General features: G+C 38.1%; 7 protein-coding genes and 1 pseudogene across 12 annotated transcripts; 4 read left to right on the top strand and 4 right to left on the bottom strand.

Moving 5' to 3' along the window:
- The first annotated feature begins 5,369 nt into the window (after nt 1–5,369).
- LOC122657533 (chromatin modification-related protein MEAF6) lies at nt 5,370–18,846 on the top strand. 4 transcript variants are annotated; one of them, XR_006332322.1, is made up of 8 exons: nt 5,370–5,519; nt 5,645–5,739; nt 6,524–6,624; nt 12,639–12,708; nt 17,645–17,699; nt 17,750–17,794; nt 18,196–18,256; nt 18,533–18,612. XR_006332322.1 is itself a non-coding variant. In XM_043852266.1 (7 exons), exons 1-7 carry the CDS (start codon nt 5,507–5,509, stop codon nt 18,639–18,641), a joined length of 507 nt encoding a protein of 168 aa, XP_043708201.1. In that variant the 5' UTR covers nt 5,370–5,506; the 3' UTR covers nt 18,642–18,846. The 4 variants fall into 4 exon arrangements, 3 of the variants coding, with proteins under 3 accessions (XP_043708201.1, XP_043708210.1, XP_043708220.1); XM_043852266.1 differs by lacking the exon at nt 17,750–17,794 and having other exon boundaries at nt 17,645–17,672; nt 18,166–18,256; nt 18,533–18,846; XM_043852275.1 differs by lacking the exon at nt 17,750–17,794 and having other exon boundaries at nt 17,645–17,672; nt 18,533–18,827.
- A 5,464-nt stretch (nt 18,847–24,310) lies between these two features.
- On the bottom strand, nt 24,311–35,965 carry LOC122659279 (inositol phosphorylceramide glucuronosyltransferase 1-like). 2 transcript variants are annotated; one of them, XM_043854411.1, is made up of 10 exons: nt 35,687–35,965; nt 35,362–35,482; nt 35,011–35,196; nt 29,487–29,647; nt 27,078–27,185; nt 26,676–26,813; nt 26,434–26,580; nt 25,762–26,047; nt 25,535–25,658; nt 24,311–24,528 (listed from the first exon to the last, which is right to left on the bottom strand). In XM_043854411.1, exons 1-10 carry the CDS (start codon nt 35,924–35,926, stop codon nt 24,390–24,392), a joined length of 1,650 nt encoding a protein of 549 aa, XP_043710346.1. In that variant the 5' UTR covers nt 35,927–35,965; the 3' UTR covers nt 24,311–24,389. The 2 variants fall into 2 exon arrangements, with proteins under 2 accessions (XP_043710346.1, XP_043710350.1); XM_043854415.1 differs by having other exon boundaries at nt 35,362–35,461.
- Nucleotides 35,966–58,116: 22,151 nt separating this feature from the next.
- LOC122659296 (transcription factor MYB4-like) lies at nt 58,117–75,613 on the top strand. 2 transcript variants are annotated; one of them, XM_043854427.1, is made up of 5 exons: nt 58,117–58,126; nt 59,420–59,618; nt 59,765–59,894; nt 60,532–61,122; nt 75,603–75,613. In XM_043854427.1, exons 2-4 carry the CDS (start codon nt 59,486–59,488, stop codon nt 61,085–61,087), a joined length of 819 nt encoding a protein of 272 aa, XP_043710362.1. In that variant the 5' UTR covers nt 58,117–58,126; nt 59,420–59,485; the 3' UTR covers nt 61,088–61,122; nt 75,603–75,613. The 2 variants fall into 2 exon arrangements, with proteins under 2 accessions (XP_043710362.1, XP_043710367.1); XM_043854432.1 differs by lacking the exons at nt 58,117–58,126; nt 75,603–75,613 and adding an exon at nt 61,157–61,191 and having other exon boundaries at nt 59,392–59,618; nt 60,532–61,084.
- LOC122659290 (malate dehydrogenase, cytoplasmic) lies at nt 69,110–75,553 on the bottom strand. Its single transcript, XM_043854420.1, has 7 exons — nt 75,477–75,553; nt 73,231–73,389; nt 72,927–73,102; nt 72,442–72,719; nt 72,221–72,356; nt 71,896–72,007; nt 69,110–69,266 (listed from the first exon to the last, which is right to left on the bottom strand). Exons 1-7 carry the CDS (start codon nt 75,517–75,519, stop codon nt 69,172–69,174), a joined length of 999 nt encoding a protein of 332 aa, XP_043710355.1. The 5' UTR covers nt 75,520–75,553; the 3' UTR covers nt 69,110–69,171.
- On the top strand, nt 71,272–92,451 carry LOC122659314 (annotated as a pseudogene).
- Nucleotides 92,452–93,320: 869 nt separating this feature from the next.
- Nucleotides 93,321–94,063, bottom strand: LOC122659306. Its single transcript, XM_043854437.1, has 2 exons — nt 93,627–94,063; nt 93,321–93,566 (listed from the first exon to the last, which is right to left on the bottom strand). Exons 1-2 carry the CDS (start codon nt 93,991–93,993, stop codon nt 93,325–93,327), a joined length of 609 nt encoding a protein of 202 aa, XP_043710372.1. The 5' UTR covers nt 93,994–94,063; the 3' UTR covers nt 93,321–93,324.
- A 4,772-nt stretch (nt 94,064–98,835) lies between these two features.
- LOC122641411 (RING-box protein 1a-like) lies at nt 98,836–99,384 on the top strand. Its single transcript, XM_043834641.1, has one exon. The coding sequence runs from the start codon at nt 98,899–98,901 to the stop codon at nt 99,253–99,255; it is 357 nt and encodes a 118-aa protein (XP_043690576.1). The 5' UTR covers nt 98,836–98,898; the 3' UTR covers nt 99,256–99,384.
- A 2,955-nt stretch (nt 99,385–102,339) lies between these two features.
- On the bottom strand, nt 102,340–122,973 carry LOC122643743 (LRR receptor-like serine/threonine-protein kinase EFR). The gene is made up of 3 exons (XM_043837359.1): nt 121,283–122,973; nt 120,540–121,192; nt 102,340–102,757 (listed from the first exon to the last, which is right to left on the bottom strand). Exons 1-3 carry the CDS (start codon nt 122,971–122,973, stop codon nt 102,369–102,371), a joined length of 2,733 nt encoding a protein of 910 aa, XP_043693294.1. The 3' UTR covers nt 102,340–102,368.
- Nucleotides 122,974–132,324: the final 9,351 nt, after the last annotated feature.

Here is a 132,324-nt window from a genome sequence, read left to right as displayed (position 1 = left end):
CCACCATGGGGGTGTATGGTGGAAATTCTGTCCCCTTTTATGCCATCGCTTGCGCTCTCATCGGCTGACATGCGCAGAGTGGCCCCTGCATCCCACCTAAAAAACAGCGCCCCATATGTGTATTTCCCTTACTATCAAGTAGAGTAAAAAATAAACTGAAGAGGGTAATGAAGGTTGAGATAGAGACTCCAATCTCAAATTTGGCCCAACAAACTAAATAGTCCAAGCCCAAAAGCCCGTGGAAGACTGGAAGGATTGTGTACATCTCAAAGGTACCGAAGGAAGAGAAGAAAAGCGGTATACGATACCATCCCGAAGCACGGAAGTAGAGATAATCAGGACAACCCCCCAACTTTGGCTTTTATTCCGATTCAAATCGGTGCGTAATCCGTACGCAACTAAAAGTTGTGGGCAGGCAGGTAAAGCATCAGCTCAGCTAAAGCAATCAAGCCAAACAAAGATCATTTTCTAGTGTGGGGCGGTGGAACCACCTTTCTTTCGACTTCAATTTTGTCTTTTTTTTTATTATTGTGAAAGATGTAGGACTCCTTTTTCCATCCTTTGAGTTGAGGTTTGATAGGCATAGAAATTATATTATATAATTTATGAGTATTTATTTAATTCCAAACGGTCCCACTGACACCGACAAAATTCACAGTTTTACAAATGAAGGGTATAGATATATGTCCTAGCCAAATTACTTGAACTTTAAACGGTTCAGATTGACAATACAAGCGTTGTCCGTTCTCCGCGTCCCTTTTTAGGAAAACGCATATCCACCATGCTTTTCACCCTGTGCGTAATGAATGATAGGTTGTCTTTTTCCTCCTTCCTCTTGAACAAAGGTAAGAATGATAGTAAATAATGGGGATTTAGTTTCCAATTCCGATGCGTAGCGTATGCTAACAGCTCCCGTGTCTAACTCCCTTTTTCTCAAAAACAAAAAAAAAAAAGAAGAAGATATATCATTTCTATAAGACAGGACAAGAGTGGGATACACGGAAATACTAACCTATGTTAGGTAGCCTCCTGTAACGTTCTTTATCATTAAATAAAAGGGGAAAAAAAAAGGGTTGTCTGCAACTAAGGCACTAAACGGATCGGATTTGGCTTGGATAGTGCTATGTCCTCATCCGCATCCGATTAGTTATCGAACGGATTTGAATAGTATTAAATAGATACGGACACGGATATGGATCAGATATTTTATCCGTTTACATGTAAATATAGTTTTTCGGATAGCTATAGCCTATCCGTATCCGCATCTGTTTAGCTTTTGGACGGATTCGGATAGTGCTGAACGGATACGGAAATGGATTTTGGCTATTCATTTACACCCCTGTCTGCAACCTGCATCATCACATACAAGAAAGATAAAATGACCACTTCACCCCTTATGAAATGAAAAATCCCACTCTGATTGGATGCCCCTGCGATTGTCCTCATTGAGTCATTGGTCTTATGCTGATGCAAGGACCATTCATGTTACAGTTTGGTTCAACCTTGATCGAACCTTAACCTGAATCCAATTGTAGGTTCGGAGCCCGAAGTAATAACCACCAGTACATGTGGTGTATTAACAGAGTACTCGATCGAGAAGAAAGAACCCCAATAATGAGATCTCACTTACCAGCATATAGATGGATACCTCCCTCTTGCAATTGTAGGGTCCACCACCAAATATACAGGTCGTGAGTAAGTACTCCTAGTTAACGAAAATTAATTATAATTTAATATTTTAAGGCTGGAAGTCGTGTTGGATGGAATATCAATGCAATATTAGATTAGATGTCGTAGTCGATTTAGAAACGAGGGGTATAGTGTGTCATAGCATGGGATGCGAGAGCACTGTATACTTTGTACTATGCCATATAGTATGCATAAGGCTAGGAATATTACCCTGATGCTACAACCCTTACCAACAGGGGTAAAGGTGTTGGGTAATCATAGCTCCCTAATGTCTGAGGAGTTCTCTTCTGCCCAGGTTAAGATAGGCTATAGTTATCGGGGTCTACCAATGGGTGGTATGCGATGCCATGACCTGAGCAGACTCTTAGGGTAATGGTTGAGGACTCGATGCGATGAAGTGCTAAAGAAACCGTGAATGTTTCTTCAGTTGTTACCATAGCATAAGCTTAGGGACTTAGGCATTTGATGTTAGGCGGATTAAAAGTTTCAAGGGTTTTTGTCAAATGTCCCCCTAAAAATGCTCATTTGTCCAAATGCCCTTTTACAATTTTTTTAATTGCAAACTCCTCCCTACTTTCAAAATATTGTAGCACTTTGGTCTTTGCCGTTAATTTGGGATATTAGATGTTAGTTTTAAGGAATCTAAGGATCAAAACGCCCTCATCTTCCCCAAATCGATTAGGGTTGAAACTGAAATAATTTTCCCCAAATTGATTAGGGTTTGAACCCATCTGTAACTGCAAGAGATCAGAATTGGTTAGGGTTTGAACTCTTCTTGTTCATTTTGACACGCCATTAAATCTGTAAAGAGATCGATTGAGAATTGTCTGATTCCATTACAGAGGAATATGCAGTATATATAATACAGAGATGTAAAAGAGAAACAAGAAATACATGATCGCAAGACATGTTTGTCCTATGGCTGCCTCCTGCAAAATGCAGCAGCACCCGCTTCAATATCCATTTCATCTCCATCTGATCAACTAAAAAAGTCTTACCAATTTCAACAAACCAATTACCATGCAACCACTCAAAAAAATGGATATATAAAACCAGAGGAATGTGCACGCAGACATACATACATACATACATACATACATACATAATACTAACACACAATTAAAGTCATCATATCAAATGACGGTGCATCACAAATGCAGCAGCTCGTTCTATACAAAGACACACCAACAACAGCTCTGGAATTGACAAGAGATTCAAAGCGATTTTTCTTTTTTAAATGCCTGAACCAATTAATGAGGAGCACTAGGAAAGCTTAAATTTGAGACCTACTTGATGGTATCATGCCAGGAAGAAGGATCAGAAGACTGGAAATTGGTCCACTATCTATCACTAGTTAGACTTTTTGCTAAACAATTTAATTTTGGAGAGATCACAAACCAAAAGTCTGGCTACGCTTGGATTTGATTCCTCCTGCCTGCCACTTTCTTCGATTTAATTTTATCTCATTGGCCAGGCCTCTGACAGATCTATATAAATGGAGGAATCCAAGCTAGCTCAATATATGAACCCATCATCATCAGGCTCCTTCTTCCTTGGTCTCCCCTGTTCCGTTTCATCTCTGTCGTCTCTGATCAGTTGGCCAATGTAACCTGACCTGCTCCACAAGAAGCTGTAATGAAACCGTTACAGATGGATTCAAACCCTAACCAATTTGGGGAAGTTTTTGTCACTTTCAACCCTAATCGCATTGGGAGAACAGCAATGGGGAAGATTTTTTCACTTTCAAACCCTAACGAATTTTCAATTTGCAGAAGAAATTACGATTGGATTGATGGGTGATTATAGGGTTTCGATTTTAGGGTTCATCTTCCCCAAATGGTTTAGGGTTTGATTTTTAGTTTCAAACCCTAAACAATTTAAGGAAGATGAGGGCAATTTGGTCATTTTATTTTTTAATTTAGATGGGTTTTATTAGAGGGTCATTTTGGTCATTCTATTAGACTAGTCAAAAAAGTCAATCCGTTTGCACATAACGTTCAAGACTAACGGCAGGAACCAAATTGTTACAATATATTAAAAGCAGGGAGGAATCTATAATTATAAAAATTATAGGGGGGCATTTGGACAAATGGGCATTTTTAGAAGGCATTTGACAAAAATCTAAGTTTAAAATTGAATCTCATGCATTTAGGACCATTGTTTGTGACTGCTTGTGTGGTTTATCTTCATACATTGAGCTTAGTGAAGTTCATTCTCATGAAATTCCTTCTTTTAGATGATCTTGCAGGTGGATATGATGGTGTTGGGCAGGATTACTTCAAGGCTAGATTGATGGTGATTGTGAGCATTCTGGTTTGAAACCCGAAGGGTGTGACCCCTCTCACATGGGTGATTAAGATCCCTGAAAGACGGGGCTTGATGACAAGAACCTTTCTTTCGCTTCTTTTTGACGTTTTCTTTATATTCTTTTGATAGACGAAATCTATGGTAAATATTAGCAAAGGTTACATGTTGTCTTTGGATTGTTCATATGATATAACTAGAATGTAGGAAACAAGCTAAAAACAATGTAACTAAATTTTGTTTGTGTAAATATTAACTTTTAGCGTACTCTGATCCATGAGATATTTAGTTTTGCTAATTGATTATGCTTGAGAGTTGTATATACTACATCTGGATCCTAGATGTATATATCGGGTATCAACTATCGGATCCTCTTAGGGGTGGTTTTCGGGGTGTGACAATGTAGCCTGACAATGATCCCCCTCCCTAAATAATGAGAGGGAAAAGGTTCTCCAAACTACCAAAGAAGTACCCTATCATCTTTTCTTTTATGTCTCTCTCTTTTTAACACAAAATGACCTCAATTGCCCTTTTATATTTACAAATCCATTACATCGCACTTTATCGGTGTGCTCATCTATGTTGCTTGCTCTGATAACCCTCTCCAATATAGGAAATAAAAGTTGTTTGTCTTTTCGGGAATACATCCACACCAAAGCAATAAGATTGTTAAACCATGTGCAATTTTGGTGTCATGGCTAAGAGATATCTACACCCTTCATTTGCAAATTAACTTGAATCCGAATATCTAATTGATTAGCAGGTCTAGTTCTCTGTTCATAAAAGTTGGGTGCAACTTGCAACATGGCATATGGAGGGGTTGAAGGATTAAGGTTGTGTTTCGCATGCATTCTCATAATGGATCCAGAGTCTAGAATAAATTATGAAATTTGTTCTTTTCTAAATTTTTTGCATCAAAATAACTTGAGAAAGAAATTGTGTTAAGAATGTGAGAGCAAAATTTATTAAATGGCTGATCAAATATTTCCCATGTGGTATATAGGATGGGCTTAGATTTTGTGGACATGTATACAATTGGCTACAACCCTATAGTGTAGTACGACGCACCTCCACAGCTCAACATGTGACCGAGGTACTCTTTGGAGGACTCGGATGGATGCACGCCTCTATTGAGCTGGAAATCCTTCTCTACACTGATGCATGTGCATCCAGCTCAGTGATGCGCATCCATCCGAACCTTCGGAAGAGCACCTCAGCCACATGTCGAGCTGTGTGGGTACGCTGGACATCTTCCAGCGCACCCTGAGCTGCAGAGGAGCCGAATCCGTTTAAGTTTCGGAATAACGGTGATAACGGCACCAATACCGTTACCTAGATCCCATATTCACCGTTGGAGGTCTTTTACGGTGTGGGATTAGTTAAAAAGGCGGGAGTCGGGAGCCCTAGCGATTGGAATTGTCGAAACTTGAAAGAGGGAGACCAAATAAAGATTCAAATTCCATGGGGAGGGAACCATAGTTTTTAGTCTCAAGTTTCGAAATTTTGCGCGTAGATGGAATCAGATGGTAGCCGTTGAGAATTCCAATTCTGTTTGTTTACGTTCTATTTCCCAGGCCAGGAAGAAAATGGTTTTACTTCTCAATCGATTTTTAAATTTTTTTTTCTTATTTATTATATGTTGTTTCTTCAGGGCAACGAGCTTCGTCGAACCCTTCGGCCATGCTTGCATCTTTAATGAGCAAGAGAGAAAAGCTTCACCTAGAGCTTCGAAACATAGAAAAGCAGGTACTTTGCCTTCCTCCTTTCGTTTCTTTTCCCCTGAAGTGGATTATGTCACAATAGGTCAAAATTTGCTGAATAATTCAATTCAGACAAAAAAATTGGTGATCTATCTGTAAAACGAAATGAATTATACAGTTTCCGTTGTATTACTTTTCTCCCTTCTCTTCTTTTTTTTTTTAAGTTATGGGGATTGGTCCTTTGAGATTATTGAGTTTTCGAATGAGGTTTTGGCTGTTTGATGGAGATCCTTTGAACTTTAGAGAGGACAGGTTACTGTTAACTTGAATGATGCTCAATCCTCCGCGGTTTGGCTACTAGAGTAGTTTAATAATGTAGGTCTGTGTGAACTATATTTTCATCAAATTGAGTTTCGTACTTTGATCACTTCAGAATTTTTTTGGTGTTGCCCAATTTAGTTCTAAAAAAATAATAAGAGTGCCTACTGATTATGTGGGTGGATACAGTTATTAATTGCTTTTCTTCCTCACCCCCACCCCCCTCCCCCCAAAAAAAAAACAACAATAGTTTTTTTTTTTTTTTTTTTTGAAGCGGATGGTTTTTGATCATATAAAATGGAATTAACCAGAGCAACCACATTCTTCATTATTTTGGTATATTTCCTGTTCTGCATGACCATCCAACTGTCACATTCTGTGAATAGTTTGATATCAGTGTACTGGAGTTTAATCTTTAAGACCTTCCATAAATGATTAGCAGCATCCAGGAAATATTCATTATTTTATTTTTTTAATTGAATATGAAGCCATAACCTCTGGCGTCTTTCCAGGTCTATGAATTAGAGACAAGCTACTTACAAGATTCAAATCAGTGTGGGAATGTATTGAAAGGTTTCGAATGGTTCCTATCATCTTCCAAGAGCACAACCAAGTATGTGATTTGACCTTCCACAACGAGATTTTGTTTTTAAAGTGTGTGAGTGGTGGTTTACCTCCTCAAATACAGCCATTGTTCCTGTGTTGTCAATTTTCTGTTAAGTTTTGATCTAAACTCATCATATTTGGATGTAGAACCCACAGTAATAGCTTACTGTCAGAATATTTGAATGGTAATAGTATTTTCGACCACTTTTCTGACCCAAATTTGCAGCCATCTAAACTCTTTACTATTAAGGGATTCTCTGCGTAAGTTGGTTGGAATTTTGCAGTGGCTTCTGATTCATAATATTTATTTTTCACCTGTGCCTTCTGGTAATCTACTCAATCTGTTGGCGCTGAGACACAAGTCAGGAAAACTGTAGCCTGCAACATGTATCTCTATTCTTCATGGGAAGTACTTGATTGGTTACTTTCTTGTAAGATCTCTTCAGAGAATTTGAAGAAGCTGACAGAATTGTGAAGGAAAGCCGGCCTTCTGCACTTAGGGTGTCATGTTGTATGCTTGTATGGTACATAGGTAATAAGAACCATTACTCATCAATTCAAGATTTTGACTCAACTCAAAGGCACAAGAGTACTGGGTTCATGTATATGTTCCTATAACTTTAATAGAACAATGTACGAGGCATTTATGAAAAAACAATAATAATAAGAATCTTCATACATTTCAATTATGAAGTTATGGTTCATCTTTTCTTTTTCCCTTCTAATGATAAGTTTCAACAATTTCAATCTGCACAACTTTGCAATCCTAAAGTTCATCCCCAATACAAAGCTATTAAATTTATGATCCTTGCCCAGTATTTTAGTTACTGGTGTGATTCACCGCATCCCAACCTGAGCTGTTACTCTATTCTTAATGTGTGATTGGAACTTGAAGCATCTACAAGATGGATATGTTCAGTTGCTTCCTACTATCCTTTAGCCAAGAAAGGAAAGCATCTAAATGTTTAAAGGGGAAGTGATGACAAGGGTGAACTTCAAGAGTTCGAATTTGAAGCTGAAATGGTTGACGATGCATTCATGGATGACCATGGACACGTCCGAAGATGTTAAGGTTGAGCACGTGGATTTTATGATTCCCCCAAAGTACTTTCAAGAATGGACTCCTTGCCTATACGATTACGTTCGTATCTTTAAGGAACTGCCAGAATTTTGCTAGGGTTTAAAGTCGGATGTGCACCACGTGAAGATTATTCCCCAACTTATCAAAACTCGTGGACGAGTTTTTTTTTTAAGTGGGGGGGGGGATTGATGTAGATATGATCATTCGATTGGGCACTAAGGTGGTATCTGACCCATATAGGGTTTATTCAAACCCATATTGAGTACATTGAGAGTGAAGTTTATTTCCAGAATCGAGTGGGGGGCATGCCAATTGGATGAAATCAGATTAATTGATGACTACAACAATTTAACGTCCAGCTACAGAATCCAGTGGGGCCCGTGCCAGCTGGATTAGATCAGGTTAATTGAAGACTACAATGTATCGTCCAGCTATAGATTAGGCTTAGTGGTAGTATTGTTAGTTTATTTCCATTCCTACATTCCTAGTTCAAGTAGGAATACTTACTTTTTAGTTGTCTTTTATTTCAGCAACACTGTAATAGCTTAGTAGCACTCCCATTCATAGTAGGAGTATGTTTTAAGTTATTCTAGTTTGAGTAGGAGCTTATTTTCAGTCTATATAATCTATGTAAGGCTCAAAGCCATTAATACAATTGATTAATTGAAGTTCTGAGTTGCCTTTGGCTATACGAATCTGTGAGAGACAGAGTGGGTGGGATTCCCTAAACCTGAGATAGGTTTCTTCTTCTTCTTTCTCTGTTCTACAGCCAACTACCTGCTGTTTTGGGTTTCTGTTTGACATCAGTACTTATTGGGAAGATCTGGTACCTGATTTCAGCAAGGAACATTGTCCTTCAACTACCCAAACAATCCCCAATAACAAGTAATTAGTATTCTGAGTTTAATTTCAGTTTCTATTTCCATCGTATGCTCTGTTTTTAGTTCAATTTCAGCCACCATCTTGTGTCCCATAAATCTTCAACCTTAGGTCAATTTCAACTGAAACTTTAGGGCATTAAAGGCCACCCCCATACCTCCACTTGACCCTGGTTTGGTAGGGTTCAGGCTGTTGGTTTGTGAGTTACCTAAAGTTCTCTCTTTTCTCAGTCTTCTCTATCTCAGAATTTGGGTTTTTAAAATTACTTTTAATCCAGAGGGCTTTTATTTAAACTATTGAACTTGAGGTCTTCCGAATTGCAGACCAATCCATTGGGTGGATTGAATTTAATTTGAGTTTTACTGTTCCTAAGATCTCCGCTCGTGAGATTGTTGTTACCCAAATATCTCCCAAATTGCTCATTGGATCATTCCCATCTTTTGAAGGGTTCTTATCCTTCCTATTAACTATTATTTTGTAGAGTTTGGTGTTACTATGAGAGGTTTGAGAATTCGGTCAATTTTGGGGTTTGCTATCTAAGTGGGGTTTGTCTTGGGATCCTATCTGGGAGGCTTTTAGAGTTTTCCTACCTACCTACCCCCCCACTAGGAAGAGTTCTCTATCTGGGAGCATGACCCCTGTGCCAACACAAGGACCAATGGGAGTGTGCATGGAAGCATCAACAGGGGCAGGATTTCTGCCTTTCATGGGGGGTGGAGCAGTCATTTCGCCCCATCATGTGTCTGGGCGCAGGAGCTATACTCCTGGACAGAATCCTTTTTCCCATTTCTAAATTACTATTCATTACTTGAGTATTTTGTGGAACTAAAATTTGCGGAGCCCAATGGAGTCTCTAATCTATAATTTATTTGAGTTTCAAGTGTTCGCCTTTTTTGGTTTCTACAACATGTTCTGTATTTAGAGATGTTGACTGATTTTGTTTCTCAAGTACTCAATCAAGCTTCTGGGTCATGCTTACAACATGTAGTATTCAGTATTCTACATATGGATTTACAGACTGATTTAAAAAATTTATATAAAAGGAAAGGTGTGTTGTACAGCTTTTCTTGTTGGGGTGGAAGGACTTTCTTCTTCGCCTTCCTTTGGAGTGGAAACTAAATTAATGATGGAGACTGAAAACAAACTCTTGGAATTTTTAGTAGTCATTCGGACTGGTCTGTAGTTGGCCCAGTAGAAAATTGATCCTTTGATTTTCTCACCTCTCTTTGTAGCTTTCATAGGAGGGACATTAAGAGTAAGACTAAAAAAGGGTGTACCCAGTGCACAAGGCTCCTGCCACTGCGAGGTCTGGGGAGGGTCAGAATGTATGCAGCCTTACCCCTGTTTTCATAGAGAGGCTAGTTCCAGACTAGAACCCGTAACCACTTAGTCACAATGGAGCAACCTTTACCATTGCACCAAGGCCCACCGTCTAGGCTTTAATATGAGAAACTTATTCTATGTTCAAAGAAACAGAAACCTATGGAGTGAGTATAATTTTCTTTTTCTCGTCACTTTTAATGAAGTATGCAAATGTCAAATTATTCATGCAGAGTGAATCATGTATTTGTCGTCTATCCCTTGGATCAGTGTGCCCTTATGGTCTCTGGATGTTAGTTACATGAAGCATAAACTCAATGGAGAAAATAAGAAAAATTGATATAGGGGTAGAAATATATGTTTCGATGCAATCTGAACCCACCGCATTTCTACTGAATGAAACCTGAACTTGACGTGATCCCTGATTCAGCCTTACCAATATGAGCAGCTCACTCATCTGGGTTTCCCATGCTGTCTTTATCTGGAAGTAAAAGGAAAAATGTTGGTCCCTTGTCTTATTATGAACAGAATAAATTGGAGAACAATAACTCATGCCAACTTGAATAAAACCAACAAGCAATCCTAATAACATAAATTTGGGATTTTGTAGTCCAATTTCTTTGGATAATATTTGCTATGGACATTGGTCATGATACTTGTGAAAGCACTAGAACTTGATATCAGTACCTCGACATTAAGGAAGATCGAAGAGAAGAGAGAATGGAGAGAACTGCCCACGGTTTGAGAGAATAGCAGAATTCTCGAACCGTGGGTGGGGGGAGATACATATTAATGTGAGAAAAGAGAATTACAATAAAGGACAGGTCCACATGACTTAAGTGGACAGGTCCACATAACTTAAATGTCCTTTACACTGAAGGACAGAAAAATAAAGACATGGTTGTATATCTGGAAAATTGCATCTAGAAAGAAAGTATATGGACTGATTGGGTCTATTCCAGGTATCTTAAATCTGATTCCATTTGGACTGCCTCCTGTCCTAGTGATGCTTCTTGGGTTTGGAGGAAAATCCTTAAATATAGATATCTTGTTTGTGATGTCATTCGGTCAGGCATTGATGATTGTTGTGATACTTATCTTTGGCTAGACAATTGGCACCCTTTTGGAGTCCTGATTTCAAAATTTGGGGATCGTATAAGGTATGGTGTTGGTTCTAATCGGTTAGCAAAGGTTTCAACCATTATTCATGAGGGTTCTTGGAAAGCATAAAACTAGGTTTGTATGTTTGATCTGAAATTTTGACCATAGACAGTCCAATATGGAAAGAAAAAGTCCTCTAAAAAACACAGAGATCAACATACAAGAGATAGGGTTCTTCAAAAATCTCCCAAAAACTTAGGGTTTGGCAAGAACAAAGGAAATCTGATCTATCACACCAAAAGGATATGATCAGTCCGCCAAAAAAGTATTTACAATGATATTTTTGACTTACCAGAGGAGGAGAATAACTAGCATCATAAGGAAAAAAAAAACCCATAAATAGTCAAACCCTTATGCGTATGGAGAGGAACTTATTGTGCAAGGACCAAAACAGGCGCCTGGACGCCTAGGCGTCGCCTTGACAACTATGCAATTTGTTATTGAAGTTAGTAAGCTGGTAAAATATGGTGGGGCTTAAGCCTTCTTCATGTACACGGAAAAACTGAAGAGAGAGTGTGAGGGGAGAAAGAAGCAGGGAAATCATTGGATGGATAAGTTGAAGAGAAATGTGAAGACAGAAAGAAGAGCGGTAGTTGTTCAAGGAGAGCATGTTTGGTGTGGAATCCCTATTAAAGGATAGATTGGCTTGTTTTTGAATTTTCTAATATTTGGATCTAAAAAATGTCATTTTCCCCCCTCAAATTCAATTCCAATTTTCAGTTGGCGCACATCATATTTTTAGGAGAGACATTTTCCTCTATGTTTGGATATGAAAGTCTGAAAGTTTGAGCCCAATAACATATGCGAGTTTTTTCTTTTCCTTTTTTCCCCCCAATATGCCCGTCTAGCACCACTGGTAAGGACAGTGTCAAATTGTGGCCATCATACTAGTCAGGGCGTCTAGATGACCCAAGGCGACACCAACAAGGCACCTGGATGCCTAGGAGACACCTTGACTATTATGGGATCAAATCCTGCCTTCACCTTTTTATTAGGGGGTGGGGGAGGGGGCTCTATTAAAAAAAATCCATCTCAGGTTGGTAGGAGAGAAGTTGGCAGTTTTTGACAAAAAGAAAAATCCAATTCGGCGCCAGTGTTTTCTTAGAGATTTTCTCTTTTGATTGCATTTCAAACTTGAGTAGCATTTTACCACAATTAAACCTAGGAGATCTTAAATAAGCACTGGGGGGTACAGTTGGAAAATAAGGTTTGTTTCTAATGTCATAACCTTCCCCCCCCCCCCTAAAAATTTGGTCTCTCATTTAAAAAAAAAAAACCTTTGGGTTTTCTCAAATCAGAACTGGTAGTTTTTGAGGTTCAAGAAAACTAAAACCAGACGACTCAGTTTCTAGTCCTCAGCTGGTCAGACTGAACTGAAAATGTGTCCACTTCTAGCCGAACCAGTCTGGTTCTGTTTTAGGACTATGGCTAACATACTTTTACTTGACAATGGAGTTCTTTTTCCTTGAAATATGCTTTTTGGGATTCTCTTGATACTGGACTTCTCTAAGGTTGATGATTATATTGATTGTTGTGGGATATTGTTATAATTTGTATAAATTTTGTGAAATTGCATGCAGCCTGAAGCGGTCTAGGAAGTTCCAGCCTGAAGATAGGCTTTTCTCATTGTCTTCAGTTACCTCACCAGCAGTATGTATCCTGCATTTGACATATCTAGTTGCAATTGGACTTCTCATCTTTTTCCCACTCTTACTTCAGCTTTCTTGTAGGAGTTAATTTCGTTTCTGTATGATAAAATGGAATCTAAAGAATAGTAGCATAAAACTAGCTTAATGTCTCCTTGAATTTTTATGCCTTGCCTTATCTTAATGGCTTAATGACTCATTTGAACTTTCATGCTTTGCCTCATCTTATTGGCAAGCATGCTTAGTATAGAAATTGCGGAGTCTGAGGTCAGATTTTCATAGCTTTTGTTATTTATGGGGCCAGATAATGGAAAACTCTGTTAATGTACCCTTTAAGAAGCAAATTAGGTGAAGGGAACAGAATTCTGCTCGCTGATGATTTTCAGATTAGTGTTCATTGTTTCGGAGACAAGGAGAAGGCCCTCTCATCTAGACATAAGGCAGTAATAATTAACCTATTATAGGAGTCTGAAATGGTCCAAAACCAGAATAGAAGTACCAATGGTTAAAGATAAACAACAGTAAAATCAAGTGTTTAGGGAAGCATTCTTAATCACCCACAGAAAGCCAATGGTCTAGAGCAAGAGAAAGGGTAAATTTGCATTTGCATGAAATGATAAATAAGTAAGAGCTTAGAGCTTGGGAAAGTAAGTCACATTAAAGTTTTACCTCCCACCCCCAAAATGCCTTGCAGTACCTGAGAATTTTGGAGAGTAAAGTCATATTTGGTGAAAACAAAGCCTTCTTGTGTGGATTTAATATATGCCACGTTGCAGATCAGGTGCGTGGGCAGGTTGGACTCACATGTCAAATTTCATTCATAATAGAGTTGACCATGCAGTGAAATAGGGTCAATATCTTAAATATGCTGATACATTTTGAGGGGAGGGGGTGGGGTATATACTTCTTGGCTATGAAATTTGACGAGTGGCCAATTTAGACCATACCTATTTGTCCAATGGTTGGACTTTGTGCCGAAAAACAATAAATATTCACAATTAAGGAAAGTTTGAACATTTGGTGTGTGTCTCACATATTCCCCATGGAGTAACCATGCAAATCATCGTTAGCATGTTCCTCAAGGACCAAGGACTGGGCAGGTGGGGGTGGGGCAAGAGGAACCTCAAAGCTTTCTTACGTGAAAGCAGAGTAACTTCCAATGTGGGACTGCCAAAAGCCATTGAAGGAGATGCACAATGATGTAGTTCAAGAGAACAAGAAGGGCAGCAGCAAACCAGGCCATCAAAAACTGAACCAAGAATGGACTAATATGTGTAATTTTGAGAGTCCAATGGGTTGTATGGGCATGGGCTTTATATTCTTGGGTTTGTTTTTGTAATGGGCCAATTCTATAAGCCCAAATATTAGGGATTTAAGTCCTATGAGGGATTAAGTAGTTAGTTTCTATTTTTTGTTTCTTAGCCATCAAGAATATTAGTTTTCTATATTTTGCAGTTTCTATTTCCTTGTAAGCTTTATTTAGTTGCTGTTTTAATCTCTCCATTAGCCAAGGGAGAGTTTCTATTTTTGTACCAAAACAGTTAATAAATAAAGGTGGAGGCACTCTCTAACCTCTCATGATTTGACAGCTATTGAATGAGTGCTTTGTGCATGTGTGTGAGTGTGAGACACCCATGCTGTTGAAGACAGCAAGGCTTGGTGAGATTCCAAGGTGTAGATTGTTGAGGGGCCATCTCCTCATTGGTGGGGAGACAAACATATCCCTTTTTCCTTTCTTCTTACACAGGTAAGCTGATCTACTGTTTTTTTGGGTGAATAAAAATTTTATTACCAAAAGCCCCAAAGGGGGGGGGGTGGAGAATATACAGGAGGAAGAGAAAGAGACAATACATAGCATCTTACCCTAGTAAAAGGGTAGGAGGCTGAATCAAGGTCTCAGGTAAATCCCACGATACAACAATATGCTTGTTCCTTGGGGAATCTAAAACATTACAATGAGGTAACAAATGAACTTAGAGCTAACATCAAAATAGATGGCATTCCAAATCTTATCAAAGGAACGAGAGTTGGAGGTCCATCTTTGAAGATTTCGCTCATCCAGATATGAGAGACGGTGGCATTGAAAGCAAGTTTCCTTGTTGTATCGCATATAGAGTTCCTTGAGAAGGTCATATCAACCCAAAGCCATTCCCTAGAGAAGGGAAGGATTCTTCTAAGACGAGGCCAACAACTATCCAAGGCCCTTTTCCAAATGGTGGAGATGAAGGGGCAGGGAAAAATAGGTGGTCGATGTCCTCTAGGCCATTCCAGCAAAGGACACAAGAGGGAGACACATGCATCTGTCTATGGAGGAGGAAGGACTGAGTGGGAAGGCAATGAGAGAGGGCTCTCCAAATTGTGAAGCTATGACAGGGAATGTGGCCTTTAAACCAAACAATCTTGCACCAAGGAACAGGGAGGGGCTTAGACTCTGACAAAGTCCTAAGCAAAGAAGGAACTAAAGAGGCAATTGGGGGAATGGAGCCAGGTTACTGAGTCCGATGATGGGGAAGGCCAGCCAGAAGGGGGGGGGGGGGAAGAGTTGACCGTATGGCGGATAGGACTGGGGGGAAGGGTTGAAGGGTGGGGGGCAGGAACCATGGGGGAATTGGCAATGCCAGAGGAGTAGATGGCCCTGGTGCCCACTACTGAAAAGAGAACATCCATCGGATGCCAATTGTCAAGCCAGAGGGAAGTAGAGATCCCCATCCACAATTTTGGAGGTGATAGCCCCAAGAACAGTGATCAAGGGGAAAGGATCTTGCGCCAAACCTAGGAAGCATCATAGGATGGGGAGACTGACCAAAGAGAATCGTGCTTCAAGGGGCCTGAGTAGATCCACTTGACACAAATACTATCATGCTTGGTCACAGTTTTCCAAATTAGCTTGAGGATACCCGCTGAATTAGAATCTTTTATCCTTCTCAATCCTAGGCCTCCTTCATTCTTGGGAAGGCAAGTGGAAGCCCAACTAACAGAGATGGAGGAATCTGGAGGTTTCAGCTCCTTGCCAAAGAAAATTCACACATTAGAGATTCCAAGGCTTTCATAGTAGATTTAGGTAACCCAAAGACACCACAGTAGATATAGTAGGGTTGGGGAACTAATCTAATTAGCTTGCATAGGAGAGGTGTTAACCCTTCCAAAGTTGGAGTCCTTTGCGGATCAAGTCAAGCATAGGGGTGCAGTGATGGCCCGTCAATCTAGCAGGCATCAAGGGAGCCCCAAATATTTGACCGGGAGGCAGCCAAGAGAGAAACCTATCATCCCAAGGAGAGAAACTCTTGCTGATTCATAGGCCCCAGCAAGGAAAAGGTGGGATTTAAGGAGGTTGATGCAAAGTCCAGAAAGACTCTCAAAGTGGTACAAGGAGGACATGATGGAGGAAGGGTCGGGCTTAGAGAAAATCATGAGGTGCGAAGGCAAGGTGGGTAAGCTTTAGCGCATTTAGGGATAGGGGAGACGAGCATAGTTGTCAAGGCGACGCCTAGGCGTCCAGGCGCTTGGTGTCGCCTTGATTTTGGGCCCTCTCCAACGCTTTGGGTCACCTAGACGCCGTGACAACTATGGAGATGAGGAGCTGGTCGGTTTTGGATTGGATGCTATGGGAGAGGACCTCAGGGTCCAGGGAGAAGAGGGAGGGGGATAGAGGACCTCAGTAGCTGTTATTTACTATTAGTTTCCTTATGTCTAATCTCAGTTCTCACCTTGTTTCTACTGAACTACATTTGATTTTCCTGTTCTGTTGTTTGAAACACATACTTCCATTCCATTGACCTGCACATGGTGCTACATGGTTAGAAGACCTTAGTGGCTGTTTTCCAGCCACCGTTCCCAATCTAGTAACTTCTATTTCTCTGCTTTCTAATCTGGTTTTACTGGACTTCTTTTATGATTTCTGGAACTGTTATTGACTGAGACCAATAATCTCCGTTTATATGCTGTTTCCTGACTTTCTAATTCTGGTTTTAGGAACTTGTTAATTCTGTTACAGTCCCATAACTTCACATCTAACCGTCAGATTTTGATCAAATTGTGAGGATATGCTCTCCACCCAATTAGGTACATTCGACCAGAGGCATATCCTCATCAGACTGACCTGTTGTGAGCTAGAGAGATTCCCTTATTTTTGGTTTATTATCATGCCCTGCGATCCTGGTTACTTTGGTTTCCTGGTCATTAATGGTTTGTCGATTAGGAACCCATCTCATAACTTCATAAAGTTTAAACTTTTTAAGTACAAGAGATTCATTGATATAACTTTGTGATCTTCTTGTACCACTACTCTTTTAAACAACAGTCTAGTAAAACCTTTCAATTATTTTTGAGTATCTGAAATGTGAATGAAGGATTTAGTTACTGTTATTATGCCCTCTTTTTTCTTATTGTCTTTATCAAGAAAGAGGAATTTGTGTGGATTGATTTTCCGTCTTTGAACACAACTATGTGCTGGTCAGTAAAATTGGACTCCATCAGTAAATGCCTAATGTCTGCACAAGCACTTCGACATAGTTTTGTTGAAACTGTATTTGGCTGCTCAGATGGGATCCAACTAGCATGTTTTTGACACTCATGCTTCATGGTCTATGAGAATCTTACCTTTGTGGATCAAATTGCCAATTATTACCTGTCTACTCTTTTTAACTTCCGAAGACATCAAATTTGATCAGTGGTGCTGGAAGTTTCCTATTCTATGGTTGTACCTATACTTAAGAAAGTTATGTTCGACGAATTCTGGCACAATGTTACTAATGGGAGATTCAAATAAATGCTAACTCACATCTGGGAAAAATCCTGCAACCAATATTTCAGCAAAATGTGTCTCAAAAAAAAAAAGAAAAAAAGAGTAGAATAGTCATTTTGTGTTATTGATGTTGCATGTATATATTTCAAGAGTAATTGTGGTCCCTACCTAACACTATACTTTGGCCTATTTTCAGGCTGATGAACAATTAGTTGGAAGAGATGGTGAGTCCATGGCACACTCACATATACATACATATATATATATATATATATATATATATATATATATATATATATATATATGGATAGATAGATAGGCTGCACCAGTTCTGTGGGTAGCTCAGGTAGCCAAACCTTTGCTGAACAGGGTTTTATATTCCATGTGGCAGCTTAGTTGGCACTCAAATTTGAGTGCATGTTATCATGTTGTCAACAATCAACATCCCCTGCACCTGTGGCAAGTTTCACTCAATTCAGATTTTTAATGGCTTATATTGTAAGGATATAAATCTAATACATGGAAAGTGGTATGGCTGAGATGGGGTCTGAATATTTGTGTCTGGTCAATCTAGAGCATTCCTTGTACATCCATGTTCAGATTGGCCGTGTCATATCTCCACAAGATATAAATTGGGGTTATGCAGTCATGCTCGGTTACCTGGGCTACCCACAAAACATTTATGTGCATAAATATATACATTCTGGCTAAGAATAGGAATGTCTTTTCTTTCTTTTGTTTTGTTAGATGGAAGGTCAGATTTTGGTCCAAGACGGTCAAAGGGCGGAGGTACACCTGCAAATGGACAGTGAGTATATCATACCTCAACTAAGTATACAGTAGAAAAATTTAATGTCCAAGCCTTTCGAACAGTTTTGGTTCAATGGAAATAACAGAGAATTGCAGGCTAGTGAACCACTTTATCTTAGAACCTATATATATTGATGATTACACGAATTTACGGTTATCAGATCACATCCTAGAATATGAATGACTGTGCAGGCTTACATTCATATGTGGTATATGATGTATACATATGTTTGTAAATATAGTGTTCCATTCCTAATACCAATTCCTTTTCCAGGGGAAAACCAAAGAAGGGTAGAACAGCCCCAAGGGATGGAAAGAGATTCCGACCATCCAGTGAACATGATCTTGATGAGGAAGATGATCCTGATTTGAGCTTGATGTAACTACCTTCGTGGGGTGAGCTACTGAAAATTTCAACAAATTAGAGGTGGAATAGGATTTATTTGCTCTCTAACCCATTCCCAGCTAGAGAAGGTTCACGTGAAGGAAGTTCCTTTCTTATGTCTAGTGTAGAATTTATTTTTTCAAGACAGTAATCTTTCTATTTTAGCTAATTATTGATGGCTGAAGTGATGATTTTGTAAACATTTTGAGAATATGGAAGAAAATAGAAAAGTTTTTGTTTTGTAGTAGTTTCCAGATCAAAGTAGGTATCTAGATCAAAGATGGGGAAGGGTTTCCTTTAACACCTGTGTGCAGTTTTGGGCGTTGGAGGGGATTATTGAAATCCACTAGAGATAAGAAAATACTATTACGAAGAATCAATTTGGTTTTGGGAAAATTACACAACGACCCCCTAATGTTTGCCCTAAATACAATGTGACCCCTTGTGTTTCTAAAATATACACCCAACACCTTTAAGTGGACGGTGTTAAACATAAAAATTAAATGAAAATTTTGCCCTTCAATTAATATAACTCTATTCTAACCCTTATTAAAAGAACCCATTCGAATCCTCTTTATCATTGCCATATCTTTTTTTCCTGCGAGCTGCAATCGAACTTCTGAACCTGTTCTTGTCTCCGCAAGCATAGGACTTGCAACTCTTGCAACTCCACCACAGATATGCCCTTCTCCACATGCCATTTTCTCTCTCTTCTCTCCCTCATCTTAATTATCCCTCTCTTCTCAAACCCTAAGATCAATATACCAAATCAACTAGCATTTTAATAATGTTGAATCTCATATTTGAGCTTTAAAATATCATTTCGAACCCTAAAATCGCATTTGATTTACAAAAATTGCAGCTTCGAACCCTAAAAACTTGTACGGATTGAAAAAACTTATAGCTTCGAACCATAATACCTCATATTTGAACCCTAAATTCTAATTTGATTGAAAAAAATTACCTCCCTCGTCGTTGCAGGTGGTCAGTGATGGCATCAGCAGATCGCCACAACAAGAACCTTAAGCCCCTTCTTCATTATCTTGCGAATGGTTCGAGTAGTTGGGGATGGAGTTGAAGATAGCTTCAACAGATCGCCACAACAAGAACCATAAACCCCATCATCCTTATCCCACGAATGATTCAAGTAACAGGGGATGGAGTTTGAGATGACCTCAATAGATCGCCAGAACCCTAAACCCGCGAATAATTCGAGTAGCAGGGGAAGGGGGTGTGAAGTTCGGGTTTCCCTTTGGGCAAAATGGTAAGCTCACATCCCATTAAGGGTATATTTATCATTTAAGGCATCAATGGCCAACATATTAGCAACTAATGAGAATGCTTGACGTGAATGCTCTAACGGAGTGAGCTGAGTGTAACAAGTACCCTAAACTCAGGGGGTTAGAGTCTATATTTTAGAAACACAGGGGGTCGTACTATATTTAGGGAAAACCTCAGGGGGTAGCCATGTAATTTTTTCTTTGATTTTATGCCAGGAAGATCTACGACAAAAGCTATTTACCTAATTAAGAGACTTATGGAAAGATTTAAATATTGCAAGGAGGATCTCCATATGGTCTTTATTGACTTAGAAAAAACGTATGTCAGTCTCTAAAGAATTAATCTAGCAAGTACTAGAGAAGAGAAGTGTTTCAAGTAAATATGGTTTTTTTGGGATAAAATTTCAAGTAAATATGTTGGTATAATTAAAGATATGTTTGATGGTGTGGTGACAAGTGTAAGAATTGTGAGGTGCCAAGGTAATGAATTCTCAATTACAATCGGGTTACATCAAGGATCAGTTTTAAGTCCTTATTTGTTTGCGCTTGTTATGAATGATTTAACCAGAAACATTCAAGATGAGGTTCCTTGTTATATGCTTTTTGTTGATGATATTGTTTTGGTGGATGAGACAAAAATAGAGATTAATGCTAAGTTAAAGTCATGGAGATCAACCTTGGAAGCAAAAGATTTTAAGATAAGTAGAATGAAGACGAGTGTGTAACTTTGGTTACACTAGGACAGATAATGAGGCGGTGAAAATCATTGAGAGGAGATTCCGCAAAGTGATTATTTTAGGTATCCTGGCTCAATCATAAATAATAATGTTATATTGATGATGATGTTTCACAAAGAACTAAAATAAGATGGATGAACTGGAGAAGTGTGTCCAGAGTGTTGTGTGATCGACATATTCCTTTAAAACTTAAAGGAAAATTTTATAGGATAGTCATACAACCAATTATGATGTATGGTACCAAATATGGCGTAGTTAGGAAGGATCATATAGATAAAACTCAATGTAACAGAGATGAAGATGTTGAGATGGATGAGTGGCAAAACTAGAAATGATCATATCAACGCTAGATTGGAAGTAACTCTGATACATGATAAGCTACGAGGAAGTCATTTGAGATGGCATGACCCTGTTCAATGGAGACCTTTGGATGCTCTAGCATGAAAGAGTGATTTGATTCAAATTAAAAGAACTAAAAGAATTAAGGACAGACCTAAAATGATCTTAGGAGAAGTGGTGAAGAAAGACACGCATAGCTTAAACCTTGTATCAAATATGACCTCGAATAAAACTGATTGGAGGACAAGAATCCATGTAGCCGACCCCATTTAATTAAGATAAAGTTGAGTTATAGTTGTTTTTATTGTTACAACAATCTCGATTGGGGGGTGGGGGGGGTACCCGCATGCAGTTTCAGATTTCAACTGACGTGTAGGGATCTTTTCCCCATAAAAGATATATAGGTTCCTTTTGGTGCCTACAGTGGTGCAGGGTTATAGATATTGTGATCGTATCGGTCATCGCCAATATCGGTTTGATATCGATATAATACAAATTGGACCGTATCGGATGTAAGTTGAAAATCAAACCACTTTTTGGTTAATACTCCAATCTGAATCGGTAGTGTATCAATATTGGGATTATTGGGTTCTATTGGCGATACCGATACTTTGATCCAAAGTGGAGGCGAGGTGGCAAGTTTGAATTTCACAAAGAAATGCTGAGAATTCCACATTTGCTTTGACTGTATTCATGCCTTTGCCTTGATTCTGGATGCATTGTAGGTCAATAGGTTGTCAGTTGTCTCCCAAGGCCTCACCAAAAAAAAAAAAAAAGTTGTCTCCAAGGGCGGTCCTAGTGATTGACAAACTGGGACACAAGGGTGGGTTATCACCCCAAGTTCTACCACGTGCTGTATTGGATAAGGCTATTTTTTGTAAACAGGTAGACTTGAAGATTCTCATCAAAAAAAAAAAAAAAAGACTTGAAGATCTCCTACTCGGTAAAGTTTCCATCCAAATGGAATTAGATATGTGGTAAAATAAAGTACTGAAAAATTCAAAACTAACCAGAGTGTGGATGGAGGTTTGGTGCATGTACATGTGAGAGAGTATATGCCATTATATGGTTTAGTAAAAAACAAATTTATTGAAGTAAAAGGCATATCATTGATCTAAGTTTGAAGTTTGATACATGGACCCATTCGCACCATTTAGATATCCATATTACTGAAATTGCTATATCACTTTCCAAGAGGAAAATGAGTATAAAAGAAGTGGAGGTGGTGGTCAGAGGTTGCAGCGGTGGAACAGAAAGAAATGAAGAAGTGATGGGTTTCTTTGACTGATATACTAAATTTCCTATATTCCAAAGTAGGAGTTTTAATGTTTTTTCATAAATTGAAGTGAATGAGGATGGTGAGACGAGAGAGAGAGAGAGAGAGAGAGAGAGAGAGAGAGAGAGAGAAGAAGCAGATGGCCTTCTAGAGGGTGCATTGTGGTTGAAATCGGAAAGAGAGGAGAGAGAGAACAACCTAACCTAGATGGTGGAAATCGGAGAGAGATGAGAGTGAGAGAATACGAGTTGAAGGTCTTGAATACCTCATCGGAAGTTGCAGATCTTAAGTACGAGCATGGCCATTGCTCCTATCTTATTTCGTTCCCCGAAAGTTTCAGATCCTCTCTTACGTTGGAGACAATATGTAGATCTGGTTAGGGTTCATCCCTTGAAGGTTTAAAGGTATAGAGAGATGAGGGTATAATTATTTTTTTATTTGTATTTTTAAAACAGTCAGCCAAAATTGATACGGTTGATAGAATCTTTAAAACTTAGAAGAGGGGAGTGTCAATAGTCAATATGCAGGGAAGGGGAGTGACATTCATGCAAAGTATAGGGGAGGGGGTGTAATTTCCCTAAAAAAAACTTCCATAGTGGCCAAAACTTGAGTACTGATGTACAAACCTGCTGGTGTAGAAAAACCTTTTTCACATAAATGAAAGATGGGAGTGCGTTCTCTATCAGGTAGCAAGGCTCCTGCTTCAATGCACAGGCCAATGGGAGAGTGGGTGGAAACATCAATAGGGGTGGCATTTCCACCTTTTATGTGGATAGGGCGATCATTCCGCCCCCTCCCCAGTGCTAGCGCACACTCCTGGACAGAGTTCTTTTTCCCATGAAAAAAATAAAAAAAATTAAAAGAAGAATAAAATGACTAATCAACTCCAAACCCCCTGTGAGTCAGATAAAGTAAAATGAAGAAAAAAAATGCGAGAATGTTTTCTGTGCCGAGGGCGCAAACTGCGCTGCACCCAGATACATGGGGGTGGGCAAAATGACCACCCTGCCTCCCGTGAATGGCTGACCCATGTGTTTGGGCGCAGGTTGCACTGCGGCACAGAGAACATCAGCCCTAAAAAAATATGAGGGGAATGATTGTCACTTGTGGGTGAGTCACCCTATCAATTTCATCAGCAGAAAATTATTTGGGGATATTTAGATAAATGAAATAATTGATCAACATGATGCTAGAAAAAAGTACATAAAAGTAGGGAAAAGGTTCCTGAGCTGATACACTAGTGCCTTTGTGTCTATCTATCTCCTCCTCACATAAAATGACTTGGTTGCCTTCTAATGAACGATACCATTTTGCTACACTTAATTGATGCGCTCTCCTATGCTGCTTGCTCAAAGAACCCTCCCATAAAAGTATCTACATAATAATTCTACCATGTAATTACATTAATACCCCTTAATACATTAGAATTTTACCATGTAATTACATTAATGCCCCTAGATACATTCCCCCTCCCCCACCCCCTTCGATATGGTTGGGCAAGCTAGCTAGGTTCTTTGCAGGTGATCCAAAGACTGTCCTGATGATTAAACTTATGCACCTCAAGTATTTACATTCACCACTGCATGCCTCATTTCATCTTGTGCTTTCATCCGGCATCCCAAGGATGAAAATCATTGGCCAAAAGAAAATTTCCCCAAGGGTATTGATTGGATTTTTTTTGTTTTGTTTTGTAATGACGTATTTTGTATGCAGTATAGGTTGTACATTATTATTTTCAGTCATGTTCCCTAACAAGGGGTTAACAAACAAGTGACAAATTGAAACATAAGCATTGACAGGTTGATGAAGCCATGCATAAAGCATGAGAATCAGTATAGCAAATAGATATACTATCGAATTTTGAATGCTACACATAAATATTGACAAAATGTTTGATCTGGATTTACAGATAAATGATTATTGACACTAATCCTGTTGAAAGATCAGTACATCAAAATGCCCAGAAATATTTTACAAAACAAAAAAATCGGTGAAACAACTTACAAATTTGGAGCAGCTTGCTGCTCATACTTCACTCTTTTTTTTTAGGGGGAGGGAGGTGGTTTCTTGCTGAATTCTGCTAATAGTTTACAAGGTTAATTCAAAAGTCTGGGTCAGCAGAAGCATGAGCTTCTTGTACGTGGCAGGTCTCTATCATCAAGGCCTCTTAAGAATGCTTTGATTGCCAGGCGCTCTGAAGCATATGTCATGAAAGAAGCCAAGACTAGACCTCCTACAACCATCAATCCTAACCTGTAGAAGTCACCATGTTATAACTAAATTCTTTGTGAGCACGATTATTTATAGAAAAAGGACTTTGGACATTCATAGATCTATTTGGCTTGCCACTGAAAAACATAAGATCATGTGCAGTACTACAGAAGTTCAACTAAGAACCTTACTGATTCTCCCTGCTGTAAATGCAGTATTACTGAGGCACTAAATGTACATAAAGATATCAAATAATAATGAAATACTAAAATCTTAATAAAATCTGAAAATGGAGTCACTGATTCTCCGGTTCTCCCCATCTTTAATGCATCAATAGGTGGGCAAAGGGAAGTAGGTATACAGAGGATCTGAGTTGACAGAAGCCATTTTTTTTTTTGATAGGTCATACTCTATTCTATTCTAAGGGAAAGGAAGGTGTGAACCAGGAGGCTTGAACCCAAGACCTCCTGGTAGCAATGGGCTTTTACGCACCACAAACTACCAAGTGTGCCAGACCCTTGTTCACAACAGAAGTCATGTGATTCCACTCCTTTCCTAATTTGAACGGCAGCCTACTTTTGTCATTTCTTATCTTGGGAGCTAAAAAGCTTTCAAGAATTAAAACGAAAACACGTCCATATTCACTAGAAAATATAGACATATCCATGATTGACCAAAAAAGATAACATTCTGATGTAACCTCCCTATTCTTTAAATAATAAGTATTTCCTACTGTGGCCAATGTGAAACTGCCTGATCCAACTTTTTTTTTGGGGGGGAAGGGTAGTCATGGGTTTTCGGGGGTTTTAATGACCCCAAAATGCAGTCCGACCAGCACCAGGTTATTTTGAAGCAAAGAGCAACTCAAGAGGGCCGCTCCATTGATTTGATGGTATAGGAGCTAAATATCAAAAAGAACATGCTTACATATCGAGCTATACATGACATTCAAAAAATGAAGCACTAGTAGAATTTGCATCTTCAGGAATTCAAATATTTGAAATGAGAAAATGCTTTAACAGCAGAACTAAAGAAATTGGAAAATTACCTCACAAACAGTGCAGTTATCCCAAGAAGACATGGGAGTGAAGGTGCAGCTACAGCTAGTAATGCCATCCCTAACCCATAATACCACGTTGCAACATCACAAGTGGACGCCCGCCGTTGATGACCTGCATCACAAATGAGTATCATCAGTACATTAAAGAATGTTCGCCACTACCTTTGTGGGAGTGTATCCATTCAAATGTATGTGCATATATAAAAATAACAAACCTTTTCCATAATCATAGTCAGAAGACTCATGGTGAGCAGGATAAGATCCTGCTTGAGCTGCCGTCATCTTCCCCCATAGATAAATCAAATGGAGATAACTTCCAAACAATATAAAGAAGATAGTGAATGTCCACTCATACAGCAGCAGCAAACCTGTCCATGGCATCACTTGCCGAGGGACAACTACAAGCGCAAGTGCAAGGGACACCACAGCAGAAATGAAGCAGATAAAAACAGAGACTCCAACTAGATAAGCAGGTACCTTGGATTGTATTCCATTAGAGAACTGGTAAACATCACAAACAGAGAGTTTTAACAACACAGAGCAGATGAAATTTTTAACTGTCATACAGGTAAAAGGAGACAGTACATCAGGCACTATATGCTCAATATAAAAACGAGCAGGAATAAAATGCAACAGACAAATTCCAGGCCAAAAGGAACTATCCAATATTCCATGATCATAACACATTTCTGCAACATCCTACAGCATATAAACCTAAAAGGTAGAGAACTGAGCAAGTGTGCTTCGAGGTAACAAAAAGATGAATGAGAAACCAGTCAATTTGACTTCTAAGCATGTTTTTTGAATGCATGAAACATCCATGCATATATTCTTTCTTTAAAAAAAAAAAGAGAAGCTACAGATTAGAACTGAGAAGGAAAAGTGACCTTTTGATTGGACTCAATGATTGATGATGAAGAAACACCAACAGTTGAATATGAAAGTCCACCACCAGCTCTATATTTGTAGTAAAGTTGTCTAAGTCGATCACAGAGTGAGCTTCTACATGGTACACCAAAAAAATCCTTCTGTAGCTGCATCAGAACGGAAAAGTTTTTAGTGACTTCATGAGCCCAATCATTGCTTGATGAGACTCTTAAGAAAGAGCTTCAGTCCTGAAGGAACTAACCTGAAGAAAAGACCGATAGTAAAAGAAAACCAGAGCAAATAGGGGAAGAAGAAAAAGAAATTTGACTAAAATACTGTCCTTCGGGTTTCTGCCCCCTCCTGTTCCTGGAAGAGATTCCTCAAGCTGTTCCCGAACATTCTGCAGCATCAGCAAAGCTAACCATTTAGTTACAGGTGCATTGGTTCCTCAGTTCAATTTCCTCCACATGCCCCATCCATATGTCATACAGTTAAGTTCCCCCCAATCCATCATATGCCATAAGGCATAAATAAGCTAAGTCAGCACCACAGACACTGCAGGTCTGCAGTTACAAACCAATAAACCAGCCCTCCCGAAGCATGCATGGATTTAAAGAAACTGTAAAGTGCATTTACAATAAAAATGGAATTTTGATGCAGTCACCTGCCAAAGGTCAACAGGTTTTAAGAGCCATGCTGTCCACCAGTCCCATGGTTTAAGGGGTCCAAGCGTGTAGTGAACAACCCGGAGTTCTTTTTCATCTACCATCCACTGCTTATAAAATAGAGAGAAAAGAAAATCCATTAAAAAATACAGAGGAAAAGAAAATTGATATTATGAATAATGGCTGGCATGATGGAAATCAAATGCCAAGTCAATGCTCACTCTACTTATGCTGTAATCATTTATATTCTAACAGAACAGTTAGGGTGTTTTCAAATGATAAAGATTGAGTGAATTGTATCTCATTCAAATGTAAGTTCCATCATCCAATATCAGTAGATGTCAGGGTTTATCAACAGCATCACCAAAAAATTCATTCAATTTTGTGCAGCTGCCATATAAGTTGTTACAATCCCATATCAGCCATATGCGTGGCTGATCCCACATCGATTCCACAAGGGACTTGATGGAGGTTGATATGGCCTTGGGTTCCCTCACCTTACAAGCTGGCTTTTGAAGGCGAGTTCTCCTGAGGTTCATATTAGTGGTATTAAAGTAACTGATCCTCGGTCCCTACCCTCGCACAAAAAGGAGCAACCTAGTGGCCAAAGTGAAGATGTTAGAAAAGGGCAACCTGCTGCCACTCAAAGACCCTAGAGCAAAGTGGAGCCGCTTAGAAAGTGCTACCTGATCCGGAGTAGGTCACCATGGACGTCGGTTTGGAAGCGTGGTGGTCTATTACGATCCCATATCAGCCGTTTGGGGGGCTGATCCCACATCAGTTCTGTAAGGTACATGGTGGGGGTTGATATGGCCTTGGGTTCCCTCACCTTACAAGACGGTTTTTAGGGTTGAGTTCTCCCGAGGTTCGTATCATAAGTCCCTCATATGTGCATCCCCAACTAGTTAAAGAATTAAATCCTCACTAAAGTACATGTATGGTTAATGAGGAAGAAGAAACATGAATCTCAAAGTACTAACAATCTCTATCTAATAGCTATAAAAGGGTCCTCCTTGAACACAAAATATTTCTAAAAAACCACAAGATAAATAAAAGGTCAATATAATCTTCTAGAACTTCTAACTATAGATAAACCTGGCTTCAATCCCTGTTAACGGAAATCATTGCTATCCAGTATCCTACTTAAACTTACATGGGCAGATTCAAGCTTAAATTTGATGGCCGTTCATCTGGGCCAAGCATGGATTGGGTGGAATCATAAAAAATCATAACTCTGAGGTCATCATGCCCCCAATAGGCATTACAGACTCCACAAAGGCAGAGCTAAGAGCTACTATGATGGGGCTAGACCTTGATTGAAGCTTGATTGCTCAAACACTTGACCTAGAGGGAGACTCATTAAGTGTGAGAGATGGTACAGGCTAAAATGAAAGGACAGTGTTGCGTGCTTCTCTTAATCAGATGAGCTTGAGCAATAATTGGATGAATTAATGAACATCGCATTTAGTTGGGTTCTACCCAAATAGCAGAGGAGCTTGCAAAATTAAAAGCAAGGAGGGATTCTTATAGCTTAGGGAATATCCAAGTGCAATGGTAAGGTTGCTTCACTGTGACCAAGTGGTCACGGGTTCGAGTCTGGAAACAGCATCTCTATGAAAGCAGGGGTAGCCTGTGTACATTATGACCCTCCCCAGACCCCGCAGTGGCGAGAGCCATATGCACTGGGTATTCCCCACCACCCCCCCCAAAAAAAAAAAAAAAAATTGATCAGAGAAGCTGAGTGGGTTTTCTATTCTTCCTCCCCTTAGGAGCTTCCTGGGTGTTTCTGTTTTCCTGTTTCTTATTCCTGTTTTCTGCTTTGTACTCCTGGAATTTTCCTTCTTTTAAAAACGTTTTTGGCTGCACATTGAAGAAGAAAAAAAAATCTTTACATGTTCTCACCCTGCCTTCTTTTTAGAGGCAGTTGCTTGACTTGGACTATGTTTTATTGTGCCTTTGAATGAACAAGATCAAATCTCCAACCCCTGACAAAGCTACAAGTTTATTAGATATTCACATAAATGGATATCATCCACTGTCTTCTCCACGATTATACTACTGCTCTGTGCCTCTGTTTGATAGAACTCTATGGGAATATGAGGATTCTAATATTGTCATTATAAATTGATCCTGCAGAGTCTGTTTGAAAATCTAGCATATCAGAAGGAACATGAAAAATACTAAAATATACTAAAAAAGAGTGTCCCAGTGCACGAGGTTCCCGCTACTGCAGGGTCTGGGAGGGGCAAATGTACACAGCCTAGCCCTCTGCTTTGCAGGAGAGGCTGTTTCCAAATTTTGAAACCGCAACCATCAGGTTGCAATAGCACAACTTAACAGTTGTGCCAAAGCTCACCCATTGAGCATAAAAAATACTATATCCATAACAAAACACAGGTATCAGTTACCTTATTGGCCAGCATATACAGGCCAACATCTGCATTATACAAGGTAGAAAGTCGCTCCATTTCAACTGGCCTAGAATTCATCACATCGGATGATAAGTTTGGCTCGAAAACATGTGCATTTGCAAATCCAGGGAAGTATGAATTCAGAAAACCCTGATCTCCTGTTATCAGGAAATAAAGTTGACTTAGCAAAAGAAAGCATATCTGCATATGACAAAAAAATAAACTCAGTAAAAATCAGATAGGTTAATATACATTTTCCGATTATGGTACAGAAAAACACACTATTTTTGCAACATCATGTAAGGTCATTGAGCTACAATTTGCCCGCTTGAGTCCTCTTAAATTTTGTAACTAAAAGGTGGAGAAAAACAATCTATTTTGGCAATAGCACGTAAGCTCATTGGGCTACAGTTTGACATATGGAAAGAGGGTGAAATGAAGAAGGCACATATCAATTGATTTTGAGCTGCCACCTCCACTACCATGAGTGTCAATGTTCATCTTCGACCGAGTGAAATCAGTGTCCTCTGAATATCGTATCTATGTGTAAGGTTGAATCAGTATCCTAGAGTTATAGTTGAATGGATCTTCTAGTTAAGATGTGACATCCTAGTGAAAGTAAACATAACTTTTTGTTGCAACTCATTCTTCCTAACCTTATAACACGTCAACAGTGGACATACAATAGTGAATGATTAAATGCCTCTAATCTTTCCACTAAATACTCAGTCACCAGTGTGCATAGATAACTGCAGTATCAATATCAATAAGTCAATGATATGCTAGAATAGTGGGAAATCCTTAAGAAAGACAAAGTTTAAAATATATTTTCTGATTTATATGGTACAGAAAAGCACTCTATTTTTTAGCAACATCAAGTACGGTCATTGGCCTACAATTTGCCCGCTTGAGTCTTGTTAAATTTTGTAACTAAAAGGAGGTGGAGAAAAGCACTCTAGCAACATCACGAAAGGTCATTGGGCTACAGTCTGCCATATGGGAAGAGGGTGAAATGAAGAAGGCACATCAATTGATTTTGAGCTGCCACCTCAACTACAATGAGCGTCAAAGTTCATCTTCGACCAAGTGAAATCAGTGTCTATGTCTAAGGTTGAATCAGTATCCTAGAGTTATAATTGAATGAATCTTCTAGTTCAGATGTAACAGGTCTTTTTTGTTGCAGCTCATACTTCCTAACCTTATAACAAGTCAACAGTGGATATACAATAGTGAATGATTAAATTCCTCCAATCTTCTCCAAGTAATACTCAGTCACCAGAGTACATAGGTAACTGCAGTATAATTGTATAAATATCAATAAGTCAATTTTAAGAGACATTGTGGATATGCATTGACATTGATGAATATGCTGGAATAATGAGAAATCCTTATGAAAGACAAGTAACACACACTACTACTAAAAGAAAAAATTGTAGTAGTTACATTATTTTACATTCTACAAATAAATACAAATACAGCTTTTACCACATAAGTCAAGAATTCCAATGTTAAATTGGAAGTGTAACGAATCTAAACCTTGATAATCAGGACCGGTGAAGAATAATAAAGCTGAGAGAAAGAGAGACGATGGAGGTGTAATTATTAAGCCACGATAGAGTCAACTTGAGATCTACTGTGGTCTATTCACCTTTATTTATGATCTGAATAACTTACAAGCATAGTCTGAATAGGAAACTAACTTAAGATAGGAAAGCAACTATGAACTAGGTCAACTAACTACTAACTCCTAACTCCTACTAACAACCAAAGATCTTAAAGTAATAAAGGAAACGACAATAGGGACACTCCCCCTATCGTGGTACATATCTTAACAGGAAGCTTATGAACAGAGAGGTTAATTCAATTCAAAAATCGGAAGAAGACAAAAATAATCAAGTAAAGACCCTTTGCATGCTAATTATATGTATTGGACCAACTTTCGACTTTGTCACAACTTGTACAGTTTTAGATTGTACAATGTCCACCCCTTTCCTGATCTCATATTAGTTCTAAATTCTAAGTGCACTTGCACCAAACTGTGAAAACTGGCTCCTTTTGACTTCAGTAGATAGAAAAAGCTATTGGATAGATAATAAGTAGGTGAGTGAGTGAGTATCCACTGACCTGAGGTAAAATGACCAAAATACCTCCAGTTTTCGTGGAAATGACAAAAATACCTCAGCTTTCCCGAAAATCAAATCAATGAGATTCTTAAGCCTCTGACTTAGATACCATATTCATCTGTGAAACTGTATCATTCATTTCATAATGTATTGGTAATGAAATGAACAGCTGAATTCATTAATAATTAAAAAAAAAACTAAGTTTCCTGTAGTATCTCATTAGCGGACCAATTTCATAAAAAACAGTATCGTAAGAAACTTAATGTTTTTTTGGGTGAATAAAGAATTCATTACCAAAGAGAAAGAGGACTACAAGAGCCCCCAAAGGGGAAAGAAAAGAAAATACACGAATACACAAAAGCCTAGGACCTCAAACAAGAGGAGAGGGCAGAGAAAGGGGGGAGGGAAGAAACATAATGTTACTCTACACCTTGGCAGGGTATTCAGCAATCATTCCTAACACATATAGGAAAACTAATCAATAAATAGAACTCACCTCCGGGAAGACCACAAAGTCAGTGAAACAACATATTCGATGGATAAGAGATACCAAATAATTGAACAAGGATGTTCAAAGGAAGAGCTGTACCTCCAGTATAAGAAGGTGGGAGGTGTTCACTTTGCTCATCACATAATTAAAACTTTTTGAACCATCTAATGGTATGTTTAAAGAATTTTCAAAACATGATAATCTCACCACAGAGATCACCAAAAAAATTAAAAGTCTTAGAAGTTAGATCTTCAAAAAATAAACACATCTGATCCAAATACATCAGGAGCCATTTAAACTTAGTCAAAACAAACAAAAGAAATAGAGGAAATTTAAAAAAAAATAAAATTTTAAGGAATTAGAAATAAACAAATTAAATTACTCTAAACTCAAATCCATACCAAGATTAAGAAATTTTTATCCTCAACCAATTCCCCCAGACTTACAAATTGAAAAAGAAAACCAATATACACAAGCCAGCTATGACCCAGATGCCATTTATGAATGGAATATAGATGCCATGTCTGAATACCAAAATCTTAATCTTCTCAATGAAATGATTATAGCCTCAACAACTTAAAAAACAAGAAATCAATCAGACTTTAACATTGTTAAGATTCTTGTTTTTACTGGACAACTCAAAGGATGGTGGGACAATTACTTGTCCACTGAACAAAAAGTTTACATATATGCAGCAGTCAAAAGAGGCGTAAATAATAACCCAATTAAAACTGACCCTCGATGCTATCAACACCCTAGTTTATACAGTCACACAACATTTTGTAGGAGATTCATATCATTTCAAAGATGGATCATCAAAATTATTAACAAATATAAAATGTCCAAAATTACAAGATTTTAGACAGTACAAAGATGTATTATTATCCAAACTCATGCTTAGGTCTAATAGTCAACAAACCTTTTTGGATAGAAAAATTTATCAACAGTCTTCCAAACCTATTCTTTGAAAGAGTTAAAATCAAACTGTGACAATACTTCTCTAATAACAACATTAATTATGATGAATTAACTCATGGAAGTTTAATCGATGTCATCAATATGGAAGCCTTAGGATTATGTAATGACCTTTAGGCTAAAGAACCAACTAAAAAATGAACAAAAAATTAGTCACAAAGAATTAGGTGGATTTTGTGAACAATTTGCTTTTCCTCCAGTAAAAAAGTATACAAAATTGAACCAATATTTTAGGCCTTACAAAAGGTATCATCCAAATAAATGCAATAACAAACCGCTAGTTGAAGTGCCTATAAAGGAAACGAAAAAAAGCCTTACAGACCAAAAAAAGGGAAAATATACAAAGCAAACTGTCTGTTTCAAATGGAATTTTTTTCCTATGCGGTTCCCTGACCAGTGTGATTCCCTAGTGCCTCTCACAAGAGGAGGGTGGACCCCACCCAGGCAGAGTGTTCGGTCAATGCCCCGGGTGGGTCCCACCCCCCTCTTGTGAGAGGAACTAGGGAACCGCACCGGTCAGGGAACCGTAGACGATAACAATTCGTTTCAAATGTGGTAGGCTAGGTCATGTTCAAAGTCAATGTTAAATGTAACAAAAAATCAATAACTTAGAGGTTTCTGAAGATCTGAAGAATCAATTATACGATCTTTTACTATTAGAGACCTGACTGTCTTGAAATATCTCTTTTGATTCAAAGTTCTGCAAATAGGAGAAGATGAGATTCCATCCCTCTTCATCTCCTTCCTCATCTCAAAGCGAGTCTGAGCCTGAACAAAGTAAATTATGTTCCAGAAATGGTCCATGCTAATGCAACGGTCTAAATATTCTAACTAAGCCACAAGAACTTTTAGATTTAGCAGAACAAATTAGTAACCCAGAAGATAAAAGACAATATCTCACAAAATTATTAGAGATAATCAATCCTACTCCAGAAGTCCATCCAAACTCAACCAGATTTCATTCTTTACAATTTCCCTGAAATATTACAAAGAATAAAGCCCCTTAACTAATGTAGACTAGTCACAAGTGATAAACACTCCACAATAGGATCGCAAACTTCAGGTCCAGCAACAGTAAATACTTCAATCGGTTCTCAGATTTGCAGGAAATTTCAGAATATTAATATAGAAAAAAACAAGAAATCGAATAAGGGAAGAAGAAGACAGGGGAATCTCTCACCAATGGCATCTCACCATACTCTCTCACAAAGCAAAGCACAAAGCTATGTCCCCCCCCCTCAATCTCATTAATCAATAATAAAATTCGTGTACAAGGCTGTAGCCCCTTACAAGCTTATATAACTCAAAAACAGACTCAAACACTAAAAAGGAAAGGCCTGACCCAATCCTTAACTGATAAGGTAACATACACTGACTATGAAACTAAAATATGAAAGAAACTGACTCAAAACAGTACTCTAACTAAACTAACGAAGTAAATCCCGTTTTAATACTTTCTACCCATTTTTTAGGCCCATTAAAGTGGTTTAGTACAAAGAAAACCCATGGGATCAAAGGCCCAACACCTTCATAACCCAACCAAGGCTTAGTTCCAATAAAATAAGCCCTTTAGATGACTTATCTGCTTCATAAACAAAATGTCACTACACAAGATTTACAAAGAGAAATCAATGCTGTAACGGTGAAATAAAAGAATTAAAACAAATAGACAGCCATCTTTGGTCAAAACTTTTAGTTTCCTGTAGTATCTCAATGATGGACCAAGAAGGGGTTCATAAAAGACAGTATCAAAAGAAACATAATGTTACTCTAAACCTTGGCAGGGTATTTTGCAATCATACCTAACACATATAGAAAAACTAATCAATAAATAGAACTCACCTCCAGGAAGACCACAAAGGTAAGTGAAATAACATTGATGGATAAGAGATGCAAAATAATTGAATAAGGATGTTCAAAGGAAGAGCTGTACCTCCAGTATAAGAAGGCAGGGTGTTCACTTGGTTCATCATATCATTAAAAACTGTTTCTGATGGCTCCACTACCATGACTCCAGAATTTAACCGTTCAGAGTGCTTCAAGTTTGCACAGAACTTACTACATTTAAAGAGATCCTCAATACTCTTGACCACAATAGTATCCGCATCAAGATACACAACTGGAAAAGACAACATTTTTCCAATATAACAATTTATACCGTAAACTAGCAAGCTAACAGGTTTCACCAAAATCACTGTTCCATACTCTTTTTTGGAAAAAATAATAACAAGAGAAATCAAGAAGTTCAACTACAACAAACAAATAATTAAGCAAGATCAACTACCTTTTTTATAGTTTGTCAAGTTAAATATCTTCAGTTTGGTATAAACGCCCCAAAACCTCGTCGGCCGTACTTGATTGGGGTTAGCTAACAAACTTATAGTCTGCACAATCCAACCATCCGCCTACAGGATAATCCAGATTAAGAGATACTAATAAACTGGAAATTATAGTCCCATTAAGTCACAGTCATAAAAATTTAAGACTATACGAAACAGATGAAAAAAAAAAAAAGAAGGGAAATTGGAGGTGTAGCTCGGAATTAATAGCCTTACTTTTCAGTTTTGCAACCCAGAAAAAAAAGAAGAAGAAGAAGAAGAAGAAAATACCTCAAGGAGCTTTTTGGCATAATCCGAAACGCCATCAGAGACGAGAACGACCATGTCCTTGGTGGAGCCAGTGTCCCGAATCGATTTGCCGAGAACTCGAACACCGAGTAGGAACTCATCTCCATAGAGAAGAGTAACATAAGCCTCAGGCTTAGATCCAGAGACCCGATCAGAAATTCCGAACTGAATGTAAGAAAACAGGATCACCAGAAAAACGAAATCGGAGAATCTCAGTCTCATCCTATTAAACACGATACGAAGAGGAGAAGCTAGATGAAACTTGGAACGGGGGTGGTAATCAAAACTTGAAAATCGAATTTTTAAATGAAATGGAGGGATCTTTCCAGTGATAATTGATGAGATAAGCGATTAAAAAGGTCAAAAACAAAAGCCTGAAAGATCAGCACAGATGGAAAGTAGCAGATATAAAGATATCGTGGGAGGGTTTGGATTGAAAAAGAGTGAAAAGATCAAAGGACCGTTGAAGCTCTGGGAAACCTATAAAATTCAAAGAGGAAGAAAGGAGAATTTTTGGCACACACTGTTTGGGTTGAACTCGTCAGACTGAGAAGATGCACATGGCCGCCACGCTGCTTCGTTCAACTATGCCGCCGTGGGCGGCGTGCGCACCCACGCATGTGTGACTTTACTATCGTACAACGGTAAAACAACACGGAAATATTAAGGCCACGCGCGGCTTGATTCCTACGGTCGGGATCTTTGTCTCGGGTAGGGTTGTCAAACGGTTTGGTTCGATTTCAGCTTAGGAATGAGTGAGATTGAAATCAAATTATTTTAAGGAACTTTAGTTTTTGATTTATTTCGGTTTTTAGTATCGGGTTAATACTAGCTTAGATCAATTTGTTTTTTTATAAAAACACTTTAAATCATCTTCCCAAATTAAACAAATAAACAACAAATAATATGAAAATTGATATGTTGTTACATATTAATTTTCTTATTTATAACCTTATGTTCATTGATTTATAACAACTACCCTTACAATCAAAAGTTTTCTCACTAATATTGAAATCAATGGATAATCAATTCACCTATTCAAAACTTTATATTTAATGATATCGGTTTGATTTTCAGTGTGTATATCGATAGATTCGGTGCAGTTTAGTTTTCAGCGGATCCCATCATACCCGAAGTTCCCAATCAATTTGGTAAGGAATGGTTCGGTTCAGTTCAAGTTTTCACTGTCGGTTTTACGGGTTCGATCTAAGTTTTTGACACCCATTAGTCTTGGGCTCTTAGCACGGAAAACATGTGCCTAACGCTATAAAGTTGTTCTACATACGCGCACCTTGCACGGCCATGCATCTAGTAGCATTACAAGGAGTCGTCCGGATCCAGTCGAGTCGTGGCCATGGTTTTATGAATCATATTGGATACGGGATCCAATACTGATCCCTAAAACCGTGATCATAACTAGGCTGATACAATCCAATTGCCAAAATCGTCTATTACCAATTACTCCAGAGACTAATGGAGATCATACAAGAGGACCGCCCTAAAAATTTTTAAACAGCATGCCTTGATAGGTTTTTCAGAGTAATTCAATTATTTGTCATCTGGCAAATCAGATAAAGCCCAAATTTTGTAAATATGCCTAAGATCCTCTATTTATATGTTAAATTTCAGCTCATAGTTGAACAAGTGATAAATTTGAGGTTTGGAAATTCAAAACTATTAGATGGTATACATTAATTGCTAGAGTACCATAGGCGTGCATGAACATACACAAATATGCATACCAATACAACAGGAGGGTATATAATCAATATCATGTATTATATATCCAGAAACATAATTATCATATTGTCACTAAACATGGCACAATGAAGATGGGCTTCTTTGGTAAGCTTATCAACGTTAAGCCGGCCTAATGAGTTTTTCATTTATTTCCCTATCCCCCTATGTTATGGGGTTTTGATGCCAAAAGATGCTCATGACATGTTCCCAAGTCACAGGTTTTGCAAGGTTTTGCAAACTCTACAGTGTGATCTACTTTTTTCCCTTATACAAACATGGTGTATGTTGGTCATGTCAAACCAAATTGAATTATGGGAAAAAGATTTCTGCCCGGGAGTGTGGCCTACACCAGCACTCCCATGAGTATATCTCTCTCTTCCCCATTTGAAAAGACATATTTGCCCCTTTTGTTTTGAGGAGCAGAGAGATAGACACATGGGAGTGGTGGCGTAGGCCACACTCCCAGATAGAAAACTGCTTCCCTTGAAATATATTCCACCATGTTTTGGCATTTTCTTTGTATTGTAATTTATTTTTCAAATATTATATTAAAAAAATTTCCTTTATGGCCCCATCAAGATGATCTTCCCTTGAGAGTACTTATAATTTTACCACATAGCAAAATGATGGGGTCATTCCCACCATTGGATAGAGAGTGGATGGTCTCAATAAGCCACTTGTCAATTTCAAACTCAAATTCAATCATATACTCTGCTTTTGTATATTGACATGCATTCTCATGTATATTCATGTATGCGTATGGTAGTTCGATCACTATTATTCAATCTCTCATAGAGTCATAGGATTAGATTTTCTAAGCTCGATTTTGCTACTTGACAAACTCTGTTTTGATCAAAGCTTGACATGTGTGCAATGGACCGAGGGTTCTATATGTTTACAAAATTTGGGACATCTAATTAAGGGTGTCAATTCGTCCGATTTTGGTCTATTGGTCCGATTCCTTAATAGTTCCAACCCTAAGGGGTTAGGACCAAAACCAAACCAATAAAATAATCAATTCCAAACTCGACATCGAGGACCATTAACTAATGGGTGGACCGATTTCGGTTCCAGCTCCTAAATGGTTCAAAGGAGTCCAAAATAAAAATAAAAAATCCCCTAACACATGCTACATATATTTAAAAATATTATAATAAGACACTAATTTCAATCACATGAGATATGCTTCATTTTTAATCTCAAATCTTCTTTTAATTGTTCTTGTCTAATTGTCTTATTCCCACAAATTATTTAATGCAGGGGTAAAAAGGAATTTTTAAAAAAATTAAAAATTATTTAATGCAACATTTAATACAATATTAATGCGATGGCCTCTCATTGGACAAAAAACGGGCTATTTTAAAAAGACAAAAAATAAGGTTACCACTTCTTAGTTCACCGCTTTGGTTACAATAAGATTTTTCTAATTCTAAAATAGACAAACTCATAGAAAAATTCATTAGAAAATCAAACCTTTCAAAATTTGTTGAAAACAAATTAACAATAGAAAAATAAAAATAAATAAAGGGAAAAGGTTCTTTGAGCCACCGATGCAGGTAATTTAGTACCTACGTGTCTATCTCACTTACATGAAATGACCTCATTACCCTTCCATGTATAATACCCTTTTGTTGCATCTCATTAGTTTATTCCCTTATGTCACTTGTTGAAACCTCTCTTATAAAAAAATGCCAAATAAAACAGATGTATATAGTTGAATTTGCCCTAATATTTGATCCATCCCAAATCATAATTGAACTATTCGACGGTTAAACTATACTCATCACATCATTCACCAATTACATGTGCCATATTTCTACCTTTTGCCTACAAAATTGGTTTACCACGTAACAACAAGAAGAAAAATTAGGGGAAAATATTGTTCTGCCCTTATACAGATTCCTTTATACCTTTCTCACTGAATAAATATTGGGACCCATATTGACATTCTCTCTCCTATTCTGACCATGTGGCCTCCATGTGGACCCTATATAGTTGATACTATTTTCCAACTCCTTATTGGTGCATCATGCTTATTCTTTTTTTTATTGTCCTAGTAGAAAACCCTCCCCCGAAAAAATAAAATACATAATGGTTAATGTCTACTCCCTATCAAGATTTAAGTAAGAGGAATCAGCCTCCATCGATTTCAATTCAGCTGAAATTGGATTGAATCCTAATATAAATTGGTCGACAAGCGGCCAAAATTGGATTTGGATCAAATGGAATAGCTGATTCCAATTCCTCGAACCATACCTCTATCCTTAGTACATATCAGACCGGCTGGATATTCATATGTCAAGCCAGGCCATCGATCCTACGGCTAGCACTTGTCACCCCACTCGACATGATGTGGACAAGGATAGTCCTTTGGGAATTCATTCGATTTAAATGGTTCTGTTCAGTTGGGTTCATACTGTAGTAGGTAGAAATCGAATCGAACCATTTATTATTCTAATTTATGAAACCAAAATTATTATTAAACGGATTCGTTTTCCCGATTTATAAAGGTTTCGGTTTCACGATTTAAACAGTTCCGGTCTCGGTTTTGTTACCAGTTTGAGGTAATAGGTTCATAAATGGTTCTTAAATGATTTCATCTTAGTTTTGTGATCATAGAGCTCGAAGACCCGAGACTCGAGAGGTAATTCATAAGTCTTTAAACCATTAAGTTTATATTTAATTTACCAAAAAACAAGTTTATATTTAATTTGATTTTTTTACGATTTTAAACCGTTGATTAACAGTTCAAAACTGTTAAGACAAGAATTCTGGAATGGATCTTCACTTTCCATTGATTGAGAATGAATGAGTGTAGGTGTAAATATACAATTTGAATTTCCTAATTTATTGTCCTACATATGGTATGTACATAAATGGGATAATTACATACTAAAATTACAGAAGAAGATAAGGTTGGTGAGATCGGATGAGCTGGTCATCCTAAGACTTCCCCTCAAGTTGGAGCGTGAAGATTGCGAGGGCCTAACTTGAAAATGAGATAGCGAAATCGGTCACGACCCAATGGCTTCGTGAACAAATCCGCAACTTGTGAGGCTATGGGAATCTTGGCCGGTCTGATGAGTCCTTGGTGCAACTTCTCACGAACTAAATGACAGTCAATCTCTATATGTTTAGTACGTTCGTGAAACACCGGGTTTGCCGTAATGTGCAATGTTGCCTGGTTGTCACAAAAAAGTGGTATAGCTTGAGAGCACTGAAGGCCAACATCCCTAAGGAGGGAAGCTAGCCACGTGAGTTCACATGTGGTGACAGCCATGGCGCGATATTCAACCTCAGTAGAAGAGCGTGACACGGTGTGTTGCTTTTTTGTTTTCCATGAGATCGGGCAATCACCAAGGAAGACACAGTAACTTGTAGTAGACCGGCGAGTCATGGGGCAACTAGCCCAATTTGAGTCACAGTATGCGCGCAATTCCAAGGTGGAATTGACTGAAAAGTAAAGGCCTTGACCAACCGTGGCTTTTAAATAGCGTAGGAGCCGGTGAGCAGCATCCAGATGGGGTTGGCGAGGCTGGTGCATGAACTGGCTCAAGATATTGACCGTATATGAAATGTCGGGTCTAGTGACTGTTAAATAAATCAGTCGCCCAACTAGGCGCCGGTAAGAGGACGGATCTGATAACAAGGTGCCATTTGAATCACTGAGTTTCAAATTCTGTTCCATGGGTGTGTCAGAAGGCCGGGCCCCCACTCAAACCAGTGTCATCCAAAATGTCCAGAACATATTTTTGTTGACAAAGAGAGAGGCCAATCTGAGATCGAGCCACCTCGATGCCAAGAAAGTATTTCAATGGGCCGAGGTCCTTGATGTGAAAGTCTTTGTGAAGCATAGCCTTAACTGTGCCAATCCAAGTATCATTAGAACCAGTAATGACTATGTCATTCACATACAAAATGATGAAAATACTATGCATCCCACGATGCATAAAAAATAATGAATGATCTGCCTCAGAGTGCTGAAAACCATAACGACACAGAGATGTAGAAAATTTGGAGTATCATTGGCGAGATGCCTGCTTCAGGCCATAGAGAGACTTGTTGAGACGACAAATAAAAGTCTCCCCCTTACGGCGATAACCAGGTGGAGGGGTCATGTACACCTCCTCGTCGAGATCGCCATGAAAGACAGCATTATGCACATCCATCTGATGGAGGGGCCATCCACGAACAGTGGCAATGGCAAGAAGCAATAGTATCTTCAAATTAGTTATGCCTTCCACCTCCTCTTGGCAACAGGAGCAAAAGTATCATGATAGTTTATGCCTTCCACCTGAGTGGATCCACATCAAATTAGTTAATAAATAATTTGGAGAAAGAATGCCATTCGATCGTCCAACGCGGCATGTGTTTGTGTCCAGACACAACTGTGTGTGAAATGATCGATGTACCTCCTGAAAAGGGAGAAAGGACCGGGAGTGTGACTGTCATTTCACATACAGTTGTATCTAGGTGATGATTGGTTACCGTTCCTTTCCCCTAAATAATTTTAGGAAGAGAGTTTCCTGAAAAACAATGTGACCCTTTTGTTGACGAGAGGGCTAATGAAAGCCTATATGAAACTATGAAAGCATCAATTGGGATGAGATTTCCATCTTTCATGGTGGTGGGATGGTCATTCTACACCTTCTGTGACTGGACGCGCGCAGAGCGACAATGCATTTCAGGGTTAATTTTCCCATAATTTTATATCAGAATGAAATCATTTAGATGAGACAACTGAACGGCCACCATGTCTACTGCGACTGCGAGATCAAACTGGGCGTGATATGGAACTTCTGCAATCGTTTAAATACCCGTTAATTAATGGATTTCATGGATTTGTCTTTATTGTCCTCCCTAGCTGGCAGCTTCAGGCTACTTCTCTAAGCTCCTGCCTTGTCATGGATATACAGGTAAATCACGAACTTGACACTTACCAGTACCTCTCCTTCCCAGCTGCCACCACCCTCAAACCCAATTTTCTTATCTTCAATGACGTCTGGGTCTTCATTTGTCTGCACTATTAGGAAAAATTTAGAATGCAAACGAATGAACCAGATAAAGAACCCCAAGGCCCTGATTTCTGGATCGAAACTTCCGATACGGTCGCTCGCCAGGTGAGCTTCTATAGAAACTCCCACACCCTCTGTCCCTGTTTTTTTTTTTCCTCTGCAATTTCAATGGTTTATTGTTTCAGTTCTATTATATTCTGAAGATAGACATTCTATTCTGTATGGGAGTTCCCTTTCTGTTTGCTTACTTATGGGAACATCATTTTTCATTTTTTTCGCTGTCTTCTAATTAGGTGAAACTCTTTATCAGTGTCTGTGCGCGCTCTTTTCCCCTCATGATTATGGTAGTCCTATAATGTGGATGTGTCTAATAGTTTGTGAACAATTGCATTGATCAATATATTAAAATTTATACGCTCAAGGTTTGCTAATGTGCGGGGAACATCCTTGTTTAAGATAATTTCAGCTATCCAATCCATATTAATTCATACTAATGCATCCATGTTATTCATATTGAAAGGAATTTATACATCTTTTTGCTACGACAGGCCATTCAATGTTAATAGTGAGGGATTAAATTGTCAATCACACAGATTTGAATGCTTACAGGTCATTGTATTGCTTTAATAGTAAAACTTCTAATCAGGTAGCTGTGAGTTCAAGGAATGACCTCAACATTATGATCTATGCTTTCCATTCAGTGTGATGCTTTGCCTATGAAGATTAGTGCACAAAGCCCAACACTCCCAGTTATCATCATCGGAATTGGGAAAATTTCCCTTGCATGGACATTTACATAATTAAGTTCCCCCACTCCTGTCCATTGGGCTTCACTGTCTCAATTCCTTATATCATGTATAAGGAAACGAAAAGGAAAAAAATAATGGGGCTATGCTCACTAAACAGTAAACAAATTCCCAATCTACAAGTAGGACTGTCGGTTACTGTTGTTCAGCAATATAGATGGTTTAATATAACCACAGTAATAGGGCTTGATTAGACCTAAAATTAGGTCAAGAGTAAGGCTACATCAATGGTACTTTTACCTCCAAAGATGGTAGCAATCCAAGGGTGGGATTGATAGTTACAGCAGATGAAAATTATTATTAACTTGCTGTTCAGAAATAGTAACTAAGGATCACACATAGATCCTAGGGTAGAATACACCCAAACTGAGATCAGTTGTAGGTCTTTGGCATAATAGTATACCCTTGAATTACCAGAGTCAACTAACTGATGGTTGGATCATTAGTTATAAACCCAAATCAGAATTAGTTTGTAGTTACAAAATATTGAAACCTACAGTACCAGCTGATGGAAACAATAGATGGAACCACAATTCACATCGATGGAAGGGGCTGATATGCAACCTATGACTTCAGAAAATCATCAAAGTTTGATGGCTAGATGTGGCACAACAGCCTAAGGATGAAATTAGAAACTAGTGAGGAAAATAGTCATTTACAGACCACAGGAAATCCAGCCACTGGATATGGCTGAGACTGATATGGAGGGAGGGTTCCAATGGGGAGATTTTGCTCTCAAAACATCAAGCGAACCTGTTGGCCAGATCAGGAGTTAAGATGGTCTGTAGCTTGCTGCAGTGGAAGACCAACCAGGCAATGCCGCAGGTATGGAAGAAGCCTTCAATCTCAGTCCTTGGTAATGGATCGATGGGAACACATCATCAACTTATTAACAGCAGCAACAACAATGTTGATTGGATGAACCGATGCTTCCCTAGTCAGACTCTTGTAGCAGTATTGAAAATAGAAGCTAAGAGGAGGAGGAGGAGAGAAGAAGGAAGGAAACGGGATATGACTTAGGCCTCTTACCTATGGCCTTGGTCAGTCTCTTGCTAACCACAAGGGTATCTCACCTCTCAACTGCATCTCACAGCAAACAATGGCCATTCATCTATTCAAAATCGTGGGTGTAGGCTCTAAGGCCTTTAAATTATATAGGTGCTTGTAATAACTCTATGAAGGAAAATCAGAAAATAGAAAGTGAATAAAAGAGGCCCACAGATGTAGTGGATGCCTTGTACAGTAAGAAACTTAAATAAAAGGAAAGATAGCATGCATAAGATCTAACTAGTATCTACTTAAAACTCAAAATAGAAATTACATAAAACCACCCCATGATTTTGGTTTTTAGTGAACCAGCTAACCCAGACCATGGGCTTGGTCTGGCCTGAACCAAAGGTCCAGTTGAAGAACCATGGGCCTAAGTATGAGCCTGGTTCTTCTTAGGTCTGCGGCTATAGTACTTGCTGTAATGCTTGTCTACATCAGAAAAACTGCTGGTGCACCACCAGACTAATTGTAGAACTTGGGGCAGAACTTTTTAGAGACAGGTTCCTCGAGAACAGATAAAAATATTGAGTGAAGTAAAGCGTATAGGCAGGTTCCATCACTAGATAAGAAATATTTGATCACTCTTCATGACCATTTAAGGAAACTGAATCTTAAAACTAAAAATTAGAAGTTTAACTCAGCAATCCATTTAAGTAATTGAATCTAACTAGTATTGTTACTTTAATTCCAATACTTGTGCACTATTGCTGTATTAAACTTCAATCCATTTAGTAACTCAAGATGATGACATCTTGTGGAAAGTGTACCTTCCTGAGCACTCACCGGGAGAACACTTCCTGCTTATATTTCTAAATTGTTGCTGTCCAACCTTTGATCCATCCATTATTCACTCTATTGAGTTTGCTCTCATGTCGTAGCAAACATTGGTAGGATGAAAAGCATAATTTCACACAATTAAATAGGTTTGTAGAACTTGCAAATCACATTATTAAATGAGTGAATGGACATGGAGAAAGGTGAAGTACATGTGTACACCATAACGGTGGACTTCCTAGGTTAATAATATGGAAACTTGTGTTAGTTGCATGGTAAACAAAGTCATGCGGGTACTCTAGGTTGGTTTCAAAGGAAAAATGGTATTGAATCTTATTAAGTTTTTGACCATCAAATAGCTAGACCCTATCTAGTTTCTATGTGAGGATACATTGTCTAATGGAAGGGTGTATTACTGTATTCCATATTTTCATTGAGAATTTGGTTAGCTCAAGCTAGGTGAGTCCTCATACAGTGAAAGTTTAGTGAATTTTCTCCTAATGGATATAGTCCCAAGCCCTTGGCTGAGTGAGTCCCCAATCTCTTTTTCTTGCATGATTTTGTGTTCTCTTTCTACTTTGGCCTGCATTATAGATTTCAGAACTACTTTTTGGTTTGGCTAGTGGTTACATGATCATTTGATTAAATAGAAAATTCTAATTTTACATAGATCTCATTTATATGAACCTTTGCTTTGTCTTTTTGGCTGAATTTTTATTTCTGTACCTCCAAAATGTTTGTCAATGTCAAATCAACCTTCCAATTCTTAGTTCAGAGGGCATGTCATTTGGCACTTAATTACTGCTCTATTTTTCTTCCTCCTTTTTCCCCCCTGCATCGAGTTACACATGTATCTGCTCTATTGCTGAAGTTGAGAATGTAGTACTAATGAGTTTTTTTTTTTTTTTTTTTTTTTAAACACTATTCTTTATACTTATTATATTCCCCGAACTTGTAGGAGTTCGTAAGTGATTCGTCCAGAAGTGTGTGATTGTTGGGTTTGGTTGTGTATTAGTGCTAGCAAGATTGAGCAACTGGTATTCATGGAGAGATGCTAATTTCCAAAATTGAAAACGGGTATGGGGTGGAAATCATAGCATAAATAAGATATAAAACTCAACGCAACTCAACTCATTCTTATTCCTACTAATGGGGCCTGCTACATGGATCCTCTTTCTCTAATCAGCTCTATTCAAAGACATACTTGTTACTAGGCCTAAGCCATACATGTCTTTCCTCACCACTTCTCCTATGGTCATTTTAGGCCTACCCCTGATTCTTTTAGCTCCTCTAATCTGAATCATATCATTGCTCCACCAAACTAAAGCATTCAAAGACATCCGCTGTACATGTTCGTGCTGCCTCAAACGACATTCTCTCAACTTATCGTGTAATGGAGCTACTCTTAAATTAGCCCTAATTTGTTAATTTCTTATGTTATTTTTTCTAGTTGGACCATTCATCTATCTCAACATCCTCATTTCAGCTACACTAAGTTTGTGTATATGTTCTTTCTTCATTGCTCAACATTCAGCTCCATACATCATTGCTGGTCGTATAACTGTCCTATAAAAATTTGAGTTTTAAAAATAAGACGATGCAACTTCTGAATTTTTGGTATTAATGTATAGGGGAAAAGATCTACTTGGTGGTGTTTCCTACGCCCTTTCACAGGGCACCATGAGATGACGCCTCTGCCCGCTGGGTAGATACCCAGATGTGCTCACCCATTGGCCCAGACGCTTGTGTAGAGACCATGCGACCAAGTGGAGATCTCTTGCCCTAATATATATTTGTAGACACCCCATTTTGTCACTTTGGGGGATGCACGGAACGATGATAATATTTTGTTTTGGAATGGTGTGTGGGGCCTAATTTTAAGTGAAGAGCCTCCCCTAAATTTGAACCTAATAAACTGGAACCCTTCCCCCAAAGCAATTTCGGAAAACTGCCCAAAGTGGACCAAATTTCCCTTGGTAGGGTTCGACCTACCAAACAACCTTAGAATTGGCTCAAACATTACAACTAGATGTTTCTTTATTATTAAAAATCCAGTGTTAAAAGACAGGACGAAAACGACACATTTTATTCATTATTTTATGCAAAAAACTTTTGGGAGGTTCCAACTCCCGAAAGCACTTTTCGGAAATGATTTCGGCCAAACCAGGTCTCAATTCTTGTTCCATCGGATAGTAATTGAAAATATCTTTCCAACGACACCGAATTCGTAAACTTTTGTCCTATGGTTCAAAAGATATGACTTTTTCAAGATTTTAAGGTTTTTGTTGGAAAACGGTCGAACCCAGGCTAGCCCAGGCTAGGACCATGCATCTGGACCCATAGGGACCACTTTGGCCCTTCTAGAAGCAGCCTTGGACTGATTCTTGTAGCTGCCTAGGTGGCTCCTTGTGTAGCCTCCAAATGGGGTAGCCTTGGCCGCCAAATAGCAGTCCAAGCTGCCCCAAGGGGAGTGGGAGCCGCCCAAGACTGTGTGGGTGCCTCCACCCACTCCCTTGTTGCCTACAAAATTGCTTGATCTCCCCCTTGATTTGGTGTATATTCGCCTTCCATATGGGGAGTTGCCTTCCTTGGATTGACAGATCCAGACCATTGAACCTAAAACCTTAAAATCTAATGGTTGTTGTATACTACCATTAACTTACCATACCTAGTAAAGAGGGGCCTCAACACTATAAATAGGGCCCAACCTCCATTACACAAACACACCAAGAAAGACCAAAAGAAGCTAAGAAGAGAGCCACAACAAGTGAAGTGGGAGAAGTGAGTAGCAAGATGGGTGAAAACCCTACACACTTGACTACTTCCCTTCTCCTAGTCCGAGTGAGAGCTTTCCGCCTGAGTTCCGGGCGTCCCCCAAACTCTAGAGAGGTTGCATCAAAGCTACCGACCCCCTCTTCATTCCCTTACATTCTAATATCCTTGTTTGATCTCTATTTAGCAGCAATCATATAGCTTTGAAAGGGTGAAGCTGTTGTCCATAGTAGGGCTGCAGAATCACCCTTGTATTTTTAATTTCGTCCCCCTGTAGAGTTTAGGTCTAATTTTTGGCGGGTTACCTCATTAATATATACATTTTATTGTTTTTTTATCCATAATTTTTCTCCTCTGTTTGCACTTTATTTCATGCATCACATGTAGGTAGTTTTCCATTTCAAAATTAGGGTTTTGCATTCCCATGCATCTAACCATGTTGTTTCTCTGTTTACTGATTTCCAATAGATTCATTAGGGTTTCATGCATCATCCCACTGGTTTTTATTTTTTATTTTATTTTAGGTACTGTTTCATATATTTCCCATGATTTACATGCATTCTAGTAAGTTTCTTGCATATGGGGAGGGGTATTCTTTTGGCCACCCTAACCCTACGTTTTCCAAAATTTTCAAAAATTTGTTTTCTGGTGTTTACTAACAGTATATTTTTATTGGTAATCCCCCCCCCCAATTTTTAGCACTCACCTCATTCATTCTATGCATCACATAAAACAGTGTTTTTACCGTTTCGCCATTTTTTCCCTAATAAAGTTTCCATAAAAATTTGTATACTGTCCTATATCACTGTGGTAACTTGTTATATAGGATTTTTCATCCACTCCCATAGTTGTTCCTTGCATATTAGGTTTCCTTTCTATGTTAGGTTAGATTGCTTGCACTCTGACCTAATTAGGGTTTCTTGTCTAATTTAACTTTTTAGTATGTATATTGCTGCCCACTAACTCTCCTTATATAGAGCAGCTGGATTTAGGTAGGTTTCTGAACTTACCTTATATAAATTATATTTGATTCCTTTCCTTACATAAATTTGATTTCTTTCTGTTAATGTTACAAATAAGTGTTTCGTGGGGGTACAATGTGGTGTGTACCATGATAATGGGAGTGTCCCTATCGTGGTTGGTTACTTTAGTTAGTGTTGGTGTGTTGGTTTATTTCTTTCCTCTGTTAGCTAGGTGTCTTAAGTTTTGATCAGTTAAGGATACTCTTTCTTGTACTCCCTAAGATTGTATTTCCGTATTATAAATACTAGCGGTTAGAGGGGCCTGCAGGAATCATCGAGTTTGCTGATCTCCTCGGCAGCCTCACCTCTTCCTTCGTCAATTCTTGCTCTTCTCTCTTGTACGATTACTGTTATTTAGATTTTGATACTGTCAAATGGTATCAGAGCAATAAATACCAGTGGTCATCTTCCTTCCTCTGCTGGTTTGATAGTCCATTCAAGGACTCTGTTTTTTTCCTGGTTGCAGCAACCTATGCTGTCTATCTATTGTATATTGCCCTAGTTAATGATGATAAGAAACTAAACGAGGGCATCATTCTATCAATCTCTTGCTGGTTATGAAGATATTTGCTTCCCGACATCAATATATATCTATATGAAGGTTGCGGCTTCTATTTCTGTTGATTATTCTGCAGCTACTGAGATCTGAAATTATCCCTTATCCAACCGGCTGATGTGAGTATATTTTTGAGGTTGATTTGAGTCTCCCCTGAAGTACGCTCGATCCAGTTTTTAAGGCATTCTGATGGTTTATTTTTCTGGAATTTGCTTTCTCCATACACTCCTGTGGTACCTTGCTTTTGGGCTATTTTTCAGAAGTTGAATTTGTCAAATTACTTCTGAACTACTAGGTTGATCATCCTATCCTGATGGTTTGATTTTTGCCCCTCTCAGACCCTGCAGTAGCGGGAGCCTCGTGCACTGGGACACTCTTATCAGAGGGACCTTCGAGGCTTCGATCCTATTTTCAGGTCTATCTGACCTGTTTTTCGGCTGCAACTTAATTATCACCCAAAAATTGGGTTTCAAGGTCTCGGTTGGGATTTCTGGTTCCTGCCGACTGTGTTGCTGTTCTTAGAACATTCCTACTACTGCCGGATTGTGTTCTTATTATTGTTGTTGCTGTTTTGAATGCTCCCTTTGATTCCTATACTTCCAGTTTGCATGATGGCAGATCCGAAGGTTCCTGTTGATAATGTACACATTTAGATGATCAGTATAAAACTGAATATTGGGCTCAGGCTGTACAAGTCTACATACATGCCAAAGGGAAGATGAAATACCTTACTTCTGATCCTCCATCTGCTGATTCAAAGGATCCTACTGCCATTGCTGCCTATGAAGAATGCATACATGAAAGTTCCACATTCAAAATTTGATTGTGGAATAGTATGGACCCTGCTATCACTGCCAATGTTATGTTTCGTACTATTGCAAAGGGAGTTTGGGATGATTTAAGAAGAAACCTTCTCTCAAGAGAAAAATCTGTCCCGAACCTATGAACTCTACGAGAAGATGTTCAACTTCAAGCAAGGGGATAAGTCATTGAATGAGTACTTCAACGTCTATAAGGGTATTATTTAAGAACCCCAGATCCATCAATCTCTTACTCCTGATTTGGAGCAATTGAAGCTTCAACGAGCTGAGTTTCATGTTGCAAAGTTTCTTGCTGGCCTCCATCTTGACTACCAGCCTGTCAAAAGTCAATTCCGTATTGGTGAAAATTTTCCCCCGAATGAAATATTCTCTCATCTTCAGCTTCTGGTAACTGCACAAAGGTTGTTCCAGGAAGGTTAAGCTTTTCTTGCTTGCAGGGGATGAGATTCCTCTTCTCTGGTAGAGGCTGTGGTCGTGGACATTTTGGAAGTTCTTTTTGCCTATTCATTTTATGAGGCTAGGAGTTTTCTGTCAGATTTGTTACCCTGTAAAATGTAAGGTTTTGTTTGGTATTTGACTTTCTATGGAGATTGTTGAGTCCTTCCTTGAATAGATATTTTGATGGCATTGAAATTGTTTTTTACATTTAATTGCAACCTCAAAGAAAGGGGTGAATGAAAGGAATTGTTGTCCCCATGATGTAATGTCATTGTATTTTCTAGAGGATGTAAAATATTACACTCTGAAACATTCAAGTTTCTGCTTCTTGTATTGCTGTTGACATTTTGTAGGGATGATATAAAATTTAACATTGGTTATTGCACTTCTACCAAATAATGATTTGAACAGCTTGTTATCACACACCTATAGATATTCCTTTGGAATCAGATGGAAATCTAGAACTGCATGTATCTGTTTTTTATATTCTACGACAATTTATTAGGTACTTGACCAATGGAACGCGTTAAATCAAACCCTTTAACCTATCCCATAATAGGTTGGCCCAATCTAGCGTCCATACACTAGAGTGGGCCCCATTAGGCACATAACACAATTCTAAGACCAAATTCGTCAACTGGATTTAGTAGTATAGTTGCTACTATTCCTGGTGGACAAGGTTGACCTTTGCAATATGGTGAAGTACAAATTGTGTCTTCACATTACTATTTGTCTTTAGGTTATGGAGATTTTTTTTTGGTAAAGCAAGTAATTAAAGTTGACCAATTCTGTTTGTTGTTCAGGATTTTTTTTTTTGGTTCTAAACCATTCCAAATACATGGCAGTTCAGCATATTCATGTATTTAAAGCTATGTGCTAGTGAGAATATCTGCTAGAGGTTGAAGAGCAAAGATGTATCATACAGAAAGTAGGGAACAATAGGAGCTGTGAAACCTCTAAAACACTGCCCAATACATGCCACATTGAAGTGGCAAATAAAAAGGGCAAATATTATTTTTTATGAAAATTAAAATTAAGTACAGATATAAAGATAGGACCGAGTTTTCCTTCAGCCACGTTGAATGAGAATCCATTCACTGCGTATTTGAGATGGCACAGGAGAGGTATCGGGAGGGTATTTTTGGACTTGTACTAAAACCCCTTAGGGTTTGTGAACCCCAGGATCGTGGGGTGAACCTTCATCACATGGTGAAGGAAAACTTTGTCCATGAAGATATGTTTGGTTGGCAAGAAATGGGTAAATAATGATGCACCAATGATGAGTTTATGTACCTTTGTCTATTCTTTTCTAAATCTTCAATTTTTTTTTCTTTTCTTATTGGTGGAGTTGTTTAACTTGCATGAAACCCATCTTTGTCATGAATTGTTCATGGTTGTACATTTGTGGAACTTTGTGTTGCAGGTCTCTCTAACACAGGGACTTATCCATCACAGTACAGATTACAGAATCTTTCCGCCAAACTTTTTTTGTGTTTTTTGCTATGTTATTGTACTTATCCAAAAATGGGATTATGGGCTTTGACAACGAAAGATCTGGATAACTATTTCATCTCTATTAGGCTTAAGGGCCCTTTCATTTGGCCCAACTTCTATAGCTCAAACAGAGGTATAAACTTCTCTAATATATTGATTGACATAGGAAGCTAATGTCCAGTCTCTCCTATCTTAGCTTCAAATCTTACTTTTTGTGATTAAGTAAAGTAAAACATGAAATTTTCCTAGATATATGACCTAACTGATTGGTTAAAAAATAAAATAAGTAAGAAAGGTTCATAGAAAATGCGATAAGAGTAGCGATCTTTGATCATGATCCACTAATTAAAAACTAAGTGAGTGGGAAGAAAAAGAAAGCTCAAGTAATTTCAAGCTAGCTTAATCAAGAAGGATGATTGAAGGTACATTAAACAATATTAAAAGAGAGAAAAGAAATATGGATTGTCATAGATAATGGGAGGCTAAATGAAAGCTAAACAGGTTTTCTTAGGTTCATGCATCATCTGTTTAAAATCTGGTAAGAAAATCATTTTTTTTGTTAATATTTCAAAATTCTCTAATTTTTTTTTTGGGTAAAAAAAATTCTCTAATTGAGTTTGATAAAAAACCACTCAATTAATTAATAGACTAAGAAGTCAATGAATTCAATCAAGTTGCACCTAAATAAACCTAATCTGACTGAATACGGCACAATATATTGACCCAAGTAAATGTTGTCCATTGAATGACCATGACCCAAGTCTTCCTTGATAGCCAAAAAATACATTAAGATAAGATGTATATAATATGCTAAAGTGGTGGATACGCGGATATAAGTTCTTACCAACCAAACCTGGAATCTGGACCTCCTTAGAGAGGCTTCCCCTTCTCTGATGAATTTGATTCTCAATATTCCCTGCTCGGAATCCCTCGATTCTTGGTGGTGCATGCTGGCTAGGGATGGTCGTTTCAAAACCAAATTAGCTGCTTCCTTTATTTCTTCCACATCTTTAATTGACACTTTTCTTGTATCGCTTGGTGGAAATTTTTTTGGAAACTTAAACTTCTTTCTAAGTTTAAACTATTTTTCTAGCGTGTATTATATGCAGAGATATCAGTTAAGGATTTTATTTCGAAATGGACTCAGATCGATTTCACTTGTGTTCTCTGTGGCACTTGTAATGAGACCCTCTGGCATATCCTCCTCTCTTATGACTGGGTTAAGCACATCTGGGTAGCTGGTCCTTTGGGTCTGAGGACTGAATTCATTTCATTTTCTTTTCTCAGACATTTCTGCATCTCTGCTTTGCTGGACCGATAGCTTGACAAGCCATCTTTAATTTGGTTTTTTTTTTTCTGTTTTCATCATTACTTGTTATGTTATTTGGTAGGCTCGAAAGAATTTTCTGTTTAATTCTGTGTGACCTAACCCTGGTCAGACTCTAAGTCGAATAAACCAGTGGTTATTGGATTTAAACATTGCCCCACCCCATTATCAACTTGATTCTAGTGATGTTCCTCCTTCTTAGTTGAATTTTTCGGATTTTACTAACCATGTTTCCTTGTCTAGTTTTGATTTACCCACATTAGATTTTCCTGTCTTGTTATGCGTAGGGTTTGACTGCAAAGTTTTAGGTAAGCCTAGCTGGGTCTTTGGTTTTTTGGTTGATGGGAAACTTCTGTTTCTGACCGCTGGTTGAAGTAAAAACAATCATTTTTTGGAACCTGAGCTGACCGGAATCCTCAACGGACTTGATTTTGCTGTCTTGAGAGGTTTGAAGCTGAAAGAAGTTTGGTGCTCTAATGAAGTGCTACCTGGACTTCTTCCAACTCCATCCCTTTCCCCATGGCCTCTTGAAGTCCTAGGTTATTTTTTGAAGATCTCTGCTAGATCTAATGACATCTCCTTTAAGTCAATTAGTAATATGCCCCTTGTCAATTGGTTTAGGTGTTTTTTAGTTTTTGCCCCCCATACCCCTTGTTGTATAGACTCTTGTATTTCTCTTAACTAATATAAATCTTCTTTTACCATTAAAAAAAAAAAAAAGTTTATGGGATAGGGTTCCCCATGCTGCCAGTGTGGGGAGGAATTTATAAACCACATTAATGGGTGCTCTGAAAAAGATATCAGATATGGGACCCACATTTTGAGAATTGGTAAGAAAAAATTTTAAAAAAATCACATGAGTGGGAAACCGCACACTCGGTGGCATGACAATCTTTTTCCCTAAGGCTTCGATTGATTGCAAGAAAAATTAAAGGGAAGAAAAGTGAAATTTTTAAACTTAAAAAAAAGATACTTTTATTCTTGTAGCCCTAGTTTATGCAATCATGTTGAGTAATTAATACAAAAGTTTCCATTTTTAGATTTGAAAATCTTCATTTCTCTTGCAACCAAACATAGCCCAAGTAGCATGATAAAAAATGTAGTAGTTTTCTAACGTGTATTGGTCCTTTGATCTATCAATGGATAAGAGAGAGAGAGAGAGAGTTTCTTAAAATTTTTAATAATTTAACCTACACATTTTCTTTTTCTATGATTTTTACCTGGAAGCAAAAGGAAGCCTTAGGAGAGAAAACATGTTAGGACAGTGACTGTACTCTGAACCTGCAACTAACAATCCTAATCTCACTGGTTCACTTATGTTAAAGAAAATCTTCCGTGCCTTCTCCTTTATAAATTTATCCTCTCTAGTGCGGTGCATTGTCTAGTACATCACACTTAAGAATCCAACCATCCACCCAATACTCGAAAAGATAAAAAGACGTCATTGTCCATGTTTTTACGATTGGATTCTTAAGTGTCATGCACTGGACAGTGCACCGCACTTGAAAAGATGAAAATCACCCCTCCCCGCTCCCCCCTCCTACTGAGTGACTTGAGTGTCTCAATACCTAGAAGTTTCACACCACATCTATAGGGAGATCTTATCATAATCTTCTATCCCAAGTGGGGCCAGTGATTCTTGAGTTGTTGGACCACATGTACTCTTGAACATGGTTTATGACATATTTCCTGCTTTCTTTGGCAGGCTTAGATTGTTGTCTTCCTCTCTGCAGTTATGATTTTCCCTTATTTTAAGTATGCATATACTTTTTTTTTTTTTTTAATAAAAAAAAAATACCATTAAAGAAAAGAAGAAAGATTATCTACAATGTTCTGAAGGAGTGCAAAATAGATAACCCTTTCACAATGATTCTTCCCCAAAAAGATACCTAAAATACCATCTTTTCTTCCATCTTGTTAAATGGAAAACCATCTTCTTAAAGATTGGATACTAATTCCTACTAAATCTACAAGAAGCCCCAATAGAAAACCCAAATAAGTCATAGGAAACTCCCTCCAAGATACCTTAATAAACCCTAACACTCCTCTGTAATCTCTCCTCCATCTCTGATCCTCACCACCTCAATAAGCATACCTTTTTGCTCATTAATTAACCATATCGATGTGTATTTAATGCTACATTTTGTCATCTACTAACAGAGTATAAAGAGAGTAAATCTACCGGAAGCGTTTTTTTGGCACAAAGTGAAGGCAAGAGAGTCAATCCCTTAACCTGTTGAGACCTTGCAACAAGAAGTAGGGGGCATCAACCAACAACACTAGCAGTTGCCTTCACCAAAAGGAAAATTAAAGAAAATAAGTTTAGAAATAATTGTAGTTGCTTACAAATGGAATGATCGGTACAAAGACTAGTACTTATTAAAATTTGGAATATAAATCTGAAACTGAAAACGGTTTTGGATGTGCTTGCTTTAGTACATTTACAGGTATTGTATTAGTGCTTTCTAGGTACATGGTAAGAATATTATCGAAATTTAATACCATATTTTCTATAAAGTATAAGTCACTGCTAAATAAAATTAAAAGTTAACAACTTAGCATTAAGTTTTAAAGACTACATATTTTTAGGGGGAGCGCAGGGGCCATGCGTGTGTGGCAGCCAATGAGAGTGCGTGCTGGTATCTCGGGGGTGGAATTTCTGCTTTTCATGGGGGCGGGGTGATCATTTTGCCCTCCATTGTCTGGACGTGCCCCCCCCCCCCTCCCCACACAGAACATTTTCCTATATTTTTATTTGGGTATAAGAGCAATGAATATGCTCAAAATCATTTTTTTTCCACATTAGAACTTTAGAAGATGTTATGAAGACATGAAAATGTTTGAGCAAATGATACTTAATGGTGCATTAAGGAAGGAAAAGCCATCAGATGCCCTACATATTGGTTACGATAGTCGATTTGGCTCTCAAGTCTGGGCATTTCGACATCACCATCTATTCATCTTGCGTATATAAAGATTTGCAAAATTGATGAAAAGCAAAGGGAAAAAGACCTCTACTTGGTGGTGTTTTCTACGCCCTCTCACAAGGCACCGCGAGATGATGCCTCTGTCCCTGGGTAGATACCCAGGCGTGCTCACTCATTGGCCCATACGCTTGTGTAGAGATCTCTTGCCATAGTAAATTATGGGTTTAACAATTTAGTATACATAGTGCACTATACATATGGTTGAGATAAAATTGTGAACTTTGACATATATACCCTTTGAAATCAACTTAATCAAATCAACTCTCATATGGCTTGTTGCCGATCCATGAATTTTGGAGTTAGTTTCTTCTCCATCCGTGTGTCTTACACGTTAGTATCAATAAATCTGTGTTCTATTATCCAAAAAAAAATAAATAATAATAATAAATCACCTCTCTTTCCGTGGCTAAAGAATGGTGGTAGGTAAATAGGCCCTTTCACTTCACTGGCTGTGCACAGAATGTACATGTTACCCTTTATATGGAACACAGTTTCATTTCAACTCTTTAGTACTCTAAAAGTACTTGGCGGAAAGAGAATCAAATTAATATTTTATGGATTATTAAAATTTTACACGCAGGTCCAAAATCCATTGTCGGTGGGTCAGGGATTGCGCGTAGATCTTCATCTTTGTTTTGTTTCATCCGTCCATAAAGGCTTTCCACTAACTTTTGTTTCAGATCTTCAAAGGGCAGGACAGCTACTACCCTAGAAAAACCCAAAAAAAAAAGGCTTATTATCACCAGGAGTTGAGTCAAGATCATGGTTATTGATTTTTATGACTTTGCTGTGAAGCCTTTAACTCCTATGCTTCAAATCAACTCTTAATATTGTCTAAAGTGTTAAATCTTTTTTGGGACGTTGTTCTTTGTGCCGCAGCGCAGCCTGCGCCTAGGCATATGGGGGGTGAACGCAATGATCACCCTGCCTCCCTGTACAAGCTGCCCATGTGCCTGGGTGCAGGCTGCACTGCGGCGTAAAGAACATTCTCCCATCTTTTTTATATGCAGGGGAATGGGAAATCCAATGACCATTAGAGATCAAACTTCAAACTAATGACCACTTGGACAATGGAGGGCTTATATTGGCTATAAGAAGTTTCTGGTAAATATGAATTAAGAAGCACAGGGTAATTAGATTATGGAATACAAATCATATTAATTGCAGCTATTAGGTTGAGCTATTCAAAGTCAATCAAAAAGCCCAAGAAAGGAAAGTATCTGTCCATCTAAATTAAACTTAAGTTAAGCTATCCTTACTCACTCAAAAGCAAAAATATTAAATCCTATATTTTCATAATTTCATTAATGTTAATTTTTCCAATCTAATTAGTACAACTTTGAAATATTTGTTCCTCTATGTAGCTACCTGCCTACTGACCTCAGTATTACGACATTATTGTCGTAAGTACTTGGTTAATTAGTTGAAGATTAGGATAATTAAACAATGAGAATTCTAGCAAATGTGGTTTAATAACAAACCTTAGCTGATACAACACACAAAGGTCAAAAATGAAGAATTTTGATATATTCTCTACAGTTGTTTTTAAAGTAGTTGGTTGAAAGGATCCTAAACCTACATTTAAATGTCAATTTACCTAGAACAGTAAAGGAAGAAGCAGTTAGTAATGTTGGAGACCAAACCCACTTAAGAAAATTTGAAATTGACATAGTCTAATTAATTAGAGCTTACCATTTAAGTGTAGTATAAGATAAGACAGATCTCTTAAACCTCTTTGATATATATTTTTAAAGGACTAATTCCAATATAGCTTGGCAAGACTAGATGTTGAACTGCCAATAAGAGGAAGTAGAGAAAGGGGGTTTGGTTATATGAACCAAAAGTCAGCTGGTCTGACTAGTATGGCTAACAGCCAATAACCCTATAATAGATATTATTGCTTTCTTCAATGGTCATGATCAAACAAGTGAAACAATGCATTTGCATGGCCAATCAATGATTGATATTCAACTTTGATGACCAAAACACAAGCCTCTTTGTTTGACCTCCTTCATACCCCTTTGAAGCCAAAACTCCAAAATAAAAATAAAAATAAATAATTATAATAATAAAATAGCCCAATTCATTAAAGTGGATTTTTGGTAATTTTTAACTTGAAAAATATAGACAAATTCAACAAGCTTGGAGTGTGAACACAAAGATACCCTTTTTTCACCTTTCTAGCCACCTTCCTTCCTTCCTTCCTTCCTTCCTTCTTTGCTTTTTGAGTATTGACTATTGAGAAAAAAGTAAAAAAAAAATAATAATAATAATTTCAATAAAATTAAAGAAAAGGGAAAAGAAATTATAGTGCAAATTTGTAAAATGATAAGATGGTTTATTGACCATGGTGTACCTTTATGTCTGAACAGAGGACTAAGGATGGATTGCAATTTCTCAGATAATCCATTATTTTATTTTCAGATCTGCCAATCAGTCAATCACACGGTTTTTTTTTGGCCCAGTTCCTCACTACACCATAAAATTCACAGCTCTGCTTTGAAGGACCACTTAAAAGAAGCAGAGGTTCTTCAGGTCTTCAACCCGATATGACAAATTAGCCAGCAAGATTGGGGGTGCCTCTCCTCTGTGTGTCTTTGTTAAGTCTAAACTAGTTAGTGACCTCACTAAATAAGAGAGAGAGAGAGAGAGAGAGAGAGAGAGAGAGAGAGATTGCTTTCCTTGTGGACTTTAGTTTGCTTTTGAAATCTGAAATTGCTTTTTTTTTCTTTCTTTCCAGCACGTTTGAATTTGGTATCTCATGTTTCTACCAAAAAAAAGAATTTGTTATCTCATGAAAGGATAAATAGCCATCCATGCACCTAAAAAGAGCTTGGGCTTTTGGATCTGAAGTCTCAACTCTCCACTAGCTAAGAAGAGAGGAGAAAAAAAGATAGGGAAGAACTAGCTAAGGGCATAAGATCGAGCTACCAGGAAGCAGGTTATCTCATAACTCAAATACTTTGAAAGCAATTAAAGATGGTGAGAGCTCCATGTTGTGAGAAGATGGGATTAAAGAAAGGTCCATGGACTCCAGAAGAAGACCAGATTTTGATTGCTTACATCCAGAAGTATGGCCATGGCAATTGGAGAGCACTTCCCAAACAAGCTGGTAATTAATTGCCAAATCCTAAATGGGTTTTCAAATATTTCTCCAAACAATAATCTTTCTTTCTTTGTTTTCCGGAATTGAATTCTGGTTTTGAGATTTATAGGTTTTTCTATGTTGTTTATTTAATTTTTTTCTCCGTCTTTCAGGTTTGTTAAGATGTGGGAAGAGTTGCAGACTTCGATGGACTAATTACTTGAGACCAGACATTAAGAGAGGCAACTTCACAAAAGACGAAGAAGACACCATCATCAAATTGCATGAAATGCTGGGCAACAGGTGTGTGTTTTCTTATTGATCATGACTTCTCATTCCAACCTCTCTCTTGTTTTTCTTTTTCACACAAAGGAATTTTATAAAAACCAATCATGATCTGGGTGGCCTCTTGTGGCTCTTATACTTGATAGTTGGAGCACACACAACGTGTAGGTAGGCCTTTTTGTGGATTCTGTCTTCATGGGTGGAGCAAAGCCCATCATCAACGGAAGTCCAACGTATCTGTTCTGATACCATATTAAATCTCCATCTTAAAATCAATATAGTCGGAGCACACAGCTGATGTGCGATTACCTGAATAAGGGCATATAACTTAGCTGGTCAATTCATAGGTAATCGGTCATAGTGGAGTGACAGAACCATTATTTCTAAAACACCTTCCATCGCCCACATCAATTGACCAAAAACCCACGTGGGAATCAAATTTTGCAGGTTCCTTGCAAGTGGATTACTCTTAAAAAAACAATCTTCAAAGTTAGCACTGAAGGACCAGAAATATAGTGGTATTAGATGTCCGGATCTGATAACCCACATGATGAACTCATACATGCATGTGTTTACTGTTACATTCTGAAACTGTTTACAGAGCTATTCAAACAAAGATTTATATTTATAAGTTTAATTTCTATGATCTCACCAGATGGTCTACAATCGCTGCAAGATTACCTGGAAGAACAGATAATGAAATAAAAAATGTATGGCATACCCATCTCAAGAAGAAGCTCATGATCAAACAAAAACAACCCATCAGCTGCTCTGACACCAAAACCCAACAAACTTTTTCTGATTCAGAACCCGTGAGCTATCAAACCAATCTGAATCTGATGATGAGATTGGAGAATCAAGGATTACTTCCCCCAGTGTCCCCACAACAAACTTCTTCTAGTGACTTATCTTCCTCCACAAGAACAGATTCATCTACTGTAGTGACAACAAGAAGAAGTGATAACCTCAACATGGATTCATCAGTAACTTTCTCTGAATTCGATGATAGTTTCTGGTCTGAGGCATTATCATCAGCGAAAAATTCCGGCATGCCGGAATTGAAACCGGAACTTCAATTTCAGTTTTCTCCAGTTTATATGTCTGAACCTGTATGTGGGTATGGATTTAGTAATAACAAAGACATTGATTTTTGGTATGATCTCTTCATAAAGTCAGGGGATTCATTGTCACTAGACTTGCCGGAGTTCTGAAGTCAGTTTTTCTGTTTTTTTTTTTTTTTTTTTTTGTAATTCTGTTATCATGGGAGCTAGATCTCTAGTTAATTAGAGGACTGACTTGGAAGAATGAAGATTGGGAAGGGAATGAGACTTTATTTCTCTATTTATATAAGATACAGAAATACATGTAATACTACTACTAACTAACATTTCAAAGGAGTGAGTCTCTTTATTAATTCTTCTTCAAATGTAATTCATTCACAGTTGTTGTTGTTGTATGCTGCAAGGCTTGCAACCCAAAACTCCTTCCAAGTGTACCAATCTCTATCCATCAAAGAGTGAGTACTAGTTGTATCTTCATTCGTGATGCATTATAATTATATATGAAGATATGCCAAATAAGATTGAATGATTCAGGTTAACCATTTTACATATATTTATATTTCTAACAATATATTCTCAATGTAATTATTCATAGTAATTATCTAAGAACTAGGCTTTGCATTTGGTAATTGATAGTGATGATGCAAACTTTTTTTTTTTTTTTTTTGGTAAATATAAAATGTTCTTGGTACACCTTTAAGTGATTAATGTCTACATATATTATTTAAAAATAAAAAGAATCAAGTTTCTCTTCACCCGCAGTGGTGAGAGAATTTCTAAAACCACAACATTTGACGGGGACCCAGGTGGAGTGAGAGAATTGAGGTGAAAAAATGTTAATGTGACATTTCAAAATCTCACCTCAACTTGGATCTGGCTCCTCTCCAATGAGGTATTTGACGGTTGGATTCCCTGGGTGAATGCCTCTGACGAGAGGAGCACGGCTCCCTCAACCTTGTTTGATTAATCTAGGATGATAAACAAAATTTCAAGAATAAAACATTAAATACTTTATCTGCTGATGTTGTACTTGAAAGTCTCATCCCTATATTCCATGATTCTTATTAATAAAAAAAATAAAAATCTCACCCCGTATCCCAATCTAGTCCTACAACATTTCCATTCCATATTCTTTATCAAACAAACCGGACCTCAGATTAATAGATTTAGATTGGATTGGGAAATGATAGTTTTGACCCTATATATACAAGAGAGGAGGAATTTAATGATGGTACTCACCGTCCAAAAGACCAATAAATATTCATATATAGGGTCACATCACCTTTGGATGAAAAGAGAAGAATCCAGAACCACAGAAATTATTGTACAAATATTGGTGATTCACTAAATGTTTAAATAATGTCACATCACACTCGATAAGCTTCACTTGAATTGATAGGATCATAGGAGCTACAAACATTTTTCTTTTACCGACAAAAAAAGTGTTCTCTTGCGTAGTTTACGGTAACATGCATTCAATTTTGTCACGTTTTGTTTCACAATTATGCTAAAGATTTCATGTATGGGCATTCAGGGTGTACGACTATGTTTGCAATCGTTGGATGGTGATGATGGATTGTGAACTAAGCATGATCATCATACCCATTTAACGGTTGAAGATACGATTATACACCATGCACGATCTTGTATAAAAACTCTATTCTTAACGATTCAAGTTTTAGACTAGACAATTGTAATCTGGTATCACCATAAATGGGGTAGGTGTTTAATACTTTGTATGCAACAAGGGGTTTGCGTATTCGTGCCTCTACGTTTTGTTCCTTAGGTGTCACAATTGTGACACTAAGAATTGAAATCTTGGGCAGCGTTTGGTATACATTCCAATTCTGGATCAATTTTGCATTCTCGAACAATAAAACCCAAATTAACACTAATATAAGTTCATCAATACTCGATCATGAAATGGCAATTTTTCCGGATGTCGATGGGAAACTAACTACTAAATTGGGAAGGAAGGCTTCTATGAAGGACTCTCCAAGGAGGGTAAGCCAAGTAAGCTTTGACCTACCAATAGAATAGAAAGAATAAAGGGGCGCTGTTCTCTGTGCCGCAACGCAGGCTACGGCCAGGCACATGGGGTGAGCGTAATGACCACCCTGCTCCCCTGCACAGGCTGCCCATGTGCCTAAGCGCAACCTACGCTGCGGCATAGAGAACATTCTCCCAAGAAGAAAATAATAATCAATCCCAGTCAATGTGAATCTTTTTCAAAGGTTATGATTAATTGATTAGTATATCTCTGGACTTTCGTTATGCAGTGTAATACAATTCAATTCCTCCCTCTCTAAAGTCCAAATTTAAGAGGAAGAATCAGTTACAAGATTCTGGAATTTTGATCTTAAATGATTTAATTTTCATGATCCTTTGTTTTCAAGTGAAGAAATTTGTGATAGATCCTCTAATTTCCAAAATGGTGTCTTGCTTTATTTTCAATTCCTCTTGGGATTCAAGTACTAATGTATGGTTGAATTCCATTAATATTCCCTTTATAATGTCTTTTGGGTTCATATTTCTACTCTGTATCTTTCTTGACAATGAGAGCACAACCTATTTAGTATTTTTGTTTGAGAATACTATTCCTCTTCTTTTTTCTTTTTTTTGTCAAAAAAGAAGAAGAATAGTATTCTCATTGTGCTCTAATTGTCAAGAAAGATACAGAGTAGAAATACTATTCTTCAAAAGATTGGTGATTTGCTACCTGTGGAGGTCACTCACCATTTTCAACCTCCCCCCCTCCCTCAAAAAAAAAACCCCATCTTTGTGTTGGTACATACAGGTTCCCTTCCATTATCTTTCTCTTCTTTGTTGAATATTCTATTTGGATAGCATCATTTGTGGGTGTGGATTCACTGTCCTGGTTCTGAAATTTGATAAATAAGAATCATGAATTTCTTAAAACAAGAGGTTGACTAGTGCAAATTATCTAGGACATGTAAAACGTTGTTAGTCTTGCTCTCGATTAAGTTATTATTGTGAAATCAATGAATATATTGTACTTGAAAGAATAATCCCACATTGGTTACTACTAAGCTCTTCCGTCCACTCATGTACCTGTGAGTCTCTCCACCTTATAGTTTGAGATTTTGAGATGAGAACTTATATGGTATCAAATCAAATACTACCCCTCCTCTTCTCCCACCACCATCCTCTCCAAAATAAATATAGAGAATTTATTCTCAAAAATTGAACTACCAAATGCTACCAAAATAATTTCAATTTCTTGACCACAAATCTATTTGTTTACCATTCATGAAATCAATGCGGAATTGAAATATAAATCATACCAATTATGGTTAAACTACGTAGTACAAACCTTGGAAAAGGGAGGAACCTGGTGGGAGAGTTTAAGGCAATGAAGGCTGGTTAGGGCCTACATGATAACATTTCTGTTCCTGGGTCATGTTTCTATTTCATAAATGACTTTTTGTATTTCTATTACTGGGCCAAATTTTTGGACAAAAAAACGCATTTCATAGTACAGTAATTTCTATTTTTGGATTAGAAAATAAACAGAAACACATTTGTTATGCACAATCATTTTTGTTTTTAAAATTTTTATAAATTTTCAAAAATGCCATTGAATACCCAAATATTGGTTGAGGTGGTGGAGGCGGTGATGGTTGAAGTTGCATTGGAGATGGTGTTTTATTTTGAATATGAAATTACTGCTTTTTTGCCCATCAAATTAATCATGTGCTCATTAAAGAGCAACTGCCCCCCCTCCCTTATTTCTTCCTTTTATTTTTGGGACAAAGAAGCTTCAAATTGGAGTTTCATTTTTTTTTTATTTATTTCTCAACAACTTTTTTGTCCTAGTTAATTGTCAAGAACAAAAAATGAACCAGTGATAATAAACGGATTTCTATACTTTTTTTTTTATTCTCAGGAACAAAATAAACAAAGAAATAGAGAAACAAAAGTATTATAATGCAGCCCTTGATGGAGTTTTAAGCGGATTGGGCTCTTCTCCTTGGAGGGTATCGCTCAATGAGTGCCCAATGAGACATCCGACGGCTGAGTCGCACACATCCCAATGACTGACTAGACACAAGCCGAGAGATGTGTGGGACACAGCCCAGCTATCGGATGCCTCATTGAACACTCATTGAACGATGCCCTCCAAGAAGAGGAGCCCAATCCGCTCTAAGCGTAGTTCTCATGAATCCAACCCAAACATTGTATTAATCAAACTCCACTAGCTAGGCCACATCAAACTTGTCCCTAATACGACACTGCATTTCCTTTTACTGGTTGCGTAAAAGGGCAACCAGTAAAAATTAAAAAACAAAAAGGAATCAATCATGAAAAAAATGCAGATTGTGGTTAATGAAGGGGACAAGAGATCGAGAGATTCATTCCCTAAATTTAACTCTTTAAAATTCTTGAGTCTCAATCATTCTTGAATACTATGATGAGGCCGGTTTGTAAAGTTTGAATAATTCAAAAGGAAACAAATCAGTACTACTAGTATATGATCGAGCCACCTACGCATGCGAGAAAAGATTTTGGATTTTGGAAATGAACTTCACATGGCAAATTATTAAAAGGGCTTTCTCTATAAACAAATGACATTATAAATATGCTATTCGGTGATTGGGTCTAAGAAAAACTTATGGGCTAAACTAGTGATCCCTTCTGGGAAACGTGTATGAATTTCTACTTCTTATTTTTCTGGCTCTCCTTCCTTCTCTGCATGTTGAAAATGTTTTTGAGATTTATGTGGCATATGGGCCGGAAAGTATAAATTGCTAGGTGGGCCGACCAAAGATGTTGCCGCCCTCAGTTGTTTCTCTTCACCTACGATGGTGAAGAGATTCTATCACTTTATTGTGACAGGATGAGATTCTAATTAAGACCCTTGATGGGTAAAGAAAACCTTTTTCCTTGTTATATTCTAAATACTAAGATTAGATCCACCACAAACACATTTGTCTATGTTGATAGAAACACAAAGTTAGTGTTAGCTACTTATTGAGAGTCATTATTGTCAACATAGTTTCCAACCAAGAGGAGAAAAAGATGGACATATATTGATACCCGATATAACGTGATTCATATGCCAAAGGTGGACATCGGTGTAGGTTTTGTTGCAATATTGACAATCTCTAACAAATTAATCTTGACCCGGAAGAAAAACTGACATAGAGGATAATGTTTTATAGAGAATTCAAATATAACGGATGAAGTGGAGTGGTGTGTTTGAAGTGTTATGTGATAGATGTATTTTTTTAAATTTCAAGGAAAATTTTATAGGATAGTCATAAGACCGACTATATATGATGTATGGTACGGAATGCTAATGCTAGATAGTTAAGAAGTATCATCTAGATAAACTTAGAATAGCGGAAATGAAGATGTTGAGATGGATATATGTGGTAAGCAATGATCATAGTAGATGATAAGTTACGAGAAAATCGTTTAAGGTGGCGTGATCATGCTCAATGGAGGCCTTTAGTTGCTCCAGTATGGAAGACTGATTTGATACAGATTGAAAGAACTAAAAGAGTTAAGGGAAGACCTAAAATAACCCCAGGAGAAATGGTGAAGAAAGACATGCATAGCATAAGTTTTGTATCAAGTATGACATCGAATAGAATTAATTAGAAGACAAGTATCCATGTAATCCGTCCCATTAAATTGGAATAAATCTGAGTTGTTGTTGTTGTTATTGTTAAACAAATTCAAGATAAGTTAAAACAGCCATGAAATGAGGAATTTGCCTCCAACTTGTTCCACCAATTATGGCCTCTTCAAAATTGGGCCCTACTAAATGGATTACCCCATTTATCATCACATTGGTATTGCCGACAAACCAATACAATGTTTTAAGGTACATTCAATATACCATATAATAGTTGTTTTTTTCTTTAATTAATACACTAATTATCTCATCCCAGAGAGAGAGAGAGAGAGAGAGAGAGAGAGAGAGTATATTAATTCTTTTATATGATAATGAGTGGATTTGGCATTTTTCATCATCTATTGGAGCTGAAGGCGTTTGAGAAAAGCACTCATGACTCATTAGCATCCAAGTGTAAACTAAGTATTGTTCTTCTTCTATCCGATAATTAATTAATGAGGAACTAGCTCGGTGCAAAAGTGGAGCCCTGGCCCGGCTTCTCTGTAGACTTTTTAAGTTTCATGTGTTGAAAAGATTAAAAAAGAATTAAAAATGGCTTAAAAATTTTCAATGTTATGTGGGTGCAACTAGGGTCAGGCCAGGCTCCAATGCAATTTTTTCAACTGGTCTACAGTCCTACTATGGGGTCTCTGACCCGTTCGCTTAGTTAGGGTTGAGATAATTCTAAAGTCTATCACGGAATCAAGGCCGGGCTGACCTTCCTATGTTTTATACAATACATATTTAATATAAGATCCTACCAACAAAAAAAAAAAGATATTTATGGCACCTGAGCCTAGACACAGGTGGGTACAAAATGATCGCACAACCCCCATGGAAAGGCAGAAATCCCATCCTGTGATGCTTGTGTGCTTCCATTGGCCTCCGTGCTGGTGCAGGGGCCACATGATCAGGTAGCGTTCTCTTGACCCCAAAAAACAACCCTTATTTGTGTCAATTATATAGTTTATGGAAGAGGGATCTATGAGTAAACAGCTTAGGAGAGCATACCAATGAGCTGTGGCGCAACTTGTTTTGGAGTGTTTTTTTTGGTGTGCGAGTGTGGGGAGGGGGAGGTTGGGGTTACATTGCAACTTGGGTTGGTCTGGGTCAATTTGTGCCTTTAAACCTCAAGCAATGGCTAGGGTTAGCATCACTGCCCCCACGTTGGACCCCAGCCCTGATACGGTTTCAGTGTTTTAGGATTCAGAAATAGATATACAAACAGCCACATCTTTATCTTTATGCATTTGTAATGCGCCAAATGAATAAAATGCCTCAGCTCAAAAACATTCCAATACAGATTACGTTCCATGGAGGCTTCACCTAGATGTCCATAGGCTAAACTTCCTTTTTGTGGCCCATCTTACAGTTGGTAGGAAATTGATATACTAAGCCCACAATCACTTCTCTCTCAATTTTTTGTTTTGGTAGAACCCACAACCACTTCTCAAACTACTACATCTTGTTAATTTGCCCCTTACTTTTTTTTACTTGTGTATCCTAGGAACATCTTGTGACACCAAAATCCATGTATGTTTTTAAAACTTCTATAAACAAAAACACTCTACTTTGTGAAAACAGAAAAGTCGACCACAGGGAGACCCAACATGGTCACAGTGCACAGAGTATCCTGGAAGGCACTTACAGTTGTAATTCTCTCCATGAACAATCTCCTCGCAGGTCGCCCCATGTTCACACCAGAACGAGGTAGTCCCATCATACATCATCTGCTCGCAGGATACTCAGGTATACAGTTGGTGAAGAGGCAAGAAAATAAGGGTATTACAGTAAATTCACCCTATTGTAAGGGTAGTTTCATCATTTAGAAAGAGTTAACCCACTGACATCATCACTTAATAGTAATAAAGTCATAACATTAGAGGTGGTCCCCAAAATATTGAAAGTTTTTGGGGTGTCCTTGTAATTAGACCAAACAGCAAGGGGTGTCCGTGAAATTCACCCTAATTTGATTTCACTTGAAGCTTGTATCCTATGTTTTATGTGTCTAGGCTAACTTGGGTACAGGACTCATCAATATAATACCCCCCACTGAAGTCCACATTGATGGTTCAGTAGAGCGCTCAAAAAATTCGACCCAATGCATCTAAGGATCATTGACAAATAACAGATATAAATACCTATTGACACCCAGAATGCTAGGCCTGGATGCAACTTTAGGTATTCCAGCAAGACATGCTTTAATAAACACCGCCACTGAAAACTACACCAGAGACTGAGATCCATGACATTCGACTCATAGAATAAAACCTTAGCTGAAATGTGTGGACCATTTGATTGCCTAAGGAATTAATAATTGGGTTATCTCTGCATTAACAACCAACAGATCAACATGATAGCTCATTTAGATCTGATGCACTATAACTGCATTTATCAATGGAATCCATGACTTAGGGGGAGGGGGGAGAATCCAAAACAAGTAAAGCACAACCAAAAAGCCTAGGGAGAAGCAGCTTCCCTATCACCAATTGTTTCTATGATATCTAAAAAGCTCAATAAAAAAAATGAAGCTAACTCTCTGACATGGAGCACAAACTCCTCTTAACGCAAGCTAGAGATGAGAAGAGAGCATTCAAGAGAGGCACGAGTATGCCAGAGCCTTTTCCTCAGTGAGTTCCTCTGCAGTCAAGTCCAATTTCTTCCTTGAGAACTCGTCAATTTTAAGCCCTGCCAAAATAGAGAACATTGAGGCACATTTTTCAGAGAATTTGGTATTGTTAATCAGTACAGAAACTAGAATTGCAAATTCCAAGAACTAACACAATAAAAGGCCTAAACATGCACTGTGATAAAGTTGAAGTCCAGCCAACTTCTTGCTTTCACCTCCCCCTCCCCCCCAACAAGACACGGCCAATATTTTGCTTGGAGTTGTTGGGATTGGATGGAAAGAAAAATAAATCAGAACAAGAAAAAGGAGACAGATATAGAGGTGGGTAAAATGACCGCCCCACCCCCATGAAAGGTGGAAATGCTACCCCCTGTTAATGCTTATGTGCGCACTCCCATTGGCCCACACACACACACGCAGGGAACACTTCGTCTATTTGTAATATCTAGATCTGATGGCTGCAGAAAAAATTTGATGACAGCAGAGGAAAGTACTACTAAGACTTTACATGGGTTCTCAGTGTTGAAGCTCCAAGTTTTTATGATGGATGATAAAAAACTCTCAGAGATGAGTTGACTTGGTTGGAATAAGAAGAGAAACTCCAATATTTCACTAGAGTTCACACTGCAAACATTTAGACAGACAGCAGAGTTTTAGGATCCATGCAAAAGTGAGCTGAAACGAGGATGTTGAGATGGATGAGTAGCATAGTTGTCAAGGCGTGGCCTAGGTGTCTGGGCGCTTTGGTCTCCTTGTATCCAGCCCCCCTTCAACGCCTTGGGTTTCCTAGACGCTGTGACAACTATGATGAGTGGTAAACTAAAATATAAATAAGGAATGAACAAATTAGAGGTAATTTAGAAGTAGTTTCGATAAATGATACGTTGTGCAGAAGTTGTTTAACGTGGTATGGGCGTGCAACAAAGGCCTTCGAATGCTCCAGTATGGAAAAGTGATTTGATTCAAATTGAAGGATCTAAAAGAGCCAGGCGTAAGCCTAAAATAACTCTAGGAGCAGTGGCTAGGAAAGACAGGCATAACTTTAGGATTAGTAACGAGTATGACTTTGAATAGAGCTGATTGGAGAAAAAGGATCTATGCAGCCGACCCCATTTAGTTGGGATAAGGCTGAGTTGAATCATAAATTACAGCAGATTTTGATGCTGGCTGGATAAGCATGAGAGATTTGGAAACCAAAGCCCAAGAAATCAAGCCCATGCTGCAAGCATTTGGGTTCAGGTCTGGGCCCAAAGGCCCCAAACAAGGCCCAACGACAGTAGATAAGATAAGTGAGGGATTAGTTAACAGGTGTATTTTTCTACTTATATTCTTTTTAATATTATATTTGTTCTCCATCAAACTATCAAAGTGTGAGTCCCATTGTCAAAACATGGGTTGGTCTTTTATGCAGTATTTGAGTTAACTTATTACATTAGTACGAGTCATGACATGTTTACGAAGATTACTTCCACTAGCCTTCTTATTCTTTATTATTTTTACTTACATGTGCCCCCCTCAATTGAGTAATGACTGAATAAAAAATTAATTTTCTGACACAAGGATCTCACTTTCCCCTCTCCCCTTCTCATCAATCCGCCTATCTGCCTATTCTCATTCCTCTCTGTTGTGATCTGTCTTCTCCCTTAGTTTTCTTCCTTTGTCCCTATCTTCTATTATTTCCTCTCCTTTCTTTCATATCATTCTTCAGTTTCAGCAACTGAAGAAGTAGCAGAAGATCTTCTTCCTTGGCAGATGTTTTCTGCTGTTAAGAGTAAGGTATTTCAACTACTAAACCTGAGTGTTGTTCTCTGCCTATTCTGATATAAGGGTGGTTTCAGATCTGTTATCCTTTAATTACTTTTTAAAACTGGGTTCTGTTATTAACTGATACATCAGATCTGTTCTATCAAATTATCTATCCTAGTTGTCAGAATTCTGGTTCTGTTTGGCTCTGTTCTTCATAATTTTGTTAAGTTCTTTGCATAGCTATCACACAGAACCCATGGGCTTGTTCTGTAGTTGGAATTCACATACTCTTAACTGAGAACTGTGAGACCTGACTGCATTAAGTTTACTTTACAGGCAGAACAAAACATAAAAAGGAGGCAAATGATGGAAAACATGAATAGTCCTTTAAGTTAATAAAAGGGCATACCCAGTGCACAAGGCTCCTGCCAGCAGATATATATATACTCATTTTGTTTCTAATTACATTAATGCATTATTAGATGCAGCTACAACATAGCAGTAACATCAAAATGCATTAGACTGGTTCCTCCTAAAAAGTGAGGCAGTGCCATTATAAAAATGGCTACCTAGATATACTATTCTGATTCTGTGCTACATTGTACAGAACTAGCAAGCTTACCAATGAACATAAAGGCTGTGTTTGGTATGCATTCGGAATGCATTGTAGGTCAATTTTGCATTCTCAAACAATAAAAACAACTATTTTTATCATCCGAGAATGCGAAATCGATCCAGAATGCATACCAAACGCACCAAAGAGTAGCGGAGAATAGAAGAGCATGTTTCAGTAACCATACTCCAACATTAAAATAAATAATGGGGATTTTTCAATTTCATTAAAAAAAAAAAACATAAATAATGGGGACAAGGAATAAAAAGACTAGGTCACATCCCCAAAGGAAAATTGAGAAAAGCATGTTTTATTGTCCATGCTCTTACCTTGAACAATTTTCCACTCTCCATTGCGACAAGTAACAGGGAAAGAATAGATGAGGCCAGCAGGCACATTGTATGATCCATCAGAGTATACGCCCATGGAAACCCAGGTACCCTAAAGTGCACATAAAAAGAAAAAAGTAAGAGATCCTCCATAACAAATTAAACATCCCCTCCCCAGTGGAATCCCAACAAATGAACACCAAACCACTAAATTGTATGAACCACAATCCTAGTGCAGTGGAAATAGAATTAAGAGGAATAAATATGAGGAAAAAAGCAACCTCCCCCCCACCCCAAACGTAATTCCCCAAGAAAGAAAAACCACCTCTGGAGTTCCAAGCACCCAATCACGTATATGGTCGCAAGCAGAACTGGCAGCAGACAAGGCACTAGAAAGCTTTCGCGCTTTGATAATTGCTGCACCACGTTGTTGGACGGTGGTGATAAACTCCCCATTCAACCTTCAAGAATAAAATTTAAAATTAGACCATGGAAAAATCACAGCAGACATATAATAAACAAAAGTGTTTGGATTTCTGTCCTGACCATTCATCGTTGGCAACAAGCTCCCGTGCAGGCTTTTCTCCCGGTGGTGTTTTGACAGTTGCATGGTTGACATCAGGATACTGGGTTGAAGAGTGATTTCCCCAGATGATCACATTCTTAACATTAGATACTTGTACATTCAATCTCTCTGAGATTTGACCAAGAGCCCTGTTATGATCCAGCCTTGTCAGACAGGTAATGTTTTTCTCAGGGATAGATGGTGCAAACTCCTTCAGGATCAAGGCATTCGTGTTTGCTGGGTTGGCAACAACCAAAACCTGCAATTAACAGAAAACAGAAATATAGTCCACAGTACCTAATTGAATTTTTTTGACTAAAATGCATGAAGGTATCTTAAATTTGCCATGTTTGAATTACCAACTTCCTCCCCACCCCCCTCTACCCCAATAAAAAGAAAAAGAAAAATCTATATTTAAAAGATGGTATTTAATCACCACAGAAACACGAGGGAATAAAGTTAACACCTTGCAGTTTGCAGATGCATTCTTTTCCAGTGCTGAGGCTTGAGACTTGTAGATGGATACATTTTTAGACATCACATCCTTTCTTTCCATTCCTTCTTTCCTTGGGAAACCACCAACCATGACTGCAATGTTGACCCCAGTACATGCCTCAACAACATCGGTTGTAGCAACAACACCTGGTAAAAATGTCCACTGAGATCTCTTTCTCTATTCAATAAAAGACACAATGGATCGGATACAAAGATCCAAATATCGATCTTACACTGTTTTGTGCAGTATTTCATAAGAAGGGAAGGAAACTTACCTTTCAGAAGAGGAAATGCAGCATCCACCAACTCCATTTTCACTCCATTCAGGGCCTCCGCAGCAGGTGGGATATCAAGCATGTGGAGAATTACAGGCTGGTCGGGACCCAGCATGATCCCTCTAGCAACCATGGGTACAAGGGCATACCCTATTTGCCCTGTAAACAACAACAACAACAAACTCAGCCTTATCCCAACTTAATGGGGTCAGCTACCCTATTTGTCCTGTAAAACAAAAAGATTTTAGGTTTATTTGAAGGAGCATGAACGTATTTGGACCAAATGCAGCTCAGCTTGTTGAACTCGGTTATGAGCTCTGTGACACTAATTCATGTGAAGGGATGGTGTTGGAAAAGCTTCAGCTCATTTTATTGCTACCAGTAACAAATAGTCAGATGCAGGATGATGACATATCTTCAGCAACAAATCACCACAAAATTCAAGGGCATCACCAAAATTTTAAAAGAACAAAAAGCACTTCAGTCCATAATAAACAAATAAAAGGAACTCAGTTATATTTGGATTGTGAATGGGAAATCCATATACTTCCTCTGTCCCACAATAAGACTATTAAAAAAGAGCATCCAAGTGAACGAGGCTCCCGCTACAGCAGGGTCCCACAAAAACTATCTTGTTTGGCAAAACCCATAGGAGAGGGTGTCATTAATGCATTATCCACCCACTGCTTCAAACCTTTTTTCTAATGTTTCCCCCAGTCAATTGTGGTAAGTGGGTGTAAATAAATGTACATATGAATTTAAATAGGGGCATTATAAAATAATTAAGAAAAATTTCAAATCTTGGTTTTACAATGGACAAACTTTTTTGGACATTGAAAGACCTCAAACAAGACTATCTTTTGGGATGGAGAACGTGAATTGGAAAATAAAGGTCAAGGTTAACCTAATGAACCAAAAAAAAAAAGAACTGTAGTGAAATAAAATTATCATTGATAAATAAAAATGAAATAAAATGAATGAAAGTAAAAATAGCCACAATCAAATAAAAAAAATTTACACGGAGAATTAATTTTCCATGGCTTTGGATGTAATGCAAATTCAAGTGCACCTTAGAAAGTGGTCAAGTAAAAGAATTTCTGCCATAAAATAGAATTTATTCAAGATTGAAAGCAATATGGCTAATACAAAGGAAATGCTCCTGGTCATCCTACTGAGAACAGGTATGATCCTTTCTGTATCCAATGAACCAGCGAAAACATACATACAGTTGATATCACAACTAATTTTCGTCAACTACTGGAAGAAAAGCCAATGCCAATCATGAAATATTCCCCAAAAACATTGCCATATGGGAACTCCGGATATCAAATATGTATACACGCAACAAATAATTAACAACGGAAATCACACAATGGAGCTGAGCACTGGGTTATCCTAGTCTCGATATTCAGCAAAACAAAAGATAAGGTATTCCAAGAATTACAAAACCAGATAACTGACTACCTCACAAGCCAGATAAATCAACAGAACGATAAGAAGCAGTAGACTTACCCATCCAAAAAACTAAATGAACAAATAAAGCAGTAGACTTGGATAAATGAAATGCTGATCTTTTAAGACCGTTCATGATATAGCAATATGCGAGGATTCCATATGAGCCCAATTCAAGTTTAACTTAGGAACAGACGATACATCAGAATCTAATTATGCCCCTAATAAATTTCCAACTTGAAAAATAAAATAAAATATAATTTTTGAATACCAGAAAAAGAATCTCTATAATCTATTAAAATTCTAGCCAATACTCAAAACTTCACAAGGATATGCAATTGGTCAATTGGATATAAAGTTAAAAAAGAATCGGAACCTAGTTAGAAGTAGGAGCTATAATCGAATACTTCATTCGTCAGGTCTTTCAGACCGTGCTTAAGGTAATAGAAGATCCTAGCTACAAAATCCGTGCATTTGGGACGCTTAAAGCTCATACTTTCCGAATATCAAAAAGTGTAAACCGATGACTCAGATTACACAATTTTATCGCAGATTCCATTAAAATCCCATTTCGGTTCAGTACAGATTTGTCAATATCAAGTACGTGAAGAAATTAAGAACCACAACTAATATCAAATAAAACAATCACATCTGTTCACGGAACATAACTTGCTGAAAGCATATTTTTACTAAGACTTCGGTCGATTAATACAAAAGAAAGTACAAAATGCGAGATTGCAGTAGTGTAATGAACTCAGAAATGCGAAATGAGAGTGAGGAATCTTTTATTGAACCTGCCGCTCCTGTAACAAGAACACGAACTGGTTCCTTCGCCATAGATGAAGATGAAGAAAAACAAAAAAGTTTATCTAGAATTCTAGATTAAAAGTAAAATGGAAGAATCCACCAAATTATAGAAGCAGGAAGTTATTTATAGAGCTCGCCCAAGCAGCAGCTTTGCTAAAGTACGCTCAGTGAGTATATAAAAGTGTATTCCGTTTGAACTGGTGCTCTAGATTTTGTCGACGTGGCAAGGGTCTCTCCAAAGTAGGCCACCGCTACTACACGTATGAACTCCGTAGTCTACATTCCCGGTGAGCGATCCATTTTCCCGGGTCTACATGCTTGGAAGCCAATGTTTCCAATTTTGGTTCGATGACTTCAACAGATTTTGTTGAGAAGTAATGATGTCATGATTGATTTTTTTCACGTGCCTCCCCTGAGGTTTACCTTAATTATAAAAATATCTCTTAATTTTGGAAAATTCCACGTGCTCTCCTAAGGTTTTTAAAAGTTAACACACATTTACACTTGATTAGTTTAGGTTTAACAGTGTTAAAATCAAGGGGTGAGCTGACAAAAATGCCTTTCTAAGAAGGAAAAAAAAAAAAAAATGTAGGTTTTGTAGGGAACACTGGAATCCTGGAGGAGTCTAGAAACCCAAAGATTCGAAATCCAACACCTTTCACTTGTATAACCCAGTTGTGCTGTTCATATCTTTTAATCGTTGTTGTTTCTTCTGTGATTCTGATTTTTCGTTTGTCAGAAATCAAAATTCCAAATGATGAAAACGACCATGATGGAGAAGAGTTCGACAATAGAGAAGGTGATCATGGTTTCTAGCATGAACAGGATGCAAGTTCAACAAGAGGGTCAAATAGAGATAATCAAAGGGATTGGGTGTGTCTTCTGCGTCTGTTTCTCTTCCTTCTATTCTTCTTCTTCCCCTCTGATTATTTCTTCTTTATTTTCTTTTCTATCTGAAATCACCGACTGAACCTCTTTTCTCCTTTTGATTAAATTCTTCCAAGAACCCAAACCAAAACCCATTTCTACAAATTCCAATGAATGAAATTTGTAGCTGGGATTTGGTGATTATGAGTCTCATTTTTGGGATTTCAGAAACGGACGGAGAAGAGGGTTGGGTGGCTTCGGTGGCTTATGGATTCAGTTGCCGGCGATTTGGCTGGAATGGAAGGCAGAGGTGGGTTGGTAGCCATGATTGGAGGTTGAAAGGGTATGAAATCTTTGTTGGGATTGAAGCTTCAGTCAGTAGAGCTGAAGAGGAAGCAGATGAGAAATGGAAATATGAAAACAATGGGGTTCGATGGAAGCCAAAAAACACACTATTCAGCCATCAAGGTTCTTCAAATTGGAGTTCCATGAGCAGGAATTATGGGGCGGTATGGGACACAAGCAAGGTTCTGGCAGGAGAGTTGGATGGCTTCGCTGACCAAATCTCCTCTCTGCTCGACCACCGTGATGTTCCTCACAGGGAGACCCCACTCCACCTCGTCGTCCGCCTGAACGACCTCTTCTCCGCCCGATCACTCAACGTCGCTGGTGCCGATGTCTTCCTCCTGAATGCCTCTATATGGAATTCCAAGGATGACAGCCCCATTCCGTTAGTCTCAAATCTAACCCAGTTTTTCAGCCCCATTCCCTTAGTTTCAGATCTAACCCAGTTGTTTTGAATGTGGTTCATAATTGTTTTGAATATGGTTTATACAAGTGAAGGGGTTGGATTTCAAATCTTTGGGTTTCTAGAGTACTCAAGAATTCCAACGTTCCCTACAAAACCTGCAACTCATCTTTCCCAAATGGTTTGGGGAAGATGTTTAGCAGGTTTTTTTTTTTTTTTTTTTCTTAGAAGGGCATTTTTGTCGGTTTGCCCATTGTTTTTAACATTGTCAGACCTAAACTAACGGAATAGGGGTGTGTTAACTTTTAAGAACCTCAGGGGGGCACGTAGAATTTTCCAAAACTTAGGGATGTATTTATAATTAAGGCAAACCTCAGGGGAGGTACGTGAAAAAAACCCTTTCTTTTTTCTTTCTGAAATTAAAATAAGGGAAAAGGAACGCCAACCGGTGCTGGGTGTGGGCGTGTACCTGCGCCCAGACACAACCCCACGTTAAAAGACCGCCACACCCCCTAAGAGGTGGAAAGGTCCAGGGGTGCAACGGTCTTTTCATGTCGGGTTGTGTTTGGCGCAGGTACACGCACACACACAACAAAAGTTAGCGTTCTTTCTCCCTTAAAATAAAGGAGAAGCTAGCCTGAGTCTCAAATTTATGTGCACAACACTGTACATGCGTGTAAAGGAACTGAACTCCACTGCATTGTCCGTTTGCCGTTAAAAGCTAGACGATGGAACAAAGTATACCTGTCCAAGTCTAAAAGTTTAAAATAGTATGGTTCTGTGTTAGGCACATGGTACTAAGTCTTGGTTTCGTAAGAAATCAAAATGAGATAGCAGTGGAGTTTAAAGAACCCCGTAACTCAATGAGTTTCTATTAGTTTTCGATTAAGATATCTCGGTTTCGGTCGAAACTGGTCGAAACTTGGTTGAACCAAATGAGTTGATCTATACAAGTCTCCTAACTCGATCGAAACTTGCCATTTCTCCCAAATTTCAACCCCTAACTCTATTTTGCTGGTTTAGACATTGGGAGAACTAGTTTTGCTCAAGACTCCAGATTTCTTCGTGTTGCTTCGTTGTTTGGTGCATCTATAAGCTGCATCAATTTGATTAATCCAGTGTTTGAACCTTCAAACTCAAAGGTAATAGTGTTCCCTTCCCAAAAATCAAATTTGATGATGAGGCTTATAGATGGGTAGTTATGGACTATCAGAACAATTGAGCCCAAAAACATGTCATGAGATACATTGAGAGGAACAACTCTGAAATTTTTAGTGATACGCAACTCGTGGATTAGACCCATCAAGAAACTCTGCATGGAATTGAGTGAGTGTTGAGCACCTTATTGTTTTATTTGATTAACATGAATTATTTAGGGTTCTTGTACTTTAACTATATGTGAACTTAGTATTTGCAATATGGCTAGTGTATATTGTATCTGATCCTTTAGTGTACAATAATAAACTTGGGTAAAATACTACAACTCTACAAGTACCATTTTGAGAGTATTTTTTTATGAAAATAATTCATGCATTGTGTTTTTTTGGTAAACAAGACTTTATTGAGGATAGTCATGCATAAACTCATAGAGGCAGTGAGGAACACAACTCACACAACCATGGAGAGGATAGGGGCCATTCAGTCGTGCATGTTAACGACAAAGTCCTCCTAGCCAAGGAGTCAGCAACGCTGTTAATCTCCCGTGGAATACAAACAAAACAACAAGATACAAAAGATAAAGAAAGGTAAATGATGTCGTCCACTAGAATCTTAACATGCAAAGGAGCCGCACCGCCACCATTCTCAATGTAGGTAAGAAGACTCTTATTATCAGACTCAATCACAACCCTCTCAAAACCATTTGCAATCATCACTTGCTTCGCCAGCCGAACAACAAGAGCTCCACCAACCATAATATCCGAGAAAGAAGATGGACATGAGATAGCTTTTAGCGGCAAACCGTTGTGGTCTCTACATACAAAACCCACACCTGCCCTGTCCAAAGGTGCTGAATAACTAGCATCACAATTGCATTTCACCGTACCTGCTACAGGCGCTAACCATTGGGGAGGTGATGCAACAGGTGTTGCAGGAGCAGAAAGGCCAGCCATATGTACATCACTATACTCATGAAATGCCCTCATCGCTGCTGAAATAACTTCATTAGGCTGCCAAGTCTTGCGTCCAAAAACCAAATCATTCCTAGATAGCCATATGTGCCAACAGAAAAAGCTACATAGAGTAATCAATGATTTGGATTCCTTCTTCCCCAAAGTGGAGAATGATTTCCATGATTTCTATGCTGATAACCAATCCGAAAAATCCAGATTAGCATTCAATAAATAGTTAGAACCAAGTGGACTACCAAACCACACCGCACGAGCATAGGAACATCCCAAAAGAACATGAGAAACGGTCTCACATTCCCCACAACGAACACATAGTGGATCTGCATGAACATTAAGTTGCACTAGGGCGTCTTCAGTCGCAAGACCATGGGCACAAGCACGCCATAAGAAGCGTTGAACCTTGGGCAAAGTTTGGCATTTCCAAATTGACTTCCAAACAGTTGAAGAAATAGTACTCCAGGAATGTAACCTAGATGAAGTAGCAAGAGTCAGATGGTGAGTAGCCTCTTGATTAGAGAGAAGATGATAGGCACTATGGACTGAAAAAACACCATTCTTACTCGCTACCCACACCAACTTATCATGGCGGTCAAAAATAGACAGATTAATATTCAATATCCTCCCAATATCAGCATCATTAAAATAGGCTGAAAGCACATCACTACGCCATGTATGTGTTGCTTGATCAATTAGGTCTGCAACCTTCCTTAACCAAGGTAAATTTGGATTAGGAGAGGTAATCTTATAATCACTAGAAGTAGGAATCCAGGCATCAGACCAAATATCCACTTGAGTACCATTTCCAATACTCCAACACAAACCACCAATCAACACCCTTTTTCCTTCCATAAGGCTTCTCCAACCCCAACTAGGATGCTGCCCACATGATGCTGCCAAAATATCACAATGAGGAAAATAAATTGCCTTAAAAAACTGGAATAAAAGGCTATTTTGGTCAGACCATAATCTCCATGCCGCCTTTGATAATAAATCACTGTTATGAAGAGAGGGATCATGAAATCCCAAACCACCATTTTCCTTTGAAAGACAAAGTCGCTCCCAAGAGATCCAATGCATCTTTGGTCGGCCATCAGTGTCACCCCAATAAAAATTAGAAGCCATTTGACGCAAGGACTTATGATTTGAGGCTGGAAGTTTGAAATGCATACATGCATAGTTCGACATAGAAAATACCACAGATTTCAATAAAATCTGCTTACCAGCATGTGAGAGAAGTTTAGACTTCCAACTTTCAACCCTTTAACGCACCTTATTAGAGAGATCTTGGAATAAGGTTGCCTTTGAAACACCAAAATCTGCAGGGAGTCCCAAATACTTCTTTGGTCCAGATCCATATGGCACCTTCATTATCCTTGAAAACCACCTCTTAATTTGAGGATGTGTATTTGGTGAAAAGGTCATACAGGACTTCTTCAAATTAATCTCCTGGCCAGATGCTTTACAATTAGTAGCCAAACAGGTCTTCAAAGTATACAACTCATCTACCTTACCCTCAGCAAAAAGGAGACTATCGTCAACAAACAAAAGATGAGTAATCGGTGGGGCTCGATTACGAACCCTTATGCCTTTAATATTCCCTGTAGTTTCAGCCTTCATAAGCAAACAACTCAAAGCATGTGGGCACAGAATAAACAAGGCTGGTGATAAAGGATCTCCTTGACGAATACCCCGAGAAGGGATAATAGTACCCCTTGGTGCTCCATTGATAAGAATTTGATAGGAAACCGATGATACACAAGCCATAACCATATTAACCTAATGTGATGAAAAACCCAACTTCAGTAGCATATGTTTAATGAATGGCCATTCCAACTTGTCATATGCTTTTTTCATGTCAAGCTTCAATGCTATTAGTTTCTTCTGCCCTTCTTCATTTTATTGATGTAATGGAAGAGCTCATGAGCAATCAAAACATTATCAGAGATGGCCCTGTTAGGAATGAAAGCAGACTGATAGGGTGACACAATATCATCTAAAATGGACTTCAATCTTGATGCAATTATTTTTGTAACAACCTTACAAACAACTGTACATAGTGCAATAGGCCTGAATTGATCAGGTAACTCAGGTTGTAAAGTCTTTGGCACAAGACACACCAAAGTTTCACTCAAGATCATCCTTTATTATATCCCAGTACTTCTGAAAAAAGGCTGGTGGGAAACCATCAATACCAAGTGACTTGAGTGGGTTCATTGCAAACAATGCATCTCGCATCTCATCTAAAGAAGGGGCCGCACATAGCATGTCATTTGTAGCATGTGAGACACAAGAATCAACCAAATCTAAAATAGTATCAAGAGAAGATAAATCAATACCCTCTGAATGAAACGCTGAATTGAAATGATCAAGAACCTGCTGATATAATTGTTGATCAGTTTGAGTCCATTCTCCATTCGGCATCTTCAGTTGTAAGATCTGATTATAACTCCTCCTTTGTAGAGTAGAAGCATGGAAAAAACCAGTGTTCTTGTCTCCTTCTTTCAACCAAGAGATCCTAGACTTTTGCCTCCATAATTCCTCTTCATTAGCAAGAGCATTATCAAGCAAGCGCTAGAGAGATTGAAGTTCAGAATTAATAGCATCAGTTAAGGGCACACTTTGTAATCTAATGATCTCAGAAGTGAGATTAGTAATATGACTTTGAACATGACCAAATACCTCCTTATTCCACCGAATATAGTCATGTCTACAAGCATTTAATTTCTGATCCAAAATAGAGGATGGAGAACCTGAAACAGAAGAAGACCAAGCAGCACTAGCAACAAGTGGACAATCAGGGTGTTTAAATCAAATGGACTCAAAACGAAAGGGCCGTTTTCCTCCAAAACGTCGCCCATCCGTGTTAATAAAAAGAGGTGTGTGATCAGACCCAATATTTGTCTTAGTTGTGACAAAAACATCTTCAAATTTCAATCTCCAAGCATGATTACATAATGCACGGTCTAAACGAACCTGTACATTAGCATCACCAGTACATCTATTACACCAAGTAAATTGGGGTCCATGACACCCCAAATCCATCAATGAGCATTCATCTAGCATACCTTGAAAAAGGGACATATCCCTAGAGTCATTCCCCAGCCCTCCTCTCTTCTCTTGCCAAGTGAGATGGGAATTAAAATCCCCAAATAAGAGCCATGGCAGAGTGCGCTGTACTCCAATGGAAATCAAAGAATTCCACACATGCGGCCTTAAAGCCTTGATAGGGTCTCCATAAACACAACTCAAGAAAAAAGAATTAGCTGCCATATCAGTAATTGTAACATCCAAAATACGTGGAGAGGAAGATAAGATATCAATTACAATTGGATTTCGCCAAAGCAGTGCTAGGCCACCAGATAAACCAATCGGTTCAACAGTAAATAGATGATCCATATGTAAACGTCGCCTAGTAATTTCCAGCTGGGGACGCTTGCATTTGGTCTCCATAAGAAAAACAACATCCGGTCTATCAACACGGGAGAGTTGAGATAAATATCGAACTGTCAAGGGCCTCCCAATTCCCTGACAGTTCCAACTCATGAACTTCATTGCTGCCCGTGGTACCGATCAACATTAGCCACCACGGGGGTAGGAACCATATCGAGTTCCAGTGAAAGAGAGCGATCAGGTGAAGACGAGCTAGGCCGCTTATTTGTCTCCACACCTGCAGTAATAGACAAGGAGTTTGAAACATTCCCAACATGAACTTCAGTAGTATCCATCGCCGAAGGCATCCCACGGTTGGAAATTAATTAGAGGTAATGAAACATTAGGAGCATGTGCCAGAGTTGAACGCTGGCCTTGAGTACCAGCTTCCAAGGATACTGTAGATAGATGCGGAAGAACCGATAATAGAAGTTGGGTCATATCTGCAGGCAAAGACATAGATTGACCTGATTGTGCATGCAACTCAGCAAGTTGCGCCATGAAGGTGGAATGATGTGGCAGTACCGGTTCCATAACCGATGGTATTGATGCACAATTAACCCTAGTTTTAAAAAATACTGGCTGACTAGGCTGTCCAGGATTAACTCCCTGCTGACTAGGAAAACCACCTGTGCATGAAGGATAGGAGTTAGAACTCAGAAGATAGACATGGGCGGTTACAATTACCGTCGTCTTCTCCGCTGGGTGCCTGCCGGACTGAATCAGTGGTGGCAGCGTGACCAACCACGTACAGACCAAAGCTTCCTTGAATGCTCTAATTGTCGAGCACTAGGGGCAGAAGAACAGTCCTCCACTTGAGTACAACCATGAACCTGCCGATGGGCATTCTTATCTACAAAGAACTTAAATGCATTTTTGAGAATCATGACCAATTAAACCACAATAAAAACAGTAATGTGGTAATCGCTCATAAGCAACAGGAATGGAAATTCGAACTCCACCTCGCCTCTTAACATGAATCACAGGTCGTAGTGATTTCCGAATATCCATATTAATTCTGAATCTGAATAGAATAGTACGCATACCATTACCAAAAAAATAACAAGTCTCCATTAAGAGCAGTGGTGTTCCAAACTTACGTGCAACTCCCAACAAAACTTCTGTAGAACGAAGATCAATTGGGACATCCAGGAACTGAACCCAAAAATCACAATGGGTGAATGAGTTGTTCAAAACACCATGCCACTTCTCAAGAACAAGCAAGTTACCATTGACTGTCCACGGTCCATCAAGCAGTACATTATCGATCCATATCAAGTTCATGTTCAAACTAATTTAAACAAATAGTGATCAGCCTCTAAGGGATGTACTTGAATATGCTTAACAGTACGTATTCCAAGCACGTAGCAAACCCTCATAAATAGACTGTTTTCGATATGGCTTATCCACAATTGTTTTGCCAACCAAGCAGTAGGCATAATCCGCTGCAATACGATCCTCTAAATCATCATCTATAGAGAATGTGTCATCATCAGATAATGCAGCGTCAGTAGCAGATGGGAGTGCAGTATTATAGGGATGAGAAGGAGTTTGGGGTGATGGAGTCTCGATGGGCTGGACATAGGGTGATGGAGTTTGGGGCCGGCGATGGTGTCATGGTGGGAAGAACTTGGTGTAACAGGGTTTGGGGTGATGGAGGGTGGAATAATGGGGTCTCGGGGAGAAAGTCTTGGAGGCGGTAGTAGAGATGTGAAGGATGGAAGGGGAGGAGGAAGTGGATCGTTCCACAGTTTGATCCAGGGAGTGGTGAGACGAAGAAGAAGAAGAGGCCATTGAATCATGAAGAATGCAGGAGAATAATGGAAGAAGAAAGAAGTTTCATTGTTGATGGAAGGAGATCACGCAAACGAGCGGAGACACAAACACGCAAACGAGCGGAGATGCATTGTGTTTAAAATGTAAAAAATACACGGTATATAAAAATTGGATAAAAAATTTGTAAACCTTAAACCACTACCATTACCCTTTTTTTTGTTTTTGGGTGTAATCAAACCACCACCTCGAATTGGCTGACAACAAATCCCTGATTTCGACCATATATCGATTTCTGACCGGTCGAAACCAGCGTCGAAAAAGACTCATAGTCAGGCAATTCCCACACGCAGGAAATAACATATTTTCCGAATTTCTTTTTTCTTTAAAAGAATTTCGGATCGCGGTAGGCTGAATATAATTCCTGGTTCTAGCTGATTCCCGCCTGTGATCGGTGGAGGTCGATTTGATTGCCAATACCTTTCCGTCGAAAAACGCAGTTACCTCCCAAATAGACGCACGAAAAAAAATAACGAGAGCAGCCATCAATCTTCTTGTACAGGGTTTGTTCTGCAAAAGGGCCGGACATGGCACCGGCATTAGGTATGGATTCTAATTCTCAGTGTTGAAGTCGATTTTGTTTCTCTATTTTCCTGTTCTCCCATTTCACTTCTAGTTTTCAATTTCATCGATCGAAGAGGAACAATTCTTGGATTTGCCGTTTTCCTTTTTTTTTTTTTTTTTTGCTGATAATTGATAAATAACCCTAAAATTTAAGCTAGCTTTCCTCCTATCTCGATATTTCCTTGGAATTTAATCCTAGATTTTATTAAAATTGCTAGGGTTTTAGGATTGACCTAACTGAATTTAGGACGTTATTATTAGGGTTTATCTTGCTTCCCATGTGGGGTTTTCAAGATTTCGATGATAGAACATGTACAGAGTAAAGTTTGGGTCTATTGAGATCAGGGGATTGAGATATTGGTAGCGGTCCCGATTTTATTCTTGATCCAATACTGATACCCGATATAGGATCGGCCAGGCATCGGTATCGGCCTCGACTGATACCAATACGATCCCCCATACCAATACCTCAATCCATAATTAAGATTGAATACAAATTGAGTATTCCTTGGGGTCTACTATCAGAGGGTTAAAAAAAAAAAGAGTATTGGATAAGTTATTGCCAACTCCAGTATTTCCATTGTTTGTCATGGAACTTTGCTTACTATATTTTGGGGGACATTGCAGTGGCATTTAAATCTAGTGAGGATCATCGGAAGCAACTAGAATTGGAAGAGGCACGTAAAGCTGGGCTTGCACCAGCAGAAGTTGATGAAGATGGAAAAGAAATCAGCCCACATATTCCTCAGTACATGTCATCAGCACCTTGGTATCTCACTGCAGAGAGGCCGGTATGTTGTCTGTCTGCTCTCTCTCTCTTTTTCTCCTTATGTTGAATGATGAAGTAATCCTATGCTGGTTAAAAATCTGATCCATCTTTTGTAATCAGAGTTTAAAACATCAAAGGAAATGGAAATCAGATCCAAATTACACAAAAGCTTGGTATGACAGAGGAGCGAAAATATATCAGGCTGATAAATATAGAAAGGGCTCATGTGACAAGTGAGAATAACCTATATCCCTCCTTTTTGCTTGTTCTTTCTTCAATTTGAGATGTAGCTAAGGGCAGTCAAAACAATCCCATATATTCCTTGTTTGAGAATATCTTGACTTGTATTTTTGCATTACAGTATAGCCATACTGCCATTGTGCTGAATGAGGGATTGACTGCCATTCATGTTTACTTTCACAGATCTGATATATAAGCATGTCTATTAGTTGTATGTATTTTTTTTGAGCAGTCGTCAGAAAGTATTACAGAATTCCCTTTTCTGGGACATGTTTTCTTGGACGTGTTTGAGTATTTATGTTTTTGAATTATCACTTCTAGTTCTACATGGTAGATCCGCATTAAAAAGTTGAGGAATTTTCAAATTCTATCAAGTCATGTACATTTTTTTTATTAGCATGTGTTTTTGAGATCAGAAATCTACCAAAAAAAAAAAGTTCTTGAAATGTTGGTTTAAGTTGATAATTGCTATACACTGGAACAGCTTCTTTCTCCATTGGTACTTTTGTTATTATATAGGTTGATTGAGTTGCTTACTTGTTTGTTTCTTGTTTGTTTCAGCTGTGGGGCAATGACACATAATTCAAAGTCATGTATGGAAAGGCCTCGAAACTTGGGAGCAAAATGGACAAACAAGCACATTGCTCCTGATGAGAAGATTGAGACCTTTGAGCTGGATTATGATGGCAAACGTGACCGATGGAATGGATATGATCCTGTAACCTATGCCCGTGTTATTGAGCGATATGAGCAGAGAGATGAGGCCAGAAGGAAATACCTAAAAGAGCAGCAGGTAAAGAAAATAGAGGAGAAGAACAATAACCAGAATGATGAGGGTGAGGTTAGTGATGACGAAGATGATGAAGATGCTCTGAATGTTGATGAAGCCAAGGTCGATGAGAGCAAGCAAATGGATTTCGCTAAGGTTGAGAAGCGTGTGCGCACCACTGGTGGTGGTAGCACAGGAACTGTTAGGTGAATCTGAAATACTTACTTTATACTTCACAAAAATAGTGTGCTTCTGGATAATTCTCATTGGGCTTGTCCAATTTGGAGAAGGAGTTTCTTTTGTTCTGTTGTTTGGTGTTGTACGTCGTTTTAACTGAAGCAATTTTTGTAGGAACTTGCGTATTCGTGAAGACACGGCAAAGTATCTTTTGAATCTTGATGTCAATTCTGCATACTATGACCCTAAAACCCGGTCTATGCGTGAGGATCCTCTTCCAGATGTTGACCCAAAAGAGAAATTTTATGAAGTGAGTGCTCTAGGAACTTTGCATTTTCTTATTAACACATTCTTACATCTTACTGTAAGATGTAGAACTAAGATAGAGTGAGTGGCCAGGCATTGGACTTCAAGCAGCTCAATATTCATGCTTGGGAGGCCTTCGAAAAGGGACAGGATGTCCATATGCAGGCAGCTCCCTCTCAAGCTGAACTGCTCTTTAAGAACTAAAAAGTTATTAAGGAAAAGTTGAAGTTCAAAACGAAAGATACCATTATGGAGAAGTATGGTAATGCAGCTTCTGAAGAAGAATTACCAATGGAGCTTCTACTTGGGCAGAGTGAGAGAGGTTGAGTACGATCGTGCCGGTAGAATCATAAAGGGCCAGGTACGATTGACATTGACAAGTTACATGTCTTCTTCTGGAAATGTGTATATGTTTCTCTCTGACTGTCTGGGTGAGTAGGGTTTATGCAAGTATAATAAATGCATGAGTTTCAGTAGTAGATATGATGGAGGCCGGAAGAACAAATGCCAAGAAGAGATGGGAGTAGTCATATGAATTTGTTTATCATCTAGAAATTATGGGGAATCTAATGATATAGTGGTAGGAAGTTAATGCCAGGTAGATTGCCAGGAATGTCAATGATGAATGAGCCAATGGGCTTAGTCTTAAGGAAGTGGCTGATAGATTGGATGGTGTATTGCAAGAGGAGGTACAACAGATGGTGTTTGGCTCATGACCCTTGTGTGTAACCCATATGCGTATTTCTGTGTATGTGGGTGTAGGGTGGGAGGGGGTTTGGTCTTGTTGAGGGAAGAGGAGGGATGAAATTCACAAAATTTGGTAAGAAAAACAGGAGTTCACTTGGTCCAGTGCATCTAATTATATTCTCAAGAGGGGGAAGCTTCTGTCCCTGTCCATTGTGCATTAGATGGTTCATCTAAAATATTCCGTTGAATTTATGATCCACATAGGACTTGGGTTGGTTCATTATGTTTTTGTGTGTTGGGGGTCTATATATGGTTTTGATGTCCTAAATTTCATTACACAGCCTTACCCCTGCTTTCACAGAGAGGCTGTTTCCAGACTCGAACCCGTGAGCACTTGGACACAATGGAGCAACCTTACAGTTGCACCAAGGCCCACCCTCTTAGTTTTAAATTATAACTGTCTAGATAATAAAACTAATAAAATTTTGCAGTTTGCTAGACACAGTTGTTCCTCTTCTCGTCAACACACTTTGTATAAGAAATTGATGTTGTCTAGTCACAATGTGGGGTGTATTGCTCATTAGGAACCATGACAGTACGATACTTTGCTAGACGACATCAATTTATAACTGTCTAACAACTTTGTGTAGATAATAAAGCTAATAAAAATTTTCAGTTTGCTAGACACAGTTGTTCCTCTTCTCTTCAACACACTTTGTATAAGAAATTGATGTTGTCTAGTCACAAATCTCACAATGTGAGGAGTATTGCTCATTATGAACCATGACAGTACAACACTGCATCTGCATTTCTATTGTTTCCTTAAGTTGTCCTCCATGCTTTAACTGGGAAGCTAACTGTGAGTTATGCTGCTTTGCAGGAGACATCTCTTCCTAGAAGCAAATATGAAGAAGTCTACGTTAATAACCATACCAGCGTTTGGGGTTCATGGTGGAAGGATCACCAGTGGGGCTATAAGTGCTGCAAGCAGATGACACGCAATAGTTACTGCACAGGTGCAGCTGGAATTGAAGCTGCTGAGGCAGCAACTGATCTCATGAGGGCTAATATTGCTCGTAAAAAGGCAACCGAAGGTTAGTATGTGAGCTTTATTTTGCTTTTCTCGGGAACAAGAATTATTTAACTGCCATACTGTGTTGGGGTCCAGTTTCTTTTTAGGTGAAATTTCACTACTCAACTATTTTAGATTGTCTGGATCTGAGCCTTATTGTAGCATCCCTAAATGTACACAGAGATACCTACACCAATGGAGGAGAAAAGGCTTGCTACTTGGGGCACTGATGTCCCAGATGATTTGGTGCTTGACCAGAAACAACTTGTTGAAGCACTAAAGAAGGTAACATAGGGTTCTTATTTTTTGACTTCTAATTCTTGTTTAAGTTGTTTTATATTTATATTCCAGTGCTTGACTGTGAGATGTGGGTCTAGTGCACTTGTCTTTCTTGAAATTTATGAATTAAAAAATATATAGAATTTGAAGTTAAAAAATAAAGTTAATCAAAGTTATTTGGAATTTAATAAAGGGTGGTGCGTCTGTTTGTAACCATACATTTTTTGACCCCATATTATGACATGTCAATTGTTTAGAAGGGCTAAAATTGTAAATTTGTTACACTCAACCCTAACTGTGAGATGTCAGTCCTTTTGTTACTCTCTATTCATAGCAATCTCCAATATAAAGATTTTTGTTTGTCAGAGAATCCTGGGATCCAACAATGGCCGCTCCGGCATCTCACTGGTTCTCTCTCTCTCTAAAGCTGCGGCTCCTACTCCACTCCACCTCTCTCACATGGTCACACATTGAAGGTTCTATGTTTAGAAAGTCCAATTACAGATAAGACATTTCGAGCACAAGAAGGGATGTGACGCAGGCGGATAGTTCAGCTCTGTGATAGAGAGGACAGATCTAGTTTATAGGGAGGTTAGGGATAGGATAAAGGGAGAAGACAAGGTTTCAAAATCAGATTCTGATCTTGGATGAAGAGAGAAGAAGAGACAGGAGATGAGAGGGAATATCGTGAGAGAGAGAGGAGAAGAAATGAGATTGAGAGAGGGAGAGAAAGAAAAACAAGATTTGGGAGAGGGGAAGGGGAAAGACTCACCAAAAACGTGAGGGAGGGGAAGGGGACTGCTTCAAGGCAGGTCTGGCCACCAAGGCTCCAACTTTTGTTTCATTCAATAATTCAATTCAACATGTTACAACAGGTTGGATACATGGGTATTTAAAGAAGAAAATGACTCTTGGACTTTAATAACTCTTAAAAAAAACCAATAAACATTAATGACTAACACACTATCCTAATCTAAGTACTCACCTAGAACCTAACTCCCATAAAACATTAAATTACCTAGAAACTAATACCAAGTAAAATTAATTACTTAACACAAACTCTTGGACTCCTATGAAATCAACTCATTAAGTAAGCCTAGGAAAATGAAAAGACACTTTAAGAAAATTAAACTCAGGTCTGGTGGTTCTTTGGAGTCGACTTCATGGGCCCCACCAGCAATAATATCGCAGGGACAAACCCTGGCCAGATTAACCCACGGCTGGGCTTAATTGAGGCTGGTTCTTGACCCTGCTGGTTGTTCTAGTTCTGATGTGGACCAAAACAGCATGAGAGATCTTCTTCAGGCTTGATACTGCATCAAGATGAGGTAGAGCCCCTTTTTTAAAATTTTCAATGTAAGAGATGGGTTGATGGAATAAAGGTGAGGTTGCAGGGCGGGGCTAGGAAGACCCTTTTTTATATGTTTTCTGGATATAAAGATATATGGAGCGTGAGGTTGGGTGGAGCCCCTGTTCTTTGGCTCAACTCTGAAATCTAGATATTGTACCAATCAGCTCCACTCCAAGAATGATTTGGTCCCTCACCAATCTACAAGTGGCATAAAAGCTAGCTTCTCCTATGCGAGGGAAATAGAAAAGTTATATTAGTAAACGATTTTGGAAATTTGTAGGTTACAGGGTGATTTCTTATATGACAATATCCAAATAGAAGAGAATAGCGAGAACCCTATAGTGGAGGAATTTAACACTAATGAATAGAAGGTAAATGGTGGGAGATATCAGAGATCAATCATTTCAGCTACCCAACCCCCATCTTCTTCTCTTATTACATTACATAAATAACTTCAGCTATTTATTAGTGCCTTCCTTATGATAAGAAAGGTTAAACCAGAAATACATCAATGGGGGCATGCACATCTGTTTCAGATTTTGGTTGAAGATGTCGAATTCATGGGGGATTGTTGCAGTTTTTGTGGCAGGGAGTTGTAGGGAGGGGGTGAGGCGGTAGGAATTGCAGGGGAGGGGGTAGTAGTGGGGAGGACAGATGGAGGGGTGGGGGGAGAAGGAGGTGGGGGGGGGGGGGTTTAATTACAAAAATCATCCTTGTCTTCAAAGATTGGTAAGTAAAGTGAGGTGATTAAATAAGTCTAGTCCGGTTGGTTACAAACAGATTTGCCCTTTAATAAAAGCTACTAATAAATTTGAAAGAGCAAGCTCCAGACACATTCCAGCACCAATGCTATTTTCTATCATGTGGTGGTGTCTCTTACAGAAACCTTGTGGACTTCTTGTGTGTGTTATGTGATCATATTTTATATTTTAAATCGAGACCAACATCTCTGTATGTCAGAATGGTGCTTTAGAAATTGTTTGGAAGTCATGTCTGTTTGTTTTACAGGGACGAAGACAAAAAAAACTGAGGTAAGAGCTCCGTACATTGTGGACCATATGGTTAAGATAGCTAATAAATTTGACATTGCGGCTTATTAAGAGATTTTCCACATATCCAATGTCAGAATGGCTAGCATGCACTCCTACTGCCTACTGGGATAAATAACCATTTGGTGTCTGAAACTAGAAACCAAAATAATTTGTTAGCCCCTAGAATTCTTTTTCTTTCTAATTAATCCTTAGCCTTCAACATGCTGGATCTACCATCCAGGTTCCATGTAAACTTAGGATATTTTTTTTTATTACTATGAAATAGTGTTGGACTTTGGGGTTCTTATTTTTATCAACCTTGTGAGAACATGAAATTGTTTATGCAAGGACTTTGTTGGCTTGCACAGGAGTTTGAAAGAAAGAAGGAAGAGAGAGATGAAAGAAAGCGCAAATATAATGTCAGATGGAATGATGAGGTATGCTTTTCGTTACTCTTTTGTTGTTTAAGAAGGAAGTTGGTGCCAATGCATTGCATTCTAATCTGGTTTTCGTTTCTTAATACATTTTCCATCTTTCGTAGGTCACTGCTGAGGAGATGGAAGCTTATCGGATGAAGAAAATTCATCATGATGACCCAATGAGGGGATTTCTTCACTAGCATAGGACAGTTTTCTTCCAAAGCTCCTAGGACTTGCTGGAGTGAACAAGATGGTTTAGGTAGTGAGTCTGCTAAGTGAGCTCTGCCTCTACGATCTCCATTTCTTGTGTTCAATCATTGAAGGGGAAAACTTCCCCATGCTGTCAGTGTGTATTTTTCCTTTTACATAAGTAGACTCATTTTTTTTATTATTTTCTCTTCTATTCTGAGTATGAAGCTCCTATGTGAATGATGCCTTTTTCAAAACAGCCATTGGTGTGGCGTGCAGATTCCTGGGTCACCCTCTCCTCTCATCAAATTAGGGAAGCAAAGAGGAGTTAAATGAAGGCGTTCCCACTTGTATATATATCACTGCCATTTTTGATTTGATGCTGATCAAAATGTATATATATGTTTTTTTCTTTTTTGCCCATGAGCATAGCGAAAATGGTTCCTTTATTTATTTATTTATTTTGGTGAAGAAAGCAAAATGGTTCTTCATTGAAAGTTAGGTTTTGTTCATTCCGGCTTCTATTGCAGTGACAAGCTTATCATTTTTAAAGTACCACTGCACTCGGTTATGAATACTACGAAGTTCCACTGATTTATTGTTCAACAGACAATTGCAGACTCCAAATTTAATGGGCTTTACAAGGTGGGGAAAAGAAAAGCTTTGGGGTTGGGAGGTGGGAGGGTGGAGGGTAGGAATTCACCAGCAAAGCCCAAAAGTAACAAATAACAAATCAATCCAAGCAGACCAGACCAGACCTGAACAGAACAGAATAGAACAGAACAGACCAGACCAGACTAGACTTCTATACAGTATGCATCAACAGACCTTATGATTTTCTTTTTGGGGGTAAAATCAGACCCTATGCATCACTTCCCCTATAACATTCCCAATTCAAATTTTCTAAATTTTGATATAAACTAAACTTCATACCAGCATTGGTAAGGAAGAAAAACCAAAAAAAAATCATTATTCACTACACACCCCGTGCTAGCATCTCTTGGTATTCACCAAGCGATCTCTGCTTCTGAAGCCTCATCTCCTCCTTGAACCTGGCAATGAACTCCTCTGCTCTCTCATCCACTCCCCGAAGCTGTGGCACCTCCTTCAGGTCCATCACAGATTGCCCTGAGCCGCCTTTGGGAGGAACATGTACACCACCACTTGCAGCCTTGCTCGTCTCTGCTAAAGCAGGCGTTTTGAAGAGCTTCATCTCCACTTTGGTGAGCTGTTGCACCGTCATTGCCGAGGATTCTGACCGCTTTTCTTTGGACTTACCTATCGTTGCTGCAGTTGGTGCTTTAAGGTGCTCGGCTTGAACTGATATGTGCTCAGCTGTAAACAGCTGATCCACATATACAGGTGCGAATTTCTGCTTGTGGGCGTGATGTTTGTGATGCTTGTGAGGGCGAATTGTGGATCGAGCGATCACTGGCTTCTTAATCTTACGTTGAAGAAGGCAAGATGGGAAGGATGGAGAGCGGTTTAGAACCCCGGCAAGAGTATCGTTTAGACGTCTTGTGGTTTTCTTGATGGCGCCTTTGGATCGCTTGAGTTTGTGAATCTTTCTTTGGAGTGCGGAGGTGAAGCCCTTCCACGCCTTCTTAGCGGGTCGAAGCTTCTTTCCCAGACTCAAGCAAGACATGAACAATAAGTTGTGTTTAGCTTTAGCTTTGACGAGGGAAGAAGCTACAGAGAGAGAAAGGAAAGAAAGAAGGAAGAGAGGCTAACAGAGTGAGTTGCAGCAGGCACTAGAGAGGGAGACGATAGTTAGGGGCAGAGGGAAAGCAAAGCGAGGGAGACTGAAATAGTTTGGTGATGAGTCATGCAGCACATTGGGTGGTTCTTATTGGTCAGGCGTTGTTATGCTTTTGAACTTTGTCCTGTGTTCTTTCTAATTTTCTAATCTTGGGTGGTGTGAATTGTCCAAACTTTTCCACGAAATTACAATAATGCCATTTGTCCAACAAAATGAATCATCTAATTTTGGGAATCTATATGGTACATGCGTGTATTGTCATCATCTCCCCCATAATTTGTATACAAGAGGACCCAAAAGGTCATGGAGAAGAGAAAATGTACATCTTCCCTTCATTTATTTATTTTGTTTTAGAGATGCTTTTCGAGCATGGCGTACTTAGGATTTGACATATTTTTGCCTTGCACAAGGCTTGGCCCATTTATAGAGAGGCCTACCCTTGAATGAGGGATTTTAATCCTGTCTAATTCTCTAAACTGTGCAGTTCCAGGGAAGATGTTGATACACGGTAGTTCGGACATCCAATATTGCCGAGCTCAACACAAAAAAGGAAAAAAACAAAAGTTAATGGGCTCAGACTGTTGGATGTCTGAGCTGCCACATGTCGACATCTCCACCCTGAACTATCGTACTACACAGTTTAGGAAATTAAAAATTATTAAAATCCTAGACTGAGTGAGCTTTTTAGGGGCCAAGTGATTTATTGATACAACCCATATTGTTATGAAACTTATGATACTTTGAAATTAAAAAAAATAAAAATAAAGGATCAATATGTTGACCGTTTATATCGACATCTTACATGTCAAATCAATATTAGGAACAAGAGAGGAGAATTCGGTGGGTGTCACCATCACATCCTTACAAGCCTATCAGAATAAATTTCCAAGATAAAATTTCAAGCCAATAGAAAAAAGGCTTATCATTAATACATTAGGGAAAAAGATGCTTGTTAGGCTGCGTGGTGATTGTGTCTAGACACAGAGGGGGTTGAAGTGACACCTCCGCTCCTGTGAAATGCAAAAATTTCAGCCATGTTAATGCTTGACGTGTGCTCCCATTGGGGGTTGATCCCTACATTGGTGCAGGGCCCATGTAGCGTGGCAGCGATCCCCCAACCCTATAAATTATTAAAATTTCATGTTGTAAAGATGGAATTGCCTTGGTCTCAAAGTTATAAAATGAGTATAAGGGATCTAGCCCTGCCTTGACCAGACCCATTTCTAGTGTGATATTTAACAGCTGTGTTTGTTTGGATAGAATGAATTAAAAAGCAATATACAATCTTGAATAGAAAAGAAAATAAGAAAAAAGAAAGAAATTAAATGAAAAGATAAGAGGCCGATTTTTTTACTGGTGTTTGCTTAGGATAGAAAAAAAGAAAAGCAAAAAAGATAAAATAAAATATATTTTTTTTTATTGTGGGCCTGAGCTCAATATAATTCTCAATGCAGTTTTTCAACTCATGTGGGATGGGTATTTCAACAGAGCAAAAGATATAAAATCTTTGGAAAGACAGTGGCAGCCATGGTAATTTATTGCCAAACAAGGTGCCTTTGAGTTGGGAAACTTTCTCTTTCGGTTCGGCAGCTATGGCCCATGCCCCATGGGGTGGAAACTTATGGTCTACGTTATAGCTTTGACCCAACTGAAGGTCTTATCATTTCTCTATAATTTCCACAAAGAAGCCAGTCCACACTTTATGAATCATGCAATAATGTCCATACTTTTTTCTTTTCTTAATTTAATGTAATTCCTAAAATGTATGTAGTCAACAAATGAGGTTAATTGTGTTGGTTTCTATTAGAAAAAAAAAAATCCTCTGAAGTGTCCTAATTTGGCGGTGTATTACAGTGCGGATCTAAGAGTTCGACACATGGAAGATGTGACATCCGACGGTGCTGAGCTCAAGAAGAAAGAAAAGAGAAAAAAAAAACTACCTTGCTCTGAGCTTGCACCGTTGGATGAAGCTTCTTCCACGTATCGAACTCTCAGGATCGCACTACAGTGCACCGCCAGATGCCCGCACTACAAAGGATTTTAATCTATTTCTATTCACATAAAAAAATATTAATGTTCACGAGATTTCTTTTTTCTTGGGATGAAAATTAATAGGTTGATAGATTGGCATCTCTCTTTTATAGTTTATACCAAAGTTTCAAGATTTGGGTCGCCAATCTAGATTGACACCGATCCCAATTTATCGTCTGATCCTTCAATGAAAAACCCTAAAGAGAATTAAAACATTAATTTGGGAGAATGGATACCCATCCAAGCCGATTCCAATCCATATCTTGATTTTATGTTTTTAAAACCTGATTTATTTTGAAACAGCAAAATAGAATTAGGGGATACTAGAATCTCTGTATTGGCGAGAGTTTTATCTGACTAATTAGTAGGACTTGGATAGAATTCATCCTTAAAACTTTTCCAATGGGTTCTAACAATCTGATGAGACTCCTAAAATGGTAATCTATCATACAGTTCAATATGACATTCAATCAAAAGTATTATATATGTATTTCGAGGTTCTGGCACCAGCATTCACCGACATCGTAACCCAATAAAGAATGGAAAGCAACCACAACATTATCATATCAATCAAGTATTAAAAGTATACAAAATACACAATCATACTTATTAAAATATATACTACTAGCATGGTACATATACAATTAATAATATCAAACCCAACAATAACCAAACCCACTCACCCTAGGTTTTATATCCCGAAGTTATGAGATGTCTCCGCGATTAAGTAGCACATTGCAAAAATGAGAGATTTAACCTAGTGAAAGAGTGAGAATAAGGTTAATTATGTCAAGGGGGAGGATCCCCGAAAGGTCCCCCACAAATTACCTAAGTTATAGACTTTAAAGGTAGGGTGGTTTTATGGGTGGTTTCATGCAAAAACCTAAAACCACATGTAAATCCAACCTTAACAGGGGCTTAGGAAGGGTTCTTCTAGGTGCGATTTTCTGGGTGATTTCTCAGGGTATAAGAAACCGCACCTAAAACCAACTTTAACCGAGAGCTTCTTAAGATGATGGTCTCAGGGTGGTTGCAAGGACGGTTTCTCGTAGGTCTTAAAATCGCAGGTAAAATCACATGTCCCCAAATCCCAAAATCAAAGGATTCTTCACTAAGGCTTCCATTTCCAAGTAGATTGGAGGAAAGAAAACACCAAGAGAGTTTCCTCCTTGGCACATTAGGGTCCTAAGACCTCATTAGGCCTATGCATCCCAAGGATTTAATAAAGGAAAGCAAGGAGAACTTCATTTAGGGCATAATAGGGTAGAAACCCTAGGTCTTTCCATTAGGATGGGATTGGGAGCTTTGAGGTTAGCCAAAGGAGTAAGATAGTTCCACCATGATCATGACCATAAGTTCACATCGATCCTTGGGTCTCAAAATAAATCCTAGACCGATTCTCTCCCATCTCCCAACCTCAAAACCCAAAATAAAGAAGGAAGAAGGCCTTAAAGACTTACCTACCTCAAAGAAGTGGTACTCACGTTGAGGCTCCAAGAAGCAAGATCTTCAAGCCCCCTATCAAGCTCCTCCACACCTCTTCTCCCTTCTCTCCTTCCTCCACGTTTTAGGTTTGGTGAGAATACTAAAGAGAAGTAAATGCCTTTAGTTCTAAATAGGCAAATGTAACTTTAGGACCCGTTTGATTGGGTAACATTAGAATAGAAACCCATTTTTAGTTCATTAAGTCAAATGGGCCTCCACCATGGTTTCAAATAGAAACGAACCCACTTAGGGATGGGTCCATTCACCATGGGATTATAAACCCATCACACACTCCGTTAAATAAGTGGGACCTACAATTGAAATATTCCTTATTCAACCATAATAGCTCGGGTGGTTCAAACCCCAACCCGTACTTTGAGGACACCGAAGGAAAGGGTAAATAAATAAAAGGGAAAATTTCACAGACACCCCCTAAAAGTATCCAATATCTCAGAAACTTACCATACTTGATCAAAATGTCACAGACATCCCCTATTTTTATGAATTTGTATCAATTTAGTCCACTCCGTTAGTCTTTGCAGTTAAGTGTCTGTAAACTCTTTTTAAATGGCAAAATTACCCTTACCACAGTGAAATCCCTATAATACCCTTAATGATGAATTAATGACTCTTTTTTTATTCCTTTTTTCTCCCCTTCTTCTTCTCCTTCTTCTCCTTCTACTGTTTCTTCCGCCGCCGCCACCACCACCACCACTGCCACCCCCTCCAGCCCTCCTTCTGCTGTTCAAGCTTTGTTCTATTCAAAACTTGAATAGATCAATTTTTCCAAAATAAGTGGTAATAGTATCCTTAAAACCGCTTCTTTGCCTTTCCTTATAATTTTAAAAGCTGCTGTTACCCAAAAAAAGACATCACAAAGAACAATCTCAGAACCACCGAACTGACGAAGAACTCATCGTATGTAGAAAAGCTCTGGTCGTCGTCACTACATGTACAAACCCTAAATCTTTCTTACGAAAACTTCAATTTTTTTGTTCGGATTTCTGATTTTTTCATCTTCACTAGGTTATATGTTCCTCTAATGTTTTCTGATTTAACTTTGTATTTCTTCATTTTTTCTTTTGATGATGTCTTCTAATCAGATCTTAAAGCTGAAACTCTCCTTCCTACCGCAAATTTAGAGAGAAAACGAGAGTGAAACCCTAACTAACTGAAGTGGTAGGGATGGGGAGAGGAAAGATCGTGATGGAGAAGCGGGGAAAATTTTTTGGTTTTTCCATCTCTCCCAGATTCTCTTTGTGTGGTGCTGCAAACATGGCGTCTCTGGACACCGATATTAACATGGTTCCCGTCAGCGAGGGTTCGAGCGGCGCCGGTCCTTCATCTTCAACGAAGAAACCTAAACGATTCGAGATGAAGAAGTGGAATGCCGTAGCCCTTTGGGCTTGGGATATTGTGGTGGATAATTGTGCAATTTGCAGGAATCATATCATGGATCTTTGTATAGAGTGTCAAGCTAATCAAGCTAGTGTGACCATTGAGGAGTGCACGGTAGCTTGGGGTGTGTGCAACCATGCGTTTCACTTCCACTATATCAGCCGATGGCTCAAGACCCGACAAGTGTGTCCCTTAGATAACAGTGAGTGGGAGTTCCAAAAGTATGGCCACTAGAGTTGGAATGGTGCTATGGGACTTAACATGTATAGCATCAGCTGATTTTGTTGCTTGAAGTGGATAACTCCGATCTACAAATTTAGGTCCCTTTTTATGTGATTATTGTAAATCCGAGAACGCCGAGAAGCAAAAAAAGATGAAAGATCGTGATACGAAGGATCGGCAATTTGACGAGCAGGTAGGTGACTTTGAGGAACTGATTACTGAAGAAGGCTAAGGAGTTAGCGATTCTAGCTCAGGGAATTCCATCCCTGTTTCAGACTTTTTTCTCCTTGCCTTGCCGCTGGTAATAGTCGCCGGAGCCGGAGCAGGAGCCACAGAGGGAAGAAGATGAAATGATATTTTTGTCCTTTTATTTAAATAACTAAGGGGTAAAATGGATATTTAGGGAAGAAGATGAAATGACAGTTTTGTCCTTTTATTTAAATAACTAAAGGGTAAAATGGATATTTCACCTTTGGGTACTAACTGTGCTTAACGTTTGGGGTGTCTGTGACATTTTGACCAAGTATGGTAAGTTTCTGAGATATTGGATACTTTTAAGGGGTGTCCATGAAATTTTTCCTAAATAAAATTAAGGGTTAGAACTTACTTTTCCCTTATCATGGTTTGTCCCCCATGACCCTGAATAATTTCCTCTACAGGCAAACCCGTACCATGGTCAATAATTTTATAGCGGGATTTGACCATCATCAAGAATAGGTCACCAGCGTACATGGCAGCGGTATCTACACGTCATGAGGGAGAAATAATAATTAATTATGATCCCGGGTGTGGTGTAACAGTTACGGTTGGGTGTCATGGCCCCTGTCATCATATCATAGAAGGTAAGAACTCCGGGCCTAAAACCTCCACGCACTCACTCCCTTGAGAAGCTCCAACCAGTCTTTTGTAACGCCTTGTGCTTTCAATTCTTGTATCCAATATTGAACAGCAAATAAGAAACTATGCTGCTCTGCTCGCTACATAGTTTTAGTATTTTTTGTTAAAAAATTAGGATCCCTGTGGCATGTCTACGGAGTATCTTATTTCATCGAAAGTGATGGAAAGAGGTTCAAATGGGAGAAACATTCCCCGCTGTTTGTTTTGATTGGTTTGGATGAAGTCTCACATTCTATATTTTGAGTTCCCTCTCTCTGCTTTCTGCTTGTATTATTACAAAACTCAATAAGTTAGGACCAAGAAATAAAGTGTAAGTTGCAACTCACAGCACTTACGGCTTAGGATCCACACGATTACTTACGTCAAGTTGGTTCACAAATTAACGCTGCTTTCTCACGGCAGATTTGGATCAGAATCAGATCAACCAGAGACTGATTTTTAAATTCTTTAGATTGCGTGTTTTCTTCACCATAACTTTAATTTTTCTCTTCCAAACTTCCCATTGGAGACCCCAAGGGATTTTGTAAGTGTAAAGGAGCACTGGTGGGAACATAGGTAGAGAATTTTGGGATATGATACAAGGTTTGATGTGGTGGATTAGGAATCGATTGCAATTTTGACTCTTTTAAGTCACACAACACAAGTAGCAGTGCCTTCTCCACCTCAGTCATTGACCAATCAAGTTTATTTATTTAAAATCTATGGGCCTTAATTTTCTAGTTTCAAGAGTTGAATAATTTCAAACGATACTGACTATCTTTGTGGAACTTAGTGCTCCACTCCTATATCGTATTGAGTCATTCAAACCAAAAGGCTAGAGTTTGACCACCTATCCAACATTTTCACATCTTCCTGTCCTTTGGACCCTAATTTTGTTGAGTGTCTTTTTAATATATAGGTTCATTGATCCTTCTCTATTAATGCTTTTTTGAACATGTCATCTATACCTAACCATGATGAAATTAAACATGCAACTTTCTCTATTGGAGTAGGACCTGATGTTTTCCAGGCCTGCTTTTACTACAAGTTCGATCTAGGACATTATTGGCTAGCTCAGATTTCTGTAATTATGTTTAGGATTTCTTTTCATCTCTCGGGTGCAATCATACTCTCATTTGCTTGATTCCTAAAAAATATGTTGCATCCTGAGTATCTTACTTTAGGCCTATAAATCTATGTAATGTTATTTATAAGATCATTCTCAAGTTACTGGCTAAAACTGCCTCAAAGGCCTTCTGGCTTGCCTCTTTTTATTTCTCCTTTCCAGGCTGCCTTTGTTCCTAACAGATAAATAGCGGATAATATTATCTTAGCCATTTTGCCCATATCTCAATAATGATAATGAAAGCTTTTCGAAGCATAACTGGCATGCAGAAGAGATCGATGATCTCAAAACCCAGATTTCCCACAACTCACCCATTTAACCCCATATATGAATGATCTGTTAAATTAAAAAACAAAAAAAAAAAACAAAAAAAAACACCAAAATTAAAGAATCCCCTACTGGTTTACAAACCACATTTCCATTATATTGAAGCTCAATTTGATAGAAGCTCCGGCCCTCTCCCCCACATATGCTTGGGTAGCTTCGGTTGTGGGAGGAGGGGAGTGAGAAGATAAGTTCCTAGCTACCAAAATTAATGAAGCAATTTTAGCTACAATATTATTTTTTCTTCTATAATAGTATGTCTTCCATGCCAGCTGGGTCCAAGAACTTCAAATTGTGAGAGAGTAGGTGCCATAACATGTACAGCTCCATGAAGCTTGGGGATTTCATTCCATTGTTACTTTCTCCGAACCATTAATTACTGGCCTTCATTCATGTTCGAGTATTGTCTTCTGCTGCATTAAAAAATTCACTGATTATCTCTATGAAGGATTAAATCAATCAGAAAGAGGAAGGGGGCAGAAAGACGACGGATGGATGGATGGGGATGATGAAACAAAGAGATTGATAGAGAGGGCAAAGAGAGGAAGATAAACGTACAGGAGAAAGTCACGGTATTGGCCATGACTTGCCCGACCCCAATCGGTATCCATATCGGTATCAATTCCATTTTTTTTTTAGATCAACCTACTTCTTCTGCATGATCTAGAATTTTCTTTTCCCCAGTTTTTTATGAGCATTAATTAAGCGGCAAAGACAATATAGTAAATACAAAGATAATAAATTCAGAATCACCTTCCAATTAGGCATAGTTGCTCTGATTGTTTGATAGATTCTTGCTTCAAGAAAATTTCCCTTTGATTAAATGTAATCTCCTCACAACATCATTCATGCGCATACGTTCTCTTGGGGATTCCATGGAGCATTGGACTGCAATTTCAATTATTGACGTTATGCAATCTTGCAATTGATCTGTCCTATGACTAGGACCTTCCATCCTATTGGTAACAACCTCTTCAATTTCTTCAGTTTGTTCTTCCCTGGATAGGAATGTTGGATCTAAAATTTGCATCACATGTGCGGGTAAAGCTGCTTTTGCAAAGTTATGGAGATTTAAGTCATCCATAAACATCTGATTTGTTGGCCTTTTTCCTGTGAATATCTCCAACAAAAGGATCCCATAGCTAAACACATCCCCTTGTATAGTTGCCCTTCCACCCATTCCATATTCTAAAATTTAGAAACTTCACATTAGTATAACAATAAGAGATTTGCATTTTTTTTCTTATACAATAGAAATTACGGTCTAAGATATGAAAACTGTGAACATGTTATTCTAAATTAGCAAGTTACATTGTCATTTCTTCAATTTGAAAATCGTGATTATTTTGATAATGTTAAGAAGAATCCAATCCAAATTCGGTCAAATTAGATACCAGGATCCAATGTGTTCGTAGTATAATGAATTCCTAATTGAAATGAACATGAATAAAAAACCATAATAATATAATAACATGAATAAAACCACGATCCACTCTAATTAAGATAGAAAAGTGTGTTTATATACTCAATCAACTAATAAGAACAAGATATGAATATCAAATACTAGTTGGATTGAAGTATTAACCTAATAAACATGATCTTTAGATCTGGACCATTTTTCTAAACCATTATTTGGGTCATGTTTAATAGCCTACATAAAGATTATGATTAGAATAGATAGAAAAAATGGAATACAAATTTAATGTATTGATTGATAACTTAAAATCAAATTGTATTGTTTATTTGTTACCTGGAGCAGCATAGCCAATAGATCCTTTTATCCCAATGGTGCTAGTTTGAGTCTCAGATGAATTGTCATCAGGTTCCAAAAGTAGCCTCGCCAAACCAAAATCACTAACATGTGCTATCATATCTATGTCAAGTAGAACATTGCTTGGCTTCAAGTCACAATGAACAATTGGCGCATGACAATTATAATGAAGGTAATCCAAAGCAGAAGCCACATCAATTGCGATGTTTAATCTTTGAAGAAAGTTTAAATTTCTTGAATGATTATGTGCCTCCATTGACAAGTGCAACTAATCATCTAGACTCCCATTGGGCATGAACTCATAAACAAGGGCTTTGAAATCTTTTCCTTTTGAATCAATACTTGAACAAGAAGTTAAAATCTTGACAAGATTTCAATGCCGAATGTTTCTTAATGCTCTGCATTCAGCCATAAAACTCTTGTAGACTCTTGGAATTTGAAGGTTGAGTACCTTGACTGCAACAATTGTTTCATCTTGGTCGATAATACCTTTGTATACAGAGCCAAAACTACCGGAACCTATGAAATTAGCTGAAGAAAATCCTCCAGTAGCTTGGAAGAGATCTTTGTAAGAAAGTTTTAAGAAACGGTCACCGATTAATGGGGTGGATGGAGGTTTACTTTTTGATCTTCTTCTCCAATAGAGAATATGAAAGGAAGATATCAAAATAAAACCAAGAACCACACCGATTATCTCCAAAACTATTCTAAGAGCATTGGACTTTTCTCGTTTCGTAGATCCATGGTTTGTACATGCAGGCAGATGTAACTCCACAATTCCACCACAAAGCTTACCATTTCCATTCACGAAAATTGCACTTGCATTTTCGAAGGTTCCTTTTGTTGGTACCTCCCCTTCAAGATTATTGAAGGATAAATTCAAACTCTGCAGTGCTGAAAGCTTTTCTAGATCTTGCGGGATTTGCCCTGAAAAGTTGTTGTGTGAGAGATTTAAATCTTGAAGCCCCTTCAAACGAGTTAGAGATTGAGGAATGGTTCCTTCAAAGAAATTATCCCCCATATAAAGATATTCCAAACTATTGCAATCACCAATGGAGGAGGGTATTTCTCCAGACAATCTGTTTTTGGAGATATCTATTGTAGAGAGACTCTTCCATTTACCGATTTCAATGGGTAGGGAACCGGTCAAAGAATTAGAAGATAAATCGAGAGATATTGACAAGGATGAAATAAGGAAGAGTTGTTTAGGTATCGGGCCTTGGAGGCTATTTTTATCAATGGATAGGTCCTGTAAATGTTGAAGATTTCCAACGCTGGAAGGAATGCTTCCATTCAAGTAGTTTTCTTCTAAATGGAGTTCATACAAAAGAGTGAGATTGCCTATCGAGGAAGGTATTTGTCCTGAAAGTCTATTTCCACCCAAGAATAATCTTTGAAGCTTCGGAAGCTTCCCTATCACAGACAGAATATTACCTTCTAGAAAGTTAAGCTCCATAGACAACATGGTTAAGTTGATGAGATTCTTAATCCCAGCGGGAATGGTTCCAGATATTTGATTCCCTCCCAGAGAAAGCCATGAGAGCTGTGTTGAGATTTTGGCTTTGAAGTTGGGAATGTGACCCTTAAAACCATTATCTCTTATATCCAAAACCTCTAGATTTGTACAATTGACCAAAGAATTTACAAAATTAAAATCATCAACTTCTCCTGTTCCAAGCTGATTTGTACCAATACTGAACCATTGAAAGTTTTGAAGATTTCCTAAGTTATTAGGAATAGGTCCAGCAAAACTGTTTTTACTGAGATCAATTGTTTTGAATGTTGAAATATTGGAGATGGAATTTGGAATTCTCCCTGAGAAAAGGTTCCCTCCAATTCCTAGCGATTTGAAATTTGGAAGAGTGAGTCCTATGTCTCGTGGAAGGCTCCCATGCAGTTGGTTATATGTAAGATAAATCGTTTCAAGAGATGAGAGATTAGACAGTGAGACAGGGATCATACCAGATAACTTGTTTAGAACAAGTGATAGAAAGTATAAGTTTGCTAGCTGACCAAAGGATTTTGGAATGCTCCCATGCAGTCCATTCCCACCCAAAGAGATACTTTGGATGGAGGAAATGTTCCCAAACGAAGCTGGTATTTCTCCTGTTAAACCATTATAATTAATAGAAATTACCTCCAGCTTTGACAAAGATGTAAATAGTTCCACCGGAATTTTCCCAACAAGATTGTTATGGGAGAAGTGAATTTCTCTTAGACGAGTGCAGTTGGCCAAGCTGGTAGGAAGTTCTCCTTGGAGAGTGTTGTTTTGAAAAACAATGTACTGTAGTCGAATCAGATTTCCGATCTCTTGTGGGATTTTGCCATGGAAGCTATTGTTTCCAATGTCAAGGGAATGAAGAAAAGTGAGATTCCCTATGGAAGAAGAAATGTTACCTCCCAAGCTTTTCCCTTGTAAATCCAGGCTGATAACCCGTTGTCGATGATGATGACCACATGTGATCCCAACCCAATTGTAGAAATGGATGGAATCGTTCCAAGAACCACTACAAGAAAAGGCGTCTTTTATGGCTTTTTTTAAATGTCGTCGTAGCTTAAAAAAACGCCGCTATATGATTCAGCGTCGTTTATTACAAACACCGCACATATGTCGTCAAATGTACCACCGAAAATGTATCGCGGCATTTATGCCATATGCTCGTGTAAGTATACTTTCACCGGCGTTTGTTAACAAATGTCGCCATATATACTTTATAACGGCGTTTTTTTGAAATGTCGCTATATATTGGTAAGCGTTGGTATAATTATGATTTATTTGCGGCATATTTACATAAACGTCGGTAAAATATCCTATAGCGGCATTTCTTAAACGCCGGTAAAATATACACACTTAGCGGCATTTAGTAAAAAACGCCGCTACATATAGTATTTTTAAAAAAAAATTTATTTACCTAATCCTTTAACCTGTTCTGTTATCTTATCCTTTAACCTATTGATGTGAAGAGACTTAAGACTTCCACCCAAAAAAGAAAAAAGAAAAAAAAGAAGAACATTCATCCCTAAAAACAATGAAATAATGACAGGATCCAAAATTTGAAACTTAATTACATTTAGTCTACCTTACCCCAAAGGACACTTACAACCTATGACAAATTATTAAAATTCAAAAACAAAATAAACAATGTATGTACTTTGCTCTATGTCTTCAATCAATGAACACCTTAGACAAGGAGTGCTTTAAATCACCAAACAACTTTAGTAAACACACAAAATTTAGCAATAACTCATTGACATTAGTATTCAAATGGACGTTACCTGCAGCAATATAACCAAGTACCAATCTTTATTAGCTTGATCATGTCGAAAAAGTGTCTGGTTTGAAATCAAACTCGCAATAGGCAGTACCTGTAGCAATATAACCATGTACCAATTTTATCAGCTCATATCAGCATGAAGTATCATAGAGAACAAAGAAGAAGAATCTACAATGATCGATACATCATCTCTATGTCACTGTATAGTTCAATCATATCTTCTAATGATATTCCCAAAAGAACAAACTAAGAAAAAACTACTGTAGACACATTTTTGCTAACTTTCAATTAAGAAACATGGCCAGATTTTCAGTACATCATTTATATCCAATTTCAACCAAAGAACATGCCTAAACTACCATGAAAAAAATAATGCTAACAGTTATATCTTTAAGGTTAAAAATAGAGTTCCAAAAATACCCAAGTTTGAAAAGAGAACAAAGGAAATCCTAAACCAAATGGAGTAGGTTCCCTACTTGAGTTAGAAAAAGATAATAAAGTCAAAGACCCAAAAAACTACTACTCCCTTGGCTGAAAATGCTCGTTGTTTTTCTATTCTCCTTCTCTGACCTTCATCTCTCTTGTCTCATATAACTCTGCAACAATGTACATTGACCTAACAAGGGAAACATATAGACACATTTATTCGAAAGTGAAGAAAATAAATACAAAGCAACAATTAAAAATAAATAATGTGGAGAAGGAAGCCGTGTTTTTTACAAAATTTGTTCCATGAAACAACTTCTTCACGACTGAACTGCCATGCAAAGTTCCACCCCACACCACAACACCTATCTTTGCTTATTTCCGGAGTTTCTAGAACATTATAAAAAAATACAAAAAAAAAAAACAGCATGTATGAATCAAACAAATTTCCATGTACCCTAGAGTTGCATTGGGGAGCTAATAGCAATGGGGAGTGCAGTATACAAAATGGGAATTAGAATTAAAGGAAGAGAATTATTGAGAAAGAACCATGAACAACTCTATGCCATCAAGTGAAGTTTGCTACACGAAAAGCTACTCATTTAAAAACATCTAGACCAATTTACAAAAGAAGAAAAGACTATCCATTACCTCATCAACATCTCCATTGTCATTATAAGAATAATAAGTTAGTAGGCCAAGAGAAAAGTATGAAGTCAAATTCAGATTACCGTAGATGTTGGAGCATAGGACATCATGTTTTCATCCCCAAGAAACTACATAGATGGTGTCCAATCATTACTCTTGTAACAGGAGGTGGGGGGAGCAATCATCTATGCTGGAGATCTCAAATGGGTAGTTGAAGGTGGTGTTGGTGAGAAAGAGGAGGATTCTCAGCAGAAGTACGTAGTTATAATGCTACTGATCATCTGGGATTAAGAAGATTAAGAATATGCTACGACTGAACAGAAGAGATTGTTTGGGATTACACCATTATCAGTGCTAACTACTCCAGTCACTCTCAATGTCTAGACTGAATTTTGAAGTGAATAATTTTCCAATCATTGACTACATTAGACAGCTGGGTATAAAAAAGAAAAAAGCCCAAACAATGGACCATCCATCCAAGTGGGTCAATATGTGGCTATTAAGTACACTTTAATAGCCAATGTTAGTTAAGTGCGTTACCCAAAAAAAAGTTTAGTGCCGTCTCTTATCTAAATAGAACTGCACTGGTTTCGTTAGAGTATGTAGAACCCATGAAATCCGCCGCTGGGTATCTCCTTAGAGAGAGAAGTTGTGGCAGAACCGGTCAATGCCATACTATTGTCAACGAAACCCAACATGAAAGACTCACCAAAGCACAATAAAACTGATACCTCAGGAAGAGACAATACAATAGTGCAACACTGCAACCATCAAATTCAGAACAACAATAAAATAAAATAACCCAGGTAGTTTAAGAATGAAGAAGGTTCCCAAAGTGTACACATGTTGAGAAGCTATGAAAACCCAACATAGTAGACGAAACAACAGTTCTCAGTCAAACAAAACTGGAACAAGAGCATTCATGCTCATGCCATTCAAGCTAATATCACTACAAAAATAAATATGCACTAATGTATTCATAGTAGTAGAGGAAAATCTTAGACGATTAAATAGGAATACTAAGAGAAATACAAAATGACCACCCACAGGAAGAGATGAAAGAATACTCAGAGCAAAGAGTCGAGAAACATAGGTAGAAGAAAAGTGCCTCTTTTCTGTAATCAAGTAAATTAATAGATGTAAAATTAGCCATCATAGGTTTGAACAGATTCAGAAAACGTAGAATCATTAAAATCCATAATATCACATAAAACAACGAAAAGAGAAGGAAAAATTACCAATGCCTTTAGGAATGTAACAGTAACAAATTAACAACAAATAATTTAAAGAACATAACCTGTCAAACCAGAATCATATCCAATCCAAAATTGATTAATAACCATCTGAATCAAAACTGAAACATAAGAGAGAGAAAGAGAGAGATACCTAACCGAGCCAACATCAACATCCAAAAAGATAGAGGGGAAGGTGGGGCTATGTGCATCTTCAACGCCGGGAAGTTCAAACCACAAATCTGCAGAAGCACAATGAACATATATTGGAATGAGACAGATGCAAACCATGTTCAACATCCTATCCATTGCTATTCGTTAGGGAGATGGATAAATTTCGCACTTAGATCTGTAAAGGTAATTTAATTTGGACAATTTGTATAGATTGAAAGATTTTTTTTTTTTTTTGTATGTCGAAATCAATAAAACATCTGTTTGGAGAGGAAGAGAGAGAGAGAGGATTGTTGCTGTTGTAGATCTGAACTATAGTATTTTTTATTCATGATAGTCATCTAATACTCTCACTTGCAATCTAATAACGTTTATGCTTGTGATGTAGGATCTTTTCTTAGCTGGTCTCTCAATCTTACTATCAATACCTAATTAGTAGCAGTTATCCATGATTTTTAATGTCCACATGGTGTCTTCTCTACATGAATGTTAACTTGCTCTGAAATACACACATCATGCAACTACAATGGCTCTAGGAGAGGAAAGAAAATAATATCTTATGAGACCCTAACAAATGTATAAACCTAAGTAACAATGATTTAACACAAATAGGATGATCAAAGAGCATCAATCAATAGTCCTTTATAACTTTTTCATATTGGGCCCATGAAGCAAACAGTAATTCTTCCAGTCACTGCTACATGAAACTATCTCTTTGCAAACTCTGTTATGTGAAGTTCGACACCACACCACATGATGACTGTGGAGTATCCATGCGTGAATTGAACAAAAATTCCCTGACAGATTTGAAATTTACACAACATTTATCACAGGCATAGCATCAAACATTCTAAGTGCAGTTAGATCTCCTTTACACTTGGTTGAATATATTAGTTATTCACCCAAAAACAAAAAAAAAAGCAGCAGTCTATGATTCTTTCAATGAAATTCAACCACATGAGATCCAAATGAAAAATAGATGATAAAGATTATATATTGAAGAAATTTGTCAGATCTCATAAATAGAAACTGTTGATTGGTATGAGTTCCATTGAAAATCAAAAGCATATGTTCAATGGGCAGACACTTATCCACATATAGCCAACAAAACTCTATCCAACCTCAAAAAAGACGCAGGGAAAAAATGGATAAAAGAAGGAAAACAATAATAATTTAACGGTTCACAGACGATTACATCTCCATTAATTCAAATATAGGAGATAATACTTCCACGCATAGAAACGATAGCACACACAAAAAATGTTAAAAAAAAAAAAATTAGTTAGATAATTAGGGATGTAGAACAACACCTGATTCCAAGAAGAGATAACTGTGTATTCTTCTCTGTTCTACAATGTAAGAAGCCAATGGAGGGATGTATCTCTGAAGCCAGGGAAATGAGAGAAGGACATTCGAGAAAGGGAAAGGAACAATAGAAACAAAGGAATAAGCAGTAATTAGAAATTCATCAAACAAACAAAAATTGCAGAGAGGAAGAAAGGGATGTATGTAGCCTCAATCCTATTCGTACCAAACTTGAATCGCTTTTGCAACCCCCGCCTGATTCCTGGAGCAGCAAGAAAGGGCAGTATGTAGGAGAGAGGGTTGGGAGATGGAAGATATACACATGTTGCATGCAGTGTGTCGATGGGAGGTGTCCATTCCTAGAGGTCAGCACTGTGGATGGACGACGGTTCAGAGGTGGAGGGGAGAGAGAGGAAGGTTTGCATCTGTTGGGTGAGGGAACGCTTTTTTGTCATTAATGAGAAATTAGTAGAAGCGCATTACCTCATAGAAGCAGCAAAGGGTTGTAAATAATTTAATCCTTCTAGAGAGAGAGAGAGAGAGAGATTAACATTAAATTAAATGAAATGTTCATCTACTATTGAGCTGTAGAAGAAAATAACACCTATACATATATTACAATGAGTAAAAGCTTTCTCACATGAATACATAAATACATAATTAAATTAGAAGTTCACAAGTGCTCTTTTTCCATGTTATAAACCTAATAACAGAATAGGCTGCCAAGTTGGCAGATGATTTTCAAAATGGGCATGCAGGAAGTTCAACATTTCATGGACACAAGTTTTTAAAGCTCATTAGGTGAAGTGCCATCATTAAACAACAATAAGGAAAATAGATAATTTCCTCAACATGCTTCTATTTAGCTTAATGATCCGATCATGGTTTCTGTTAAAACTTTTATCATTTTCCGAAAAAATCAACCCATATCTAGTGGCCATTGATCTCATAGCCTTGAAGATTGCGACGAGCACCAAGAGCTATCTCTTCAGATTTGTACTCAAAGATCCCATAACCTTTTGATTTTCTCGTTTCTCTATCAATAACTAATCTGGAATAAACAAAGCAAATGAGGAACTGAAACGAGGGCCATGCAAACATTTATAACAATGTAAAATATATCCTATGGACCTAGAGGACTGCCAACTTGAAATTCATCCAGTTCATGGCAGAGTGGAAAGTCGAGCAGTTTATAGTTTCATTAGAAAGTAGAAAGTGATGCAACTGCTCATATAATATATGATGGCATACCATTGTTTTCTTACAAAAGAGAATTCGTGTCACATCAATCAAATCAATTTACATTCAACAATCAATTAGAATACTCCCTAAAGTAAGCTAAAATAGGAATTGAATACAGATGGCTAACACACAGTTTCAGGAAAGAGAACATTGATTCATTCAGTTTAGAGTTAATATCTTGTGCATAAAATCAGTACAAATAGTTTCATCAGAATATTTCTCTCATGCTTAATCATAAGGGTTCACAACAGTTTCCAAAGCAACAATCTTGAAGTTGAAGTGGGTGCCCACTATTTTGCTTGAAAGTGAACTGTTTTCTTATATATGGAGATACATGTGGTGATTGAACATAGAGGGCTTTCGGATATATATGAGTTTGTTTTAATATTGGCATAGTACCTCTACTGCACAATTGGCATTTATAACCAATCCATGCCTCCAAGTTAAATGTAAGGTCAAATCTTAACACCCCCAAAAGGAGTTTACTTCCAATATGGATATACAGAAATATTCCCTCTTTTTTTACCAAAACAAATACAGAAAAGGAAAAGGTAGTAGGGGGGACGGGAGAGAGAGATACTGTCCTGTACCATAAGATAGGTCCAACCTATATACAAATTTGTATTAGCTATTCTTTAGTCGCATCGTACGGTATGTTTCCAACAGCAATGATTCAAACGAAATCAATGGAATAGTTGAGCAAACCATCCAATTCAATCCCAGAATTTCATGCCTATCACCCGAAATTCATCACTAACAATGAAACCTAATTATATAATCAATAACTTAGACAGAGAGGGAGATGTTTATAACAAACCAAATATGTGCCCGTGCTGAGAGCTAGCCATCTTTCATAAGAAGAAAGAGAAGCCATCTTAGAAGAAGATTATTAGATCGATCTTCTTCCTCAACATTCTGCTTTTCCAAAAACTACCTTCTTTTCTTCCTTGGGCTCTCTGTCTCTCACTTCTACCTACGAAGCGGTAGATCTGCTCCCGATGATGACCAATATTCTGTCTTCTCTCTGCCCATCTCGTTTCAACTATAGATCTGCTCATGTAAACAGTCCAATAGAAAACCCCATTTCTCAACAAGCCCCTACCAAATTTATTCGGAACCCTAATGCAGAGAAGACGAAACCAAAATATTGTAGGGAAAGAGGCACCTTTGTCTTCCGACCACCAGGAGAAAAGTAACCTCAAGCAGAGAAGACAAGACAAAAATCTAGAAATCTAGAAAGGAGAGAGGCATAAACATGAGAAAAACGCAATCAACGAGCATGGTTAAAAACCCAACTCTCGATTAGGCCGATGACGCAGACTAAGAAGAAGAAGGAAACCCAGATTAAGAAGAAATCGATTGATCAGGTTGGGGCAAAAAAGAGACCCCGATTAAGAAGAAGGAAACCAAAGAATAGAGGGTAACCAAAAAGCACAAGAAAAGTAGAAGTGGGACGGTGAGAGAAGAGGGACGGTGAGAGATTGAGAGAGATTTGATGGAGAATGCAAGAGATTGAGAGAGATTTGAGGGATCGTGATAGATTGAGAGAGAAACGTGAGGGATTGTGATTTGAGAGTTTAGAGAGGATATCATTAGGGCGCGGCAAGAGGCGGCAAATGAATAGAGCTTGGAGTTTTTTCGTGAAACTCCTCATATAACGGCATTTTTTCCTAAACGCCCTAAATGAATATAGTATGATACTACGTAAACGCCCCCAACGATGTATGATACTACGGCGCTTACAAATAAACGCCGTTGTATTTTTACATACCCCGACAATTCAAAACAAATGCCCCTAAAGATGTATGCTATTGTGGCGATTACAAATAAACGCCGTTGTATCGTTACATACCCCGGCAGTTTAAACCAAACCCCCAACACTTGTAGCTGCAATTACATATAAACGCCACAATATCTACTTATTATACTTTATATACCGACGTTTGTTCATAAACGCCGTCGAATGTTCCTATATGACTGCGTTTACTAGAAAACGCCGCTAAGGCCCGTCTAAAAATGTCGTGAAAAACCCTTTTTCTTGTAGTGAACTGAGTGCTCCATACGGATCATCATAAATTTGTTTCTTCAAATCCAGCAAAGCAAATCGATCTGTCTCATTGTTGCCTACTACGATCATCATCATCATCAAAGAGCTGCTCCCAAAGAAGAGTAGGAGAATATTGAAAATTAGAAAAAACTGAAGAAGTGCAGCCATGATCAAAATCAAAATCAAAGTTTGTTACTATGTTATTGTGTTTGAGAGAATTGAAGTATCCAATTATTTAAAGGATTATTGGTAAGAAAGAAACACAGCTTGACCTTAAAAGTAAGTCCCAAGTCTTTCATCGATCTCTAAATGATTACTTATTAGACCATTATTAGTTACGGTGAGTCAGAATCGGAATAAACCTGATCTTATCCCTGTATAGTTTTCAAATAGAATCAGCCTGATCGAGCTGAATCGTTAGATTCCACTCGGACAAGACAAGGTGTCGTTTCACCAACCAAATTCAAGAAGAATTTAGGCACAAACTGTTGTTTAGTCAGAAGTCACTCAATAAATTCCACAGGGGACAAGAAAACGTGTTTCACCATAGCCTTGAAGTTCATGGACCACCACTTGACCTTACACTTACTTACCTCAAGTTCGTTTTTGTGATTCTGTTCCTCACGTCGTATATTTTTTCTTGGTAGAATGGTCTTTTGCGTGATTTTCTTTCTTTATGGAATAGGATCCACACAATTACTTACGTCAAGTTGGTTTCAAAAATTGATTCTGCTTTCTCACGTCAAATTCGTCTGAATTATTCGTTGAGTTTTCAATTTGACAATTATTTGACAAACACCTACGATGGCAGGTGAGGAAGAAGGGCAGAGGGGGATTAGGTTTTAGACAGAGTAAGTAACGAATATCAAACCAATCAGCCAGTGTGCCGTAGCTCACATGAAACGATCAAAACCGAACAGCTAATCCCCTTTATCAAGAAAGTCTACCAGAAGGCTACGTCCGTTTGTCAAGAAAATGAAAGAAACAAAGGAAGAATTGGGCTTAATTGGTACCCACCAAGTTAAGGCCCAATATCATTTAATTAATCAGGCCTCATAGGTTAGGCATGGACACGTATATATTGAGTCAATTAGTTATCGATCCGTAACTGGGGTCAAGTTAATGTGGGGACAATAAGTGTTTAAACGGACTAATTGGGGTAACCGGTCTATAAAAGTATTGTAAATTGGTTATAAACGGTCGGTCTCAATCGAGCTCTCAACAGGATATAACCAAGCAACATGAACAAGTGAATAATAATCGGTCTAATACCAAGCTGCTTAGTAACCGGTCCGTCCAATTTCAGGCTTTAACTGGTCAATTCGATCAAGCCCATCGGTGCGGGCCAGGGTTTCATGGTCTGTGCAGACTACATAATTTTATTGTGGTATTATGCATGGATATCATTTACCACTTGATATAACTTGGTTGGGGCTGGCTTTTGTGTGCAGGTAGATCGATCGTAGACCTCAATATTTTTTGCTCACTTGTCAAATTTCAATCCAAATGAATTTTGAGAAGTGATTAAAATTGGGACTACCATAAGGTTTCATGTTTGGATGGATATATAAATGCGAGGGTAAATCCATTACGCGAGAGGGTAACGCTATCTTTACTTGGATTTCAATTTCAGATTGCATTCTTAAAACAAGTATAAAAAATGAAAAAAAAAATTTCTGCACAAAACAAATCCAACCAAAGAGTGCTATTAGTGAGGCTATAAATCAGTCAAAAACTTTGAATCTACCAGATCAAACAGCCAACAAGAAGGAAATCTTGTAACCTACAAAAAAAAATTTACCGAGAAGCACATACAAGTGACAGAATTGATTAAAAAAATTAAACAAAAATAGAGCTTTCACGAGTAGAATCCATGAAACGTTTTTCATTTTCTCTCTTCATAAACCGTTTTTCTTTTCCTGGTTCGTTTTCTGTTTCTTTCCCTTTCTTCCTCCTTGGCAGTTTCGTTCGATTAGTTCTCGTTTATCCATTATTTTGTTTATATAACTTGATTGTGATCATGAAGATTTGGGTTTGGATGTAATTTTGTTGAATACAAACAATTGCAGCGACTGCGTTTAATTGTCATTTTTTATGTCAAATTTCTAAGACAAAAGTTTGGGATCTAATGTAGTTTGAATGTTCTCTGTAAGCTAGAACAAGTGACAAAAGATTGTTGAAGTAGACATCTCATCTATAGATGTCAGGTCCACTGAGATACCTGTACTTCCTAAATACTTGAATAAGGCTTTGCTTTGCAAATGGTGTTGGTCCATTATATTGAGGTAATAATCCCACATCGGCTGTTGGTGTTCCGAGCTCCAACTATTAAGCATAAGATCCACAAGAGGCCACCGCACTTTGAATCAATTGGTTTTAAGATGAAAGCTTAATATGGTATTAGAGTGGGTATGATCTTGGGCCTCTATCGATGATGGGACCAACTTCACCCAAGAAGACAGAGCCCATAAGAGGCCTGCCCGTAAGGGGGAGTATTATATATAATGCCACCTAGTCACGCAGCACATATCACCCTTGTACCGTAAATTCTGTGGTTCAAGTTCAATAAAAATAGATTGATTCCCAATTGAACCTAAAATTGTTAAAACTCCAAATAATACCGTTCATGATGTTGAGGACATGAAGAAAAGTGAGATTCCCTATGAATGGAGGTATGTTAACTCCCAAGCCCATCCCTTCTAAATCCAAGCCAATAACCCGTTGTCAATGACGATGGTCACAAGTGATCCCAAACCAGTTGCAGAAATGGATGGAATCGTTCCAAGAACTTAATGCTCCATATCGATCAACATAAATTTGTTTCTTCAACTCCAGCAAAGCAAATCGATCTGTCTCGTTTTTGTTGTTCCCTACTACTAGACTCATCATCAAAGAGCTACTGTGCTCCAAAAGAAGAAGAGAATATTGAAGACTAGAAAAAGCTGAAGTAGTGCAGCCATCATCATCAGAATCTAATTGTTTTTATTTTTTATTTATTTTTATTTATTTATTTATTTTTTGTGACGCAAATTCAGATAGCATGCAAGTAAGATAGATAGATAGATATGGGGGTGCAAGTTTGACCCTGACGGCCCGAACCTGCCCTAGCCCACCCTAAGCCCGAATAGGGCCTGGGTTGAGATACCTTGGCCCTGAGGGCGGGTTAGGGTCAGGAATTTCTGGCCCTGAGTAAGGGTCAGGGTTGAGGCCTCGGGCTGAGCCCGGCCTGTCCCAACCCGACCCTGTTGTTGTTGTTCTTCTTCTTCTTCCCAGCCTGGCTAGCCCATGCATCCCCCTTTCACAAGCCCATTCATCTCTCTTTCTCAAAGTCTCCAACCCTTGCATCTCCCTTCCGCTAGATCAGGGCCAATCAAGGTCAGCCCGGCCCACCCTGAGGGCGGGTTAGGGTTCGATTTTCCTGGCCCTGAGTCAGGGCCAGGTCAGGTCTGGGCCCAGCTAATGGGACTCAGGGTTGGGCTAGGCTTTTAAAAGGTTCGGCCCAACCCGACACTGTTGCAGCCCTAGATAGATAGATAGACAGCTACTATGCTATTATAATTTATATATTATTTTTGAAAGAGACAAGTATCCAACTATTACTTATTAGTCCAACCATTAGTTAGTTACGGTGAGTCAAGTCAGTCCATGAGATCGATCAGTGTTTATTTAAGATTGCTCAGAATCAGAACGATGCGGATAAACCTATATAGTTTTCAAATAAAATCGGCCTGATTGAGCTGAATCGGTTAGAATCAATCAGAATCGGCATCAGCGAGGGACTGGTTTTTAAATCCTTAGATTCCATGTACCGGAACAACCAAAGTGTTTGGTCAGTCAGTGAATTTAGACAAAAAGTGTTTTTCTTGGTAGAAATACTCTCTTCCATCATTTTATTCTTTAAGAGGAGGACCTACACGGTTTCTTTCTCTCTCACGTCACTTTCTTTTTCTACGGAAGAGGACCCACACAGTTACTTATGTCAAGTTGCTACTCTCTCACGTCACTTTTTTTCTTTATGGAAGAGGATCCACACGGCTACCTTATGTCAAGTTGGATAACCAATGACTACTGATCATATTAAAACCTTGAATACACTTTTTGATAATGGGATCCATGGATAACCAATTAGGGATGATCATAATAAAATTTACAAGTCATATTCAGATATAATTGAAATCCTTCCCGGTCAATGAGGACTATTAATGATGGTCTAGCCTCTACCATATGAACAAACTGAGATAAGGATCGAAATACTATCAAGAGCAACAAAACTACTTTCTTAAAAATGTGGGATGCTTAATTTTCCTTTTACGTTTATATTTTTTTCCTGGATTGTTGTACACATGAGAATAGTAAAGGCATGAGGCTCCCACCACTACAGGGTCTTTGGAAGGGAAAATATGTAAGCAGCCTAACCCCTGCTTCGCGGAGAGGCTGTTAATTTTTTGATTCAAACCTGTGACTATCAGGTTGCAATGAAATAACCTCACAGTTGCGCCGGGACTCGCCCTTTGTACACATGAGAATTGTACACTTCGAAATATGTACATGTGTTTTTTTTAATGGGAAAAAATGTCTTCAATATACCATAAAGAGAACTTGCCTATTCATAATATTGCATTAGTAACATTAAGTCACATCTCAGTTGGATGACTCATTGAATCATACATACTTAGATTGCCGAAAACCTAAGTAGAAATGAATGAGAATAAGGTTAAAGAAGTTGGATTTCAGAAAATTAGAGAAGGAAGGATAAGAAGGTTATTCTTTAGGGGGGGGGGGGGGGGAGGTAGTTGAGAAAGGAGAGGTTCCTCTGTATGGTTTCTCGAGAGAAAGCATGTTTTAGACCAAAGAATGGCAATAAATTAATGATTGGTAGTGGAGTTTGAAAAAATAAAAAACCTTGGTTTGTAAGAGTTGCATATGCCAAGACCATAGGTAGCCATTATAATCAAATGCTTGAAAAAACTGCTAAGATACATGATAACAACATTTTTCTAACAGATTCCTCTCAAAGTATCTAAATCTTAGGGAGATTATGAAGTTCCAAAAAAGATATGACCTCGGTTTCACTTGAAGCAGACCCTTTAAAGTGGCCAAGAGGCATTTGAAGGGAATGTAGCCTTAATTAGAAGATTGAAATTGGAAAGTGTTTTTCTTTTATATCCTTTGAATCCAAAGAGAGTGGCACTTTGTGGAGGAGTCTCTAACCTAATTTCAGGGCCATACTCCATTTTGAATTTTTGCTTTCATGAGCCCCCTAAAAATATTTGGAATATTGTTAGTTGTCCAAAATTGATACAACCTTGATACAGTTTTGGCTCAAGTAAGGTTGAAATTGAGTCTTAAACTCTTCAAATTTCCAAATTAATTTATATCATATGTAAATCATGATTTTAAAATGGTATCAAATTAGGCCTATCGGTCGATCCATATCAGTATTGGCTGTGACCTGCCCGACCCTGATTGGTATCGCTTCCGTTTTTCAAATCATGGTGTGATTAACCTTTTTTTTTTAACCTGAATATTATCTGGGACCCAGGGAAGCCCCTAAACTTTATTGAGAAATCAATATAAAACAGAAATACAAAGGAGGGACTTAACCCGCCTTACCTCTACCCAAAGGAACAGATCACTCTCTCACACATAGCTAAAATATAAAGCCACCCAGCATGAAAAACTACTAATTAAATTACAATCTAAAAACTTGTAAACCAGCTATGTCTTCCCTTAATATCTGACATAAAAACTGAGGAAGCTCCTGATAGGCATGGAATAAGGAGTTAACTGATGATTCACAAGCGAGATTCAAAACCATGGTGTGATTAACCCTAGATTAGTAGACTTCCATTGCATGATCTAGAACTTTCTTTTCCCCAGACTTTTATGAGCATTAAGTGGCCATGACAACACAATAAATACAAAAATAATAAATTCAAAATAGCCTTCTAATTAGCCATAGTTGCTCTGTTTGATAGATTATTGCTTCAAGGAAATTTCCCTTTGATTAAATGTAGTATCCTCACAACATCATTCATGTTCATACGCTCTCTTGGTGATTCCATGGAGCATTGGACTGCAATATCAATTATCGAAGTTAAGCAATCTTGCAATTGATCTGTCCTCTGACTAGGACCTTCATTTCTATTGGTAGCAACCTCTTCAATTTCTTCACTTTGTTCTTCCTTGGGTAGGAATGTTGGATCCAAAATTTGCATCACGTGTACAGGTAAAGCTGCTTTTGCAAAATTATGGAGATTTAAGTCATCAGTAAACATCTGATCGGTTGGCCTTTTTCCTGTGAACATCTCCAATAAAAGGATCCCATAGCTAAACAGGTCCCCTTGAATAGTTGCCCTTCCACCCAATCCGTATTCTAAAATTTAGAAACCCACGTTGTTAGTATAACAATAAGAGATTTGCATATATATATTTTGTTTCATACAATAGCAATTATGGAATGATACATGAAAATTGTGAACATATTATTCAAAAGTAGTGAGTTACATGATCATTTTTTTCAATTGGGAACCATGATTCTTTGGTAATATTAAAAAGAATCCAGTATAAATTCGATCCGATTAGATACCAGGGTCCAATATGTTCGTAGTATAGTCAATTCATAATTATAATGAATATAGATAAAACCATGATCTGAATATCCAATAATAGTTGGAGTGTAGTATTAACCTAATAAACATGATTTTAAATCTAGACCCTTTTTCTATGTCATTCTTTGGGTCATGTTTAATAGCCTACAAAAAGATTTTGATTATAAAGACAAAAACAATGGAATAAAAATTTAATGTATTGTTTGATAACTCAAAATAAAATTGTATTGTTTATTTGTTACCTGGAGCAGCATAACCAATAGATCCTTTTATCCCAATGGTACTAGTTTGGGTCTGAGATGAATTGTCCTCAGGTTCTAAAAGTAACCTCGCTAAACCAAAATCACTGACATGTGCCGTCATATCTCTGTCAAGTAGAACATTGCTTGGCTTCAAGTCACAATGAACAATTGGTGCATAACAGTTATAGTGAAGGTAATCCAAAGCAGAAGCCACATCAATTGCGATGTTTAATCTTTGAAGAAGACTTAAATTCCTTGAATGATTATGTGCCTCCACTGGAAGATGCAACCAATCATCTAGACTCCCATTGGGCATGAACTCATAAACAAAGGGTTTGAAATCTTTGCCTTTTGAATCAAGACTTGAACAAGTAGTTAAAATCTTGACAAGATTTCGATGCCGAATGTTTCTTAATGCTTTGCATTCAGCCATAAAGCTCTTGTAGACTCTTGGATGTTGAAGGTTGAGTACCTTGATTGCAACAACGGTTTCATCTTGGTCGATAATCCCTTTGTATACAGAGCCATAAGTACCGGAACCTATGAAATTAGCTGAAGAAAATCCTCCAGTAGCTTGGAAGAGATCTTTGTAAGAAAGTTTTAAGAAACGTTCACCGATTAATGGGGTGGATGGAGGTTTACTTTTTGATCTTCTTCTCCAATAGAGAATAAGAAAGGAAGAAATCAAAATAAAACCAAGAACCACACCGATTATCACCAAAACTATTCTAAGAGCATTGGACTTTTCTCGTTTCGTAGATCCATGGTTTGTACATGCAGGCAGATGTAACTCTACAATTCCACCACAAAGCCTACCATTTCCATTCACGAAAATTGCACTTGCATTTCTGAAGATTCCTTTTGTTGGTACCTCCCCTTCAAGATTATTGAAGGATAAATTCAAACTCTGAAATGCTGAAAGCTTTTCTAGATCTTTTGGGATTTGCCCTGAAAAGTTGTTGTGTGAGAGATCTAAATCTTGAAGCCCCTTCAAATGAGTTAGAGATTGAGGAATGGTTCCTTCAAAGAAATTACCCCCCATATAAAGATATTCCAAACTATTGCAATCACCAATGGAGGAGGGTATTTCTCCAGACAATCTGTTTTTGGAGATATCTACTGTAGAAAGACTTTTCAAGTTACCGATTTCAATTGGAAGGGAACCAACCAGAGAATTAGAAGACAAGTTGAGCGATAATGATAAGGAGGAAATAAGGAAGAGTTGTTTAGGTATTGGCCCTTGGAGGCTATTATTATCAATGGTAAGGTACTGTAACTGTTGACAATTTCCAATGCTTGAAGGAATGCTTCCATTCAAGCTGTTTTCTTCTAGATGGAGTTCATACAAAATAGTGAGATCGCCTATAGAGGAAGGTATCTGTCCTGAAAGTGTATTTCCATTCAAGAATAATCTTTGAAGATTTGGAAGCTTCCCTATTACAGATGGAATATTACCTTCTAGAAAGTTGAACTCCATGTCCAAGAAGGTCAAGTTGAAGAGATTCTCAATTCCAGTAGGAATGGTTCCAGATATTTGATTCTGTCCCAAAAGAAATATTGAGAGTTGTGTTGAGAGATTGGCTTTAAAGTTGGGAAGTGGACCCTTAAAACCATTATATCTTATATCCAAAAACTCTAGATTTGTACAATTGACCAAAGAATTTACAAAATCCAAATCACCAGCTTCCCCTGTTGCACATTGATTTTCACTGATACTGAACCATTGAAGGTTTTGAAGATTTCCTAAGTTGTTAGGAACAGGTCCAACAAAACTATTTACACTGAGATCAATTGTTTCGAGTGTTGAAATATTGGAGATGGAATTTGGAATTCTCCCTGAGAAAAGGTAGTTCCCTCCAATTCCTAGTGTTTTGAAATTTGGAAGAGTGAGTCCTATGTCTTGTGGAAGGCTCCCATGCAATTGGTTATCTGTAAGATATATCGTTTCAAGATATGACAGATTATATAGTGAGACAGGGATCATACCAGATAACTTGTTTAGACCAATTGCTAGAAAGTATAAGTTTGTTAGCTGACCAGAGGATTCTGGAATGCTCCCTTGCAGTCCATTCCCATTCAAAGAGATACTTCGGATGGAGGAAATGTTCCCAATAGAAGCTGGTATTTCTCCTGTTAAACTATTAAAATTAATAGAAATAACCTCCAGCTTTGACAAAGACTTCAATGATTCGATTGGAATCTTCCCGACGAGATTGTTATTGGAGAAGTAAATTCTTCTTAGACGAGTGCAGTTGGCCAAGCTGGTAGGAAATTCTCCTTTGAGAGTGTTGTTTTCAAAAACAATTAACTGTAATCGAATCAGATTACCGATCTCGTGGGGGATTTTGCCATGGAAACTATTGTTTCCAATATTGAGAAAACGAAGAAAAGTGAGATTCCCCATGGAAGGAGATATGTTACCTCCCAAGTCCATCCCTTGTAAATCCAAACTGATAACCCGTTGTCAATGACGATTGCCACAAGTGATCCCAAACCAGTTGCAGAAATAGATGGAATCGTTCCAAGAACTTAGTGCTCCATACGGATCGACATAAATTTGTTTCTTCAACTCCAACAAAGCAAATCGATCTGTCTCGTTGTTTCTTCCACTAGTGGTGACTGATTCTACTGGCCTCATCATCAAAGAGCTGCTCCCAAAGAGGAGTAGGAGAATATTGAAAACTAGAAAAAGCTGAAGAAGTGCAGCCATCATCAAAATCAAAATCAAAGTTTGTTACTTTGTTATTGTGTTTGAGAGAATTGAAGTATCCAATTATTTAAAGGATTAGTGGTAAGAAAGAAACAAAGAAGCTTGACCTTAAAAGTATGTACTCTTAAGTCTTTCATCGATCTCTTATTACTTATTAGACCATTAGTTACGGTGAGTCAGAATCGGAATAAACCTGATCTTATCCGCATATAGTTTTCAAATAGAATCGGCCTATTCGAGCTGAGTCGTTTGATTCCACTGGGACAAGACAACGTGTTTCACCAACCAAATTCAAGAAGAATATACGCAAAAACTATTGTTTAGTCAGAAGTCACTCAATAAATTCCACATGGGACAAGAAAACGTGTTTGATTCTTTTTCACACGTCTTATACTTTTTTTTCACACGTCTTATATTTTTTCTTGGTAGAATGGTCTGATTTCTTTCTTTATGGAATAGGATTCACACGATTACTTAGGTCAAGTTGGTTTAAAAAATTGACGTTGCTTTCTCACGTCAAATTCGTCTGAATTATTGATTAAGTTTTCAATTTGACAAATATTTGACAAATACCTACGATGGCAAGTGAGGAAGAAGGGCAAAGGGGGATTAGGTATTGGACAGAGTAAGTAACAAATATCAAACCAATCAGGCAGTGTGCGGTAGCCCACACGAAACGATCAAAACCGGATAGCTAATCCCATTAATCAAGAAAGTTAACTAGAAGGCTATGTCCGTTTGTCAAGAACATGAAAGAAAAAAACAGGGAAGAATTGGGCTTAATTGGTACCCACCAATTTAAGGCCCTACATCATTTAATTAATCAGGCCTCATAGAGTCATAGGTTAGGCATGGACACATATGTATTGAGTCAATTAGTTATCGATCTATAGTTGGGGTAAAGCTAATGGGGACAATCAGTGTTTAAACAGACTAATTGGAGTAAACGGTTTATAAACGTATTGTAAATTGGCTATAAACAGTCGGTCTCAATCGAGCTCTCAACAGGATATAACCAAGCAACAAGAACGAGTAAATAATAATCAGTCTAGTACCAAGCTGCTTACTAACCGGTCCGTCCAATTTCAAACTTTAACTGATCAATTCGATCAAGCCCATCGGTGCAGGCCAGGGTTTCATGGTCTGTGCAGACTACATAATTTTATTGTGGTATTATACATGGATATCATTTACCACATGATATAACTTTGTTAGGGCTTCATTTTGTGTGCAGCTGGATCGTAGACCTCAATATGTTTTGTTCACATGTCAAATTTCAATCCAAATGGAATTTGAGAAGTGATTAAAAATGAGACTACCACAATTTTTCAAGTTTGAATGGATATAAATGGGAAGGTAAATCCATTATGCCAGAGGGTAAGGCTCTCTTTAGTTTGATTTCGATTTTAGATTGGATTCTTAAAATAAGCAAAAAAAAAAATTGGATTTTTTTGTCAAGAAAACCAAATTATTTTGCTTGGACAAAACAAATCCAACAAAGATTGCTATTAGTGAGGCTATATATCATTAAAGCTTTGAATCAATTAGATCCGACAACCAGCAAGAAGGAGATCTTGTAATTTACAAATAAGAGATAAAAACCCAAACAATTATACTGAGAAGCACATAGAGGTGACAGAATTGATTAAAAAATTAAACGAAAACAGAGCTTTCACAAGTAGAATCCATTAATCGTTTTTCTTTTTCTCTCAAGTGTCAACTATTTTGGGTATCTCATGTGGTTTGTACGTTCTCTGTTTCCTAAATTGAAATCAATCTACAGTTTGTGGGCCCTTTCGTCCTATGTCCTCTCAATTTTCTGCAATTCTTCCTTCATTTCCTATTTTTGAAGAATTATTCAAGTGTTGTGAATTATTTAGTAATTATTGAAAGTTCTCTTAATTTGGCAATTCTTCCTTCATTCTCTGATTTCTATTTTATTAATTTTTATTCAACATTTCATCTTCATCATTCTTCTTTGAAAAGATCATGGTTCTAAGAATCGGTATCGTATTGCTAGTGACCGATATTGATACCGTATCAGTAGCACGGTACAGATAAGAGGTAAAATGCTCAGAAAACTTATTTTTTAAGGAGATTCAGGGGTAATTTTACCCGATATAGGTTGATACCGTATTGGTATCGTATCGATTTTGCAGATTATCAATACCCATTCTGATACTGTACATTAAAATCATGGACAGATCAACTGTGTTCAAAAATAGTAAAAACTTTGAATAAAAAGAGGAAGAGAGAGAACAAGTGGGGTGTTTTAAAGAGGGTCGATCTATTCCATGGTTTTCGTGCACAGAATCAGAATGGGTATCGATAACCTGTAAAACCAATACGATATTAATACGGTATCGGCCTGGATCGGTTGTATCGGGCAAAATTACCCCTAAATCTCCTTAAAAATGAGTTTTCTGACCATTTTACCCCTTGTCCGTATTGTGCTACCGATACAGAATCGGCACGATATCAGTATTGGTGACTAGTAAAACCAATACGTATCACCGATACGATAGTACGATACCGATACTTAGAACCATGATTTATTTGAAAAAGAACAATGAGGATGAAATGTTGAATAAAAAATTAATCAAAGAAAAAATTGGAAGAAAAAAAAAAAAGCAAATGAAGTTAAAAACGGGATTGAGAAGATGCGGGTGGGTGCTTTAATTTTTTACAATTTTAGTGACAAAAATAGTAAAAAGTAGAAGATAATGGTAGGTTAAATAGATTAACAGCTTACTAGGCTAAAACTGCCTCAAAGGTTTTCTTGCCTCTTTTTATTTTTTCTTTTCAGGCTGCCTTCATTCCTAACAGATAAATAACAGATAATATTATCTTAGCCATCTTGCGCGTATCTCAATAATGATAATGAATGCTTTTTGAAGCATAACTGGCATGCAGAAGAGATTGATGATCTCAAAACCCAGATTACCCACAACTCACCCATTTAATCCCATATATGAATGATCTGTTAAATTAAAAATACACACACACACCAAAATTAAAGAATCCCCTACTGGTTTACAAACCAGATTTCCATTATATTGAAGCTCAATTTGATAGAAGCTCTGGCCCTCTCCCCCACATATGCTTGGGTAGCTTTGGTTGTGGGAGGAGGGGAGTGAGAAGATAAGTTCCTACCAAAATGAAACAATTTTTGCTACAATCATATTTCTTCTATAATCCTTCAACCACACACTCCTCAAAATAGAAAAGAAAAAACTGGAGTAAGTCTTCCATGCTGAGTCCAATTAAGAAGTTCAAATTGTCATGCCAGAGAGTAGGTGCCATAACATGTACAGCTCCACGAATTGAAGCTTGGAGATTTCATTCCAATATTCTTACTTTCTCCGGACCATTAATTACTGGTCTTCATGTCCGAGTATTGTCTTCTGCTGCATTAAAAAGGTCACTGATTATCTCTATAAAGGATTAAATCAATCAGAAAGAGGAAGGGGGCAGAAAGACGATGGATGGATGGGGATGATGAAACAGAGAGATTGATAGAGAGGGCAAAGGGAGGAAGATAAACATACAGGAGAAAGTCACCGTATTGGCCGTGACTTGCCCGACCATGATCGGTATCCATATCGGTATCAATTCCCTTTTCTTTTTTTTTCTTATTTTTTTTAAGCCATAGTGTGAGTAACCCTAGATCAACCTACTTCTTCTGCATGATCTAGAACTTTCTTTTCCCCAGTTTTTCATGAGCATTAATTAAGTGGCAAAGACAATACAATAAGGGAAAAAGATCTCTGTCCGGTAGTGTGGCCTACGCCAGCACTCCCATGAGTCTATCTCTCTCCTCCCCATGTGAAAAGATACTTCTACCACCTTGTATTAAGGAGGAGAGAGATAGACTCATGGGAGTGCTGGCGTAGGCCATACTCCCATACAATAAATACAAAGATAATAAATTCAGAATCACCTTCCAATTAGGCATAGTTGCTCTGATTGATTGATAGATTCTTGCTTCAAGAAAATTTCCCTTTGATTAAATGTAGTCTCCTCACGACATCATTTATGCCCATACGTTCTCTTGGAGATTCCATGGAGCATTAGATTGCAATTTCAATTATTGACGTTATGCAATCTTGCAATTGATCTGTCCTATGACTAGGACCTTCAATCCTATTGGTAGCAACCTCTTCAATTTCTTCACTTTGTTCTTCCCTAGGATCGGAATAAACTTGATCTTATCTCTAGTTTTCAGATAGAATCGGCCTGATCAAGCTGAATCGTTAGATTCCACTGGGACAAGACAACGTGTTTCACCAACCCAAAAAACTCTTGTTAATTTACTCAGTTCAATGAATGCCACACAACATGTTTGACCAAATTCAAAACAAGAATTTAGATAAAAAGTGTTGTTTAATTAGTCAGAAGTCACTCAATGACTTCCACGGGAGACTAAAAACGTGTTTCACTTCATGGACCACATCACTTGACATTAGAGGTGCTTCACTTCTATACAAAATGGATAGATATGGACTTTTGTTGCCTCTTGTTATTGCACGATGCAGTACTACATCAGGCGACGCTGCATTGGTCATGTGGCATAGTAGACCCCACATGATGCACATGGCTTTTGCAACGACGCACGATGCAACACTGCACTGTACAGTAACAAGAGACAATAAAAATTCGGATAAGATATGACTGTTAACAAACCATTCTTTACTCTCTTCTCTCGTCTCTGTACATATTATTCTATGGTTCTAGTTTGTATTTCTAGTGTTAGAAATTAATTATACAACTGAGGAGAAACTTTTCTGTAACCGGAGACTGAATCACGCCCGTCAAGTTTAAGCAATAATTAAAACTACTACTTAAGCGTATCAAAAGAGTTACAGATTCAGGAATGGTTCTTTCAAAAAAACTTACCCCTATATAAAGACATTCCAGATTATTACAATCACCAATGGAGTAAGGTATTTCTCCAGATAGTCTATTCTTGGAAATATCTATTGTAGAAAGACTCTTCAAGTTACCCATTTTTTTTTAGTGGAAAGAAGGCTATTCATTCAAACGCGCTCAATGCCAAACAGAGGAACAAACACTATTCCAAAATTTGCATCTATGTGTTTGTGAAGCTGCTTTTGCAAAATTATGGAGATTTAAGTCATCAATTAACATCTGATTTGTTGGCCTTTTTCCTGTGAACATCTCCAATAAAATGATTCCATAGATAAATACGTCCCCTTGTATAGTTGCTCTCTCTTATCTCTCTTGTACTTCTGATTCAGATAAGAAAGAGCAACAGTGAAAATAATGTTGAACAGGAACGCATAACAGATCAATGCCCCTACTCCAATCCAATACCAGTATGTTTCAGTAAAAAATCCTTTAGACTTCATGATTGCCACTCCTAGAGTCTCTGTAGATTGGGGTAGAACATATGCCACAACAATAAAATTTAGGGAAAATTACATTACCAACCCCTGAGGTTTGTACTAAAAACAGAGCGATCCCTTGTGTTTCTAAATTATATAACTGCACCACCTGAGTGGACGATGTTAAATAATACAATATAAAATGCCAACTTTACCCTCTTTTAATATCCTGTCAAATAATACTCAATATAAAATTACAACTTTACCCTCTTCTAAGATTATAAACAAAAATCGTTGTCTTCTTCCCCAAATTGAAATCGTTGGACTCGCAACTCCACCACACGCACAGGTATTCCCTTCACAACCACCTGCCATTATCTATGTCTTCTCTCCCTCATCTCAACTACTCTTCTCTTCTCCCTCTGTTTTCTATCTTGTTTTTTTTTTTGTCCTCATCTCACACCTATCCCTTATCTCCATTAACCCTAAAAATTCAGCTTCAAACCCAAACTTTGTCTCTTAGTCCGAATACTCAACATAAAAGGGATTAAAAAACCAGAGAGTTAAAAAACTTCATTGAGGGCATATTCTCTCCATGGGAAACTTCAAACTTTGTAGTGAAAATCAATCAAATTAAGAACACAGAGGAGGGGAAAAAGGAGATTTAAGGGCAGAAAAAGCAAGGCCCATTTACATGGATCAGGGATATGAAAATTGCAATGGGTAATCAAAATCTGATCTGAAATCCACCCTATAATCGATTGCACTGATCTGAAAACTCAGTAATCCGGTAATAAAAGAAACCCTTGAATCGGTCGAATTGTAATGTCCAAAATCGGGATTGGTCACGGCTGATTCAAATAATCTGATTCCGATGTTCGAAAATGACGACCTCACCCCAGTGCCTTCTCCACCTCAGTCATTGGCCAATCAAGGTTTAACTCTTAGGGCTTTTTCTAGTTTCAAGAGTTGAATAATTTCAAACGAGACTGACTATCTTTGTGGAACTTAGTGCTCCACTCCTATATCGTATTGAGTTTTTTTTTTGATAGGTAAGGGGGGAATGTAGGATGTGAACCAGGAGACTTGAACTCAAGACCTCCTAGTAGCAATGGGCCTTTACGCACCACTAGCTATCAAGTGCACTAGGCACTTGACCACTATATCTAATTGAGTTATTCAAACCAAAAAGCTAGTGTTTGTGTGTTAATTAATAGGACTAATCATGATGTCAGTCAAGGTCATTCAAGATTCCATGCTTATTTCTTGACAATAGGTTATGGGCATGGAAAATTATCTCCAATTCCTTATCTGGGTCAGTTCCTCATATCCCCAAGTCTTCCATTACCATAAAAAATCTCAGAAAAAAAAAACAATTTATTTGAGTTAGCATCGAAAATGTTGGAACAGATCATTCTTCAAAACGTGTACAAGACTTCAAGACACACATAACATATAAGGTTAGCTGGCCAAAGGTTTGTCTTCAAAAATCTGAGGGAGGATTGGGGCTTCATCGAGTCGCAAATTGAAATAAAACTGATTTGGTTCGACATTGTTTGGTCTCTTCTCTAGAGTAAGGGGCGGGCACTCACTAGACTATTTGGATACTAGAAAGATACCTTGTCCATAACTCTATATGGTCATTGAAAATTCCAACTCAATGCTCATCTTGTTTTAGAGCAATTCTTTAAGTTGGGGATTAATCCATCCGTTGATTCAATACATGATTGGAAAAGGTAATAATCAATGTTTTGACTTTTTGTTTGGCTTGATCCTTGGCTCTTCCCTGGCACGATTGAATCTATAATGAGAAATGAGATTACTCCGAAAAAGGATTCTGTCCAGGTGTGGCGGGAGCTGGGCTGGAACATCCAGCTAGCACCGCTAAACGATAGCAAAAACAGGGGTTGGGTGGTCATTTGACAGGTGGGTCCCACCTGAGCCCCATATGTGAAATGACCACCCAACCCCTGTTTTTGCTGTCGTTTAATTAGTGGGATTGGATCGTCCAGCTCCCACCACGACTGGACAAGAGCCAGGACCGATTATTCCTACTTTAGATAGAAATCGAGAATAACGGCTAAGCAGTCTTCTCAATGGTAGGGATGGTTGGGTAACCCACCCTGGTTATGATATATTCCTTACTAACTAATGGCCTCAGATTTCCAAGATCATCACTTTTGGCAATGAGCTAGGAACCTGATAGAGTACGTGATGTGGAATTGGGCTCCCCTTGTGTGGCTCTTCATATTAATTCCTAGACATAGTTTTATTGCATGGTTGGCTATGCTCAAAACACTATCCACTCGATCGAGATAGGTTGTTCACACGAGGATCCGATATAAGCCAAAATGTGCTTGCCTTGGGAAACAGATTTTGAATCACATGATCATCTATTTTTCTCTTGTTCCTTTGCAGCCACAATATGGGATGCCATTTTGATGATGTCTCATTACAGACTCGATCTACTCGGGCAAGATCTTGTTGTACTTGTTGAGGCATCACTCCTCTCTTCCAACATTAACCCTCCATTCGCTGATGTTCGTGGTCTCCTTCTCCAAGCTGGTTATATTGTCATTAATTGTGATGGTTCCTATGATATTAATTACCACGAGGGAATATGGCTGCATTGGTCGGGATAGCAAACGTGAAAAGGCCGGGTTTCTATCGAGCGATAATACAATCAGATTCGAAGAATGCTAATGATTACTTACTGGGCAAAAAGAAGCCACCTTGGACTACTTGGTGGCTTATCTATCACTGAACTATCCTGTAAGATCCAAGTGGCTATTTCAAGGGACCTAAGAGACTGTAGATACCCAAGGTTTTGTTGTTCATTAAGGGTTTTGATCTCCCCCTTTTGTCTTTTGGTCTACATATCCCCTTTGTATATCCCTCTTCTTTTAATTTTTATATCAATATATAATTCTTTCCTTTTTCCAAAAACAAATATAAGCTATTTCATGAGCCATGGTAAGATTGAGGTCAACAATTATGACTCAGAATCCTTCCCCATATAATCCAAATCACACATTTTTTTTTTTACCTGAATATCATATGGGACCTAAGCCGACCCTTAGAATTTTATTAAAAAGCAAATTATCAGAGAATAAACAAATACAACGGAGGAGGGGGACATGCCCCATCTTACCCCAACCCAAAAATAGAGAGAACACACTCCAACGCTCCGAGAACACAGCTCACCACCCATACAAAAGCCCCCAATGAAATAAAGACTACTTTCTTAAAATTGGGACATCCTCTCTGGTGATACACCAAAGATCCAAAGGTAAATTTGACTCTCCACTAAAGAACTTATCAGCTGCTGATTCACATACCAAGTTGACCAGCCAATCCGTCGCTCTGTTGCTCTCACCATAAGTAAAGAGACCACCAAATCACACATCTCACACTCCACATTTGTTACATAACCTAACATTAATCTCATCCATTAGCTCCCCAAGTCTCTGATAGATCTCTTCACATTGAGGGTGTGAAATGCATGGCCGGACCTTATTCTTCACCTCAATCCAGCTCCCAACCAGGAACCTTCCTCACTCCTCTCTCCCTCATGACTCTCGATTGTTGCTCTTTCATCCCAATTTCCAAGACGACCATACATGTTTGAGAGAATAACGTATGTGCAGTGCTAGTAAGTGCCTCCCTAACTCAGTAGCGAGTTCTATGTTACCATGTAGCCTACATGCACCCAATAGAGTCATCCACACCA

Source organism: Telopea speciosissima, chromosome 1 (genome assembly GCF_018873765.1).
Source record: "Telopea speciosissima isolate NSW1024214 ecotype Mountain lineage chromosome 1, Tspe_v1, whole genome shotgun sequence".
Classification (NCBI taxonomy): domain Eukaryota; kingdom Viridiplantae; phylum Streptophyta; class Magnoliopsida; order Proteales; family Proteaceae; genus Telopea; species Telopea speciosissima.
The sequence above is the reverse complement of the archived record's forward strand: the minus strand, read 5'-3'. Positions and strand labels throughout refer to the sequence as shown.

Coding starts and splice junctions, on each gene's coding strand:
- LOC122643743 (XM_043837359.1), bottom strand. CDS start 122,973: ATGGACTTGGGAGGTAACATATCTCCTTCCATGGGGAATCTCACTTTT. Junction 121,193..121,282: donor GGATCTACGAAACGAGAAAA/GTCCAATGCTCT, acceptor CTATTGGAGAAG/AAGATCAAAAAGTAAACCTC. Junction 102,758..120,539: donor TATTGGTTATGCTGCTCCAG/GTAACAAATAAA, acceptor TCTAAATTTTAG/AATATGGAATGGGTGGAAGG.
- LOC122659290 (XM_043854420.1), bottom strand. CDS start 75,519: ATGGCGAAGGAACCAGTTCGTGTTCTTGTTACAGGAGCGGCAG. Junction 73,103..73,230: donor TGCATTTCCTCTTCTGAAAG/GTAAGTTTCCTT, acceptor CATTTTTACCAG/GTGTTGTTGCTACAACCGAT. Junction 69,267..71,895: donor AGAGTGGAAAATTGTTCAAG/GTAAGAGCATGG, acceptor CTATTTTGGCAG/GGCTTAAAATTGACGAGTTC.
- LOC122659306 (XM_043854437.1), bottom strand. CDS start 93,993: ATGTCTTGCTTGAGTCTGGGAAAGAAGCTTCGACCCGCTAAGAAGGCG. Junction 93,567..93,626: donor ACCAACTGCAGCAACGATAG/GTAAGTCCAAAG, acceptor AGCTCACCAAAG/TGGAGATGAAGCTCTTCAAA.
- LOC122641411 (XM_043834641.1), top strand. CDS start 98,899: ATGGCGTCTCTGGACACCGATATTAACATGGTTCCCGTCAGCGAGGGT.
- LOC122659279 (XM_043854411.1), bottom strand. CDS start 35,926: ATGAGACTGAGATTCTCCGATTTCGTTTTTCTGGTGATCCTGTTTTCT. Junction 35,197..35,361: donor CTTGACAAACTATAAAAAAG/GTAGTTGATCTT, acceptor TGTCTTTTCCAG/TTGTGTATCTTGATGCGGAT. Junction 29,648..35,010: donor CCTGCCTTCTTATACTGGAG/GTACAGCTCTTC, acceptor TCCTGATAACAG/GAGATCAGGGTTTTCTGAAT.
- LOC122659296 (XM_043854427.1), top strand. CDS start 59,486: ATGGTGAGAGCTCCATGTTGTGAGAAGATGGGATTAAAGAAAGGTCCA. Junction 59,619..59,764: donor AGCACTTCCCAAACAAGCTG/GTAATTAATTGC, acceptor TCCGTCTTTCAG/GTTTGTTAAGATGTGGGAAG. Junction 59,895..60,531: donor CATGAAATGCTGGGCAACAG/GTGTGTGTTTTC, acceptor TGATCTCACCAG/ATGGTCTACAATCGCTGCAA.
- LOC122657533 (XM_043852266.1), top strand. Junction 12,709..17,644: donor CTTCAGTTACCTCACCAGCA/GTATGTATCCTG, acceptor GCCTATTTTCAG/GCTGATGAACAATTAGTTGG. Junction 18,257..18,532: donor GGTACACCTGCAAATGGACA/GTGAGTATATCA, acceptor TTCCTTTTCCAG/GGGAAAACCAAAGAAGGGTA.